This window comes from Zootoca vivipara, chromosome 10 (genome assembly GCF_963506605.1).
Source record: "Zootoca vivipara chromosome 10, rZooViv1.1, whole genome shotgun sequence".
Lineage (NCBI taxonomy): Eukaryota > Metazoa > Chordata > Lepidosauria > Squamata > Lacertidae > Zootoca > Zootoca vivipara.
In genome coordinates this window covers 63,713,919-63,831,351 of record NC_083285.1, presented here as the reverse complement: position 1 = coordinate 63,831,351, position 117,433 = coordinate 63,713,919, and the positions used below count along the sequence as shown (strand labels likewise).

At 46.3% G+C, this 117,433-nt stretch overlaps 1 protein-coding gene across 3 annotated transcripts; it reads left to right on the top strand.

Moving 5' to 3' along the window:
- Positions 1-9,659: 9,659 nt before the first annotated feature.
- Positions 9,660-80,998, top strand: GATA3 (GATA binding protein 3). 3 transcript variants are annotated; one of them, XM_060279208.1, is made up of 6 exons: positions 9,660-9,850; positions 28,868-29,557; positions 37,946-38,479; positions 61,620-61,765; positions 75,588-75,713; positions 80,338-80,998. In XM_060279208.1, exons 2-6 carry the CDS (start codon positions 29,317-29,319, stop codon positions 80,620-80,622), a joined length of 1,332 nt encoding a protein of 443 aa, XP_060135191.1. In that variant the 5' UTR covers positions 9,660-9,850; positions 28,868-29,316; the 3' UTR covers positions 80,623-80,998. The 3 variants fall into 3 exon arrangements, with proteins under 3 accessions (XP_060135191.1, XP_034983145.1, XP_034983143.1); XM_035127254.2 differs by lacking the exon at positions 9,660-9,850 and adding an exon at positions 27,666-28,640 and having other exon boundaries at positions 61,623-61,765; XM_035127252.2 differs by lacking the exon at positions 9,660-9,850 and adding an exon at positions 27,669-28,640.
- Positions 80,999-117,433: the final 36,435 nt, after the last annotated feature.

The window sequence follows — 117,433 nt, the reverse complement described above, 5'->3', positions numbered from 1 at the left end:
GACCAGAGGGAACATACCATTAACAATAAATAATAATAATAATAATAATAATAATAATAATAATAATAATTTTATTATACCCTGCCCTTCTGTCTGGGTTGCCCCAGCCACTCTGGAAGGCTTCCAGCACATATAAAAACATAATAAACTCTAGTTGCTAGGAAATGTGATTGTGGAGAGTGCTGTTGACCTCATGGAGTCACACAAAGATGTAGACTTCCCTACATACACATACACGCAAGGTATGGATATAAGGGCATCATACAGTCAGACGACACAATCCTGTGCATGTTGACTCAGCTATGCTGAGTGAGAATGTCCCAAGGCTTGTACGGTAGTCAATGTTAAGCCCCGCTGATTTCAGTGGGAGAGGTTAAGCCAACAGAGAGATAAACCAAATGTGCTCAATGACACTAGGGTGCCTGGATTTAAGCTGCCCCAGGCCCTGACCGGAAGCACATTTACTTGGTAATGAATTCCACGGAAATCAATTGGATTTACTGCCCAATATTTTGAAGCAGGGTGCTAGTCCACGTGATTTCAACCATTTGGAATTCACTAGGTTGTGGATCAGGCCAATATTCTGAACACACGTGTCAGTACTTGAAAAATACTTTTTGCAAATACTGTAATGGCTTCCCTTGGGATTGTGTGTGTGTGTGTGTGTGTGTGTGTAACACAATCTATGCATACGATCCAAAGTAACATCTAAGATTGTTGTTGTTGTTTAGTCGTGGCCAACTCTTCGTGACCCCATGGACCAGAGCACGCGTGACCCCATGGACCAGAGCACGCCAGGCACTCCTGTCTTCCACTGCCTCCCGCAGTTTGGTCAAACTCATGTTCGTAGCTTCGAGAACACTGTCCAACCATCTCGTCCTCTGTCGTCCCCTTCTCCTAGTGCCCTCCATCTTTCCCAACATCAGGGTCTTTTCCAAGGAGTCTTCTCTTCTCATGAGGTGGCCAAAGTATTGGAGCCTCAGCTTCAGGATTTGTCCTTCCAGTGAGCACTCGGGGCTGATTTCCTTCAGAATGGATAGGTTTGATCTTCTTGCAGTCCATGAGACTCTCAAGAGTCTCCTCCAGCACCATAATTCAGAAGCATCCATTCTTCGGCGATCAGCCTTCTTAATGGTCCAGCTCTCACTTCCATACATCACTACTGGGAAAACCATAGCTTTAACTATTCGGACCTTTGTCGGCAAGGTGATGTCTCTGCTTTTTAAGATGCTGTCTAGGTTTGTCATTATCTAAGATACCTTAGCTTGAATCCATGGTTTTGACTTGAAATTGCTTGGGGAGGAATGAAAAAAATCACAGAACATATTTCCTAGAAAACCTTCCTGAGCAACAATCAGGGACCAAACACTCCTCGCTCACTTACGTACTTGGGAGTAGCTTCCACTGAACTCGGCGGAACCTAAGCGCACCTAGGCAGATTGATCTGTAAACGCGGAGATCCTTTGTTTACAAGTAAACAAGTAAGCGAACAGAAGCGATCACCATCCCTCATGGGTGGGGGAAGAGAGGAGGATTAGCTCAATCTTCCGCTTTGAAAAAGGAGCGTGAGATTATTATCCTCCTTCCCTATGTGTCTCCCCCCAGCCAGCCCCTCACCCATCGAGGAAGCTCTTTTTTTTATTCTTTGATGCTCGCACGCGCGCCTGCTTGGAGAGACAAGGCGCGCGTGGGTTGGAGAGCGCTGGGAAGCCTCCAGCAATCAAGCCCATAATGAATCCGATTGGATGCTTTTTAGAAGGGAGCTGGCAAAGGGACGCCGTGCGTTAGGGAGCCTGACACCTTTCTTCTGCCGAGACTGGGGAAGCAAAACACACAGGGCCCAGCCGAAGCACCTCTTACGAGGCTGACATGAGCTTGGGCGCGTTTCAAATGCGCACCGGCCAATTTAGAACCAGCCTTGATCCGGAGGCGTCAAGGGCAACTCAGGAGGGGGAATTGGAAAGGGCAACGAGCCTGCCGCCCCTCCCTTCCAAAAAAGAAAAAGAAAAAAACCCCTACCCACCAATTTTGGAATCGAGCCGAGAAATTTCTCCTCGCCCACTCCCCGCCACCGAATTGCCGAATTGCAAACGACAAAGATGCTTTTTAAAACAGGGAATTCCTACTGCACGGTTAACCAACGACACAGAGGAAGTAAACAAGGCATCAGCTTATCTGAGGTGGGCTAAATATAGGGACGTCGTGATCGCGGGTGGGTGTTAGGAAAATAAAGATTCCTTTTCAGAGACGTTTGGCCTCGATCCCTCCTCGGGAGTAAGTCTCACCGAAACCAGTGAGGTCCCCAGCAGCAAATGGAACTGCAGTGCAGCCCCTAAACACGCCCACTAGAGAGTAAGCTTCCTCTGGACTTATTCCTGATTAAACAGGGGTAGGATCCGGCTTCACCAAAGCGGCTTTCCTCTTTTTTGGGGTGAGCTGGTGGCCCTTTGAACGTGTCGCTAACTGTCAACAGATTCCAGCGCTCTCCCCATCCCTTTTCCGATTTGCACGCATATAATTTCAGGGGAATACCTCTTTAAGCCTTGGCAAACGAAAAACAAACACGTCTCTCTCCGCGTTCATTTGCATACAAAGCAGCCAAAAGATTTGCTTCAACGAATTGGGGGGGGGGGGAGAGAAAGAGAGAGAGAGAGAAGAGGGGAGGGCAGGGGTCCTGATTTATAAACAACAATTAAATCGGTCGTCCAAATGGCGAATCGATTTTTTCCCCTGTTGGTTTTCTGCACGTGTCTTGTGTTTGGGGAGGGGGGTATATGAGGGTGGGAGGGGATGAATAAGGAAAGAAAAAAGTATATAGACAATCACATTTTTATATATAAAAAAGATGCAAATTCCATCTTATCTCAACTTGGTTCTGTGCTTTCATATATATATATATATATACACACACATATAGAGAGAGAGCCAATCGAATTTTTTTGCTTCATATATGTGCGCGGGAGGTGTGTAGTAAAAGGAGGAAAAAACCCTATACATTTATTTTTTATTCTTTAACAGATGCAAATTTCATCTTATCTTAACTTGGCTTTGTGATATGTGTGTGTATATGTGCGCCCCTTCAAACCCCCCTTCCGTAAAGTAAATAATGAAAAATTTAAACCCTTCTCCGTTCTGAGAACATAAGCGAGTCGATTTTGCTAATTTCGTGCTGAAATTGACACATTAATTAAAGAAGCAGTGAACATCTCGGTTTGGGGTATATCAGATCTATTTTATATTTTCCCCAATTAAATTTTGCTTTTAAAAAAAGGAAGCAGTTTTTGCTGTCCCCAAAAAAGGGGGGAGAGTGTGGGGGTGGGGGGAGAGAAAAAAAGGGCTCCTTCTTTTTCACAACGTTCCCCATCGCTTTCTGCCATCAGATCCATTGTGATGTATTAGATGCAATAAATTATCCCAAGTAACAAAACATTGGAAGCTGAAAGGTTGATAATCTGGAAACCAGAGATAAGAATTCATTATTCTGAATCATTATGAATCCAGCGTTGCCTCTGACTCCTTTCTTAATCAGCTCCTCTGATCCTGGATATGTGAGCGGCAAAGATAAGGACGAAATCATTTATAATTCTTCACCTCGCCTAATATTTTAAAATAAAGTCAGAGGCAAGGAAACGTCATAAAACACACGCGCCCGCACACGCGCGCCCGCTCTCTCTCTCTCTCTCTCTCTCTCTCTCTCTCTCTCTCTCTCACACACACACACACACACACACACACAGAGAGAGAGAGAGAGAGAGAGAGAGAGAGAGAGAGAGAGAGAGAAGCAGGGCAAGAGGCGAAGAGATGACAGGCTCAGAATGAAAAATCACTTCGACGTTATTTGAGCCCAACAGTAAGATTTAATTAACACTGCTGTCCCCACCCACTTATTCGCCACCCTCCCTCGATACAAACGTGCACTTATTTACACGTGTATTGGGAACCGAAATTTTAAATAAGACGAGACATATTTTTTTCAAGAGAGGGGATTTTCAAGTGTGCGTTTCTATTTGTAGGAAATCTATAGCTACCTTCATTTATTCCAAAGGCATTGATTTAAAGACACAAGCACACATTATTATTATTATTATTATTATTATTATTATTATTATTATTATTTTAGAATCCTCCATTTCTCCAATAGTAGACATGTTTAAATTCTAGGTCTAACGGAAATCATTTCTAAAGGCACAGACATAAAAGCAACGAATCGATGGTGGGAAGAGAAGTAGCGGGAGAATAGTGATAAGGGGGTAGGGATCGTGGCAGAATTTAAAACAGCCTGCGATCCAGTGGGGTCGATCTGCTGCGCGAGCCCCGTTGATATGAATGGGAATAATTCAGTTCCAATGGAATCGAGAGCTGGTCCTCGTTCCCCATCCATCACAGTGCTTGTGATAGCAGAGAGTGAAAGGATTTCATCTCGGTATGTGCTTCAGCATAACACGTGCGTGCGCCGGTTTGGGAGGAAAAGTTGCACTCAGTTGGCGGCGGCCCTTTTACAAAGTGAAGGGACCCCTGAAAACTCTTATGGAACGATTGCCATAACGGGTGGTCCGGCAACGTAGGAAAGGAAGACGGCCTCGTTCAGGCGATTGTGACTGAGCTTATTGGATGGCGAGAAGGCGAATGCACACAACCACATTTCACGAAGCTAGTGGAGACCTGGTTCTGGAACAACCGGGGACGCGGTGAAAAAATCAGTGGAGGGCCGTGTGTGTGTGTGTGTGTGTGTGTGTGTGTGTAGGCTTACCTTTAAGCAATACACTGGGGGATCAGGCCCCTAATCCCCTTCCCCACGAACATGCTACACGTGAGAGTTACACGGATTTCTGAGAGTCTCTCCAATCCAGGCCTAAGGCTCTCGCCCTCCCGTGCCGGCACACTTTCTCAGGAGCCCGTGGTACTGAACTCAGTGGGACTTACCGCCGAGTAAACATGCAGGGCCTCACACAGAGTCCCAATCTCGCTGCTCTAGTTAACGGTGGCGCCAGGATCGTGGCTTTTACACCGGAATCCCTCGCGCTCTCTCTCGCGCGAGCCCCCGCACATACACACGTGTGCGTTGCTGTGAAAAAAAGATCACCCTCACCCCCAGAAAACACGAATCCTATTCTATTACAGTATTTCTAAGCCAATGATCTACCACAATCAAACATCTACGCTCCAGCCATCCATCTAACTCGGGAGAGGGACTTAAATTGGTCCTCTTTCGTTTCAAGCCACGTCAGTAACCTTTGAATCGCTGCCAAAGCTTTCGGAGGGCTCTCTGTGTCTGTGTGAACCGAGGAGAGCCACGTGGCTGCTTTCTGCTAGTACTAAGGGAGAAGCCGACCTCGGTGGGCTCGGTTCGGAGGCTGAGGAAGAACCCCCATATATTTTTGGGTGGGTGGGAAGGGCGGGGGATGGATGGATGGAGACACCATCAGCCGAATGTGTGTCTCTCCCCAGGCCCTTTCCCAAGCATTATTACCCCAGCCCAAACTGGGCAAGTACTCGAGGATGTCACAATGAGCGAAATTACGCGTGTCAGTTTCCAGAGCGGGTGGGTTTGCCGAGATAGACAGCAGACAGCGCCACTGGGGAGGGACGGAGGGAGACTTTCGCCTTATCATCCAAGACATCAACCGATCGCTTTCCTCCTTTCTTCCTTGCTTATCTATTTCCCATATATACCATTAATTTCATTCTCCAGCCGCCACCCCCGCCATTTTCTTCACGTCACTGTGCTAACCCAATCTCAGGTTCTCTGTGTTTATGCCCCCCCCCCATTTCTCTGGCGCCCTCCCATTCCCCCAAATTCTCTTTCCTTCTTTCCCTGCAAATCCGCCTTTTGTGCTTACCTTTCCAATTTCATTCAGTTTCAAGACCACCCCCTCTGCCTTACCCAACAGCGAGCTACTGATTTGTTTCTGATATTGGCATTATTATTATTTTAAAGTTTATGATGATCCCTGAGTGGCATTTTTTTTTTGTTCCCTGCAGACACGCTCAGGCCGCCGCCGCCGCCTTCCCTCCCGCCCCCCAAAGATCTTTAATTTATTACCTTAATTGAATTTGTTTGCTAAAGATAGACGTGGACGTCAGATCGCGTTACCTTTCACCTTAGAAAGGGAGAGTCAATTAAGAAGTGGAGATAGGAAACTCCCCACGTCAACAGAAAAGAAGGGGGGCGGGGAAGAGGGGACGACGCGGAGAGAAGATGTTTGCTAGCTATAAATGTGCTCATTTTACACCCCCGATTTAAGATTTCAGCGGACGTCTGGCGGGGAAGCAGAGAATAAAAGCTCTTTCAACCCTGCAGAGAAACCCCACCGTTATGGCGAAATGTAGGGCGGTATTCAAACCCATTCTATAATAATAATAATAATAATAATAATAATAATAATAATAATAATAATAATGCTTCAGCCTTGTTTAATAATCCTATAAGCAAAAAGAATTGAATTCGCATCCGACTAGCATTGCCAGCTTGCACTGATGCGATATATAATCCATAGCCCAAGATGGGAAATAAACAATATTAAACAGAGTACTGATTCTATTGGCCAGGACAAAGCCATTGCGAAGAACTAGTTTACCTTTCCCACAAACAAACAAAAACAAATAAGCCTGGCTGCTTCTTTTGCTTAGTCAATTTCAACCTCTGGGTCTCACGGCCTTGTGGTTTGTGAGTCTTCCCTAAACCCGACCGACGTTTGCTGGTGTAAACTCAAGCAAATCTGAATACAGTTGGAAAATCAAACTCATGCCTTTTGGAAATCGTTATCATTTGACGGGGGGTGGGCGGTAGATGCTCTGGATTTAGTATGTGGGTCTTTTCCATATGTGTGTTTGTGTATCATTACATCTGCGGAGATTTGGGCAGGACTGCGCAAATGAAAGGAGATGATTGATCGGTGCTCGTGTTTGTGTGTGTGTGTGTGAGAGAGAGAGAGAGAGAGGGGGAGGGAGAGAGGGAGAGAGGGAGAGAGGGAGGGAGGAAGGGGTGGAAAGAAGGAAGGCGGCATACCTACAGTGTCCAATGCGCTTTACACATACGTGGCAAAGAAAGAGTTCATCTTTCCTCCGCGCGCGTGCGAATTCAGGGCACCTACGCGCATCTCAGCAGCCGCTTTTCCCACGCCAAATCTTTTGTTCTTCTTTCTCTCATCGGCGATGGTCATGGACAACCCCCCCCCTTTTGTGAGGCAGGAAAACATAGGCGCAAAAAGAACTTCCAGCCCTTAAACCAGGTGGAAATGAATGGAAGGGCGTTGACCAGGCGTTCTGCTGCCCGCTTCCGTGCCCGACTTGATTCAAAGGAATCCATGGAACAGATGGTGGAATCGACATTGATCTCCCTGTGCGAGAGAGCGCATGTCTCGCGCATCATATCTTTGGTGCAGATTATATGTGCGTGCGCGTGCGTGCGCGTGCACACGCGTACATACACTAGGTATCTTACCTATAAAATTAGATAGATAGATAGATAGATAGATAGATAGATGGATGGATGGATGGATGGATGGATGGATAGAAAGAAACTTGGAAAATCTTCAAAGATATTAACAGCCTCAGTTTACGGGGAAATAAAGATTGTCTTTTCCTAACGTGTCAGTTCTAGAGAAAAAGTGAAGCTACCTGATTCTTACTTACAAGTAAATGCATTTAACATTGTGTTGAAAGGACATGTTTGCAGCCACCGGAAGGTTTCAGGGACTGAGAAAGACAAGTCCTTCTCCCCCCTCCTTTTCCATTAGATTTAAATAGCTATACCGGTTTGTATATGTCTCTGCGTGTCTGTGTAATTTATGGATCCGACAAGGTAAAAATAATAGGGGAACCCAAGGCTCTTTTTTTTTTATGCTCATCGTCTTTTCAAACGACCGGCTAGGAGGAGAGAGGGAGGGAGGAGCAACGGGAGCTTGGCAAGGTCCTAACAACGGAATCAGGACATCTCTGTTGGTGGAGCAGGGGTTAAATGTGGCCCTGTAGCTTCTAAGGAGCTAGAGGGAGGATTGTTGTGGTGGTTGTTGCCGTTCTGAGTGTATAGTTTGGTCTCGGACAATGGCGAAGGAGTTGACGTGGGTTTAGGGGCTGCTGTTGGCGAAAAATACCCCAAAGTGCGGCCAGTGATTCCCCGTCGCCGCCTCCGGAGGCATTAAGAAGGTAAGAGGCTAAAGCCAAGTTAGAGATAAGACTCTCTCTCTCTCTCTCTCTCTCTCTCTCTCTCTCTCTCTCTCTCTCTCTCTCTCTCTGTGTGTGTGTGTGTGTGTGTGTGTGTGTGTGTGTGTAAAAGACAGGGGGGTTCTCCCCCATCAGTCTCCCCGCGGGGTGCTGCTGTTCCCTTCCAGGCCCTCGATCCACAATCCACTTAAGCCAAACTGGTCCCAATCCTGAAACTTCTTAATGCGCGTACGGGTGGGTGATAAAGCTGAACAATGGCATTTGCTCACAAGGGAATGTGTCACAAGGGTCGTGTGTACCCCCACCCCACCCCACGCCAAATCTAATCAATTTCAGTCCAGCTTCTCCAGGGCGCGATTGGTGGACGTGAGCATGTTTTGTCTCATTCCCTTTCGCTGTTATGTCTGGATTCAGGCGCGGGGGCGCGCGCACGCTGGGGGAAAGGGGTCCTTTCTTGCCTCTCTCCTTCTCTCTCCTCCCCCACCCCGCAATCCCCCGCATCTGGGCGTGCATTTGGGTGGGAAGAAAGCAAGAGACGTCATAAAACAAACAAACAAACAAACAAACAAACAAACAAACGAAACAATCGGGCACGTAGAGTGATTTCATGCGCCCACCCCGCATATCCCTCCGCCCAGAGGATCTTGCGAGCGGGAGTAGTTGCCTCCAGGGTGCTGGGAACAGAAGCTTTGCTAGGGGGTGAACTACAGTTCCCAGTATCCTTTGGGTGAGGGAACTGTGCTTTTAAAGCTACGGGGTGTCTCCAGAATGGATGTTTCCGTGTCAGCTCTCTGCTCCCTATGCCTCCAGGGTGCTGGGAACAGAAGCTTTGCTAGGGGGTGAACTACAGTTCCCAGTATCCTTTGGGTGAGGGAACTGTGCTTTTAAAGCTACGGGGTGTCTCCAGAATGGATGTTTCCGTGTCAGCTCTCTGCTCCCTAAATGAGCACTTGGTGATGAGGACCCTCTCTCCCTCCAGAAAGCGCACCGTGCGCCTTAGACCCAGGTCGACTTTGGTCAACGACAAAAGCTTCCGACGCCAAGTCCCTCTGACGGACCACACGCTTCCCCCTGCTCCTGACTCTTTTATTTATTATTCCCCAAAGCCCCCACGAGCTTTCCTGGCTACTCCTGCCTGTCTTTGTCAATCCTTCAGGCGACAGCGGCAGGCGGGCCCGGGCCGGGTTGATTCCATGACGTCACATGCAGCTCCACTCGATTCCCGAAGAAGCCTCCTCCCCTCCCCCTCCCCCTCCCCCTCCCCCTCTTCCCACCCCAAACCCCACCTGCGATTCGCGGGGTGGATGCGTAAAGACCCGCCCGTCCTCTTTTTCTCCCTCCCCTCCCCTCCCTCTCCGCTCCTGCATCTCTTTCACTCTTTCTCTGCCCTCTTTCCAACCCGGAAGCGCTCCGCTCTCTCTCGCGCGCGGTGGTGAGGAAGAGGAGGAAGGAGGGAGGAGGGAGGGAGGGAGGAGGAGCAGGGAGGTCAGAGAGATTTGGGCTAGGCGCTTGGAGGATGCGGATCACCCAGATCCCTCGATCTCGGCTTAGCAGCAGCTTCGGCAATGCGCGCGGCCCCGACGGCGGCACCAGCAAGAACCGCGGGTGGACTCTGCTGGCTTTCCTGAGCGCACCTCTCCAGCAGATCGAGAGAAGATAAATCGCTCTCGGCGCTCGTTCCCAGGTCAGTGCAAAAAAAGAAAAAAGAAAAAAGGAGAGAGCCATTCCTCAGCTCAGCTCCCTCTTGGCTTCTCCTCTTTGCGCGGTCTCTGGTTTTCCACGTGGGTCAAGGCGGGGGATCCCGTCGAGAATCTCCTTCACAAGCCTGCACGGAACAGAACGATCCGTAAATAGTGTTTCTCAGGATGTACATGGATGATATATCCCTCCCCCTCTCCATCCTTCCCTCCCTTTTCGGTGACCTTGGTAGGGGACTTGGGAAGGTGGGTGAACCGGACTTTCCCCCTGTGAGATCAGATGACCTCTTGCAGGTTTCTCGACAGCCCCGACTCGGCTTGTGGCTAAGCCTCCGGACTGGGGGGGGGGGTGCTGGTCATGGTGGAGCAGGGAGGGTGCTGGGGGAGCAAGTCCACGCAAAATATCTGAAATCGCCCCCGGCTCTAAGACAGAGAATGCAAACGGGAGACGGGCCCGCGTTTCGTAGAAAGCATGCGGAACGCTCAGGAACCCCACATTTCCTTGGGGGTGAAATGATGGCCGGCAGATATCTGCAAAGGCAGGCGCGATAACTGGGATGCATAATCTTGCGTGACATCCACCGCGCAGCCCAAGGGGATAATTTCATCCTTGCATCGAAATAAAATCAAATGGATGCCGGGTATTTCTATTCATTAATTTCTATTTATTTGATTTTTTTTTAAAAAATAGTGTTTATTTAATTGATGCGAGAATGCTGCTACCCTCCCTTGGCCCTTAGGAAGCGGCGAGCAATTTAAAAACGCCGATACATTAATTAAATCAAATAAGGATATACGCTTATTTAACGTCCATAAAACCTTCTCTAGCCTATGCCTTCTCATTAGGCTTGGAACATCGAGATAAAGCACCACCCTTCTAATCTACCGTATATGTATCCGTGAAGCCACTGCTTAAGAAATTCCATTGGAATCTAGCCTAGACCATCGGGGGAGAAAATGCTCCCTGTCTCTTGTCAATTTCACTTTCAAGGTCCGCCTTTGTCTGCCTCCATCTTTGCAGTCCCGCCAGTTACTTTCCATCTTTCTTTAATCCGCTGTAAAATTTGCAAGCCCCCTTGCCATCCCTTCCACAATTTATACCTGCGGTGCCCTGCAAATAACGTCTGCGGGTTCGCTCCGATTCAGCTTCCTTCGCTTTGGTTATTCAATAATTTGGCATCACTACGGTAGTTGTCCTTCCTAAAACTATCAGGCAGGCATTCTCAGGATACTGAACACACCTGCATGTATCAACAATTCCGACTGCACCTTCTTCCAGTAGTAAATATGCAATTGGTTTTTTTAAAAAAAAATGGGATCGGAGAAATTAAGCATTGCAACTGTATTAAAATGCTAGCTCGGGGATATAAATATGCGTAGGAATAGAAACATGGAAGCGAGCGAGGGGAACGGATCCACCAAGAAATTACGCCGGAGAAGGAAACTCTCAGTCCCAGCCGCTTTCAAAAGGCGCGTCCTCCTTTGCTTAAGTGCCGTGTGGATCCAGAAACAATCGCCCTTCGCAGGCGCTGCCCGTATCAAAGGCACCCTTTACTCCAGAGCCGTTTTAGCGCCTGAATTCTGTTGCGCGAGGTTAAAAAGGGCAGTGTTGCGTTAATAAAGGAGGGACGGAGCGAGGGACACGAGACCGAGCTACCTTGGGCGTAATGATAACCGCAATTCAATTCGTGGACCTGAAAGGGGAATCTGGAAAGGACCCCTGAAATGTGTCAAGCCGGATTTGCAGAGAGGAATCTTGTTTGGATACGACAGATCCGAGCTTGGGCGGCGGGAGTGTGGGGGTCGCTGAATTATACGAAATTAATTTTGAACAGAGCTCGGATCGTTGGAGAATCTTTGTATGTGTTTTTTTTTCCTTCCCGAGAAAGGATAAACAAAGAAACCTGCATTTTGTTAGCGTAAAAACGCGCGTGGTGAAGGCTTTTATCGTAAGCAAGCGGCAAGCGTATTCCTGCGCATTCTCACACCTGCAATTGACAGATCGCAGTTTGAAAATGGGGTGGGTGGGAGAGAGAGAGAGAAGATGCCCGCGATGGCTAAACCTTTGCCGGGTCCTGCGTGTAACGCATTTGCTAAAGAGCTCCCTTTGCAAAGCGGTAGGTGTGCGCGTGCGAGCGAGAGAGAACCGGAGTGGCCCTATATATATATTTTCTAATTGTTTCTAATTCGAATCCTTCTCGTTGGTTTCGCTGTGGAAATCCACGAGACTAATCTGAAACAAGGGGCTCGCGTTGCTGCAGTTCCTCCCCTTGGTTCACAGGCTTCCTTAGATCTGTGTGCGAATGGAACAGTTTCGCCTGGCTCTGTCCTGCCCCCTCTCCTTTTTGAAACACTTACAGCTTATTTATTTTTCTGCTAAGAGAGAAGTGACCCCCATTTCGGCGCACGCGTGTTTGTTCAGCCGCGTACCCACGAGAGTCTTGACCCTCGCGGGTTTTCGGATTGACCCGGATCGTGAGTGTTGCTGACTTCGAAGGAAGTCAATTTAAAAAATAATAATAATCAACGGAATTTCCTCCCACGCAAAAGGCAGAGCGGGGAGTGAAGAGGGGGAGGGAGCCATAAGTATTCTGATACTTTCCTTGGAAGTAAGCTGACTTCAGCAACCGGCCTTCCAGGTAGGTGGATTTATGATGCATTTGTGGACTTTTGCGGTTGCTAGATCGGAATTCACCGGCGTACGACGACAGTTCCAGAGAAAGAGGAGACGGTTCCACGTAGCTGCAGAAGTCCCCCATCTCTGTAGCTTGTTTTCTGGGGATGAACCCGCTTTCCAGGCATCCAGATCACATATTTTGCATTTTCTCTCTTTTTGGGTGTGTGTGTGTGCTTTTTGGCTTAATACTCAATAAGCTTCCACCTGGGGATTTGCTTAGTTTCTGAGCGCGCGTCTATCTATATTGCTTTGGGGCAGAACTTGGCGGTTATGTCTTCCTGCGCAAACCCCACAGAAATGAAGGGGAACTTCCCGGAGGGTCGTGCGTTTCTTCGTTGCGACGCACTTCATTGTGTTGTGGGGGATCTAGAGGTTCTTGCCAGCTGTGTGTGTGCGCGCGCGCGTGGCACAGAGATTTAAGTTCTCCAGTTTCTATGAAGTGCGTATTTCTCTCTGTTTCCAACTTAGCCGTTTTTGCTGGGTTTTGTGTGTGGGTGTCTCCTCGCAAGTGCTATCTTCGTCGATGTCGCTTTGAACCGAGTCAGTTTCTCCTCTGGGCAGCGAGAAGCAGTGCGCCTCCATCCCCCGCGCGTGTGTCACTTTCTCCGGGGTTTCTCCAACACTTCGTGACCCGGTGTGTGCGCGAAAGCACACCTTGCTTTAGGCACGCACTTTCGAGAAAAAGATGTGTCTCTGACCCCGCGTGCTAACCGTTCCGCCACACTTCACGACCCAGTTAAACAGGAGCTAGGGCTCAATGGGACTTCTAGTCCAGCCGCTGGAATATGTATCCAACGGGTTCTGGAGCAGCAGGGTTGCCTGACATTACCCTAGAGAGGCTGCAGATCCGGCGCACAAAGATTTCAATGCAAACGTGATTGTGGCCGCCAATTTACCTCCCGTTTGTCCCGTCCTGGGTCACTGGGCCAATTTTTCGCTCTTGGAGGAAAGCCACTCACTACCGTGTGATTTTTCTTTCCTTTTCACGTCGGCTTTCCAAAGCCGTTGATCCAAAGAACACCCCGGATGATCAGCTCCCTTTTTCTTCTAGAATCGATGGCGGTAGAAGCGAGCGGGTTCCCCACCCCGCAAAATTATTGGCTTCAGGTGCCAGAAAAAATGTGTGTGTGCGGGGGGGGGAGAATTTGCAGTGGCGCAGTGCCGTGGCTGACTACGGCTGAATTCAAACAAGGGGGCTATTCCAGGACAGTGATCACGGCGGTACCCATCACGCGCCCCCCCCCACGCCATGCAAGAGGAAAGGTCTTTCCTTCGCTCCTCCTCTCATCGCTCTGTTCAGTTTTCTAAGGAAGCCCCCGAATGAAGATAGCGAGAAAGGGAGACCCAGAGGAAAGCAAAGCAAAGGGGAAGCAATGACCTTTCCAAGCCAGTAGACCATCATCCTATACCGTAGATGTGAAATTCCTTAAGGTTTCCAAGGAATCATTCTTTAAATTTCAGGGCAACACGCAATTCGGGATTAGTCGATGCCAATCAGGTTCAGTACAAACTGGGCTGTTTTGGCAGCAAACAGCAAGTCTATTAAATCACGTTTTGTTTTTGTTTTTAAATGCTTTGTTAGTTGTAGGTATACTACTGACAAAGGTTTGTTCCAGGCTAATGAACCCAACCAAGAGACTTCATTTAGAGTTTTAAATGGATGCCTGTACAGACACCCCTACACCCCTCTATGTGCATATGTAGACACCCCAAGATATTTCCGAATTACATTTAGCATGTATATAGTGCTTTAGTAGTCAAAGTGTTTCATCTACATAAGGAATGAACAACCTCTGGCCCTACAGATGTTGTTGGAACGTTTCTAACCAGGCCCAGATAGCATGGAGCAATGGTCAGGGATGATGGTACTGTAGTTGTGGTCCAAGGAACATCTGGAGGGCCAAAGGTTCTGCAACCCTGAGCTACATCCCCAGAGCAATCTGCACAACAATCCTCTAGGTGGGCTGGTGCTATCCTGCCCACACCGAGGATAAAAGTGAAGACTTGGTTTACAGGTTTGTTCATTACCTGGGAGATTAATAGCAGGAGCAATATTGGAATCTAGGATTTATTGGTGCCCTCTCTCTCATCTATCTAGATCTATCATCTATATCTATCTATCTATCTATCTATCTATCTATCTATCTATCTATCTATCTATCTATCATCTATCTATCTATCTAATCTATCTAATCTATATCTATCTATCTATCTATCTATCTATCTATCTATCTATCTATCTATCTATCTCTATCTAAATAGCTTACATAAACACACCTACCAGATATTTAGATTAAATTTATTTCAGCTGGTTAACATGGAGACCAGGCATAAGACTAACTTCTCAAGAAGGCCTGAGCTTCAGCTGAAACAAGAACCTTGCATCTCATATTGGAGAGAGCTCAGCCTTTCTTCCACATCCATTTCTAGAGAAGAGGGCAATTCAGAAATCAGGAGTTCCTTCCTGTCAGGCCTGGGAAGACTGTGTGTTTACTCCACACAAGGTTCATGGATTCTTATTTACCCTGTACCACCATCAACCCCCACCTCCCCTCTGTTTTTGTCATGACAGGTCTGAACAGCAGAGAAACATCAACAAAAAACTTTGAGGGCTGGGGTTTCTATCGGGTGCCAAGCTTGGTCCCCCCCTTTCCCCCCCAAAAACCTCTTAGGCCTGGAAAGGTGCCTAAAAAATTAAGCCAAGATTAATTTATTTGTTCAGTTACAGAAACTTCTTAGAAAGCACAGGCTGTTCATGTACTGTTCTAGAAATTGTCTAGGTGTGTGGGGGGGGATAGGGGGAAAAAATTATTAAAAGGAATCATTTTGATTGACACCATGACACCATTCTAAGAGCATTATCTAAGAGCCGATGCATTCATAAACAAATCAATTTCAGGGTTGAGTTCCCAAGCAGGGTCAAAGGGCTGCTCTTAGAGGTACTCAAACCTTGCATTCAAGCAGCCACCTTGCATTTCCCTCCCACCCCCATGCATTCCTCTTGGCTCCTTCAAGCTCATAACAATCAGAAATACAAGTGCTCCGGATTCACACGTGGCAGCGAGCCCGCGAATACGGCTCCCCATCCCACGCTCCCGTAAAGCAGGTCTGAAAGAAAGCGTCAGAATAAAAAAGAATTCGGGGGTCTTGAGGAGAGGAAGGGTTGAGAGATCTATTGCCTTAAAATCGACGCGGGAAAGACAGGATCCTTATCTTGCACCGGTTATATTTCCCAGAACTGCACGTTTCTGAAGACATCTCCGGATTCTTAGACATGTTTACTAAGAAGCTGGGCGAATGGGCCTAGGATTGTATGCTTTAACAGAGAGAGCCTTTCTGACGAATTTCTTTTTAAACACCTACTGCTAAGGGGCGCGAGAGAGGGGTGTGTGTGAGAGATTTCACCACCTCCCCTCCCTCTATGCGCGCTTTGATCAAGTGCGCGTGCACACCACCGTGTGGACACAAATAAACAAGCAATCAAGCGCGCAGGGTATTTGTTCTTTTGGGAAGGGGGCTCTTATGGAGGGAGGGCAACTGTGGCGATGGTTGTCGATCGCTTAAACCCTCCACCCCCGACGCCGCGCACACTCCAGTCACCAGGAAATCTTGTGGGATCTTCCTGGCTCCCAGTGGAGAAAGTGAAACTTAACTTAGATCCAAAGTTGAAACTGACTGGATCCTTTGCAGCCTTGCAGTTTGCGAGGGGATGCTCGGGGGCGAAGGGAGATTCCAGTGCAGATTCTAGAAAATTAAAAACCCTTTAAAAAAGAGCCTTGCGTGGCTTGCGACGAGGCTGTTTCTTACTTTTCGACTCCCCCTAGTTCAACACCGTCTTCTTTCCCTCTCTTGGGAATGTAGAAGGGGGAAGGGTCGCTTCCTGGACTGGTGGAGCCGGTTTGAGTCTCCCCTACCTCATTTTTGCTTACTTTTTAAACTGTCCTGAAGGCAGCGGATCTTTTAATTTCAGAAAGGGGTTTTTTGGGGGGATGGTGGGGGAGGAAAGAAAAGAGAGAATGTATTTTTTGTTTGTTTGAGGTAAGCTTTCTTCAGGCCTCCTTCCTACTCACGAACCATCTGCCTCCTCCCCTTCTCAAATGGGCCTCTCCCCAAATTTTATTCTAGAAGTCAGACTTCTAGAGGTCTGAAGGAGGGTCTCCCCGGACCCCGCCCCCCACCCACGTCTCTCCCAAGCTCTCCGGATCTTCAAAGGGAAGCTGGCCACCCCGTCGGTGGCGGTGGGGGAAGATCATCAGAATCCACACGATCGGATGCTGAGGCCTTATTTCTCTTCCTCTTTTTCTCCCTGCAATACTTGGTGTTTCTCAGGCTTCCACAGTTGGCAGAGAATGAGGAAGGAAGGAAGGAAGGAAGGAAGGAAGGAAGGAAGGAAGGAAGGAAGGAAGGAAGGAAGGAAGGAAGGAAGGAAGGAAGGAAGGAAGGAAGGAAGGAAGGAAGGAAGGAAGGAGGGAGGGAAGGAAGGAGGGAAGGGAAGGGGAGGGAAGGGAAGGGGAGGAAGGCAATGAGAACGAAGGGCAAGCCAAATTGAGAGCGGTGCAGGGGTTATCCAGAGGGGTGGGGGGCAACCTTGCAGCCTGAATTAAGCACCTGCAAAGTCCAGTTGAGTTCAGTGGAAGCGCCGGAGCACGTGCTCGAACCGCTCTCCTTTGCCATCCCTGAGATAGACGAGGCTGATGCTCTTTTGAAACTTTGAAAAGCTGCTATTTCCTTGATCGCCGGCACCACCAAGCAGGGCTGGTCTAGGGGTGTCAGCGCCTCCACAGGGCGGGCAGGCAGCAATCCCAGCCAAGCTTACCTGAGAGTAGCCCCCCCCCCTCATTGAATTCAAGAGGACTTGATTCTTCTGCGTCAGGCTCGCTTGGTGTGACTCCTGCGTTAAGATCGCGTGGCTGAGCCCGAAGCCCTAAGTCTAGGCTGGCAGAGCTCACCAGGGTGCGCGGAAGGGCGACCCCCTCTTCCCCTTTCGGGTGTTTGGTTTTATTCGACGTTTCGGGCGCTGAACAACCGCTCCCTTTTGCCGCCCCCCCCCGGCAGGGATTCAGGGCTCGCCTATTTGGGTTGCTTTTGCAGAGATTGTTGTGTCTCACGTCTGTCTTCGCTGGGGCCAGGGAAGCGTGCGCCGTCCAGCTGCTTTTGGCAAGGAAGATGCGAAGCGCCCTTTTCTCCCTAACCCCACGCGCAACAAAAGTTGTCCCCGAATCCACCCACTCCCGGGGAACCCGAGTTGCTTTGCGATGGGGTGGGGGTGGGGGCTGGGAGAAGAGAAGCCTTCAGATCTCAGCCCTGGGCCGTGTCCCTTTCATAACCCTCCGATGCCTAGCTCGGGGCTGTTTACACAGCTTTACCTGCGCTGCGCTGCTTTCCCTGTCAAATCCCAGCCCAGTAAACGTAACATAATCCTATTCCACTCAATTGTATGCGGGCTAAAAGCAGTTCGGCGACGGGATGGTGTGTGTGTGTTGCGTGTGTGTGTGTGTGCTCTTCGAGCCCCCCTCCTTTCTCCCCCAGCAAGGAGACAGGAAAATTCAGACCAGGTGCCAGTGATCTAGAAGGTCACAGAGGAACTCGGAGAGGCCAGGCGGTTTTGCTCTCTGTTGTAAAGTATACGGAGAGCGTGTCAGCTAGCCCCGAGTTCTGTGGGACCCCTTTGCCTATACCTACCCATGCTTGAATGAAGGACACGTGCTGGGCACGCAGAAGGCCGCAGGTTCAATCACCGCCCTCTCCACCTCCAGGATCCCAAGGGCCAGGGAGGAGACTGCAATATAACACCCCCTCCCTTTTGAAAGCTACTGTCCGTCAGAATAAGATGCCTTACTGGTCTACCTTGGCACGAAGGGAAGCTCGTGATAAACGGTACCAACCACATTCTTTTGTTAACTACCGGATCACACTAGATCCGGCCCTTCTTCCCGGGGTGCGCGCGCGCATGTTTCTTCTTTAACATGCTGAGTGCTGCAGTCCTATACACACTTAACTCGGGAGCAAGTCCCATTGAGCCTGTTGGGGCTTTACTTGTGAAGGAGACGCGGATAGGATCGCAGTGCGCCTCTCGCTTTCTTACTGACCCATCTTCTTAGCTAATCAGAAGTCAAGCTTATTGAAATCAGTGGGGCTCACCCTCCCTGGTAAGTGGGGTAGGATTGCAGCGCTACTCACACTGGCTGGTACAGTATAAGGATAGATCCCCCATTTAATTCACGAATAAACCACACACACACACCTTAGAGATTGCCTGCAGGGAAGCGGGAAGTCCTCGCACATGGTTCTATCCCGGATTAGTGAATAAGGAATAACTGCTGGTTCCGTACTGATCAGGTATGCCCAAACTTCGGCCCTCCAGATGTTTTGGACTACAATTCCCATCTTCCCCGATCACTGATCCTGTTAGCTAGGGATCATGGGAGTTGTAGGCAAAAACATCTGGAGGGGCCGCAGTTTGGGGATACCTGGTACTGATGCATCACTAGTGAGCATGAATACATTGGTTCTGTGTATGAAAGGGAAGGGGCAGAAACTCCGACTTTCCTTAAATTCCTGTATTGCAGAGGGCTGGACTAGATGACCCTTGGGATCCCTTCCAACTCTACGATCCTATGACTTTTGGCATGGTGAAATGTAAATGAGAGTTAAGAAAATGTTCCGGGCTAACTGACCTGCATTAAATTAGCCACCCCTGCAGTAGTATTGATTCTGGATTAAGTAATACTCAGACTGGAATGTGTAAACCAACCCCCCTCCCTCAGACCTGGAATATCCTCCTCCCACTGAAGTCCGTGTACAACCTATTTATTTTAATGAATAAGCATCACACGCTTGGCTCTTGCAGTGCCGTGTACACGAACCAGTTGCTTGCTACACCGAGATACTTAAAAAACTGCACAACGTTACCGAGGTTTTCGTGACAAAACTCCCATAAATTTTAATTGTTGAAAACTGCAGAAACGTACTATGCAGAGCAAGACGGAAATAATTATATATATATATATATAAACTGACAAGCACGCAACCACCACCCACACAGAACCAAGTAGAAGAAGGCCTTTTATGTTGCTACACAGTATCTTTAAAATGCCCGGGTATAGTGAAATAAGGGTCTTTTCCCCCATTTTTTTAAAAGAGCTCTTCGGTTCGGTTACAGCAATAACTGGTCGTTTTGCAATCCCAAATAGTTGACGCAGCTGTTCAGCTAGAATTGTTCATCGATTTTGTTTGATTTTTGTGTGGGTTTTTTAAAAAAGATTTTAGGAAAAATATCTCAGAACTATCGAGCGAATCAGGATCCCCTGTGCTTTTGTTTGTTTGTGTGTGTGTTGGTAGGGAACAGGGAGCAATATCTCTGTGTCATGTTATGGTCATCTGTGGTTATTGGCTGGGAAAACCGGGTCTCCTCATGGTCTCCAGTGCGGATCTTTTGGGTTTGAAAGCTTTGGCGTGAGAGAACTTTAGGACCTGATCCGCGCAGGACGGAGCAGGAGAGTTCAGTGGAGGTCAGGTGTCTGGTAAACGAACCAGTGTCTGTGGCTTGTGGACCTCGTTTTGGTGCAACGATCCGGATGGTTGGTTGTGTTTGAAATTAGAAGCAAACTTCATTGAACTCAATGGGACTTGCTTCCAAGAAATTGTTTTCTTCAGGATCAGACTATGCGCAAAGAAATAGGCACTTTCTTTCGCCAGATTTTGTACCACTAAAATTTGTTTGCAGTCTCCGAAGCAGATGTGTTTTCTGGGAAGTGGGGAGGAAGTTCCTAGGATTAGAGGTTTAGGGAGCGATCCTACGCATCTCTACTCAGAAGAGAGTCCCATTGAGTTCAATTAAGCTTGCCTCCAAGTTATAAGATATCCAGGATTTCAGTTTTGATGAACCTATCTTGGCACTATCTGATGGGTACCAATCTACTTGACACGGAATATTTCAGACCAAAACAAACTCTTCCCACGGAATTAAGGGTGTCTGCTAAAATGTTTTTAATTTTTTTTGTTCACGTTCGTATGGCCCCCTCCATTCCTGAACTCTGACTGTGGGCATTACTCCGAAGTAATAAGGGCATAAGGTGTGTGGGTTAGGGAAGCAAAAGAGATATCAGAAGCTACCAGCCACCTTTCCTTGAACACAAGGATTGGGGAGCAAAGCCCACTTTATCTTCACAACAACCTTGTGAGGCAGAAGAGCGACTGGCCGAGTTTACCGCAGATCCTAGGGCGAATCTCAACTATGCTCGCCTGCTCCAACCACTACACGGCACTGCCCGCTCCACTAAGCAGAATTGCGCTTCGCTTCGGAATGAACAGGACTCTCCATCTGAGAGCCAGTAGGTGAACATGCACCACACACTTACAGCATTCCCCACCCAAAGAACCCTGGGAACCGTAGTTTACCCACCACGGAATTACAATTCCCAGCACACTGAACAAACTACAGTTCCCTGGATTCTTAGGATGGGGAAAAACCATGTGCTTTAAGTGTTTAGTGCGTCTGCAGCCCGAGAAAAACCGGGGGGAGCTTGCGCAACCCGCTTTCACAAACAGTGTCCCATTTATCCTCGGTTTCCCTTCGGCCGGGCTCAGCTTCGCCTGGCTTCCCCCGGCTCCTTCTTCCCTGCCAGCTGGAAATTCGGCCTCTCGCTTCTCCTCCCTGCTCCGCCAGCAGGGGCTTTAATTGACAGTTTTGCCCTAATAGGAGCGCATTGTTGGGAGCAATTAGCAAAGCAACCAGTTTGGAGAAGGAGAGGGAGAGGGGAAGGAGAGGAGGAGGAGAGGGGCGGGAGAGGGGCGTTTAATTCGATTTGAAGATGAGGGGCGTGTGCCTGAGATCACGGCCCGCGCTTGGTCGATCTTTTCCAGCTGAGAACGCGGGGAAAGCCAAGGCTAGAGGGCTGCTTCGGAAAAAAAAGAGGGGTAGGGGAGAGAGAGAGAGATGGCCCGTAGCCAAATGTTAATGAAGGATAGAGGAACAGCTTTGGCTGGCGACGCAACTAGGTGGAAGCAAGGGAAGGAGGGTGGGAGATTAATTCGCTCCAAAGCGCGCCGTTTAGAATTCGAATTTAGTGAAAGTGCCCAGGATGGACCACTCCGGATCTGCTTTAAGCCGATCTTGGGGCCCCATCAGAGACCCCAACTTGAATAAAATATTGTGGGGGCCCAGGTAAGCCCTGCCCCGCACAACCGCTCACATGACACAATGCACACACACCATTTGAATGGCAATGCCTATCAACTTGGGGGGAGGGCGGTCCTCTCAAATATTTTATTGTGGGACCCGAAGCCCCCACGGCCCCTAGGAGTTGGCTCCTATGGGCCCATCCCTTCCCATCTTTCTTTGCGCGTTTGCTCGCAAATAAGTCCACCGAGTTGGATAGGACACCGTCCCACCCCGCTCCGCAAGGCGGGTATCCAGATTTGTAGCCTTTCTTCAGAAGGGGGGGACGACGACAAGCTAAATCCCAATTCATTAGACACTCCTAGGCTTGCTTCGAAGTAAATCCCATTGGCAAGGAAATCTCCCCGAAAGCCGAGAGGAGACTGAGATGAGATCGTCGCATTTGCTTTTTAAATCGACCCGGTTCAGTTTGGGTGGCTCAGGGTACCCTATTCCGTCTGTGTAGGGACGGGCAGGGGAGAGGTTTTGGAGAAGTTGCGGGTGCGTCTTTGTGCAGGAAAAATGCCCCTGAAGAAAAAGGGAATTCCCCTCGGAACTCCGGAAGATTTGGCAAGCTTCGCCTTTCTCTAATGGAAAAAGGTGCGTTTGTGAGTGATGAGTAGTCACTCGGAGGCGGCAGTTCTAGACGAGGATTTTGGACAGAAAATCCCACTCCCACAGGCCTTGGTGGGACTTACTCCTGAGTAAAAATACAGAGGTCTTTCTGCAAACCGATTTTTGCTTGCGTTTGGAGAAGAGCGCGCGACTGTGTCTTCTCCGCGTTTAGGAAAGCGGGATAGGATTCCCAAACAAAACTAAACCTCCATGTGCGCTTATTCCGTAGTAGACTAAGTCAGAAACTTGGTCGGATTGAATCTAGTTTATATATGTTGAGAGGTTTCCCTGAATAACATTTATGTTGGGGAATTTGGGGCGCACTTCGCGTTAATTTGGCCTTCTCTTCACTGTGTACACCTAGGAAGGTTCTTCCTGAATTCAACGCCTCTCTCTTTTTCATCTGGAGTGAGTGCGCGGGAATTTTCAAACCGTCTTACTCTAGAGGAGTCCCATGGACGTCCGCCCGACTCAAGCCAGATAGAATAAATGCAATTATGTTAATAGCCTGGGAAACGCGTTAGGTTTGCCTGCCAAAAGATCTATTCTGCTCCTACCTTTAGCTACCTGGAGGAAAATAAATCACACTTTTTGCAGCGCACTGCCTTACTCAGAAGTACTGAACTCAACGGGATTTACTTCTACGTAGAAAATATCTCCTCAATCTGCATTCCTTCGAATGGTGCTCAGTACCCTTGTGCCTGGGCGCCAAAATAAACATCAAATAAATGTACTGTATGTATGACTGATGTCATGCAGGGCTACCGCTTGGATTTTAGAGGTGGGAAATGAATAGGCTACGATGGTCTTGCCAACTTTCCTTCCATTCTCTTGGGTCTCCCAATGGTCCCCTTCTGAGCACGTGCAGAGTGCCTTATTTATTTCATTTGTATCCCACTGTTTATCCAAGGAGCTCAAGGTGGCGCAGATACTCCCCCCCTTATCCCCACAACAACCCTGTGGGGGTAGGTTAGGCGGTGAGTGAGTGACTGGCCCAAGGCCACCCAGTGAACTTCGTGGCCGAGTGGGGAATTTGAACCCAGGTCTCCCGGGTCCTAGTCCAGCACCCTAATCATTGCACCACCCTGGTTGCCCAGACTGCCACCATTCCGCATGGCACCCCCCCCCCCACACCGCTGAAGCATAATTGGATTCCTGAAACACACGATGATCACTAGGCCTTCACCCAGGCTTGAACTCAATGGACCTTCTCTGTGTGTAAACACACAAGCACTGTAAAATAGAAAAAGATTATATATATATATATCTCCAGGCAGTCTTCAGCTACTCTCCAACCTACCCACTTTTCATTCTAATTGCATCATTTAAAGGACTTCTTTCCAAGGTTGTAGGATCCAAACAGCATTCTGACCCGGTGTGGCGATGGTAGCGTAACGTCTGTACGAGGAATCCCTCTTACACGTGTATCCAGTGCTGGGAGCCGGGACTGCATTGAATGGCTCCTTCTATTTCCGCCCTCCACACACACACACACACACCGGTCACGCTCCTTTGGCCCCTCCCGGGTGGGCACAATGGCCGTGACGTCAGCCCCCAGTGGCGTCGGCCAGGCTGGCCCAGGAAAGGGGCCTTCGGCAGAGCAGCCTCCCAATTACAACCGGTCAATCCAGTTACCAAGAGGGAGGGAGAAGAGGAGAGATCTGCTCGCAATAAACCCCCCACCTTTACAACAGCAGGCACGGTCGCTCCAGGTTTCCTCTGTTGCTGCGGTGGCTAAGAGGTTCTGGGTTCGAATCCACACACCCACTGAAGAGCTACTTCCCTTCCGGATGGAGGAGCGAGGGGAAGAGTAGCAATAATAATAACTATAACAATAATAATGGCGATGTCCCACCTAACAAGGCTGTTAGTTCATTGCTTTTCCCTGCTACGCTTTTTCTCCAGCGCGTGCAGAATGCCCCGCCCCTGATTCTCAAAACAATATTGCGAGGTAGGCTAGGCTGAAACTGCGTTCACACTATGCATTTAAAACACATAATCTCCCCCCCCCAAAGGATCCCGGGGGAACTGTAGTTTGCCCTCGCACAGAGCTATAATCCACAGCACTCTTAGCAAACTACAGTTCCCAGGATTCTTGGAGGAAATTCATATGCTTTAAATTATGCTATGTACGCCCCCTTGGTCCCAGGCATCCTAAATTTTATTTGGTAGGGAGAAGGCGGCAAATAGCACCACCCCAAAAAGCCCTCCCCTCCCCAGAAGCTGATATTATGCAGAGCTAGGAACCTTCTTCAAAGAAAACTATTTTTTACCCGTTTTATCTAATACAAACCGAGCCTTTGTATTAGATAAAATGGGGGTGAGCCATTTACATTTCGCCTGGAGTACTTTTAAAAGTGACCAAAGCTCAACATTTTTAATCGTCTTATCTTTTTTTTTAAAAAACCATTACAATTAATATTTTAAGTGTCCCAAGAGAGTGTGCGTTGAAAGATCATTTCATGTGCCCCTCCAAATACCACACGGGAATGAACACAAAGCAGGAAACCAAGCCCTTCGATTAATCGACTTTATATACTTTTCATGTAATCAATTAGTTGGGACAAGATTCCTCTGTGCCAGCCGCTAGGGACTTTTTACTCTTTTCTTTTCCCCATTACTCCTGTTTTTAAAAATAACAAAAAAAAACAAACCCGTAATCCTAACCATGTCTAAGCAGATATGTCCTATTGAATTCAACTGAATTTACTCCCAAGGGGTTAGAATCGCAGCCTAAATCGCGGGAGAGCACTGGATCAAATTTATAGTTTTGTTGTTGTTTAGTCGTGTCCGACTCTTCGTGACCCCATGGACCAGAGCACTCCAGGCACTCCTGTCTTCCACTGCTTCCCGCAGTTTGGTCGAACTCATGTTCGTAGCTTCGAGAACAATAGTTATAGTTATAGGTAAATATTCACATGAAATGATCTGGACAGATTTTTTTCTACACTGCAGTTCCGATTCTTGCAGGAATCTCGCAATTCTGAATGAGGCAAAAATGTTAACGCTCTTTTAACTGCCACGAGTAGTTGGCAAAGGAGACACATACAGTATGTACATTTGGGCCCTTACTTTCGGAATGGGTAAACAGCAACAGCAACAACAATTCAGGTCGTCTTTAGGCAGGCGACAAACATGTTTAATGCCACTAATCGCGGGTTCCTGCTTACTCTCAAGTTTTTTAAAATTATCTTTTAAAGTGGGCATTATTTGTACGTTTCCGGGCTGCGATCTACAAACCATGGGGGGGGGGGAATTCTTCTAAGCTTTACTCTGAGTAGACTCATTGAACTTAATTAACACGCCTAAATTCGGCCCATTAATCTCAAACGGGTCGGCTCTGAGTAAAAGTTAGTTGAACGCCACCCATTGCGATTCTTACTCCGAAGTAAGCCCCACTGTATTCAAGGGGACTCGCTGCTATCAAGGGTGCATAGGATCGTAGCCTCAATCCGGAGTCAATGATTGAGCGTCGGGAATATTTGGGTCTGTCCTGTGGCGCCTGAGGATTACTGGTATCTGTGCTCAAAGAAGGGATTCCCCACCCCCTCCCCTTTTGGTTAGGAAAGTGTTAAATTACGCCCCAAGCAACTCCTAGACATCTCTGATCATCAAAACAGACTGGAGATGCAAATCTGTCAGTGAAGGCGGAAAAAAAAACAGAGGAAAAAAAGGGGGAAATAAAAGCCTTGAACCCGATCCACAAACCAATTAAGCTGAAACATTAGGACCATCTCCCCGCACATTTAGCTTAAAACTGATGTAGTGATAACTTTGGTGGAACTTCCATAGACTTCCAGCGGTGTGGAGGCTACTATCCTCTGAGCATTTACGCGCCAGCAGAACACATTAAACTCAAGCGGGGCTTCCCTCTGTGAGTAAGCACGCTTACTCTCGGCCTACATTAACACTCGTGAAGCCAAATGCTTTCGCTTAACTGGGTGGTGGATCCTGCGAAGGGATTGCAGTACAGCATTAGGAGATCTCTCTCTCTCTCTCTCAATGTGTGTCTTATCCACACACACACATATTTTTACATTAAAAACAAACAACGTCCAGCACAGGGAAAATGACAATTAACAGAGCGCTCTCTTTCTCGCTCGCTAAATTAAAATGCAACTACTAGCATTTCAGAAAACCAATACTCGTGTCCCTTACGCATTTTTTAAACACTTGTCTAATTCTTCCCAACAACAGTTTGATCCCCCAGTTCAACCCACTTTATTGTATTCAAGGTCTGGGCAAGTGGGAGTAAGGGCGACAAGAGAAGCCGGGTGGAGCCGGAGCAGCGGAAAGGAAGACGATGCAACTTGTTGCACTTAAAAGATAACACCCCCCCCCTCAAAATAATAATAATAAATGCTCAGGACGAAAATAGTTCCTCCGGGTTCTTGATTTTGAATGAACCACTAGGGGATGCAATGGCTCAATGGAGAGAACGTTGAGAGAGTAGTTAAAAGTTCGAACGCGAGGCGAGCAGCCAATCGCTGACGGCTTTGGCCAGCAGACGGCTCTTGCTGCTTCCTGATTGGCTCCGAGGATAACCCTTCCTTTCTCCTCCAGCCCCTTTCATTTTCGCAAGCCAAGTGGCCCGTGGAGCAGCTCAGGGGCCGAAGCCTCGCAAACGGCTCAGCCTTCGCCTCTTCTTCGGACCAGATGCAGGGTTATTATGGGACAGTTAATGGTTTTGAGAATTGAAGTCCACAAGTCAAATCAACTCCTTGCCACCCCACTTTCAGACTTTCTCCCAGTGGCTCCCTTTCACCTGCAAGCAAGAATCCTAAACACAGCTCCCTCCGGGGATTAGAATAGTTGTGATCACATTGATATTTCCTCAGTTTTTTTTACTCCCGAGGCTCGGTCCCTTGCCGTTTCATTCTCGGCAGAACGCGAACGGGGGAAGAAAACACGTGCACTCTCTCCTTACTTGCTAAAGTCGAGCTTGCCATTATTTTAAATATTACCCCTCTCCGTTTGCCAAAGCACACTTGAGCTGATCAACTCTCAAACCCCCCCCCTTTGTTTTGCGTGTGAACAGCCCTCTAAGTACTAAATTCGCCCGTACTTATGCTCAGAGATAAGAGGCCAACTCGTATCACAATATAGATAGCCACCCAGTTTAGTGTCCTTACATTATATGGTGCCCAGTCCTTCCTCTGAAATGATGATCCAATAAAATAAAAATCATTAATAATAATAGAGGGCTGATTTCTCCCCCCCCCCCAAAAAATTAATTTATAGGAACTCAAACTTTACTTGAGATGGTTAAGTCTTTCTCCACCGCCCTCAAAATGAGTTTATTTCTTTCCGGCTCCGGTACGTGTGGGTGGAAGGGAGGTGTGTTTTCTTTTGGGGGGGAGGAGGAAGAGGAGGGGAAGGGATCAGCCCTAGTTAGCTTGCTTCCTTTCCTCACTCCCTGCCCGTCCCCCTGTCCCTCCTCGTTCAGGGACAGGCTCCACCCCCTCCCTGCCGATGACACTGGAACCTCCTTAAGTTCTGTCTCGCCGCAGCTGTCTGTGGATACTGAGCCGGCTGGCGCCATCCCGGTTCTTTCAGAAATAATGCCCTCCCTTTAAAAAGAAAAAAGAAAAGCAAGAGAGAGGGAGAGGGAAGGAAGGAAGGAAAGGGGGGGGAAGGAGGAGGAGGGCAGGCGAGAGGTGGAGTGAAATGAGGAGGACAATTTGAGCCGATCAAGTACTCCCTGGCTTTTCTCGTACAACTTTTCCGAGGGTGCTTATGTATTCATTTTTTCTTCCTTTCTTGTCTTCCTTCCTTCCTTTCTTTTTGGGCTCCTCGCACAACGTAGTTTCTCCTTCTCCCCCTTTCCTTTCTCGTTTCTTCAGCATGCTCTTAGAAATAGCATTTTAAAACGTCCGCAAAGTTGTTTTTTTTTTTTGGGGGGGGGCAACGTTTGCTGATTTTTGAAAAGGGGGGGAGGAGGAGGAGGAGAGATGCTCCCCGCCGCAAAAAACAGCACCCACCCACCAACGCACTCCAAAACAACCTAAAAAAAGAGGGGGAAAGAAAGGCGAGGAGAGGGGAAAGTAATCTCTCCAACAAACTAGAAAATCAATACAAAAAGAAAAGAAAAGCGAACTTCTCACCGCCGCTTCTGCAGGTGAAATTGGCCAAACAGGAGACTGTGCGGGAGGCGGTGTCTGTCTGTCTTTCTTTCTTTTTAAGCCTAAGAGAGGCAGAGAGGCGAGAGGGTAGGACAGCGCTGCGGCACAGGCTGAGCGCTCAGAGATCCCTGCGGCCAATTTCGCTGCGAGGCTGCGGAGATCGAAAGAGAAAGAGCGAGATGGTGCCTTCGCTTGGCGGATAGGTGAGTCGCGAAGACTTTAGCTTGTTTGAAAAGGCCAGGGGGGGGGGGGCGAGATAAGAGAGGCACAGGAGGTGGACTTTTGCAGGGGCTTGGGGAGGGGGGCGCATTTTCTGTGCGCGTAAATGAAAATATCCCATTGTTTTAAAAGTTTTTTAAACCAAGTTTTCTCTCTCTCCCCCCTCCTCCTTTCTCTCTCTCCTTTTCTCTCCCCCCCCCTTCCATTACAGGTGATCGACCCAAGGCAGGCAAGCTCTCTCCGAGGAGAGGAAAACTGCTCTTGCCTCTCGCTGCTTGCAGACCCCCCCCCCGTCTCTCTCCAGCCACCCCCACCCATTTTGGGGGAGACGGTTATTTAAGCAACACCTTTTCCTTGCACCTAGACAGACACTTTCCAAATCTCTCCTTCTCTCCAGTCCTTCGGGCGACTCACTTTGACGAACTTTTTTTTTGGGTGTGTGTGTGTGTGTGTGCGCGTGTTTAATTAATTCAGGTGTTGGCATTTGTAAAAGTTATTTCCCCAGCTCGGTGTCTCTTTTCCCCGCTCCATTAAAAAAAAATTATTATTATTTTGCACGGGTGTGTGTGTGTGTGAGAGAGAGAGAGGGGAAGAGAGGCCAGAAAACCTTTGTTGCAACCGACCGACCCAAACCCCACCGCCACTGATCGTGAGAACACGATGGAAGTAAGCACGGATCAGCCCCGGTGGGTAAGCCACCACCACCCGGCCGTCCTCAACGGGCAGCACCCGGACTCCCACCACCCCGGACTGGGCCATTCCTACATGGATCCCACGCAGTATCCTCTGGCGGAGGAAGTGGATGTACTTTTTAACATCGACGGGCAAGGCAACCACGTCTCTCCGTATTACGGCAACTCGGTTCGGGCGACGGTGCAGCGCTACCCCCCGGCCCATCACGGTGAGTGCCAGGATCCCAGCAGATCCCGGGGAGGAGGGCGACCCGCTTCTCTCCTCCTCCCGCTTTGCTTTCTCTCTCTGTCTTCCCTCCAATAACTGCTACACTTTGACAGCCAGCGACGAGCCCCGGAAACTAGACAGAGAAAAGCAGGCGCTCTCTCTCTCTCGCTCTCTGCTCTTTCTGCATGCTTGGTCTTCTAAACTGCTGATTTAATGCAAGCTCAAAAGCCATTAGCAACTGACAAGAGAGAGGGTCGTTTCTGGGAAATACCAGGTCTCTGTCTCTCGCTCAGGCTCGGCCTTTTCCTGGTGGAAGAGGATGAGCTCTGGGCCTCTTTGCAAACCAGCCACGCTCCCCGCGTGGAAAGTGCTCCCTGCTGCCCCGATCCTATAGCATGCTTTAAAAAAATATTACTCGGGTAGCAAAACTCTCCCTTTTTTTTCTTTTTTCTTTGGTTCAACGGGATTTTCTTCCCCAATACGTGTGCACTGGGTTAGAGGCTGAGGTCGCGCCAGCTTCCCTTGGGACTTTTTTTCCTCCCTTGCAAATGTGTCCTAAGATGTGCTGAATCCCAATTATTTGAGAAGAAACGTCCCAATGGCCTCTGCGGAACCGGCTTGCACACGCAAATCCGATTTAAACTGCAGTCCGGTTGCAGCCACTAGCTAGCAAGCCCCACTAAAACTCAGCGGCGCTTCCTTCCGAGTAGAAATGCCTCGCTTTGCATCGCCAGGTTGAATGCCGATGCTTGCTTGGGCGGTAGGGATTGAGGCCCACGGAACTGAGCGCGAGGCTTACTTGCGAGTAAATGTTGGACTAGGGACGGATTGTAACGTTTGTGGGTTTCAAGCAGCTTGGGAACTTCAGCTGGGTGGTGGATGGGGCCCGTTTGGGCAAAAAGCAGGGGCTATCTAGTAGCCATACTGAAGCACTTTGAAATCCTCATGGATTTCCGCAGGATTCCCACGCTTTTAAGAGGAGCCAGTCCCGTGCTCTTTTACCTAAGATGAAATCTACTGCACGCTTGTTTCCGAGTAAACGTGTCCCTTCTGCTGGGAGGTAGGTAGGTAGGTAGGTGGGTGGGGGTGCAGATCTTTGCTCTTTGAAAGTATTTGACTAGCTGGCTAGATCCTGCCGCTATTTTAATCCCTCGCCTTCATTGTTACATCCGGAGGCACGATCCGGAGCAGACAGGCTTCAGTGTAAACAAACAAACAAACAAACAGCCCATCAACTACGTTTACTCGGACGTAAAGTGAGCTGAAGCGGACCTCACTGAGGACTTAAGACCGCATGCAAATAGTTTCAGAAGTTTGTCCTTAACAGAAATTGTGGCTAGTTAGAAACCAACACGTCTCCCCCACTCAGCCACCCCCTGCTCACTTTGAAAGCCCGCGCGCGTGTTTTTTTTTAAATTATCCCTTGTCTGTCATTTCTAGTTTTTAATATTACTAGTAATGATGCCGCTGCAAAAGACAACAGGCTCCTTTTGACAGTGATTATGAAACCACTTGGGAAAGAGTGGGGGGGGACCTTCCCAGTTGGGCGATGAAAAGACAAACTTGAACCGTTCTAAACTAGAACTCTGGGAGGGAAAAAAGAGAGAGAGATGTAATGACTTAGCCTCCGGGCTGAGATGTTAGAATTAAAAGCTGTCAGGGAAAATAAGTGATATGATTGTCTCCCTGGGACTTCGTCCCATTAGTATGTATGATCCTGTACTGAATATTCACAGAAGCAATACAATAGCACCTTGCCAGGACAATTTGGCCTGCCAGTTTTCGGAGTGACACAGAACGCTTCCTCAAGCGGGATGGGAACAAAGCACAGGCAGTCAAAAGTTTCTTAAGGTTTTTTTAAAATATACACAGCGAAATATAAATATATTAAAGTAGTGAGAAACAGTGCAAGAGCCTATTCTGTCTACTTAGAAGTAAGGCCTACTGAGTTTGATGGAGCTTACTTCCAAGTAAACACTGCAGTCCGAGCCTCTACCCAGGAGCGGGTCCCTTTAACTTCTCAGGGACTGCAGCCTTTAACCGCGTGCTTAACAATCTGCTCCAAGCCAACTAAAAGTATTTAACTTTGGGCTGGGTCGTGCTCATTCCTGTTTGATTTTAGCATTCACCCTGAGGTGCTCTGTGTGGCTCCCAAGCTCACCCACTTAGTTTGATCTTTCTAAAAGGATTAATTTACTCTCTCTTGCTGTGAAATTTTATTCTAGAATGAATTTTTAAAACTCGCCTGGTAAAAGGGTGAAAAAATAAGAATGCAGTAGGCAGGAATGTATATGCAGTTAAGGAGAGCACGATAAATTGGTGGATGAGAAAATAATATTTGTGAATATATAACTCAGATATATTCACCCCCCCCCAAAAAAATAACAAACCGCAGACTTCTTCAACTGCAGAATTAGCTCTCGATTTTCAAGCCCTTCTCTGGTTCCCCTCGCCCAAAAATTGGGAAGTAAAGTTGGGGGTGGCGGAAGAGAACTAAATTTCCCCAAATATTTTAAAGACCAAAAAAGCCGCCTCCTCCTTCTCCAACGCCTCCGGGGAACTGAATGAGCAATATTAATCCCTGATTAGTAATTGCCTTGCCCCGCTGTTAGTCTTTACAAGACATTTCAAAATATCATTAACCCTTCCCCTCCGAGTTGCAAAACAATCGCTTTGATCTAACGTGAATTTGAGTGACTCTGACGCTGCCTGCCCAAGAGCGTTTTCACACGTGAGGACTAAACTGGGTTAGAAGGAAATCTCTCTCCATACCCTCAGAAGATTATTCATTGTTCCAAAATACCCATTCGATTTAAAAAGGGGTCCCTTTTCAAACCCACCCTCGCCCCTACCGTCAACAATATGCACACACGGCAGAATAGATTACTAGGTCTATTTCGTTTTTCTTGTGAAAGTTACCTAGTTTATCTCTTCTTGGGCAAACGCCTCGTCCCCCCCCCCCCCAGCACAGAGCCAAAGAATTTTGGGGTTTTGCTTGTTGCTGGTTCACCCTTGATTTAATTGGGACTGACTTCCAAAACGAACCTGGTAAGATCGTAGTTTGGCTGTGTAGCAGGCAAGGGGACGCCAGTGGGTTTAAAAAACAAAGATCCTAGCTTAACTTGGGCGGCTGGAGAGAGCTTGCTCCAGAACTTTGATTTCTTCATCTGGTTACAAAGTCTTCAAGTCTGGTTACAAAGCAAGAGTTTAGGTAGTTGTGCTTACAAAATCTGCACCTATCTATCAGATCGGAATCGCCTCTGTATATTTGAGCTCCCGGAATAATTCACAATATCACTAAAACAGCAACAGGAGAAAGCTGGCTTGATAAGTTGCAGATTCCCCCTCCGTTTACCCATTAGAGTAGACTGCTCAAATCCCCAGTCAATTGCAACTTGGTCAATTAAAATGAAAGGCAAGATGTTTCTAGATCCTCAACCTGAACTCATTTTTTTAAAGGCATGAATGCCTGTTTGATTTTGCCTCTCTGTGGAAAATGTCCTGGTTACAGTTACTTGGAAGGAAGCCCCATGGATTTAAGAAGCACCTTAACACGTGGTTAGGATTGGGGAGAGACCCTGTTAAAATCCTAACTTGGGAAACTGTAGAAGTCATTGATTTGAATGGGAACTTCTTGCTTCAGAATACATATAATGAGGATGTCCTCTTTCTCTGTGTGTGAATGCTTTAAGCTTGAGCATGTACATGTTTACTCAGATGTAAGTCCCCTTGAGTTGATCAGGGCTCATTTCCAAGGAAGTGTAAAAAGGAGAACTGCCTCAATTTGGATCGTTAGATAGATTTCTGGTTCAAAAACCAACACAGGTAGACTCGGGGAAACTTTTAACAGCTACCATGAGAAATTCTTGTGGAAGAAGTAAAATTTGGAGCTGTCTGACTGATGGAGGTTTATTTTTTAGTGGGGGTGGTGGTGGTGAAGAAGAAAGAAAAAGGAAAAAAAACTTGCTCAAATAATTATCCATAATAATAATAGAATTTTTTAAAAAAGACATTTTCAGTTAGCTTTTGGCATGTGTCGCTGAACGACATACTGGAAAACTGCCTTTCTTGCTTCGATCGTAAACCTATTAAATTGGAATTAATACTTCCAAGTACTTGGATTTAGCATGTTAATTTGTGTGTGTGGGGACTGCCACCCAGTCAGCCACAGGTTGACTTAAAGTGTTTCTCATTGGTTTCAACAAGATGCTAGTTGCAATCTGAAAGCTGTAACGTCATATGTGTCTACTCGGGAGTAATCCCCACTGAGCACAAGGAGGTGACTGTGGAAACGCAGGTATTTTGTATTTGCAATCATACACCAGGCCAGGTTTTCTGGTACCCATGCATGTTTATCTGGGAGGCGGTTGTATGTAATTTGGTGAGACTTCTGAGTAAATATGCAGCATTTTGGACTGCATAGGGCTTTCTTGGAAAGGAGGCTGCAAGGTCTGAAACAGGATATTTTAATAATAACCAGGAATTTTAAAAGCCCGTTTAAAAAGATGTGCAGTGTTTGCTTTCTGAAGATTACTCCACTTTTACTCCCAAGCATGGCATAGGTTTGAAACTTGATTTCTGTGAGGTGCAGGCATGATCCTAAACATGTTTCCTCAAAAGTAAACTCCCCTGAAGTCCATGGGGCTTATTTGCTAGCCTTAGCAGGAACTAAGACTGATTGAGCTGAGGTGTCTTACATCTGAGTAGACCTGCTTAAGATCAGGTTGTTGAAGTCTGAACTCCAACGTGTTGGGCTGATTTTTCTAGTGAACATTATTTAAGTGCCCTGGGCTCCCTTTGGGGAGAAGTGCAGGATATAAATTTAATGATTAACAATCATATGTATTACAAAGATATGGGCAGGCAAAATCAGCGCTTCAAGAGGTAGGGAGCTGAAAGAAGTCTGGCTTAAATCTATCCTTCTGGCCTAACTGGGTGATTATTCCTACTGCCCGATGCTGTTGCAAAGTTCCCCCTGCTTTCTTGCAAAAGGTGGGAGTCCTTGTTATGGGTTTTTGTCAATTTCACGTGACCTCCTGGTTCAAGATGCCTGCAGGATTGATTGGGGAAGGCCCATTAGCGGGGATTGATTTGTGCAAGGGGTGAGAAGGGGGAGCATTGAGAAAAGAGAGAAAGAAATCTGAATGGGATCATTCACGGAAAAAGGAATGATTGTCCTCAGTTACACTTTACCTTAGAGTCCGTGTGAGAGTGTAAACACCGAATTGGAGCCTGCGCGCGTGTTCACAGGCAACTTAGCTCCTGGTACATTTTATCCACTCGTGACATTCTTCTAGAGCAGGCACGTCCAACAGGTAGATTGTGATCTACCAGTAGATCACTGGATGTCTGTGGTAGATCACTGCTAGATCACTGGCACCCCTAAAAAAAGCTCACCCAAAATTTTCCTTCTCCCTAGAAAAAGCTGAACTATGACATGAAGCTCTAAACAAAAATGGGCCTCCCTCCCTCCTAAAAGAAGCTCAACAAGTTTGACCTAACCCCCCCCAAACAGGGCTTCCCTTCCTTAAAAAAACTCAACAGCTTTGACCTGAACCCCCCAAAAGGGGGTAGATCACTCCCAGTTTTAAACTCTGTGAGTAGATCAGAGTCTCTTGGGAGGTGGCCACCCCTGTTCTAGAGAAGCGTGCATAAGACCCTTGTCTTCTCACCTTCTTAAGAAGCACACACATAGGTAAATGGAAGGAAGGGCCCTTTCACATGATACCCACAGCAAACTCTATGTTACCTGCTCCGGAGTCCTGGGCTTTCTGACCCAGAAGGGTTGCCAACTGATCAGAAAGGAAATGAGCTGGCTTCCTCTTCTGCCTTGAGCGGAAGGCAGCCTGACACAGTAGGGCGATATGGCAGCATTCTCACCTGTTAATGCCTGTGGAACAGAAGCCTGCTGTTAAAAGCACAGTTACAGTGTCGAGTCAAAAAGTTGCCCGCATTACCAAAGAGGGCATCTTTAAGGTCCTTTTCTTACACTGCTGCATTTTAGGTACACACTTAAAAAATGTCAGGTGTGAGCAAATCATAAAGCACCATTGAAACTTCCACTGAACTAAACCCCAGAATTTTAAGGGGTTGGACTAGATGATCCTAGGGGACCCTTCCAACTCTACAATTCTATTATTCTTTTATCAACTTGTATTTAAGATACAGAGGTAAATGTATTGCATGCTCATGCCTAGCCTAAGCATTTTTTACTTGGAAGTATTTTAAGCTCCACGGTAATCAGTGTAATGTGCTTGGCAGTCAATGTTTAGGCTGTTTAGGCTTGGGATTTATGGGTCAGAAACCTACACACACCCCAAACCTGAAGTTGGAGTTAGTCCCCATTTATTCCAAAAAGTTGTACTTCCAACTCTTGAGTTTGAGATCTGAGTGTTGGAGAGTTTTGTCTTTGGGCCTGACCTAATCCAACACACATTTCCTTGAAAAACAATTACCACTTTGTTGAATTAGATTTCAATTTACACTCCATCATAAAAATCAGTAATGGATGATAAATCCACCAGTTTGAAATGAGCCTGTCTTCTATGTAGATGTCTGTTTCCCTTCCAAATAACCACCTCATCTTGAAACATATTTCCTCTAACACACCTGCCTCTATTCTGTTTATTTACTACAACTGAAAATCGCTTCCAAGTAAGTAGATTAATTTTTAAAACATGGAGAGGGGGAGGAAAACCTCAGACTGCTTTTTCTTTTTTATTTAAAAACATCAAGTACCGGTATTAGGTTTATGTAAATTTCCCACTGTATTTTTAATAATACCAACAAAATATTCTTAAGGCAAAAGATCTGATATATTGACCTATTAGATTGTTGTTGGAATATGCTTTGCAACTTGAATGCATCAATTTTATGTAGCAATTCAAACTTTTGCCTCTTGTTTTCTCCATTCTCTGCTGCTGTCTTCTGCTTCAATACTGGGGTAACACCCCATTTGGGATTATGTCGTGTGTGAACCAATTATTTATGAGAACTGAGGAAGTTCAGGCCTGGGGAGGGAGGGCAAATGCAGCTCTCTAGACCTCTGTTGAGCTGTCCCCAGTCCGTATCTCTCACTGGTCCATACCATCATCACTTTTGACTCTCCATGAATGCTTTTGACTGCATGAGATGTGGCTTTCAACTCTTGAGAATGCCCTTTTGTGCCTGGATGGAGAGATGTCTATGTCTATGTGGGTGTGTCTCAAAACCTCTGGCTTTTGCATGGCCTATTGGACAAAGGCTCTATCCTCTGTAGCCTCGTCCACCACGGTCATGTGGCCCTCAGAAGCTTGTATTATGAGGGAATGTGGCCCTTCAGTGAAAAAAATCTCCCCCTCTACCACTAAACACCGAGAGAGATTATTTAGCATTTGGAGTAATGATCCCCACAGTGATGTGGGAAAAGGTTGAGGAGCTTTTATGGAAATCCACTAGTCCCACCGCCTAATTTTAGCAACATTCTAGCCTTCTAAAAATAACAGCTGAAGGGGTTGAGTGCGAACACAGCACAAGACCCAAGTGGGATCTACTCAGAGAAGACCCACTCAAATTAATAGACCTAAATTAGTCATGCCCATTGATGCTGATGGGCCTATTCTGAGCATGAGTCATGTTGGAAACAAGACACAATCCCCCGTCACATTTGCTCCAAAGTAGTCCTATCGGAGACCGCCCTGGAGAGAGGCGGCAATTTGATGCACACTGAATTTGTTAAACTTGTTGGAACTTACTTCTGAGTAGCCCTGTACTGAATTGCAGTGTCAGTTGGGTCGGGACCATCACCATTCCTCTCCACTTCTGACCTCAGACTTCTATCCTGAGCAGGGCTAGCCCACCTATAGAGGCAAAGGAGACATTTGCCTAAGGTAGGGCAGCCGAATTTCCATGGCTCCTGCTAAGTAAATGCCACCTCCTCTCATTTGGCAGGATGCAGAGGCTTTAAAGCGCTTGGGTGTGATTAGTCTTGAGCTCAAAGCGTTGGCATTTGAGTTTGAGAAGGTGGGCGGCAACGCTTCTGTTTTGCACATGGGAGCCAACGCTTCCTCCCTGCGAACCTCAAATCGATCGAGGGATTTCCGTTTTGGGTTGCCAACAGATCTGTACTCAAGGCATTCCTCGACTGGAGCCCTGGGAGAGCACCCCTTTTGCATGCAGAAGGTCCCAGGTGTAGTTCCTAGCATTGGCAGCCAGTTCTGGGAATATCCCTGGTCTGAAACCCTGAAGAGCCACCGCCTATGAAAAATACCGAGCTAGGTGGACCATTGGCCCGACTCTGTTCCAGCTGAGCCCATCTGACTTACGGGTCCCTAAGCTGTCCCACCACCCTTTCCTCCTTTGGGGAGACGTTGGCTAACAGGGAACTGCTTTTGTCTTTCTGTCCTAGCAGGTGGTCAGGTGTGCCGCCCGCCATTGCTGCATGGTTCTCTCCCTTGGCTGGATGGGAGCAAGGCTTTGGGAAGCCACCACAGCACCGCCCCTTGGAACCTCAGCCCCTTCTCCAAGACCCCCATCCACCACAGCTCGCCGGGACCTCTCTCCGTCTACCCTCCAGCGTCCTCCTCCACTTTGTCTGCGGGCCACTCCAGCCCACATCTCTTCACCTTCCCGCCGACCCCTCCCAAAGATGTCTCCCCGGATCCCTCCATCTCCACCCCAGGCTCCACTGGGTCCAGCCGGCAAGAGGAGAAAGAGTGTATTAAGTACCAGGTGTCCCTGGCCGAAACCATGAAGCTGGAGTCTTCTCATTCCCGAAGCAGCATGGCCTCATTAGGAGGGGCCTCCTCAGCTCATCACCCCATCTCCACTTACCCTTCCTACGTCCCTGAATACGGCTCTGGACTTTTCCCTCCCAGCAGCCTGCTGGGGGGATCGCCGACCGGCTTCGGGTGCAAATCCAGACCGAAAGCACGTTCCAGCACAGGTAGGGTCCTTAATGGATTCTTAAAATTCTTCTGTTTCAGGTTCAGGAAAGACTTAAAAAAATGAGCAAAGGTTAAGGACTGGGAGGAATAATAATATGGGGCAAAAGGGGATTGTATGGGTTTTCAGCTGCAAATTCAGATCAAAGAGCTTCCGGAGCAGGCAAGGTGCTAAATGGATGACCAGCAACCAGTTAGAAGCCAACTCTTGCTTTATTTTTTAAAAAGAAGCCAAGGATCATTATAAGCAGAAAGCAAACTCTGGCAATGCAAAGGGATCAAGCAGATACCACAGAAGCTTTCTTCCTAGAATACTGTTGCATTCCACAACAGTTGCTATATTTTACTCTTCCTTTAGAAAGATCAGAACAAGCTAAGGTGGGTTTCCTTCTGGTCTCCCAGCCAGGGCTTGACCAGAGGTGGGGTGGGTTAGCTTTAACAATGCAACAACATCTCCAGATTCTCCCAGGCTATTCACTGTTCACTCTGTCCATTTGCACATGAGAAACTCAATTGATTTTTAATGGGGATCATTTACCAGAAGAGGGAATCTTGCACGTGTTTCCAGAAAACTCAGCAGGCCTACTAATTTTTGATATTTGCAGGGTTTATGCACTTTCTCTGTTTTATACACAGAGATATTTGGTTTTATATTGGTCCCTCTGGCATTTAGAGACACAAATCTCTTTGGCTAGGGATCCCAATTTCACCATTATGTCTGACTAAACGTGTTGGATAGATGATTCGGTTTTCTCATTATCACATGTACTAAACCTCACTCACTCATACCACCCCACTCCTAGGTTCAGAAAGATTTGTACAAGGTGGTAGTGATTAAAAATGTTTTCCATACTCTATAGGTCAGTCCTTCCCCTTCCTATTTGATTTTTGCCTCGTGGGAGAGAGGAGCAGAGAGTTGAATCAGATTTAAGCTGAAACATCACTTCCAGCCCCACACATTCAACAAGTGGGGTGGTCCTGATGTTCACGTTAGGGGGCTAAAACCCAAATTCTCTAGAGCCAAATATAGCATAGGACAGGGGTCAGCAAACTTTTTCAGCAGGGGGCTGGTCCACTGTCCCTCAGACCTTGTGGGGGGCCAGACTATATTTTGGGAAAAAAATATGTATGAATTCCTATGCCCCACACATAACCCAGAGATGCTTTTAAAATAAAAGCACACATTCTACTCATGTAAAAACACCAGACAAGCACCACAAATAACCCAGAGGTGCATTTTAAATAAAAGGACACATCCTACTCATGTAGAAACACGCTGATTCCCGGATCGCCCGCGGGCCGGATTTAGAAGGCGATTGGGCCGGATCCAGCCCCGGGGCCTTAGTTTGCCTACCCATGGTATAGGACATCACCCCACTTTGATGGGTGATTAAGGACCAATGCACCCATTTTATGCAGAGATTTCACTCCTATCTAATGGATTCCATTTCACGCCTCCACAAATGGCTGTTTATCCACATATGCACACTTTTTGACTGGGAGTTCCTGCGCTGAGAACATTCAGTGAAACAGATATGACAGTGAAACTTGAGAGAGAGAATGTGGAATAGATACCGGGGATGGGGAACTTTGAGATGTGGTTAGACTACAACTCCCGTTGTCCCGGACCCTTGGCTATGGTAGCTGGGGCTGATGGGAGCTGGAGTTCAGCAACATCTGGCAAGCCACAAGTTCCCCATCCTTGTTACATTCAATATGCTTGCCAACATTTTAGCTTGGCTCAGTAGCTGACCCCTTTTAGCTGCAGCAGACATTAGGAAGGGCTCATGTTTATCCACTATTGTGAATGGTTTCACTGGTTGGCAAAGGCACAAGAGCAGGCCAAGCCAGTGTATTTTTCCAGTCAGTTGGCAATCTGTAAGACTCTGATTGTGCATTTGTCCAACAGCCCTAATCCACTGACGGATTAAAACAGCATTTGCTTTGGGTGTTTTAGCTGAAATTGACACATCAGGTGGAATTTTGACTCATGATTCTAAGCCATGGTTTGTTTAAGCCATGGATGAACAAACCATAGGTTAACTTATTTTATTTATTTATTATTTATTAGATTTATAAACCAGCCTTCACCAAAAGATCTCACAAGATAAAAACATGAGATAAAAGCACAAATAAACCATGAGTTCTCCCCACAAAAAACCATGGGTTGCTTCTTCAAAGTTTGTTTTGTTTTCCAGCTGCTCCTGCCTCATGCTTTTGCAATGTGGTGAGAGCCTTGAGTGGGGGAGAGAAAACAAACCAAAGTTAAGGAAGGGTAGTGGTATTACACGTAATCCACCATGGTTCAAAAGCCAACAACAAACCATGGCCTCAGATTGTGGTTTCTTACCAGTAAACAAACCATGGTTAAGCTGCTGAGCAGGGTTCACGTGTAACACCAAGACAGGCATTACCAAACTGCGGCCCTCCAGATGTTTTGGCCTACAACTCCCATGATCCCTAGCTAACAGGACCAGTGGTCGGGGAAGATGGGAATTGTAGTCCAAAACATCTGGAGGGATGAAGTTTGGGGATGCCTGCACTAAGACATGGTTTAATAAACTGTTAATTAACAAACTCCCATTTAGCATATGTGTAAACCAGGTGATTCGTTTTTCCTCTGCTGTTTTTTTTCTTGGATCAAGGTCTCTCTTTATTTGTAAGCAGACACGCAAAACCAGAATGCACAATTCATTCATTCCTCTTGCTCTTGTGTAAGCCTCATTCCCAACCTGCTTTGCTAAACTTAGAAACTTATTTTAATTCGCTTGAAGCTACCTGCTTCTAATGTGAACATTTCTGGAAAGCTGGTTTTTACATGCACACAGAGAGAATGTGTGTGTGTGTGTGTGTGTGTGTGTGTGTGTGTGTGTGTGTGTGTGGTGTTGTTGGGGGACCACAAAAACCTAATGTGTTCCGGAAATGTTATTTATTGGTTCAGTGACTTCCTTATGCAGAGAAAAAGACTGGATAGCACTGTGTTCACTTTCCCCACTCAAAAGTCTCTCTCTGCACTTCCCCCAATTCTTTTCCCAGATCCCAGGAGTGAGTTTATTTTAAGTTGGTTTCTTTTTCTTTTTTTCTGTTGGGGGTGGGAGGGGAGAAGGGGAACTACCTAAGAAAAGAGGGAAGTTTTGTTTAGACTGCCTGATCTGGGTCTGTCTCCGAAATATTTCATAATCCGTAGGCTATATAGTGAAAGAAAGCAAATTAGCCCACAGCGGCAGCAGTACTGCTCAGCATAATTTCTAGAAAGTATATTTTAGCATGCCTTTGGGACTTGCTTTTGAGTAAATGGCCATGATCCACAGCAGAATTATATGCAGTTTTTTTTTTTGCAGTCCTGAGCCTCCTTGTTCTGGAGTCAGTTACTCCTTAATAAGTGTGAGTGGGACCCCGGCTTCAAGTTTGTTGATTTTTTGTGGGCAAAACACCCTTACGTTGCACTGTGTTCAGAATCAAGGCCTGCCAACTTTTCAAGCACCCACTGCCTTCAACAAGAAGCTTGATCGGCAGATGCTAGCTGATCACCATGTTTATCTCCCTGCTGTGAAAAGCTACACCTGTAGATCAAGCTGCTGTTAAGTGCAGAAGAGCAGGGCACTTGGCAACCCTAGGTTCTTTTTTTGTGATTCCTCCCCTGCCCTCCATCTTTGTACACTAAAATCTTGGAATATACACCGAAATCAGTGGGGCTGGTCTTGGAATGAACGCCTTTAGGTTTCAGGCAGTTTGCATATTAAACAAAGATCAAAATAAGTCGTTCCCTCACCTTTCCCCTATCCACCCCCTTTCTTCCTTTCCTCATTGAGACTCTCCTGCAAGTAGATGTTGTCCAGTGTGAGTCAGATCAGTTTTCAGGGTTTTTCCAGGGTGACATTTACTCTGACTGTCTGAGCAGGGACTGTCTCTATTTAGCTGATATGTTTTAGCTAATCCAATTATTTTCAGACGGCTGCACGCGACAGTTACATTGTTTATCCAGCGCCAGGAACTTTAATAGAGTCCGGATGCGGTTAACAGTGACAAAAAGAAAGAAAGAAGTAAATGCAGAACTGCCTCTTTCTGTATATGCAAGCAGACTGGGTGTGTGTGTGAGAGAGAAAGAGAGAAAGAGAGAAAGAGAGAAAGAGAGAAAGAGAGAAAGAGAGAAAGAGAGAAAGAAAGAAAGAAAGAAAGAAAGAAAGAAAGAAAGAAAGAAAGAAAGAAAGGGAGGAAAGGAAGCAGAAGAGAATGAAAACTCAGATCTGCAAAGTTGTTTTAAGGGCTGCCTTTCCTACTTCTAGCAGCAGACCTCTGCACCTTTAATAACTTCCATGTCAGGCAGAAAAGGGAGAGAAGAGGCTTTCTCCACTGCTATTACAATCACGGCCAGCATGGGTAGACTCATAGAACTGTAGAGTTGGAAGGGACCACCAGGGCCATCTAGTCCAACCCCCTGCAGCGCAGGAGTCTTTTGCCCGACGTGGGGCTCGAACCCACGATGCCGAGATTAAGAGTCGCATGCTCTACCATGTCATCGTGATCCAGCGGAGGGACATAGAGCACCTGCTTTGCTTGCAGAAGGCCCCAAGTTCAATCCCTGGCATATCCAGGTAGGGCTGGGAGCACCCCGCCTCCGTGAAACCCTGGAGAGCTGATCAGTGTAGAAGCCATTGAGGTGGATGAGCTGACGGTCTGATCCAGTATAAGACAGCTGCCTTTCTAGGGGTATTATGGGTAAGGGCCATAGTTCAGGCGTAGAGCATGCCAAAGGTAAGGCTTGAGAGCCACTGCCATTCAGTGTAGATAATGCTGAGGCAGCTTCTTATGCTCCTGTGTCCCATGGATGATGTTTCCAGGGCCTACTGAGCTGAGATCCTAGGCGTAATTTCTAACCCACCCTCTTCTAGTCCTTAGGAGACCAGTGAGAAGGTGGGCGAAGGAGCACATGAGTAAGAATGGTCTGGTCTCCCTGTTGTGTTGTACTGAGTGTGCAGGGAATGTGCAGGCTGCATGTGATGGGTTCGGATGGCATATATATATATATATATATATATATATATATATATATATATATATATATATATGCCCAGGGACTCTCACAGACACGGAGTGGCCTTGGCTGTGAGTCTCCAGTGCTGAACAGACTTGGGAAGTAGTGCCATGGCAGGCATCCCCAAACCTTGGCCCTCCAGATGTTTTGGACTACAATCCCCATCATCCCTGACCACTGGTCCTGTTAGCTAGGGATCATGGGAGTTGTAGGCCAAAACATCTGGAGGGCTGCAGTTTGGGGATGCCTGCGCTATGGGAACCAGTGGGATTTTTGGCCAAGTGGAAGGGTTTAAGATCAGGGTGCTTTGGATGCTACAAATGAGGGGTGTGTGTGTTGGCTTCCCATTGGTGTGCATTTGACTATTGTTGTAGACTACCCAGGTCTTCTTTTGCTTGCTCCACTGGGTCTTCTTAGGTCCTCGGTAATGGACAAGAAAGATCCTCCTCCTCCTCCTCCTTCTCTCTGCCTAGGGAAGGCCTGTAGCTCTGTGGTAGAGCATCCAGGTTGCACGTGGAGGGTCCCAGGTTCAAATTCTTAGCAGCATCTCCAGTTAGGGCTAGGAATGTCCCCTATCCAAGACCCCACCAAGCCACTGCCACTCAGTATGGACCATACTGTGCTAGATGGACTCAAGGCAACTTCCTCTGTTTCTGTGCAGATACTGTGTTAAGTTACATCCTTCTGCACGGAATAACTGCCTTATTATTCCGTATTATATCACTGGTCCATCTAGCCACCAAATTGCCCACTGAGCAGGCTGAAGGTAGGTTTAGATCTCCAAGTTTGAATGGGGGCTCATCTTATGTCGGTGGGCTTGCTTTAGTTTGGTGGTGGTGGTGGCGGCGGCGGCAGCAGCAGCAGCAAATAGCTCTGCCTGGAAGCCACTGCTGAAGTTTCCCACAATGCCTCTGATGTGGCAATAGCTTCTTCTTTTTTGATGATGTTAGGAAAGGGTCTTAGCTCAGTAGCAGAGCGGTTACCCTGCACGAAGGAGGTTTAGTCCTAGGCATCTCCAGGTAGCACTGGCGTAGCAAGGGGTGCGATGGGGGCGGGGCGCCCCGAGTGCCACCCTGGAGGGGGGTGACACTTGGCACACACACCCCGCGACTCCCAAGCCGAGTGGCACTGCTCCAGCGCCGTATGGATGGTGCCGGGATCCTCTGCTCACTGCCGCAGCCACAAACGGAGGATCCCAGCACCATTCCCGTACGGCGCTAGAGCGCCGCCGCTACATAGCACACATGTGCGACGGCGCTACGTATGTACATGCGTGCTACGTAGCCACACCCCTGGGTGCCGCTCCAGGTGCCCGGGCGGCTCCCTCCGCCACTGCCAGGTCGGGCTTGGAGGGACAATGGTCTGAAATCCTGGAGAGATAGTCAGTGCTAGTCAGTGTGGAAAATATAATAATAGAATTGTAGAGTTGAAGGGTCCTTGAGGACCATCTAGTCCAACCCCCTGCAACGCAGGAATTTTTTGCCCAGTGTGAGGCTCAAACCCACAACCCTGACATTAAAAGTTTTATTCTTTACCGACTGAGCTATCCCAGGAGGAGGGCAAATACTGAGCTAGATGAAGCAATGATTTGATTCGGTGCAGGGCACCTTCCTGTGTCCTTATGTTCATTCCCCCTGTGTCTGAAAAAGCAGGTAGAAATGGCAAGGAGGAACAAAAGTAGGGCAAGGGGGTCAGTAGCAGCCCCCCCCCACCTGTGCAAAGAGCCTTGTCAGATACCTGCATGAAAGGACTGTGGGCTCAGTCTGGGGATTGCAAACAGATTCCCAAGCTCAGAATGAGCTCTGAGGCACCCAATTCCTTAAATTTAAGTGTGTGTCTTTGACCTGCCTCTGATTCATGGACCTTGGCACTCTAGCGTAAAAAACAAAGTAGGTCTCTCAGGTCTTCCTACTCTCAAAATCTCTTGAGATATTTTCACCTTAGAGGACAGGGCTGAATCTTGTTGAGGGCGCCAAGTTTCTCCTTAGTTGGGATTCCTGTGTTTTGAACGCGCAGGCCCTTGGCAGCTGAAACTTTTCTGGGCAATGAGCTAGGGAAGAAGCATCTTCTGTTTAAAAAAAATTATCTGCCATGTCACCTGATTGCTAAAAGCGCAGGAGCTCTGTCAGAAAAGAAGGTGGCAACCCTAGGCATGCAGAGCCTGGGCTGCGCCTTCTGCAAGACTTTGGAAAAAGCTTGTAGTATGGAATCATGCTTATTTTTTTTAAAGGCCTAGCTCTTTTCCGCCTTCGTTGCAAACGTTCCCAAACAACCCAAACGCCAGACATAACATTGTTGTGTTGCAGAGAGCTGGGTTGAGTTTGGATCTCTGGCTGAGTGGAGGTGAAGGTGCAGAGATGGGAAAGGAAGGAGGCCCAGGTGAGAATGGTGATGGAGAGGATCTCGGTTTCTGCTGCTATTCTAGCTTTGTTGTGACTTGCTGGTGCTGTGCCTAACACGGACCAGGAAAAGGAACCAAAGAGGAAACTGCAAGCAAGCAGGTGACAGACACCTTTCTGGTTGCGGATCAGACAGACTCAGATAGGGCAGCTGGCTTCAAATGATTGCCTTATCATTGTTGAGTCTCTTTAACCGCCATTCCTCCCATCCTCTAACATCAAAGAGCCCAGGGCTGCTTCTCTTCTGGGGCAATCTGAGAACAAATGCTGACCACATTTTGCATTGCGATGGCGCTTCTCTCGAGTGCTTCAGTTATCGTGTGCTTTGACTGAGTAATGCTTACAACAACCTTGCAAGGTGGGGCCATTGGTTATTTATTTGTAGAAAACATTTCTGTGTGTCGCGGTCTCCTGAAATATGAAACATAAAGCACTGTTAACAATAAAAACAGGCAAACCCTGCAAATTGTGTTAAAAAAAATGGGATGAGTGTAGGCATTAGGCATCAAGTTTTAACTTTTATTCAGGAAAAAAACCCCCAAAGGAATGGCTGCCTGTCTCTTGCCTTAGGGAAGTACAGGATTAGGGTGAGATTTGAATGGGGGACTTGCTCACAGACCCAGGTCGGCGGCTGTTCCTGAGATAATATACCTAAGACAGCTTGGTTGCACATTAAGAACCAAATCAACGCTAAGGCTTTTCATGGTAGCCGGCTGCAATAAGGGGGGAGTGGAGGGGATTCTCATCAACTACATTTGGATCCCACTTTTTTCCGCGAAGCTCAAGTTCTCAAACCTCCCCCTCCCCAATTATATTCTCACAGCTGCCCTGTGAGGTAGGTTGGGCTGAGCGATAAGGAGTGCTTCGGGGTCAGCCAGAGAGCTTCATGAGGATTTAAACCCGGTTACCCCCCCAGTCCTAATCTGACTCACACTCTAAATCAGGAATTCTGTTGAGGGTCACACTCCCTGAATCAGAATCTGCCAGGGGCTGCATGGCTGGGATGAGCTGGGCTCCTCTTTTCTCTCCTGCCATCTCTCTCTCCCTCCCCCTTGCCACCCCCTTCTCTTTTTCTCTCCCGCCCCTTCTGCCCTCTCCTTTCTGCTTAATTCGCTCACCCTTAAAACTAGGCTGTGTTTTCTCAGGCTACAGACTGCCCATCCCACGCTAACTACTACACCACACTGTCTCTCAGAGGAAGTGTGAGATGAGCTTCCCATATCCAGCAGCTTCCCATATCCGGGCCTTTTGAAAGAGACAGGATTGTTTCCCAGAATGCATACGGGGAGCCCTACGGCATAATTCCCATCCTACTTGTACTCTCCCAAATTATTCCCATTTTACAGAGGAAGAACTGAGGCAGAGCAAGCAAGGGAACCACGGGTGTGGCGGTGGTGAAGCCATTGTGATTGGAATGTTTGCATTTTTGGCTTCATGGCAGTCTGTGTGGACACGGCGTCTGCTGGCGGTTAGGCGACCTCCTGGCATTTCATTGGGATGTGGAATCTGCCAGAGGTGATGAGTTGTGGTTCGGGCTTCTGCTTTTCCCTCTGTCCTGAGTTTCCTGCCTGCTTGTTTAGCAGCAGTCTGAAATGCAGAGGCACAAAGCAGATGAAGCATTTGCTGGCCTGGCGAGTGGCGGTGAAAATCACAAGCTCCATGGGCTAAAACGTTTGTGTGTCAGCTTGCACAATGGAGTCTCCTTTATTAGAGCAGACCAGACACTGCTCTGTCTGCTTTCACTTTTTTGCCTCCTTCGCCGCAGCCAGTTTGGGGGAGGATGACATTGACCATCAGATTCCTCCTCCTTTGTCTCCATGTTGCCTTTGCAAAACTCAGTGAACAGGAGGATGGGGACAAAAGTACAGTGGTTGCGAACGGGATCCGTTCCGGAGGCCTGTTCGCAATGTGAAAAGCCCACAACCTGAAGCGCCGTATCTGCACAGGTGCGTGATGCAATTTGGCGCTACTGCGCATGCGCAAAGCGCGATTTAGCACTACCGCGCATGCGCGAGTGGTGAAACCCAGAAGTAACCCTTTCTGGTACTCCCGGGTTGCCATGGGACGCAACCTGAAAAAAACGTAACATGAAGCAAACGTAACACAAGGTACGACTGTAGAATCTGTTGGTTCTGCCTGTCATTGGCTCTGGTTTTAACTAGCACAGGGCCTCCTTGTCTTCTGCTTCACAAATCCCGATGGGATTTGGCCTCCACTGGAGCCAAAGAAAGAAGATGCCTAGGTTGTCTGGGTAGCCATGCACCCTACTTTACAGAGAACAATCCTCCATTAGAAGACAGAGCTCGCTTGGAGTGAGTCCTTGGTTTTGAAAGGGCTGTCCAATGGGTTTAAAGAAGGGGAAGCAGGAACTCCCCATCAGCAGTTAGTACTAGGATTGGGTGATAACTGGTTTCCCACATCGTGACATATCTAAACATTGCGATATACTGATGTATCACGATGGCAGCAATAAAGATGGAGCTATGTGGTGGCATTGGCTGGCTGCATGGTTTCTCCCCACATTGTGATTTTTGCATAGTGTGCAGACACACACATCATGATTCGAGATATGTAGCCAGCTCAAAAATTATGAAACTGATATCGCAGCATCCTGGATAGCTCAGTTGCTTAGAGCATGGTGCCGATAATGGAACAGCTGCCTATTCCTGCATTTTGGGCTAAATGATCTTCAGGGTCCCACCCCCCCCAACAACTCTGTTATTCTGTGATATGGACGTCAAACTGGTTTTGCACAATATATCAATATATCACCCAGCCCTAGTTAGTACCTGGACAAGAGACAGATTACCCAGTCTGTGGTTCCATTCTTACCCAACTATGTTGAGACGCATTGTGGTTCGATGTTGAGTACACTTGTTGTTTGTTAATGAGCGTCTGCACATATGCAAATCTGTGTCTTGATTTGTCCCCCGTTTTCAGTGATGAGTTTCCTCTCTTTTCCCGGTGAGTGACATCATCTTAGCAGGCTTTTGTTGTGTGGAATGCTGTGGAATGGCGGTATCCTAAAATGAGGAGCACATATATTCAGGGGTTGGGATGGGTTTAATTGTCTGCGGTTGGCAAGCCTTGAAAACGAGAGGTGCCTCTAAAAATATTCTGGATGTTCTAGGTACAGAAAGCTCAGTAGGCTGGTTCTGTTGTTGGTCAGGTGTGAGGGATTATAGAGCTTTGGGTGGAGATGCCCCAGCATTTCCACGTAGGGCTTGGAAGAGTTTGTGCTCTAGAACCCTGGAGAGCCACTGCCGACCAGTGTAGACAATACTGTGCTAGATGAGACCAATGGTCTTGGTTCCTTGGCAATCCCCCTCTGTTGGAGTTCAGAGCTATGTGTGACACTCCACCACCCCCGTAGGCTGCTGGTGCACTGCCGGCTACGATCCTAAGACTCTACAGTACTGCCTCTCCACTCCGCTTATGTATATTGGGAGATGGTGGGCAAAATGGTTCTCAGCCTCAGGTGGCAAAATGTGTTGGGTTGAACCCAGTTTGTTCTTTGGAACTGCACGGCCTGATTTTTACTCTCAAGGAAACAGGCATCCGTGCATTTGTTTTGACACCTCTGTGTGCGCTAGGAAACCTTAACGCAAGGACAACCCTCCTCTCTTTATGCACCCGGTACTTTTCCATTTCTGGAAAGTAGCTCTGCAGCACTCCGCAGACAGCAATGGGGAGTTCTGCTGGAGATAGCCTGGGAATCTACACTTCTGTCCCTTAAGTGCAGAACTGTACCCGTGGTTCCCTTGCTTGCTCTGCCTCAGTTCTTCCTCTGTAAAATGGGAATAATTTGGTAGAGTACAAGTAGGACGGGAATTATGCCATAGGGCTCCCCGTGTGCATTCTGGGAAACAATCCTGTCTCTTTCAAAAGGCCTGGATACAGGGAGCTACTGCTTGGCTCACCTCCCCACTCTTCTGAGAGACAGTGTGGTGTAGTAGCTCGCATGGTGTGGACAGTCTGTAAGCCCGAGGAAACTCATCCTATTTTCACACATGTGAGGGAAAGAAGAATGATAATCCATGTGACAGCCCTTAAGATATTTGAGGATGGCTCCTCTCAGTCTCCCCTATACCAGGCTAACCATACACAGCTTCTTTAAGCGTTCCTTGTAAGGCCGAGTTTCCAGACCCTTGATCATCTTGGCTGCCCTCCTCTGCACACATTCCAGCTTGTCAACATCCTTCTGTAATTGTGATGCCCAGAATTGGACACAGTATTCCAAGTGTGGTCTGACCAAGGCAGAATAGAGTGACAATATTACTTCTCTTGATCTGGACACTATACTGTACTTCTGTTGCTGCAACCTAGAACAGTGTTACCTTTTTTTGCTGCTGCATCACACTGTTGACTCATGTTAAGCTGGTGGTCCACCAAGACCCCTAGATCCTTTTCACATGTACTGCTAGTAAGCCAGGTGTCCCCCATCCTATATTTGTGCATCTGGTCCTTCTTGCCTAAGTGCAGAACTATACATTTGTCCCTATTGAAATTCATTTTGTTAGCTTGTGCCCAGTTCTAAGGGCCTAACCTTGGATTAGAGGGGTGGTTTTCTGATTAGAGGATGGTGTCTCCAGCAAATTTGAACTGGGTTCAGTGACCACCTGGCTAAGTAACTGCAGCAGTGATCCTTCAGAACCCAGCTTCCCAAAATGCAACCTGGGCATAGCTGCTGTTTGTGGCAAGACATACCTTCGTTGAACAGGTAGATTAGTCTGTCTGGGAACGATGGTTTACCCAATTGAAAGCACCCACAAATTGACTCATTTGGCCGAATGAGTCCTTTGCAGACAGGGGCAAGCTTGTCATAAGAGGAAATTGAATCACCTGCTAATATTCATAAGCGCTGTTATAACTGGGTGGAGGGCAGGATTGCATTAAAGGAGGAGGCAGATCTAGGCTGGATCTAAGGAGGTTGCTTTGCTCCTGTTTATCTAGGTCAAATAAGAGATCAATGTAATAATTAAAACAGGATCGTCGAACATGCAGCTTGGTTTCACTTGGAAGCAAGCCTGCCTTACCAGCTTCCTTGCCCAGAATTTATGTCTGAGCCTTTAATTTCTCCAGGATGGTGAGATGGGAAGCATTCACCTACCTCCTTGCCCGTGTTTTCCCAGGCTGAGAGAGCACAGTCTTCCTCATCCTTGAAGGGTTTCCCAAACTTGGGCGTCTCCAGCTGTTTTTGGACTACAGTTCCCATCATCCCTGACCACTGGTCCTGCTAGCTAGGGATGGTGGGAGTTGTAGTCCAAAAACAGCTGGAGACTCAAGTTTGGGAAACCCTGGTTAAGCACATAAGATGAGCCTGCTGGATCAGGTCAACGGTCCCTCTAGTTCAGCATCCTGTTCTCACAGTGGTCAAACAGATGCCTGTGGGAAACCAGTTGTACACAATAGCAGCTGTAACCTGGAGTTGGTGGTTTTTAGGTAGGGTGCTGTTAAGTTAAAAACAAAAACCACCCCTAATCCTGGGCCTTCAAGAGCAACTTCAACTTATTCCTGCATTGCAGGGGGTTGGACTAGATGACCCGTGGGGTACCTTCCAACTCTACGATTTTATCGCTCTGTGAACTTGCTCCGACTGCATTCTCAGCATGCTGTAAAAAGCTGGTTTCACTGGAGATAAAGCTTTAATTAAAATGGGGATGTTCTTAGGGGAAGGAGGAAGCAAGGTGGATACCTTTCAAAGTCTATTCAGTTTTATTCATTGGGGGATTTTAATTAGGAATTGCATTTATCCCCCCCTTCCCATTTTTACCCTTACGACAACCCTGCGGGGTAGGTTGGATCAAGAAAAAGCAACTGGCCCCAAGCCGCACAGTGAGCTTCATGGCTGAGTGGGATTTTGACCCGGGTTTTTCCAGGCTGAGCCTGACACTCTGATCACGCCGGGGTTATTTGCATGTTACATTCAACGCGTGCACAATCTGCGTTCCCACTGTCAAGGTGTATACTCGCGCATCTGTTCACATGTAACATCCAATGACTGTACAGTATGCGTGCCTGTTTACACAATATACAAATCAAGGGGTGTACAGCCCTTCTTACAAACACTTGTACCTGTGTAAAGATACCTTGTACCTGTATTCAATACGGATTCTCTTATTTGCAAGAGTAGATGCAAAGGAAAAACAGCAGCCGCATGCTTGGGAAGAGGAGGAATGTGTTTTACCTTGTGCTCTGATAAATCATCGGTGGGAAGAGAGCTAAGGGGTCTTTCAGGAGAAGGATTAGCAGTGACTGTGGACGCATGCAACAATGGCGTTCTTGATTTGGATTGCAGTTGGCTTGGAAAAAAGAAAGAAGCTACTTCATAGTTAAACTATGGTACTCTCTCCCAAAGGAGGCAATGATGGCCACCAACTTGGATGGCTTGAAAGGAGGATTAGACAAGTTCATGGAGGAGAAGGCTGCTGATGGCTACTAGCCAGGATGACTATGTCTCCGTGGATGGAGGCTGCATTGATTGCAAATTCCAGTTGCTGGAAACCACAGGAGGAGAGAGGGCTCTTGTGCTCTGATCCTGCTTGCAGGCTCCCCACAGGCATCTGGTTGGCCACTGGGAGAACAGGATGCTGGATTAGATGGGCCATTGGCCTGATCCAGCTGGTGGTTCCTCTTGTATTCTTAAAATGCCGGATAGGCACAGAGTAGACCTGGATTGTGGCCAACGTCATGGATTCACCACTTCCCAACCCAGTTGTGAGAGTGCATTGGATGCAGAGTTAAGTAGCCAATGCAAGTCAAGAGCCACACCTGAATCTTACCGTGCTGGTCTTATGTACTTGGGCTTGATGCTGGCTTGGATTTTAAAGATTTATTGCGGGTTTCTACTGTATGATCATTGCTTTTGCTTCCTTTGTATGCCACTCGGAGGACTTGTTTAAGAAGCAGAAATAAGTCCACATTTTGCGGACTGTCCACATTGCTGCAGGGCAGAGAGACATGGTCAGGAATGAAGGAAGGCACCTCTAATCATGACCTCCTTTCCCACTGATTAATGAAATTTAATTTTTGCAATCTGACTTCTCCAAGAGCAGTTCAGAGCGCTTTGATATATCAGCCCCATAAATGTTTCAGTCTGACAATGTAACATTTTATCCGACCATCCTCCATAACACGATCGCAAAGGGGGCAGTGGTGTGCTGTGGCAAGTGCATCTGAATGGGATCGAGGTGTCCCGGGTTCAGATCTATGCACTCAGCCCTAAAGCTCCCTGGGAGACTTTGGGCTTGCCGCTGTCTTGCAACATTACCTGCTTCACAGGGTTCTTGTGCGAGGGTGGTGAATGCTGCCTTGAAGGAAAGGCAAGTTAGAAATGAAATAACTCATAGGACCCGGAATAAGTGCACACAGGAGATGTAATAACTTTTGGTGTGGCTCCCAAACACATCTGAGCCATACAAGGAGTGCAATAAACAGCTACATTGCCACATCACTGGTCAGTTCACAGCTGGTGACTTCCAGACGTTTTGGACCATTAATTTAATTAAGTTTAATTTAATTTTTGGGAAGATTTATATCCTACCCTTTGCACAAGCCACAGGATGGTTTAAAACAAAATCAAATGTGATATAGAGAATCCATAAAACAATGCAGTCCTTAAAAAGAACACCACCACAGCTCATAAGAAATCGTTAAATAGTGATTACCAATAGAAGCAGCTGAGCAATTCATTTGTCTAATCATCTCTCTCCTTCCCCAAACACCTGCTGGAAAAGGTGCAGCTGCTGAAAACCATAGAGAGTGCCTCAATATAGAGTCCTACATGTTAGGAGCCACCACTGAAAAGGCCCTTCTCATATCAGCCCCAGCTAGTATGGCCGAACGGCCAGGAATGATGGGAATTGTAGTTTAAATCACCTGGAAAGTACCAGGCTGAGGAAGGCTGGGTTTGTCCTTCCACAAGCAGGGCAAAATTGGGGTCTTTGATGACGGGCAGCTGGCTTTGCTTGTGAAAGTATTATTTGCTATATTATGCCCTAGCAAGAGTGCTGCAGGCCTGGGCTTCTTTAAAGTGGTCCTGGAAGAGAAGGAGAAAAAAAGAAAGAAAAATGAGTTTGGATGAAGGATAGAAAGAGAGTTGGCTGTAGCCACAATGTTTTTGTTCCGCGGTGTAAGGGACATGCGCTGAACAGCGAACGAGCCTTCTTATTTCAAGGACAAATTGCAAGTCGAATTTGAGCATGCTGGTATGGATCTGCCCTGCAAATCCTATATATAGGTGGACAACTTCACAAACTACGTAATTAGCTTTCTGAATTTGCTGGCGCAGGATGTGTTGATGGCTAGAAGCTTAAATGGCTTTGAAAAATGAGAGAGAGAGATATTCACGGAGGGCAGTGAACCTCCTTGGATATTGGCAGTAATCTCTGAGGGGGGATCCTCCATAGATTGTGGCAGAATATTTACAAATTGATGCCGGAGATAAATACCAGTGCCTTCGTTTCTTGCTGATATGCTTCTGTTTGTTTGGAAAGGGTCCAGCTAGATGGAGCACATTCTAGCGTTCCATTTCAAGGTATCATTTTCCACACGTATCTCTCTCCGCTGCAACTTGCTTCACAGCATCGTGTGGAATAAGGATTAAGATATAATTGTGATAGAGGGCTTGGTATTATATACACACATACAGTTGTACCTTGGTTCTTGAACGCCTTGCGACTCAAACATTTAGGCTCCCAAACCCGGAAGTAAGTGTTCCAGTTTGCGAACGTTTTTGGGAAACCGAACGTCCGACACGGCTTCCGATTGAGTGCAGGAAGCTCCTGCAGCCAATTGGAAGCTGCGCCCTGGTTTGCGAACGTTTTCGGAAGTCGAACGGACTTCTGGAACGGATTCCGTTCGAGAACCAAGCTGTGACTGTAGTTTCTTTCCATCCTTTTTCTTTTTTTCTTTTTCTCTTGGTTTGTTTCTTTTCTCTCTCCTTTAGATTACTTTGGTTTTTACTGTATTTTATGTTGGAAAAAAATCTCACCAAACCCTCAGCCCCAACCAAACCCCCAGTGTCCAGGGGGAGGTGGGAGGGGGAGAAGCAGTACATGCCTTGGAGTCCATGGGTGTGTCGTCACAGCGTCCTCGTCCAAGGCAGATGTGAGGTGCCGCTGGCTCCACCAAGGTCCTACTTCAGGTATTCACAAGTAGAGCAGCAGGGGGTTAACAAGGGACCCCACGGGAATCCCAGTCTGATGGCTATAACACCCCCATCATCCCCAGCCAACGTGGCCAATGCTCAGAGATGATGTGAGATGTAGACTTGACAGTTTTGGGGGACCCATCTTTGGGGAGTTTGCTTTAATTTCTCACGGATGAGAGTGGAGTAGCTGGACTTCTTTTTCCATTGGGTTTGACACGAGCTCTGCTTTCGAACTCAGGACGTTATAGGCAATGTTGCTGCTTCTTCTTCTTTGGCGATCACTCGTAGCAGACTAAGATTGTCCTCCATAAACACGGTTTTCACAGTGAGTCCGTAAGTGACTCTGGATCCACATTTTCTTCCACAGTGGGGACATAGGTTTCCGGGTGGGAGCTGAGCATGGTGAGGGTTTGCCAAACATGCTTTCTGTTATAACACCTTCCTCTTAGCACGTTTCTCCCTTTCGTCTTGAGTTCGAGCGTCTTCAAAGCCCATGACACCTTTTGGTAAAGGCTGTTCTCCAATTGGAGCGCTTGCAGGCCAGTGTTTCCCAGTTGTTGGAGTTTATACTACATTTTTTAAAGATCTGCCTTGAGAGCCTTTAAGCCTCTTTTGTTGAACACGAGCATTACGCTTTCCTTGCGGGATGGTTTTTTCACATTAGAAGCAAAATATCTGTTGTCTTGGGGGCAACAGTAGGAGAGGGCTATTGTCCCCATGACCTACTTGTGGGCCTCCTGAAAGCATGTGATTGGCTACTGCAGGGAAGAGGATGCCGGGCAAGGCAAGCCTTTGGTCTGATCCAGCTCTTCTCATGTTCTGCAGTTCATCAGATGTATGATTGTCAACTGCTGCAGATTCAAAACTGATAGATGGTTTTGACCAGTGTTTATTTAATTTCTTTTTAAAAAAAAAGCTCCAGGGGCTTAGATCTTTTAATCTCTTTCTTTGTTTGCTATGGACAGTTTATTTCAGGAGTTTGCTTGCAGTTACTGAATATTGCACACACTCAAATAATATTCCACATATTCTGAAATATTCACATTTTGATTTTTCATATTGCAAGACTGAGCAGTGCCATTTAAAATTGCTCTAGTGCAAGTCAGAAACTGTTATAGGTTCTGTCTACTGGCCTAGGAACTTCCATCCCTAGTTGCAATCCTAAGCACTGTTAAATAGTGTGGGATTTACTTCTGAGTAAACATGCATAACATTGTGTTGCTAGCAGGGCCGGATTCAGGTTTGATGAGGCCCTAAGCTACTGAAGGTAATGGGGCCCTTTATATGTCCAGCTGTCCTTTGCCAACAACAAATTGTCGCTGTTTTTTGTGTGTTGAATATATGCTATATATTCAACTTCAATTTATGGACATAATACCGTAGGTATCTAAAGCCATTTTATTTGTTTTTCAGCTTATATTTTGGAAATATGCATCCAGGTTTTTTCCCTTTAATTTTTTGGGGGACCCCCCAAGAGAGTGGGGCCCTAAGCTATAGCTTGTTTAGCTTATATGTAAATCTGGCACTGGCTGCTAGTCATAGAATTGTAGAGTTGAAAGGGATCCCAAGGATCATCTAGTCCATCCCCTAATCTCAGTTAAAGCATCCATGGCAGAAGGCCATCCAACCTCCAAGGAAGAAGAGTCCACCAATTTCTGAGGGAGGCTGTTCCACAGTTTAGCAGCTCTTACTGCCAGAAAGTTCTTCTAGAGGTTTAGCCAGAATCTCCTTTCTTGTAACTTGAATCCGTAGGTTTGACAATCCTTCAAATACCATATTTGAGGAAGGTTATTATGTCTCCTCTTTGCCAGGCCAAACATACCCAATTCCCTCAACTGTTCCTCATAAGGCTTGGTTTCCAGACCCTTGAACATCTTGGTTGCCCTCCTCTGCACACCTTCCAGCTTGTCAACATCCTTCTTAAATTGTGGCACCCAGAATTGGACACAGTTTTCCAGGTGTGGTCAGCCCAAGGCAGAATAAAGTGGGACTATTACTTCCTTTGAACTGGACGCTATATTTCTGTTGGTGCAGCCTAGAATAGCATTAGCATAAGTCCAGGTACTTGAGTCTAGGATAATTTGGTTTAAAAGTCCCTTACTCCTTGGCCCATTCGAAAAGTGACTGCTATTTACATGCCATTTATTATAACATTTACACTAACTTCTTCCTAAATGTATGTTAAAACTTCTTTAACAACAGGAAGATGTTTAATGCTGGCATATGTTAACCTGCGTTGACCTGGGTATTTTCACACGCTCCTATCAGTCTATAATGCAAATGTAAAACTATATTATTAGGATGTATACAATCTTCTGTGTTCTGCTATGCATTAACACCAATAATGCATGCAAAGTTTTTAAAGCTTGCATATGAAAACTGCATAAGCCTTATTTGACCCCAGCTTTGATATGGGACACGGGTGGCGCTGTGGTCTAAACCACAGAGCCTAGGGCTTACCGATCAGAAGGTTGGTGGTTCGAATCCCCATGCCGGGGTGAGCTCCTGTTGTTCGGTCCCAGCTCCTGCCCACCTGGTTTGAAAGCACGTCAAAGTGCAAGTAGATAAATAGGTACCACTCCGGCAGGAAGGTAAATGGCGTTTCCGTGCGCTGCTTTGGTTCGCCAGAAGCGGCTTAGTCATGCTGGCCACATGACCCGGAAGCTGTACGCCGGCTCCCTCGGTCAGTAAAGCGAGATGAGCGCCGCAACCCCAGAGTTGTCCGCGACTGGACCTAATGGTCAGGGGTCCCCTTTACCTTTACCTTGATATTGGCAGCTTGGTATTGGTGTGTTTTTTTGGCACATTTTACTTTATTTACATGCAGGGAAGCAAAGCTGTTGCATGATTTGATCTAGCAACTTAGGGTTTTGTGGGGCGAGGAGGTTAAGCTGCCTGCTGCCTGGCGTTTTTTCAACAAACCAGTGAAATGATGAGATCTTGGCGGAGGCGATGGGGGACAGATCTGCCTTACTTGACAATATGGAAAGTGAAACAGATCAGAGAAAACAAAAGCTACCAGGAAGCCAATAAGACCCAATTCTTACCATCAGTTGAGAAAATGGTGCCAGCTGGCCGCACCATCATTATGCAACGTTCTTCTTTGGCAAAACCACAGCCTGAACATAAACGCTCCAAGCGCCCCTTTTTTTCCAGGGACAGTCCCAGATTTACAGAAGCCGGTTTCTGATTTGATCCCAGAATGTCCCTCTTTTCCTTAGGATGCCCCTATTTTCATCTGAGAAATATTGGAGGGTACGGACTAGGAGGTCCTTATTTTCATCAGAGAGGTGTTGGAGGAGACATCTCTACAGTGGTACCTTGGTTTTAGAACAGCTTAGTTTATGAACAACTTGGAAATAGAACGCTGCAAACCTGGAAGTAGGTGTTCTGTGCCGCTTCCTGTCGAGTGTGTTCTGTTTGTAAATTGAGTCCCCCGCTGCTAATAAGAGGCCTCCTGTTGAGTCTGTCGGCTGTTGAGTCCTGAGCACCCACGCAACATAGAGGTGATATTTGGAGCTTTTGTTTTTGCTATTTTTTTGCTTTTTTGTTTGTGTGGCTTTTTCGTTGGTTTTTTTTTACTGTGACTTGTTCTTCATTTTATGGGACTGACTTGTGACTGTGGCTTGTGACTTCGTTTTTGTGACTGTGTAGAACCCAGTTCAGCTACTGATTGATTGATTGATTGATAGATTGTGTGACTGTGGAAATGGATTTAAAAAACCCCATCCAAACAATGATTATCATCAGTGCACATAAGATTTTTTTTAATAAATTTTTTTACCATCTACAATACTGTCTTATTTATTTTATAGTACAGTACATTGATTATTGCCTTCATTTTATGGATCAATGGTCTTCTCGTTAGATAGTAAAATTCATGTTAAATTGCTGTTTTAGGGGTTGTTTTTAAATGTCTGGAACGGATTAATCCGTTTTGCATTACTTTCTATGGGAAAGCGTTCTTTGGTTTTGGAACGCTTTTGTTTTGGAACGGACTTCCGAAACGGATTAAGTTTGAGAACCAAGGTACCACTGTATTTTCATTGGAGAAATGTTGGAGGGTACGTGAACTAGTTTAAGAAAAGTGACCTACCCATCATCCTTGACCAGTGACCATGCTGGCTGCTGATAGGACAACCTCTGGAGAGCCATAGGTTCTCTTTCCCATACCTCCAGATTTTGGATAGAATTGCGATTAAAATACAGAGCGCACTTAGATTTGGAAAAGGAAGTGCAGTTATGCTCAAATGGACTTTGTTTACAGGGGTAGTCTGTTTCTTGGCACCTGCCCTTAGGAAATAATTGCTCTTATTTTGTCACTTCTGCACTGGGTGGGGGGGGGGACACCTTTGCCGGTGTGAGTTGTTACAGTCTGTCAGTCTTCAAGGCCGAACCTTTCCCCCTAGTTACTAGCACTCCAGTCTCTGAGCATGCGGTGATGGTGTGCGGTCGGAACATAGGAAGGCTGCCTTCTTCTGAGTCAGACCATTGATCCATGTAGCTCAGTGTCGTTGACACTGACTGGCAGCAATTGTCACATACCCTCCAACATTTCTGCAATGAAAATGGGGATGTGCTATTCAACAGCAGCAGCAGCAGCAGCAGCATCAACAACAACACTCTGCGCATCTGACTGGGTTTCCCAAACCACTCTGGGCAGCTTCCGACATAACAAAAACTAAACTTTAAAAAACTTCCCTGTACAGGGCTGCCTTCATACATCTTCTAAAGGTTGCATAGTTACTTATTTCCTTGGCTTGGGGGTTGCGTGACTCCATACCCTCCAACGTTTATCTGATGAAAATAGGGACATCCTAAGGAAAAGTGGGGCATTCTGGGATCAAATCAGAAACTGGCTTCTGTAAATCCGGGACTGTCCCTGGAAACTAGGGACACTTGGGGGGGGGGGTCCTGGAATTTCAGGTGCTGTTTTATCCCAGCCTTACATGGAGACGCCAGGGATTGAACCCAACACCTTCTGCATGCAAGACTTCTGAGCTACGGCCCCTAAGGCTGTAATAAGCATTTTGTTGCTGTAGTTGACTGCACATCTAAATCCATGCACCCAAAAACTAAAGGAGCATGCACTGCACAGGCTTTCATTTGCTCCCTGCAGCTACTAAAATTTGTATATTTTGAACTACTGGAAGACAATTACCCCATGCATATTAATGGCAACGGCATCTCTGAGCACTGATCGTTATGTAATCAAATCACCACCACCTGTGTGCAAGAGGGACGTATCAGCAGGCTCAAGGGAACCCCAAGGTTTTCAGAAGCACATCAAAAAAACCCTTAAGGAGAAACCATCCCCAAACAACTCATTAAAAGCCAAGCATGCTCAGAGGTCGCAGATTTGCTGAGTGTCTGTGGGGTGAAGTGGGGAAATGCAACAAGATATCCAGGAAAAAGGGGCTGGCAGGCACATTGAGCAAGAATGCTTCACGACACAATGTATTGGTCACATCCAAATCATATATGGCTTCCCCCAAAGAACCCAGGCAACTGGATTCACAAAGCTACAACCCCCGGAACCCTAATTAAACTACATTTCCCAGGATTCTTTGGGGGAAAGCCATGTGTTTTAAATCTGCTTTAAATTTACGGTGTGGATGTGAGCTTCGTTGCAGGTCCAGCTTACATTGTTTTCTATTATATTTTAAACCTAAAAGAAAGCCCATCCCCTTAGCTCTTAAATTATAGTGGAGTGAGTGAATACAGCGTTCAGAAGACTAAGAGGAAGGTTTGATAGTAGCATTGGGTATATTTTTCAGTTATTTCTTCGCATATAAAGTGTTGATAACGTGCACAATCTACTACTGAACCAAAATGGCTCCACCCATAATGTAAATCAGGGTTTTTGAACTTGGGTCTCTAGCTGCTTTTGGACCTCAACTCCCATAATCCCTGACTGGTCCTGCTACATTTTTTTTAATGGGGCAGCAAACTTAATGGTTTAATTGTACCTGGCTTTTTCCGAAGTGTCTGCCTTTTGACCAGGGAGGGTTGGAAGTTGGGACAGGAAAGAAATTTGGTCCAGTCCAGAATTTAATGTGAATCTACCCGATTCACACTTTCCGAAACAATATGTGAACCGGAAACTCGGCTTCCCTTCGAAATTTGCGCTTCCTTGAATGTTGCGATGTGGTTCTCCACCCAAATGACTTGTACGAAAACCTGAATAGTAGGGGGAAGTAGGCTGAATGTGCATGCATAAGGTAGAATAACAATAGGAAGCACATTCTGTTAGGGAGAATCTCTTGCAAAACTGTGTCCGCTTGGCAAAATTTCAGAATATGAAATGTTACGGGAGAAATTTGCACTGAAATGCTGATGAATTTTCATGGGAACTTTTTTTTAAAAAATAAGAATTTAAGGTTGGCGAAATGAGAGAGTGAAGTTTAGACATTCACCTAGTCCTAGTTGGAAGGGGAAGCTGAACCAGGTGGAGCAATTGCTAAGACCTCTTTCGATTCTCTCTCTCTCCCCCCCACCTGTTAATTTTATTTTGCCCTTGCTGGCCATCAATGAACTGTGTCCCCTCTTGTTTCCAGAAGGCAGGGAGTGTGTAAACTGTGGCGCTACCTCGACCCCACTATGGAGGAGAGATGGCACTGGGCATTATCTGTGTAACGCCTGTGGACTGTATCATAAAATGAATGGGCAGAACCGCCCCCTGATAAAGCCGAAGAGAAGGCTGGTAAGTGACTTGACTCTCAAAAACTGCACTAACTTCTTATTTTTCTTTTTCTTCTCCCTCCCTGTCATGTTGTGTTTTTGAATTTCCTCAGCCCAAGATGGAGAACTTTCTGGAGGGAGTAGATCTGGGCACCCCCGCCCAAAGCCTTATCTGTCTGTACAGAAGAGGGTTTTTGAGAGAGCCCACCCCCCCTTTTTCACTATGCCTGCCAAGTTATGTACCATTTCTATGTCTCTATATATATCTCTTTTATTTCTTCTTATTTTTTTTTAAAGAATCAAGTAAGGGGTGGTGATTTTTCTTTGGCGGTTTCAAGAGGGGGGTGGCTGAAGAAAGTGGGAGCTTGGGGGGTGGGCTGGGAAGCATGCGGTAGGCATGAAAAAAAGAATCCATTTCATTGTTAAAAAAAAGGGGGGGATGTTTTGAAACTAGTTTTTCTCCAAAGTTGAAAGTGTCCCGGATTTAAAAGCGGTGAATCGGTTTCCCATTCATGACACAGTTTCTGGAACTCCAAAAGGACTAGTGACTTTGGAACTACATTTCTTGTTTTAAGTGCCACAGGATGGTCTACAGCAGGCATCCCCAAACTGCGGCCCTCCAGATGTTTTGGCCTACAACTCCCATGATCCCTAGCTAACAGGACCAGTGGTCGGGGAAGATGGGAATTGTAGTCCGAAACATCTGGAGGGCCGAAGTTTGGGGATGCCTGGTCTACAGTGTTCGCCATAGTCAAAGCAGACCTATTGAGATTAATACCGTCTATCATTTTGCCCAGGCTAACCATGACCCATAAAATTGGACCCTATTGTTTCCGAATTCATGTTTTGACCTTCTCCATTTCAATTGGTCACCTAGTTCATGGTCTTGAGCACATGATGCGCACAATTGTGGGACCGCATCTCGGCCACTTGGAATGGCTTCACACTCTAGACCTGCTGTAAGTGGGTTGTGTGCATCTGTGACCGATTGTGCTTTTTTAGCAGGATGTTACTCAAGTCCCTTTGGAGTGGTGTTCAGTTACGGTGCTTATGCGCAACCCTAGACACTGCTGTGCCGAAAGCCAATTTGACGTGAGAGAAGAGCCAGTGCCCAGAGGGTTTCCCAGTTGCCCTATGTTATTTGCCCTTTGGAAACAACTGGGAAATTTCCTGACATTTTGGAGCTGCGACTGCTGCAGAACAGGCATGGCTAAGCTGTGGCTCTCCAAATGTTGTCAGACTTCAACTCCCATCAGCCTTAGCTAGCATGGCCAATGACCGAGGATGATGGGAGCTGGAGTTCCACATCATCTGGACGGACACAGGTTTGCCACCCATGTATAAAAGTACAAATCGCAAATCCTCTGTGTGGGAATAGGCTCTGGGGATTGCACCAAGTCCACTTGATAAGGCAGTGTGTTTGCATCCAGATGGGAAGCCTGTTACTAAGTCATGAAGGCTACTAAGTCACTTTGACTCCAGCATCTAGTTTTCAGAGGTATACTATCTCTTGAACATGGAGGTTCCATTTAGTTACAGTTCCTCACAACCACTGGGAAACTTGTCCTTCTGATAGGTATTGATAACTGCCCTCCTTGACTATTAGAGCCTCAAAATTCCTTATATTCTTATTTTCAATATAAGAATCTAACAATCAGTGTGAGAATCTTGTAAGACCACAAAGGTGTGGTTCATGGAGAAAGATGCACGTCCGAGGTGACCTCTAGTGTGGATGACTCACTCAGTGGTGAAAGTTGTGAATCCTTACTTCCTTGGTTAAATTAGAAGCACATGATTGGAGGCATGAGTTGAGCTGGCAGGTTTTTAATCTCCATTGTTTTTGGTAATGGGTAGATTGGTATGTATTTGGAAGAGGCCTGAACTGCGGGAGATACAGAAGTTGGCTTAGTCTTGAATGCACATTAGGGGTGGGGAGCCTGTGTCCCCTCCCCTGAGATATTGCTGGACCTCCAACTCCCATCACCAGTTGATCCACATTCTGAGATCTGCTGAGGGTGTTCTTGTCCACGGTCCCGCTAGCAAGTGTGCGCAGGGATGTGAGACGGGGCCTTCTTGGTGGTGGTGCCCTGACTCTGGAATTCTCTCCTGCTAGGGGTGTGCTGCTGAGATGGCTTTGTGTTGTTTAGCTTGGAGGAATTGGTTAATCTGTCTTGGAGATATAGAGTGTCGTGATATGCTGTTTTTATTTGTATTTTAAGGATTGCATGTTTTAATATAGCTGGAAACTGCTTTGGGCCCTTTCAGCAAAAAGGAGTCTACAGGTTTTAGAAATGAAGCAGGCATACTTCCCGAGGCCCAGAGGTTTTCTGCATCTCGGATAGATGCTAACGACAGTTCTTGTTTTTTTGCTTGCTTGCTTGACATTTGCTGAATTGGAAAGGAATGTGTTTGTGAACAGATTGACCCCTTTGACAAGTTGTGTGCATGCGTTGGTAGTGATAATTCTGTCCAGTACTTTTTTTTTCTGGGGGGACGCATACCCCTAAACATTTTGTTAATCTAAGTTTTGGCAGTATTTCAATATGAGTAGGAAAATGAGAGTACCCGTGAACATTTTTTTTAAAGAAAAAAAAAGCACTGGTTCTGTCTGTGGTGTTTGACCTGTGACGACCCATTCACACATGCCTAAATCTTTAATTTATGCTGCTGGTGATCCAGGGTCCAAGGAGCGACAGCCATTTGGACTCTGCAATAGTCATCTGAGGCCCTTATTCGTGTGCCTCCTCCGTGAGCGGCCCAGAGGGTGGCAACACGAGAACAGTGCCTTCTTTGCAGTGGCTCCCCATCTGTGGAATGCTCTCCCCAGGGAGGCTCATGTGGCACCATCATTACATATCTTTAGGCGCCAGGCCAAAAACATTCCTCTTCTCCCAGGCCTTTGGCTAATTAATCTACAGCCTTCTAAGTTGTGTGTGTGTGAGTTATTGTCTTTTGTTTGTTAGTGGTTTATATAATTTTGTCTTTTTATATTGTAATCCACCCTGTGATCCTTGGATGAAGGACGGTATAGAAATAATAATGATAATGATAATAATGATAATAATAGCTATTGATGCCAAAGGGGAATTGCTTAGTTCAGGATTGTGTCAGGATCGCAAATGAGGAGAGGTGCTGGTGCACTCAGCTCCTGCTTAAAAGGTAAAGGGACCCCTGACTGTTAGGTCCAGTCGCGGATGACTGCGGCGCTCATCTTGCTTTACTGGCTGAGGGAGCTGCCGTTTGTCCGCAGACAGCTTCCGGGTCATGTGGCCAGCATGACTAAGCCGCTTCTGGCGAACCAGAGCAGCGCCCGGAAACACCATTCACCTTCCCGCCGGAGCGGTACCTATTGATCTACTTGCACTTTGACGTGCTTTCGAACTGCTAGGTTGGCAGGAGCTGGGACCGAACAACGGGAGCTCATCCCATCGCGGGGATTCGAACCGCCGACCTTCTGATCGGCTAGCCCTAGGCTCTGTGGTTTAACCCACAGCGCCACCCATGTCCCTACCAGCCCATGTTTAGGGTTGCCATATTTTGAGGAGCAAAAAAGAGGACACATTTGCCAACTTCTGCTTTTAACCATGGATGGCTATGATGACTCTCATTTTACATACCCGTAAAAAAGAGGATGTGTCCTGGAAAAAGAGGACATATGGCAACCCCATGGGCTTCCCACAGGCATCTGGGTAGCCACCGTGAGAATGGGATGCTGGACTAGATAGGCTCTTCTTGTGATTTTACGAGGGGGCAGAGCAAAAGAGGGGGCTCAGGTAAGGAGAAGTGGGCTCTTCCTATCTCTTATACTTGCCTTCTTCCGGCTTCTTCTCCCACCTATGTTTCTGCTTGGAAGGAAAAAGCTACTGGGGAGACCTGCCGTATCTCCCACCTGGAGGAGCAGGGATAGGAGGAGCAGCTTAGGGGAGGAATGTGAATTCAAAACTAGCCCACGGGGAAAGGGTTAAGCAGCCCCTCCCCTGCCAGTGTTGCAGTCACAAATGGAACCACCCCCCCTTGGCTGCTTTCGATTAGAAAAGGGGGGGGGGGGAAATACGAGGAAATTTACACATGACTGCGTGCACCGTGTCGGTTGGCCCTAAGGAAATAGGACATTTGTTTGTTTCTACATCTGTTTCTCTAAATGTTTTGGGTGACTTACAATGCTGTTCCAATAGAAAAAGGGTTTTCGTGCGCGCGCTGTAAAATATTACGGGGTTGGGGGGGGCAGAGAGGGAAAACTGAGTTACTCCGGAGTGGAGTGAAATGTATCTCAGTGCGGTCTGCATGCAATGTCACTGTCCTTCCATTTCCCCCAGTGTAAGGTCCTTTTCAGTTGTGGCTGGGCTATCTGGGTGGGGTTCCAGCACCCCCTGCGATGGCATCCCATATTGTAACCCGTTTGCCACCCAGAATGAGAAAGGGTTCACTGGCTTGAGACTCCTATAGCTACGGGTAGCGAACGGCCGTAGCTCAGTGGTAGAGCACCTGCATTGCATGCAGAAGGCCACAGTCTCGATCCCAGGCAGGGCTGGGAATGTCTCCTGCCTGAAAGCTGCCCGGAGACCCACTGCCAACCAGTGTTGACAATACAGAGCTAAAGGGTGCACCATGGCTCAGTGGTGGAGCTTTATGCTTTGTGTGCCGAAGGTCCCAGGTTCAAATCCTGCCATCCCTGGGTTAGAATGATGGGGTGGTGGTGGGAAGATTAGGTAAACAGTTGATGCCAAAGACCTCTGCCTGCAGTCCTGGAGAGGCACTGCTGGTCAAAGAAGACCAGGATCGGGGAATAGGTTTTTATTGTGAGGGCCACATTCTCTGCTTGGTAACCTCTTGGGGGCCACATGCCCATAGTGGGGTAAATGTTGCACGTATAACTCAGCTTTCTTTCTCCATGTACTCACATCACCCACTTCCCAAAGTATCCTGGGAGTTGTAGTTCATTCTGGGTAGCTCCATGGGGGGTAAAAAGCAATTCCCAGGATTCTATCTTTTGGGGAACTGTGCTTTAAATGCATGGTGTTTGTGGAGCCTGAGAGCAGAATAATCTGCAGCCTGCATTTTTGACCTGTTCCAAGACCTAGACCAGGGGCCTTCTTCCCTCGGGTGCCCACACAAATTCCAGATGAACTTTCTGTCTGCGAAAGCCAGACACCTGGGGAAGACCAACTCACCACTGCTGGTGAGAATAAAAGTGGGTTTTCGCTCCCCTCCCTTCAGAGAAAGAGGTATAAATTTCCTGGCCCTCCCCCGTTTCCTTTTTACATGAATCACGAACAAAACTCGAGGTGCCACCTTCGATCTTTTTCTGGCTGTTTCCTTTAATAGTGTCATAGAATTGTCAAATTGGAAGGGGTCCGGAGGGTCATCTAGTCCAACCCCCTGCAATGTGGGAAATCAAAGAATCCTTTAAAAGGGAAGCCATTGCCCTCCTTAACCAAGGAAGGCAATCTTTTTCTTTCCTTTACTGGGAAAAGCAAAACACCTACAAAGAACTGTTTCCGAGAGAGGGCTTCCGTTTGGTGCATCCCGTCCCCCGCAAATATCTCCCTTCCTTTTAACTTTCTAAACATAAATTCCGTGTACAAAAGCTAAACTGTTAAGAAATATCTGTGGATTGGAGATTATACATGATAAATAGTTGTCCTTCTTTCTCCCCCCCCCCCAAGTCTAACTGCTACAACAAGGATGGGGCTGGCCCACATCTCCCGTCAGTCTCAGCCAGCATAGCCAATGGCATTGCATGATGGGATTTGTAGTCCAGGAACATTGGGAGAGCCACATCTTCCCCACCCTTACACTCGAGAAAAAAAGTGGACATATCAGAAATGGCTGGGATTTATTTCTTTTTGAAAGGAAATACACCTGCCTAGCTATGAGGATCTGCATAGGATGGGAACATAGGAAACTGCCTTATGCTGCCTAATGTTTGTTTTCTCCTGCTCCAGAGGGTACAGTGCCAGATTTACGTATAATAGGCACCCCCAAACTTCGGCCCTCCAGATGTTTTGGACTACAATTCCCATCATCCCTGACTACTGGCCCGGTTAGCTAGGGATCATGGGAGTTGTAGGCCAAAACATCTGGAGGGCCGCAGTTTGGGGATGCCTGATGTATAAGCTAAAAAGCTATAGCTTAGGGGCCCACTCTCTTGGGCCCCCCCAAAAAAAATTAAAGGAAAAAAACACCTGGATGTACAATTTCAAAATTTTAAGTTAGAGCTTAATAATTATTTCACTATCAATATACTTCTTCTTAATTGTATTTCAGTTCAGCAATTACTTTGATAAAATACATCTTTTGTTATCTGCAAACTGCTTTCGATACCTATTAGGTCCATAAATTTCCATATGGCATATATTCGACACAAAAAACAGCGACAATTTGTTGTTGACAAAGGACAGCTGGACATATAAAGGGCCCCAATGCCTTCAGTAGCTTAAATCTAAATCTGGCCCTGGGAAGGTAGGATTCGAACCAATGGCTTCAAGTTCCTAGGAAAGGGATTCCCACTAAACATCAGGGGAAACTTTCTGACAGTAAGAGCCATTTGACAGTGGAACAGTCTTCTTCTTCTTCTTCTTCTTCTTCTTCTTCTTCTTCTTCTTCTTCTTCTTCTTCTTCTTCTTCTTCTTCTTCTTCGTGTGTGGACGGACATACTCTTTTCCCTTGGAGCTCAACCATGCTCAAGAACTCCCCTAAGGAAGGGGGAAAAGGCTCTTGTGCTTGGGTCCTGCTTATAGGTTTTGCAGAGGCATTGGGTCGGCTGCTGTGAGAGCAGGACTTAGCTGGACTTAAACGTGCCACTGCCTTGGTCCAGCAGGTTCATCTGATGTTCCCATACCATCGGTCTGCTTAGCTCAGTATTGCTTTTGCAAGCTCAGATTGTTTGCAAGCTCGTGATGGCTCCCACGGAATGGCAGCAGCAGGCCAGGATTCCAGGCAGGGAATTTCTACCAGCCCTGCTCACGAACCTGGGACCTTCTGCATGCAAAGCAGAACTATGGGTCCTTCCCTAAGAGGCTTGCGGCTTTTATTGGACTCGGGAGCTCTAGGGGAGAGAAGCTTAAATCTCAAGGAAGTGGGACAGCACCAAGGGAACAGGTTTATTTTCCTGCTTGGCATGGGAACGCTAGCTATTAGCCCTTGCCTCGAGCCCCCAGGCACATTTCACTGGGCGCTGCCCTCAGACGAACGAGGCACTACCCTTAGCTCCTCCTGAATCTCAGAGGCCTTCCAACCTTGGTAGCACTCAAGACAGATTTGGTTGTATGATATCCTCAGATGCACGCACAATATAAGCACCCCTAATAGAGAACCATGAGAACTGCAGTTTACCTCTCGCAGAGCTGCAGTTAAAAACTATAGCTCCCAGGAGTCTTTAGAAGGAGGGAACTGTGTTTAAAATGTCTGTTGTGTATGCAACCAAAGTCTGGGTGAGGAGTACCGCTAGTGGCATCCATGCCATCAATTTCTTTTTTTATTGCCATCCCTTTTTTATTGTTCATGTCTCAGGGTGCAGCTTGGGTTGTAATGACCAATTCCAAGGCTGAGCCCTGTTGTCACCCTCAATTAAATCCTGCTCTTTGTCATGTGATCACCTGCCCCTTTCAGTCCTCCCTATACAGTATTAAGGTTTCTTCAATAGAGCCAGTGTGGTGTAGTGGTTAAGAGCGGTAGACTCCTAATCTGGGGAACCGGGTTCGCGTCTCCGCTCCTCCACATGCAGCTGCTGGGTGAGCTTGGGCTAGTTACAACTTCTCTGAAGTCTCTCAGCCCCACCCACCTCACAGGATGTCTGTTGTGGGGGAGGAGGGGAAAATAGATGGTTAGCCGCTTTGAGACTCCTTCGGGTAGTGATAAAGCGGGATATCAAATCCCAACTCCTCTTCTTTTTCAAGATGACTTGATTTAGGATTAGGGAGCTGAGTGTGCCAAACCGCCTTGTGAATCGCCTAGCGTTCTGTACAGGCTGAGCTGATTGACAGCCAACACCCTTTAAAAATGTGTTGGGGGCGGGGATTATTGGGTTGTTTTGTTTTTATTGTGTATTTTTTATATTGTGATTTTATGTTGTAACTGCCCTGGAACCTGCGGGTAGAGGGCGGTGTACAAATTTAATAAATAATCATAATAATTTTGCAAAACGCATTGCACCACAATGTGACAGGTGTCTAAACCAATGTTGCCACATCCCCAAGGTGTGGCAGAGATAACTTATCTTAAATAGGCTTTGCTACAGAACTCTGGTGTGCATCAGTCCTTAAAGCCAATGTCTACAGATGCCAAGGACTCGGTGCAGTTCAAGTTAAATATATTTTGTTCCCACTGATTTCAGTATCGATCTTAAGCATGGCCTTAAAGCTCAAATTTGACTTGGATGGCCATGGGCCAAACTGGAAGTGTGAAATGTTTTCAAGGTACCCATGGCTGTGAATTTGGGGGTTGTTGTTGTTGTTGTTGTTGTTGTTGTTGTTGTTGTTGTTGTTGTTGTTTGTTTTGTCATTTTCTGATATCCTCAGTGGAGCTAAGCATACTCCAAGATTGATAGTGCTCTAGGAGTGTGAATTTTTGGTAAATGGAATAGAGTTCAGTATCCCCAAACTCTCATATTGAAAAATAAGCAGATTCCTAGTCCCTCGGGCTACAAGTCTAGGCTTTATAAGTGTGTGGGCCACAATGATTTGGTGAAAATTCAGCAGGCAGAGGTTGGTACGCAGAATTGCTATCGATTGTATATTTGTGTGTGGATGTAGGAGGATGTCGGCAGAGAACTCTCTCTCTACACATTTTCTTGGGAGTTGCAGGTGGGCAGAGTGTTTTATCTCTTGCTTAGGGGCTGCCTACAGGGATTTGGTTGGCCACTGCGAGAACAAGATGCTGAGCTAGGTGGGCCATTGGCCTGATCCAGCAGGCGTTTCCTGTGTTCCTAGTCTGTAACCTCCCAGCACAAGCAGAATAAATAACTGCAGATGGGCAAAGTTACAGCATGCATTCTGCTTGTAGAATTCAGTTTTCCTTTGTGCATAAATTGCACTACTGTTGCACAGAATTCTGGTGGGGTTTCTTTTTGCGAGCACAGAACACATCCATTGACTGTCCTTGGCAGACTGTCCTTTGCTCTGCTTGCCTGGTGAGATTTATGCAGATTTATGCAGTCATTGGACTTAAGTCCATTGATTTCACTGGAGGCTCATCCGCTTACTTACCTTTTTGCCCCAAACTTTTTAGGGACAGGTCTACGCTTTAAAATGCTTTGTCAGAGCAGGTTTCTTCCCCTCTTTTTCTTTTACCCCTGGTGCTTTCGATGCAAAAACCTGCTCTTTAATGCGGTATCGGAACAAACACCAATTCAGGATTCCTGCCTATTTCCATTTGCTCTGAATCAGCGATAAAAAGTGATTTTTAAAAAAAGTACTCTGACATTGCACTTTAAAGCACAGACCTGGGTCTCCAGCTGTTGTTGGACCACAGCTCCCATGAACCCTAGCTAGCAGGACCAGTGGTCAGGGATTATGGGAACTGTAGTCCAAAAAAGTTTGGGAAACCCTGTGTCAGCTGGACACCAGCCGCAGAAACAAACTACCCAGCCATTAAACTGTAATTGAGCACAAAAGACGGGGTCCTATTCTAGGGCATACTTAGCATGAGAATGAATGTGACCGTAAAGGATTACCCAGATAACTCTCTTTTACGGGAGTAAAAGAGGTCCATTACCATTAGGTTCAGTCGTAGACAACTCTGGGGTTGCGGCGCTCATCTCACTTTACTGGCCGAGGGAGCCGGCGTACAGCTTCTGGGTCATGTGGCCAGCATGACTAAGCCGCTTCTGGCAAACCAGAGCAGCACACGGAAACACTGTTTACCTTCCCGCCGGAACGGCACCTATTTATCTACCGTACTTGCACTGTGACGTGCTTTCGAACTGCTAGGTTGGCAGGAGCTGGGACCGAGCAACGGGAGCTCACCCCGTGGCAGGGATTCGAGCCGCCAACCTTCTGATCAGCAAGCCCTAGGCTCTGTGGTTTAACCCACAGCGCAGTACGAAAAGCACAGCACACATGATATTTTGCAGATAGATGGGACCAGGTTCAATCCCCTGGCATTGCTAGTTAAGAGCAAGAATAAATGTTGCAGGGGAGGGGAGTTGCGAAAGCTTCTGTGAAATAGGTTTCTGGATGGACTGTTGGCCTGATATGGTATAAAGTCTCTCCATAAGGACTGACGGAGTTTGTTAGTCATGGTATAATTGCGGCTGGAGCCAAGGGAACCTTATTTGGGAGACTGCTTTTCTATCATGTAGAACAACAACAACAACATCAGTCCATGTTTGTGGGTGTTTTTGAGCTTTTGTTTACAGCAAACCTGTATGGGTTTTTCCCTAGGAAAAAAAGTGTTTGGAAGAGGGGATGGAATTCAGTGGCAGTGGGGGGCAATGGGGGACAGTCTCTGTTCCTGGTATCTTCAGTTAAAAGGATCAGGGTTTGAGAAGAGTCTTTTCTGGAGACCTGCTGCCATGCCAGTTAGGGTACCAGAATCGTGGGTTAGTCTGACCTGGTGAAAGGCTGTCTGTTAGGGGACCATTATCCATGCATGATTGTCTATCCAGGTGCTTCAAATCTCCCCCCCTCCCCAATTTGCCCCATAGATAGCAAAGCAGAAGAGTTATTGAGCCCCGGTGGGCTCCTGTTAGGGTCGGGTAAGAAATGTGTTCATGTATTTTGTATGCAAATGTACAAAATGCCTGAACTGAAAACGCAGCTGATCCTCTAAATACGCACTTGTCTGAGTTTTGTGGTGCAGCTTTCCAGCCCCAAAATGTGCAGGTTAAGGAACCAACAAAGACGAAAAGAAATTACATGCAAAATGGATAGGACAGACACCCCAAAATATACATATTAGGAAAAAAATATGTGCAAAATGAATGTGAATTTCTGTGCAGACTTGAACAGATTCTGCTTGCGGTCTTCCTGTAGACTTATGGTTGGTCCTTGTGGTTGGTCCCAGTAGGTTCTTCTATTCTTATTTCTCCATCTCTAGTCTCCTTACATTGCTGATGGTGTTAATTTTGCCTTAGTGGGCCATGCAGATAGTTCAGTTCACCTGATCTATAATGAACATCAGTTGCACCAACATCACCAATGCAATGTTATAGAATTCTATGACATCCCACCGAAAGCAGCTACTGTACTTTGCTGTAGCCTTAAACTCACAACACAGGAGGTTTTTTAAAAATTCGGTGTGACTTACGGGTTTATGACTGTGGCGTTAAGACGACGCATCCTTTGCACTGCAAGCCTTTTGATATCCTCTTATTGGAACAACCAACCTTCACCCAGCCAATCACGTACACAAAGGACTTTAAGAATTACTTTTGGCAAAGATGCCTCTATGATTCATTCTTTGGCAAAACTGCCTATTCTTTTCCATTTGTGATGCAGGAATCTCTTGGAGTATGAATATATGCTTTATATTTCCAATCCCCGCATGCGAAAACAACAAGGCTCTTCCACGTTGCGAAAGATTGCTAAGCCGTTACAATAATTTCAGCATGACAGCTTAATGATTTGGTATTCCACACTGTGGAATACGCTGGCTTTTCCTCTTTTTTGCTATTTGATGCGACACAGCGGGGACATGATTTTTGCCTTGCTCCTCTCCTAAGGGACACAGGCTCTCCGTATAACTTTCTTTAAAAATGAGGCAGTGCCTCTTAAAATCAACAATGGGGATTCTGTTCCCCCAGGATGGGAAGGTGGATTCCTTCACAACAGTGGCACAGGCGAACGCTAACTCCATACCCTCCAACATTTCTCTGATGAAAATAGGGATAATGCATAATAATAATAATATTTATACCCCACCCATCTGACTGGGTTGCCCCAGCCACTCTGAGCAGCTTCCAATGTATATAAAAACATAAAAACTTCCCTATCCAGGGCTGCCCGATGGCTCAGGAGTTGCAGAACTCCATACCCTCCAAACATTTCTCCGATGAAAATAGGAACATCCTAAGGAGAAGCGGGACATTCCAAATCAGCAACTGGGATGGCTTATGTTAATCCAGGACTGCCCCTGGAAAAGAGGGACACTTGGAGGGTCTGTCTGGTCTGGGGGCAAAGCAGTTGCTTTGGGATTAATGCCTCCCTCCATCTCCAGGTTCTGGGGACGGGGAGATGATTCCATATCCTTGCACACCGTCCTATAACTAGGGTGGCCTTTCACAGAGACATCGAATCATGGAGTTGGAAGGGACAGGGACCCCAAAGGTTCATCTAGTCCAACCCTCGTCAACCTCAGGCAGCGTGGCTATTGCTCAGGGATGAAAGGCACTTAACAGACTTCTTTCTTCACAATGTAGACATGGTGTGTGTGTGTTAAAGGATGTGGCGTGTGGCGTGCCTCTGAAAAACAACAAAAAACAGGTTTCTAGAAAACTAGGTGCCAGGAAGAAGGGTTTAACAGCTCTCAGCTCTCTCTCTCTCTCTCTCTCTCTCTCTCTCTCTCTCTCTCTCTCTCTCTCTCTCTCTCTCTCTCTCTCTCTCTCTCTCTCTCTCTGAAATGATTCACTCCAGCCCTGAAGTCTGAACTGGGACAGTCCAAACAGGGAAGAAACTAAGCTTTGTGCAAAGCCTGGGCTGGAATTACTCCAGACTCCTGTGGAATGGAACACCTAAAACACAGGCCCGATTTCCCTAACATTACAGTTTCCTGGTTGCATGTTATGGCTGCTTTATTTCAGATAGGATTCTGGCCTCTTCGCATTTTCTAAACACCTGCCCAAAAGACCCGTATACAACCCGGTGCATGTGCTAGTCCGCTAAACCAAAGATCATAATCCAACAAAATTTGGGGATGCAAGACTGATACTTTAAAGTAGCTTTTAGAACCAAGTCAAGAAGTTGGATTGCGGTCAGTGGGCTCTTGTCACTTACATGTCATTTCCTTTCTGGGATGTGATGCAATATTTTTTTTTGAGAGAGAGAGTTGATGCAAGGTAAATGGCAGGCTAATGAGAGCCCAAATTCTCTCTTTTAAATCCCTTGTCAGCCAGGAATGTTCTAGCTGGCTTTACACAAGTCCTTTAATTCAGTTGCCTACCTGTAAAATGGGCACAAACAACACTGGCCCTTTGTACGGTGATATTATTGCCACCTTGTACATATTTTTTAAATCCTTGGCTTTCAAAATCAGTTTCTGGGGAATCAACTTGACTTAAATTAAAACTCCAGGCTTAAATTAAGCTTCTGATTTAAGGCAGGGAGATTGGACTAGCTAGATGGTGCTATGGTTTTGTTTTCTTCTGAAGTGTATTAACTAGCAAGTCTGTTCCAAAATCCCCATTACTGATGCACAAAGGGTTTTTCACACATTCAAAATTTTTCTAGATGACTCCTATTTAGGGAACCATTTTCTCTAAAAAATAAATAAGTATCCGGAGAATTATTGAGTATTTTTAGTTGGTGTTGTAGGAGGGAACAGCCCCAGTGGGAAAAAAGGAAATTTTGCATGGCTTGTGAAAAACAGAGGATGTGTGTTGTTACTTTGATGCAATTAATAAATGAGACATCTATGGATACAATACACTGTAGATAGAACACAACCCAAGTCATCGTCAACCTTTTAATACTTTGTTTCAGTGCTGCAAGATGCATAAATACATACTGTATACAGAACGTGAGCAAATGCCCACAACTCTACTCTAGCTGCAACAATCCCTGTAATGCCCTACTTATTGTGGCAAATGTCTGCAATTGACTATTCACTGATTTGGATATACATCAATGCTCCATGGTCCACCTTTTGACGTCTTTGTAACACGCCTGTCTTTTCTTTTTCTACCCCAGTCAGCGGCAAGAAGGGCAGGAACATCGTGCGCAAATTGCCAGACCACCACCACCACCCTGTGGAGGAGGAACGCCAACGGAGACCCCGTGTGCAACGCCTGTGGGCTGTATTACAAGCTCCACAATGTAAGTGAGGCAGTAACTCTCTGAAGAATACCTTTTTGGGGTTGAAACTAGGATAGAATATATTTTCCTGGCCTGCACGTGGACAGGCAAACCACAGAGCTTTATCTCGCCAGCTCCTGCTTGGGGGCCCCTTTAGTTGAACACAGTGCACTTCAATGCACACTGATGCTGTTCAGCGAACTCTAATGCACTCTGAATGAAGCTGTGCTAGTCAGGTGTAAATGGTGGCTTCATGGTATTGAACATATAAGGGAAGCAAGAGTAGTCAAGCTGAGAGTCCTTTTAATGGGGCTGAACATTGTACGAAATGCTGGTTGGAAGGCTTCTTCATAATAATAATAATAATAAATAATAAATAACATTTTAATTCTGCCCTCTAATTTGATCAGGGATAGTGAAAATGATTTGCTTCCCAACCATTTATCCTCATAACAGCCCTGCTTGAGGAAAGGGGATTGGAAAAAGGTCACCCAGGGAGCTTCATGCGTGAATGGGATTTGAACCCAGGTCTTCTTAGGTCCTAGTCCAGTAGTCCAACATGGAGGTATTGGCTAGATAATACATTATTCTAATCAAAATGAATATTGGCTGATTAGAAAGGCAGCGGGTACACAGGGACCCTTTACAGGTTGTGTCTCGATTCTTGCTAGGGTTGCAATCCTTCCCCCCCCCCCGCTGAGCTCCTGAGGCACAAAGAACTGCCAGACCAGCTGAAAATGAGCAGGCGCAGTGTATTCTCATAACCCCACTGTCTCCCCAAGATGGGAAAAGGGCCCTTGTTAAATTTCTCTCTGTCGGATGGTAGCCAAAGTATTAGAAGCCCTATGGGGGGAAAGGTGGCAACCCTAATATTCTCACAAAGCTCTGGAACATTTTTTCGTGCCCCTGCTTCAAGGGGAAGGGGGAAAGAGAGTGACACAAGCAATTCTCCAAAAGAAGTGAATCTGATTTTGTCTGGTGGGTGAAAAAGTCTGCTTTGGCTGTGCTTTGACCATAGTACATCTGATATTCTTTTAAATCAACGTGTTTGTGGGAGCCAGAGAGGTGATTGCTTCATTTCATTTTTGCCCTTGTTTTTATTATGTATTTTGTGTTTTTATGCTGTGAACCGCCCCTGTGAAGGGTTTTTAAAATACAAATACAAATCAAATCAAATAAATAATAATGCTCATAAAAAGAGTTGGGGAAATTTATATGAAAAGGTGCATCCTGCAACAAAATGTCCCAGGGTGGAATGTTGGCCAATGAGCCATGCCCTGTACTAGCACATTCCATCCCACCCTGCATCATCTCTCATCTCCCTGCAGCAGCCAGCCAGTACTCCATACCCTTTGAGCATGCTATTTAGGGAAGCTACTTAAAAACCCCTCCTTGGATGCAGTTTTAGTTATTCAAGGACTGGTGCTGAGAGGTGACATGATAGACATTGGTAAAATGGTGAGGAAGTGAGCAGAGAAAAGGTTTTCCTCCTCCTCTCATAAAACTAGAACTCAGGGACACCCAGTGTTGGAAAATCCACGACGGATAAAAGGAAGTGTTTCATGCAGTGCACAGTTCAGCTGTGGAACTCACTGCCACAGGAAGCAGTAAGGGCCCACCAGCTTGGATGGCTTTAAAAAAAAGGATGGATGCAGCAATGCTTCTGAATCCCAGTTGGTGGGACCCACAGGAGGGAATCCTGCTTACGGGTTTCCCACAGGCATCTGAGAACAGGATGGTGGACTAGATGGGCCATTGACGTGGTCCGGCAGTCTTTTCCTACATTCACATGCTAGAATACCTTTGCTATTTATATATCTGATAGGGTGCCCTACCTGACAGCCTCGCATTTGAAGGGCTCTCGGAGGGCATTCCTCTGTTTGAGGGAGTCTTTTATCCGAAGGACTGCCTGAAAGCAAGTCTGGTTTAAAGACCAAGAAGCATTAGAAAAGGAGATTTTTGCCCGTCAGCCACTTGGCAGCTGGGCACGTCTGCACGATTTGTGCTTCTGTTTAAGATACAGACTTTATAATTTGCTGCCCTGGGCTGCTTTGGAAGGAAGGGTGGGATATAAATTTAACGAACAAATAACGAACTTGCAAATTTGACCCTTTTGCTTTGGGGGTGCATGCTCCCTCCCTCTCTCTCTCTCTCCCCTTTTGACAATGTATAAGTGGCACCCCCCAAATATGCTGCCTGGTAGACTTTGCTCCCATATCTAGGTGTAAAGGCAGCTACAAAAACACACCACCCTTAAGGAAATGACTGTATAGAATTGTCTTATAGCGACAGCAGTAATAGCAGAGCTTTAGCACTAGAGCAGGCATCCCCAAACTGTGGCCCTCCAGATGTTTTGGCCTACAACTCCCATGATCCCTAGCTAACAGGACCAGTGGCCGGGGAAGATGGGAATTGTAGTCCAAAACATCTGGAGGGCCGAAGTTTGGGGATGCCTGCACTAGAGTAATGTGGATGGGGGCAGCGGGGTGAGATTTTTCAATTGCTTTGTATGATGTCCCTTGCACTTTTTTTTCATTTTAAAAAAAGCAATTTCTCACTTTTATGTGAGGCTTTAAAAGAAGTTTTTTGCCCTCAGCAACTTTCACGTAACCCCCCCTTCAAAACCATTGGGGTTGGTTGCGGGGTGGTCCTTTTAATGCGTGTATTCATTTCGGAATTTAAACGTTTCCCCCTCTACTTCCACCTCTCTGGGGTGAGTAAATGTTTTTGCACAAAAGAAAAATAGAGACCCCCCCCCGCCGGCGCAATTATTGGAATCATACAGTGACTTTATTGATATTAAAATGCTGCCTTTTTTGGATCTGGAATTGAGTGACACTGGTATATTTCTGCTGTGAGCTGCCCCTGAGATCTATGGGTATACAAATTTAATAATAGCAATAATAGTAATAATAATCTCCCACCATGCCAACCAAGCTCATTTCCTGGCTCTGTTGCCGCAACTTCATCTCTCCTGCAAACTTTGTCTGACCTGCCGTGGGCTGTGTTTCTGCTCCCATATGAATTGGGTAGTTCTGCCTTTAAATGCAAACTGCATTGAATTCTCCCCCATACCGAAGCACAACCCACCAGTTAAGGACTAAAGTTAAGGAAAAAGCCTCAATGCCAGATCAGACTATTGGTCTATATCTAGCTTAGTATTGTCTGCACTGACTGGCAGAGGCTCTCAAAGTGGCTTGAACTTGGGACCTTCTGCATTCAAAGCAGATGTCCTCTTGCTGAGCCGCTCCCTTTTAGCGATTAATGAGACGTTTGCTACCAGCAGATCACATCCAGTTAAGACTGCCTTGGTCCACGTTGAGAAAGGAAGATGTTAGTAAACCACAGGCCTACTTTTTTTTACAAAAAAGAAAAAAAACAAGCCCCAAACCACCTGCAGATCACAAGGTCTTTGGGTTAGAGGTTCACGTTGATTTGTTGAGGAAACTGTCTTCTCTTCCCCTGCCTTGGTACCGTAGAAAAGGGGGGAAGATCACCACAACAAGTTTGGGGAAATATATTTTCAGGGGTTTGTCAGGGAAAGAGGGTCAGCCCAGTTGATGGGAGAAAAAAGGATGAGAGTATACTAAACAGTATATTTGGGGATTCGGTAAGTGGAAAGCTTAAGAGAGAGGTGTTTTCTTTATCTTTTCTTTGGTATTTTAAAGCAGTGTTTCTCAACCAGTGTGCCTCCAGATGTTTTGGGACTACAACTCCCATCATCCCTAGCTAGCAAGACCAGTGGTCAGGAATGATGGGAGTTGTAGTCCCAAAACATCTGGAGGCACACTGGTTGAGAAACACTGTTTTAAAGAATGTACACTGATAATAAAAAGAGCATTTTGCATAAAACAGGGGTTGGGGGTTGGAATGGTAAGAAGAAAAGACAAATACAATTCTCATTGATTCAGCAATACAGTCAAATCTCGGTTGTTGGACGTAATCTGTTCCGGAAGCCCATTCGGCTTCGGAAACATTCGACAACCGAGGCACGGCTTCTGATTGGTTGCAGCAGCTTCCTGCACTCAAGCGGAAGCCATGTCAGATGTTTGGCTTTCGAAAAATGCTCGAAAACCGGAGCATTTACTTCTGGGTTTTCGGCCTTCGCGAGCCAAAATGTTCCAAAACGGAGGCATTCAGGAGCTGAGGTTTGACTGGACAAAAGAAAATTAACGATGATTGATAGATTTCCAGAACGACTTCACCCCCTTTGCAATTAAATACATTCAATCAAACATATGGCATAAGGGGTATATGTATTTAAACTGTTTACATTTGAGTGACTCTTGAGTCAGATTTGCAGCTTTTGGCTCCTTTTGCTTGTGTCACTGTTCGGTTTTAGATTCCAGAAGTGCAACAGGACTTACTTCCTTACTCTTTAGATGGCAATATGTATTCCTTCACATACTTCAAAACATTGGCCTCCAGCCTTGCTCTGTTTGGGGGTCTTTCTGCTGATTGTGCCCAATTAGACCCGGAACTTATACCCCCCAAATCCCATCCTGACAGATCGGAATTAGTTTCATTTTAAACATTTCATCCTATGTACCTACCGGCTCATAGCTTTTGGAGGAGGAGGAGTTGGGAGAGCAGAGGGGTGGGAGACGAAACGGCCCCACAAAAAGATTAATTGATTTTTGTTTAGATTAACAGACCCCTGACTATGAAGAAGGAAGGCATCCAGACCCGAAACCGAAAAATGTCTAGCAAGTCGAAAAAGTGCAAAAAGGTTCACGACACCTTGGACGATTTCCCTAAGGGCGGCTCTTTCAACCCTGCCGCCCTCTCGAGACATATGTCCTCCATCAGTCACATTTCGCCCTTCAGCCACTCGGGTCACATGCTCACCACACCGACCCCGATGCACCCGCCTTCCAGCTTGTCCTTCGGACCTCATCACCCGTCCAGTATGGTCACCGCCATGGGCTAAGGTTCGCGCCCGAGAGAGAGAGAGACTGAAATCTCCGCGGCGATGCTTTCTTTCTTTCATTTGTAAGTTCTCAGAACGAGAGGTACGTTGATAATCCTCGCCTTGTTTAGAGGCGAGAGCGCTCCCCCCTCCGCACACGAATGGACAAGGGCACAGAAAGAAAAATGAAATCTTTAAAAGTTGGACGGAGGCGTAGAAACCAACCCGCCCCCCCCCCCCCAAGCAAATGTCGTGGGGAGGTGCTTTTCTCAAGTGTCTTTTGCGTCAACCAGCCACCAAATTTGGGGTCCCATTTGTGAATAAACCATTCTGACGCAAGTCCACTCTTGAACTGGGTTTCTAGGGTTGTGAAGAAGAGGTGGCAGGCTGCCCTCCCCCCAAATCCCCAACCTTTCCTCCCCCAATCGCTCCCCCAAAGACAAGCAGATTGATGCTGAACACTGTATAACTTATATTGTAAGAAATACTGTACATTTTTGAAGAACACTCTTGACATCTGCTTAGCTGTTTAAAAAAAAAGAAAAGAAAGGAAAGGAAAGGAAAATGGCTTGTTGGTCAAGGCACCGCAAATGAAATACTGAGTTGAATGTTTTCCTGGTATGGACTGAGAAGAACAAGGTTGGACCGGCAAATGGACAAACTGCCACTTGCGTTTTTTGCTCTTTCTCTCTCCCTCTTTCTCTTTCTCTCTCTCTTTCTTCACTCACTGGCTCAAGTTGTTTTGACGCATTAAAAAATAAATTAATCCAAGTTGTAGGCAAATCATGCATTCCAGGCTACGGGGCCTCTGAACAATAGGGGAGGTTTTTTTTATGAAGGGTTTCAGGGCAGTTGGTGTGACATTCAGCTTGTAGCTGCGGCGAGTTTGTCCAGGCCTTATACGCATTGTGAACAAGTTCCTGTAATTGTTGTTTGTATGTATAATTCAAAGCACCAAAATAAAAATAAAAACGAGATGTAGATTTATTTCATCCTATGATACAGACTGAATGGTTGTACAAATTTTACTTACTGCTAGTGTTAAGAACTGCGCTTTTGATTTTGTTTTCATATTTTCCCCCTCTTTTTTTTTTGGAGAATAAACTAGATTAAATTCTGTTGATTTCTTGTCTGCTTATGCTTTTGGAGTGATGTTCAAAGGTTTTCTCTGTGTGCATGTGTGTCCGTGTGCCTCTGCTTCCGTGGAAAGGCAGTAAAGGATTCGGTTCTGGGCCCTAGGATTCTCAGGATCCAGGATTTTAAGACCAGCAACATTGAAACAAGTTCAAAGGATTGTAGGAATATAGGAAGCTATTGTAGACCAAGTTAGGCCACCATTCTAGATCAGAATGGTCTACACTGCTGGTCTTCTACCGGTGGGGTGGGAACCCACTAGTGCAGTGTTTCCCAACCTTGTGCCTCCAGCTGTTTTTGGACTACAACTCCCACCATCCCTAGCTAGCAAGACCAGTGGTCAGGAATGATGGGAATTGTAGTCCAAAAACAGCTGGAGGCACAAGGTTGAGAAACACTGCACTAGTGGGTCATGGCCTGATCCAAGGTGGGTCGCAACAGAAGCGCCACCACCATTCAAATATACGGGGAAAGAGTAAGAAACGGGCCTCCAAATTCAAGGCAGGTTAGAATGTTAGAGTTAAAAGCTGGTGGATCAGGGGAATGCTGTGGATGTAGTATATCTTACAATCATAAAATTGTAGAGTCGGAAGGGGCCACAAGGATCGTCTAGTCCAGGGGTCAGCAACCTTTTTCAGCCGTGGGCCAGTCCACCATCTCTCAGACCTTGTAGGAGGCCAGACTATATTTTGGAGGAAAAAAATGAACAAATTCCTATGCTCCACAAATAACCCAGAGATGCATTTTTAATAAAAGCACACATTCTACTCAGGTAAAAACACCATGCAGGCCCCACAAATAACCCAGAGGTGCATTTTAAATAAAAGGACACATTCTACCCATCAGGGCCGTCTTAAGCATATCCGCCCCCCCCCTTTCCCAGAGTTTTTGACCTTTTCTTAGGGCTGGAGGAGGTGGGGCAGCGGCTGGAGGGTGGCTCCTCAGGCGGGGAAGAGGCGGAGGCTAGATGTGGCGCCTCCTGGCTCAGCTGGCCGCTTTGTGCCACGGTGGCCATGGCAGGTAGCACACTGAGCGAGCGGGCGCCGATTGAGCGAGGGCGCGTGCGCTGTTCCCACCAAGCGTTGGCTCGGTTTTTTCTCTTTTAGCCTTCTGGTGCCCCGCAGAATTCAGCGCCTGCAGGCTAAAAGGGAAAAAACCGAGACGACGCTTGGCGGGAGCGGCACACGCACCCTCACTCACTTCGCGCGCTTGCTCGGTGTTCCCCGGACTCTCGCCTGGTGCCCTCCAGAACTTGGCGCTGTGGCACCCCACGCCACTAGCCTCTATGGGTACGATGGGCCTGCTACTCATGGAAAAACATGCTGATTCCCAGACCGTCCGCGGGCCAGATTGAGAAGGCTATTGGGCCGAATCCAGCCCACGGGCCTTAGGTTGCCTACCCCTGGTCTAGTACAACCCCCTGCAATGCAGGAATCTTTTGCCCCACGCAGCGATCAAACTCACGACCCTGAAGTTAGGAGTTTCATGCTCTACCGAATGAGTTTTATTTCAGTAAGCCTTGCGGCAAAGTTCCCCAATATTTTCTTTGGGAGAAGCATGGAAAATGTGGACTGGATGAGATGTTAGGCTGATTTGTAGCTGGTTGGCTGAACCCAAAGAGTGCTCACTAATGTTTTCTCACCGTCCTGGAAAAAAGTGACAAGTGGGGTGCTGCAGGGTCCTGTCCTGGGCCCGTTGTTGTTCAACATCTTTACAAACAACTTGGAAGAAGGAATTGAGGGGATGCTCATCAAATATGCAGATGGCGCAAAACTGGGAGGGGTGGCTAATGCTGCAGAAGAGAGAATCGAGATTCAAGATGGCTTTAACAGATTGGAGAACTGGGCCCAAACTAACAAAATGTATTTTAATAGGGAGAAAGGTAAGGTTCTGCACTTAGGCAGGAAGAACCAGCTGCACAAGTAAAAGATGGGGGATACCTGACTTGCCAGTAGTACATGTGGAAAGGATCTAGGGGTCTTAGCGAACCACAAGCTTAACAAGAGTCGACAGTGTGATGCAGCAGCAAAAAAAGCTAGTGCTATTCTAGGCTGCATCAACAGAGGTCTAGTGTCCAGATCAAGGGAAGTAATTTGTTGTTGTTTAGTCGTTTAGTCGTGTCTGACTCTTCGTGACCCCATGGACCAGAGCACGCCAGGCACTCCTGTCTTCCACTGCCTCCCGCAGTTTGGTCAAACTCATGTTCGTAGCTTCGAAAACACTGTCCAACCATCTCGTCCTCTGTCGTCCCCTTCTCCTTGTGCCCTCCATCTTTCCCAACATCAGGGTCTTTTCCAGGGAGTCTTCTCTTCTCATGAGGTGGCCAAAGTCTTGGAGCCTCAGCTTCACGATCTGTCCTTCCAATGAGCACTCAGGGCTGATTTCCTTCAGAATGGATAGGTTTGATCACAAACCACAAACCTATACCTTGCCATCATGTTCGCTTCTATAGCTTGCTAGCATGAGTTTGGCTGAACAACACAACACGGTATGGCTTCCTTTAATTGTTGTTTGTTTAAAGAACCGGACCTAGAAAACACAAAGATTAGAAATAAAAAATTATTTTTATCATCCAGCAACATACTTCAATTGTGACTTCAACCATTTGCACCAAGTATCACAGAGAGAGTTTGACCTCATTAGTTCAACTGTCTGTATTTACCAGGAACAATTCCTATTTTCTGGTTGCTGTCCCTTCTTGATCCCTTCCGTGTCCCAAGAGGAGGCACTGCTGGTCTTATCCCACCCTTGTTCCCAATGTAGATCTTCACTCTCCCCTCCTTCCCTGGCTGGGGGATGGGTGCCATTCTGTGGTTGGCTTCAGGCGCCAAAATGTCTTGGGCTGGTCCTGCACTGCACAAAAGGAGAGCCACTACCGAGAAGGCCCTGTCATGAGTCAACACCAGGAATTCATATTCTGAAGAATGGCAGCTTTTATTACCCCCCCCCCCTCCGGCCAAAAACTAATCAGGCTTCTGGTCCTTATGGCTTCTAGTATATGCATGAGAGAGTATGTGGGAAAAGCTGGCTGAAATATTGAAAGTCAGAAAGACAGCCAAATAAAGTTCCCATTGGTTGGGGGTGAGACTTTCGTTACTAGTAAAACCAGAATCAGTGATGCAAAACTGACACCGCAAAAGTGGCGGTGGGAAAAATCTACAATAAACAATGCAAAATAAGGCAAATTATGCTGACTTTCCTAGTTAGCACAATAGTTTATTTGTTTTTTCAACAGTTTGTACAGTACTCGGTTGCCATTATCTCTCTGTATAATTTTATTAAATTTCTGTTTTACAATTTAAAATACTCATTTTACATCCTTAAGATACCAGTGATTTCCCTCCTCTTTCCATGGTTCATTTTACTTATCATAAATCCCTGCATATTTTACAAAAGAACTATAACATTCAGTATTCCATTAGTGCATCCAGTTGCTGTTGTCTCTAAGTAGTGTACAAGCAAAACACAGCAGAATACAGATTAAAGATCGGATTATTGTTAGATTTTCATCAGAATATTTCATATACCTGAACACACAATTAAACTTTTTTCCTGAGTAATTTGGCTTTGCTTGGGCATGGTGTTTTTTGTTTTAAAGCCCAGATTACGTATAGAATTATAGAATGGAAGAGTGGGAAGAAGAAGAAGAAGAAGAGTTTGGATTTGATATCCCGCATTATCACTACCTGAAGGAGTCTCAAAGCGGCCAACATTCTCCTTTCCCCTCCTCCCCCACAACAGACACCCTGTGAGGTGGGTGGGGCTGAGAGACTTCAGAGAAGTGTGACTAGCCCAAGGTCACCCAGCAGCTGCATGTGGAGGAGCGGAGACACGAACCCGGTTCTCCAGATTACGAGTCTACCGCTCTTAACCACTACACCACACTGGCTCTCAGCGCCGTCTTAAGCGCCCCTGTCGATATGGTGCACCGGATCTCTCCGGCGCCCTTCCGCCCCATTTCCCAGTGCGGTGGGCGGGGCGCTGCTGTGCGGCGGGCGGGCGGGCAGGCACAGCGCGATCTCTCCGGTGCCCTCCCGCCCCATTTCCCAGCACGGTGGGCAGGTGGGCGCCGCGCGCAGCTGCGCAGCGGACCGGCCGGCCAGCGGGCGGGCGCAGCTCACGGCGCCCTCCTGGCGGGCCGGCGCCATGGTGCCCTGCGCCACCGGGGGTCTATGTAGAGCCGGGCCTGCTGGCTCTGGAAGGTACACAAGATCGTCTTGTCCAACTTCCTCCAATGCAGGAATCACAGCTAATGTCCCCCTAATAGGTACACGTAAGACCAGGGTACCAGCCCTCTGCCCCACCTGCAAATGTTGTATTTGCTGGATCAGGGCATACAGTTTCCCAACCACTTGGGTTTAACCATTTGAGTGCTGGCAAATAGTGACTCCCCCCCACAATTGCTGGCTTGGCGACATCACCTGGGTTTGATGGTTTGGCAAGTGCGCAACATTCCATGCACAGCTCACGAGGAAGGATTAACCATGTCACTCTTGCCAGGATCAATGCTGTGCCACCCTCTCTTGTCAGCAGCGAAAAGCATGATGGAAGGGGAATGCTCACAAGCCCTTCCACTGAATTGTCCAAAACGTGCTGTCTTTCCTCCTAGTGGGTTGACCGACAAAGAACCTGTCAACCCATTCTGGGTGATCAATAAAAGCTGCTCTGTGCCTCCTTCGCTCCGAAGACAGACCCTCACAGAAGGAGACCAGATCGTCGAATGCAATCTTCTCTTTCTCTTGAACAAGGCTTTGGGATTTCAAGAGCATCCTTGCTGGATCCGATGTGCTCCAGATGTTCTGGAGGTGGGGCTGATGGAGCTCAGAACATCTGGAGGGTACCGAATTTAAGAAGATGCTTAAAGTAGTTATTCCCAAGAGGCCTGCAGCATTTCTTCTGGGAATTATAAGGGCAGAGGTTCCAAAAGCGATGGTTACGTTGTTTATATATGCCAGTACTGCAGCTAGAATCCTGTATATACACAGAAGTGGAAAGAATAAGAAGTCCCAATTTTAAAGTTAAAGGACTATGCAGAGATGGCAAAGTTGACAGCAAAGTAAGAGATCTAAAGCAGGCATCCCCAAACTGCGGCCCTCCAGATGTCTTGGCCTACAACTCCCATGATCCCTAGCTAACAGGACCAGTGCTCAGGGAAGATGGGAATTGTAGTCCAAAACATCTGGAGGGCCGAAGTTTGGGGGTGCCTGCTCTAGATGATGAGAACTTTGTTGACGAGGGGAGGTTCTTTTTGGACTATTGAAGAAAAACCTATAGTCAAATGAAATCGTGAGCAGGAGAATCGCCAGCAAGGGAAGGAGAATAAATAAATGATTGTCATATAGGTGAGAATAAAATAGAAAATGCATGGCAGTTATGGCAGCAGAAAAAGGAATACAACAGGAGCACCACAGATGTAAGGATGGGAAGTCAAAATGTAAGAAATTATTATACAGTGGTGCCTCGCTTAATGAATGTCCTGCTTAACGAAATTTCCGCTTAACGAAAGGATTTTTCGAGTGGAGGTTGCCTCGCTAGACGAATTCATTTTATGAAAAATTCGTCTAGCGAATCGCGGTTTCCCATAGGAATGCATTGAAATTCAATTAATGCGTTCCTATGGGCAAAAAAAAATTCAAAAAAATTTCAATGCATTCCTATGGGATTCGCTAAATGAATTTTTCGTTATAAGAAAAGACCTGTGGAACGAATTAAATTCGTCTAGCGAGGCACCACTCTATTATTATATTGAAATTATTATATTATTATATTGAAAGTGAGTTGAATAATGTCAAATTTTGTGTAAAAAAGTGTGTACACACACACACACACACACACATTGCAGAAAGAATGCTACACAACAGTGACTGGCCAGATTGCCCCGAACGCACTCAGACATGAGGCTTCCTCCTATTGCAGCAGTGGGGGATCTGCACCCCCTCAGATGTTGTTAGACTACAGCAGGCACCCCCAAACTGTGGCCCTCCTGATGTTTTGGCCTACAACTCCCATGATCCCTAGCTAACAGGACCAGTGGCCGTGGAAGATGGGAATTGTAGTCCAAAACATTTGGAGGGCTGAAGTTTGGGGATGCCTGGGACTACAGCTCTCATTAGCCCCAGCCAGGCTGGTCAATGGTTAAGGATGGTGGTGGCTTTGTAATCCAACAACATCTGGGGGGACTACAGGCTCCCCACTACTGCCCTATGGTTCACTCACAGGCTCAGGCAATTAAAGGGTTGCATGAGGTGTTAGGGGAGGGGGAGGGCTTGTGGTGGAGGAACACACTGTGTTCCTTCTGGGGTAGTCGGTCCACCTTTGGTCCCTGCCCTGCACTCAGCTGTCACTTGTGGTTCCTAGAAGCTGTCCGCATGTTACCCTGGGAATGGTTTCGATTGGCCGGCTAAACCAGGGAAGGGTAGCTGATGGGTCTCAAACCCTCAGTGAGTTAGGGACTTCCCCTGCATGCAGTGGGTCCAACGATCAAGAAGGCTGTTTCTGCCCGTGTTGTAGAGGGAAGTGAGGGGCAAATGGAGCTCATCAACCTGGGAAGGTAGCTAGCTCATCTAGGAGAAGGAAGACTGATCCTAAACTTCCATTGCCTTGTGGGATATCTTTGGGCAAACCAGTCGACACTCTAGCCAATGCATATACTGCCTAGACTATTTTTCCATCTACAAACAGGAAGGAGTCTCGTGATACTTCAAAGCTATGAAATGTAATTTTCTTGCAATAAATTGTGGGCTAAAATTCACTAAGAGGAGCTGGGTTTGAGGGATGGAATTTAGGTTTTCCTTTGTCTCACCTAAGGCCAGGTGTATCTGGATGGCTGGTATTAAAGTTGAACTTTCTTTGGACTCTGCAATGAACTGTCATATGCTGGTCTTGCATCCCTGTGTAGTATCAGACAGTAATCTGGCTAAATTCCTATTAGATGTAAAAGCTGCTCAATTTTCATCACTTTTGCATTTGGTTGGAAAGAGAATTACCCAACCCAAGATACCCCCTTTTTCGGTTTCATGTGTCTTTGTAAAAAACCCAAAACACCATTATTGAAAGGGAAAACGATCTTGCAAAGCTTTCAAATTCTTCTTTCTTTCTCTAATGCTCGTGGTCCTAAAATTTTAAGACAGTTTTAAGGGGTTCAAGGTTTCTTTTCCTTAAAATTAAATCCATTTAATGGAAAATAGATTAATCAACTACAGCTTTAGTCAATTAATCAGGAGGCGATTTTTGGGCGGGTTAAAAGAACACTTGTTTGAGGCTACTTTGGTTCTGGTGTGCTGTCGCAACCGGGAATAACAAAGAAACCCTCACCACAATACATTTTGTCTGATCAGAAATATTTTGCCTATTAGATTTCAATCTATTCTACTCTTCCGTCAGCATATTAGAAAAGCACATTTTGAGGTGACGTGCAAGCGTGTTTAATCAGTCCATCGGTTCTAAAAGCCAGCAATTATCCAGCTAAAATTTCTCCTTGTTATTTCTATGTCATGCAGGGGCACAATTTTTCAGGGGGCACAAACCAGCCCCCCCCACAGGTGACCTTTACTGTGGTTTCCAGTGACTAGTATTCAGAAACATGCTGCCTGTCCTCATGGCTAGTATTCAGGGGCGCTTCTTGGGCGCATGCGTGGTGTCGCTACGTAGGGAGAATGTGCTGCATCGCTACGTAAGTCACATGTGTTGTACATAGCGGTTTGCTGCTGGCGCTGCCCGAGTGCCATACGGATGGTGGCGGAATCCTCTCCTCACGGTTGCAGCAGCAACGGAGGGATCCTACCACCGTCTGTACGGTACTTGGACGGCGCCGGTGGCAAACTGCTATGTACATGCATGTGACTGCTACGTACAGCACATGCGTGCGACACCGTGCATGCATTGCATGTAGTGCTTTGCCGCCGGTGCCGGACGGTGGTGGGATCCTCTGTTCGCAGCTGCAGCCATGAATGGAGGATCCTCCACATACGGCTGCGGCACCGCAATGGCTACTTGCGCCGCCGCGCCCGGGGCAGCGGGGTGAGCACCACACGGGGTGCCTTCTTGTCACCCCTCCAGACATGCCACCCAGGGCGCACCGCTCCCCCCACCCCCTTGCAACGCCACTGCTAGTAGTCATCCATAGTGTTGTCCTTCATGAATTTGTCTCACCATCTTTTAAAGCCATCCAAGTTGGAAGCCATTACTGCCTCCTGTAGGATTGGGTTCCACCATTTATGTGCTCTGTGAGGGGAGGAATATTGGGCTGACATTTTTTTTAAAATAAAATTTCTGTTTTACAATTTAAAATACAGTGGTACCTCAGGTTAAGGACTTAATTCGTCCTGGAGGTCCATTCTTAACCTGAAACTGTTCTCCCACCAGAGGTCAAAGAGAACAACAATTACCAGACCTTTAGAAGGCATCTCAAGGCAGCCCCGTTTAGGGAAGCTTTTAATGTTGGTGTCAGGAGTATGGGCAGGAGTCAGGCTCTGGGGCCTGTAGTGCTTTGCAGGACTGGGGCATGCCTCAACTTGTGCTGGAGAAGCAAGGCGTGGCCACACAGGTGAAGTCCTCAGCTTGTGCTGGAGAGGCAAGGAGTAATCACCCAGGTGAGGCCACTTGAGATCTCACTGCACCTGGTGGCAGGAGCTGGGAGGGATAAAAGCCCAGCATTTCCCTTCAGCTCTTTGCCACAGCAACGCTATCCCTGCCTGGTTGCATCTGGCCTCCTGTTCCTTGGACCCTTGCCTTGTTGCTGCCGTGCTTCTTGGACCCCTGCCTTGCCTTCGCCTTGCTCCTGCCCCGTGGACCGTCGCCTTGCTTCTTGTTCCTGGATCCTTCGCCTTGCTCCTTGGACCCTTGCTTTGCTTTCGCCTTGCTCTTGCCCCATGGACCTTCGCCTTGCTTCTTGTTCCTGGACCCTCGCTTTGCCTTCGCCTTGCTTCGTGCCCCGTGGACCTTCGCCTCTGCCTTCGAACCTGCTTCTTCACCACCATCTTGCCTCTGGTCCTGACGCCCGCCGACCGGACCGTGACAGTTGGATGAATTTCTGTATTTTAATGTTTTGTTGGAAGCTGCCCAGAGTGGCTGGGGGAACCCAGCCAGATGGGCGGGGTATAAATAATAAATTATTATTATTATTATTATTATTATTATTATTATTATTAACCTGAGGTACCACTTTAGCTAATGGGGCCTCCCGCTGCTGCCGCCGTCCCACCATCGTGTGATTTCTGTTCTCACCCTGAAGTAAAGTTCTTAACCTGAGGTACTATTTTTGGGTTAGTGGAGTCTGTAACCTGAAGCGTCTATAACCTGAAGCATCTGTAACCCAAGGTACCACTGTATTCATTTAAACCACCTTAAAATACTTCCCTTCTCTTTCCATGGTTCATTTTGCATAACATAAATCCCTGCATATTTTATATAAACTAAACCATTCAGTATTCCAGTATTACATTCATCAAAGCTTATTTACATTCTTGAATTCATCTTAACGTTGCCAATGTTTTCAAATGCACACAATTAACACCCCCCCACACACATATTCAATAAACGTTTTCCAATCTTCTCTAAACTTATGTTCTTCTTGTTCTCTTATTCTATAAGTTTGGCCTGCAAGCTGTGCATATTCCATCAGTATAATTTGCCATTCTTCTTTTGTTGAGACTTTGCTCGTTTTCCATTTTTGGGCTAACAAAACACGGGCCACAGAAGGGGCATGCATAAATAACCTTTTTTTTTCTTCCCACTTGGGAATTTCCATCTGAATTATCCCCAACAGAAAGGACTCTGTGTTGGTTGGTTTCTTTTTCTTTTTCTTTTTGTGGAAAAGTGCTTTTAAACATTTTTTTTTCAATTCATTATAAATGATTTCCCAATACTCTTTTACCCTTTTCCAGGTCCACCACATAAGTCGGGGTGACGTTTTGAATTGTGGGTGAGGAGCGGAAGAAACCTTCAAGGTTTGAACTTGCGGTCCAGCTTTTCCTGAAGTAAATAGTCAGGCAGATAAAACAATGCTCCCCCAAACCCATTTTGGTCTCTCTTTTTGGCCTTCTCAGTTCCACACACCCCTCTTCCTTGCCTCCACTTCCCTCCCTTTCCATCTCTTAGCTAAATTACAAAAGGCTGAAGATCTGGACATTTCCCCACTTCTCTGAGGGCGGCATCATACCTCCGGGTGACCTAGCTCTCAACCGTCCTCTCCCAGAAGCGGAGCAGCTATTTGGTTGACAGCTACAGCTGTTGAAAGACAGGGGTGATAAATAATATTGAAACCATGCTTCTCCTCTGCTCCAGGCAGGATCTGAGAATCACAGGCAAGGAAAACTGGGGGGGGGGGGGGGGGGAGACACCAAGAACTTGTCAATATCAGAATATAGCAAAGGCTGCTTTGGGGGGTTTGTTTGTTTTTTGAATAAAATAATAAAACAAAATGTGACAACTTCGGCAAAGTCAGCTTCAAAACAAGGCACATTTCAAATGTCCTCTGCGCCTTCAAGAAGACGACAAGTGGAATTTTTTTCTGACTGTATTTTGCACCAGAGTGCGGCCACAAAGTGTATGAGAGAACGAAAATGGGGAAGTTCCTGACCTCAGCTTCTGAAGTCTTATTTCCAGTTCAGCCAGGCTCAAAATGCATTCCCAGGGCAGACAACAGCAATTCCTAGAGTTCTGTGTGAAATAATACTATTATTATTATTATTATTATTATTATTATTATTATTATTAGCTGCCAAGTTTTCCCTTTTCTCGCGAGGAAACCTATTCAGCATAAGGGAATTTCCCTTAAAAAAAGGGAGAACTTGGAAGCTATGTTATTATTTTATATGCCACCCATCTGACTGGGTTGCCCCAGCCACTCTGGGCGGCTCCCCCCCCCCAAAAAAAAATAGTAAAAACACAACATCAAACACTACAATCTTCCCTGAAATTATTTATTAATAATTCTTCTCTTCTTCCCTAACAGTCTGGGAATTGTTCTGGGAGGGATATAGAACTCTCCTATCAACTCTCAGCAGCCTTAACAAGTTACAGCTCCCAGAATTCATTGGGTGGAAGACATATTTGTTTAACATAGTATCACAATGCTTTAAATGTATGGAGTAGATGTCCCCTCGAGAATCCTGGGCGCTGTCATCTCCCCACCCACAGAACTACAATTCCCATCACCCTTAACAATCTACAGTTTCCAGGATTCTCCGGGGTAAGCCATGTGATTTCAGTGCAAGCTGTATATGCAGATGGAGTCCAGCCAGAGTGGTAGCTATTTTCAATTCGTTAATGTACAGTGGGGCCAGCTCTACCATTGGCAGAGTTAGGCGGCTGCCTCAGGTGGCGCATAATGAGAGGCAGGCAATGGCAGTGAGATGTGGGAATCATAGGCCTTGTCCCGTACCTCCTAATACTGTACAGTTTTCTGCCCTCCTTTAACCAGTAAGGTTCGGTTGCTGCTCCAATAAGCTTCTTTATATGTTGAAAGGGTCAGAACCACCATGTCCTCTGCCTCGGGCAGCTGGGTTAGGTCTTCTGTATCTCCAGTTATCTGTGGTGGTGTTGTGGTTAGAGTGTCAGCCTAGGAGCTGGGAGACTAGGGTTCAAATCCTCACATGGCTGTGAAGCTCACTGTGACCACTTATAAACGCCATCTCCAACTCCTCGAAAGATTCCTTCAGCGGTGTCTCCGAAAATTTTTACACATCACTTGGGAAGATAGACGAACTAATATCAGTGTAGTGGAAGAAGCAAAGATCACCGGTGTTGAAGCAATGATTCTTCAACATCAACTTCGCTGGACTGGTCATGTTGTGTGGATGCCTGATGATCGTCTTCCAAAGCAACTTAAAAAATGGAAAGCGTAATGCTGGTGGCCAACAAAAGAGGTTCAAAGACTGTCTCGAGGCATATCTAAAAAAATGTAGTATAAACACCGACAACTGGGAAACACTGGCCTGTGAGTGCTCTAGCTGGAGAACAGCCTTTACCAAAGGTGTCATGGGCTTTGAAGACACTCGAACTCAGGACGCAAGGGAGAAACGTGCTAAGAGGAAGGCACGCTTGGCAAATCCACACCGTGATCAACTCCCGCCCAGAAACCAATGTCCCCACTGTGGAAGGATGTGTGGATCCAGAATTGGCCTCCACAGTCACTTACAGACTCATTGCTAAAACCGTGTTTATGGAAGACAATCTTACTCGGCTATGAGTGATCGCAGAAGAAGAAGAGGAAGAGGAAGAGGAAGAGGAAGAAGAGGAAGAGGAAGAGGAAGAAGAAGAAGAAGAAGAGGAAGAAGAAGTGTGACCTTGGGCTAGTCACTGCCTTTTAGATGGGTTATTGCTGTGGGAATTAAAAGAGGAGGGGAAAAACTGTGTACTCCACGTTCAACTCCTCGGAGAAAAATGAGTTATTTCTTTAAAACCATTATTTTATTGCTTCCCTAGAAGAGCCAGGGTGTTTGTCAAAGCCCAACACAAAACAGCAACAAAAGCACAACATGCTTGTGCATTATCAGGATTGTTAGGGATGGGAACGTGGAGAGGTGTTTAAATTTTCTCCACCTTTTCTCTGGCACCGACCTTTGCATAAAGCTGCCTTTGTTGAAGATGAAAATGAGGTCACCCTATGGGACAGGATTTGCAAAACAGGCGCTTGTGCCAGGACTTAATGTGCCACAGAGGCAGGGTAGGCTTGCCCAGAATGAAAGACGGCTGCCCTCTGAGAGCCCTACAAGTTTAAACAAATTACCAGAAGGTTAAACTGGGGAGGGTGTCCTTTGATCCAGACAAATAACTGTGAGCTACCTGTGCTCACACTGTTTTATTGGGGTATTATAAAGTCCTTTCGTAGGAGAACATTTGCCAAATATATATAAGTATCCAATTCCAAATTAAAATGTGCCGACAGAACGATTTCTTGTGCCTTCCACACAGGCGAATTCCCTCTTGAGTCACCTTGTCACAGAAAAAGACCTTTGGGCAAGTGACCTCAGAGAACTAGAGCTTCAGCGAATATTCTGCCTTTTTGATTTTCTGGGAGAGGTTAACTGTTTCAGTGAGCTGCTCCTTCAAAATATTCAGATCGGAGTGGGCAACGTAAGACTTGGAAGCCACATGCAGCCCTTCGCATGCTTCTTTCTGCCCCTTGAGTCTCTCTCCAGGCCACACCCCCTCTCCTTAGGCCACACCCCTCTCTGAGTGTTTGTGGCCTGGCTTGAATGCGTCACTGAACTCTGATAATGTTTTAGCTTGCCTGGATGCAGAATAGAAAGGCTTGTGTTTGTAGAAGCTAGCCTATTGTAGAAAAGCAAAGTTTTAATTCATTGCCCCATTGCCTATGACCTCTACCTACAGCCCCGTCTACAGATCAATATATGCCGTGGTTGTTTTCAGTCCACAAACCATACTTAATTGATGACTTTTCCCTCATTCTGGCAGTGAAATGAATCGTATAGAAAGAATTACACTCTATTAAGAACATAAGACCATAAGAGCCCACTGGATTAGGCCAGTGACTCATTTAGTCCCATATCCTGTTCTCACAATGGCCAACCAGATGCCGTGGGAAACCAGCAAGCAGGATTCGTGCACAAGAGCCATCTCCCCCTCCTGTGGTTTTCAGCAAGTGGTCTTTAGAAGCATTGCTTTCTCCAACTGTGGAGGCAGAGCACAGCCATCATGATTGGTAGCCATCGATCGATAGCCGTTTCCTCCATGAATTTGTAACTTAGGTAGATTGCGTTAAAGAGCAGACATCAAGATGAATAACATAGCATTTGGCAGAAACCAAGCTGCAGTGAAATGGAAACGGCGGTGTTTGTGACAAAGAAAGGTCAGAATGGAAATGGCTGCCTGCTTATGTCCCTAGCTCAGAGACATGTGGCAAGGGATGAACCCTTTTTCATGGCATCAGATGTGGAGCACTCACAGGACACAGAAGCAGGATGTTTGAACTGGACCTCGGCTACTGAATATGGTGCAGAATGATATACAGTTGCATGCCATCCACCCAACACAATTAAATACCAACAGTAAATGCCTCTGCATGTTAAGTACAGATATCAAATTTTCATCCAGGCAGAAAACTGTTCCAAGCCAGCACTGGAAGGATGGAACTAGGGATGAACTGAAGAGTCAATTTCCATCCCATGTCAATTTTGCATGTGTACTTAAGTGTGCTCTCTCTCACACACATATTTAAATATACATTGTATCAGTACAGTAGTACCTTGGTTTACGAACTTAATCCATTCCGGAAGTCCGTTCTTAAACCAAAGCGTTCTTAAACCAAGGTGTGCTTTCCCATAGCAGCGGGGGACTCAGTTTACAAATGGAACACACTCAACAGGAAGCGAAACATGTTCTGTTTCCAAGGCAAAGTTCACAAACCAAAACACCTACTTCCGGGTTTGCAGCGTTCTTAATCCAAGTTGTTCATAAACTAAGCTGTTCTTAACCAAGATATCACTGAAGAAGAAGAAGCATTTGGATTTGATATCCTGCTTTATCACTACCCGAAGGAGTCTCAAAGCGGCTCACAATCTCCTTTCCCTTCCTCCCCCACAACAAACACTCTGTGAGGTGAGTGAGGCTGAGAGACTTCAGAGAAGTGTGACTATCCCAAGGTCACCCAGCAGCTGCATGTGGAGGAGTGGAGACGCGAACCCGGTTCCCCAGATTACAAGTCTACCGCTCTTAACCACTACACCACACTGGCTCTCTGTACTTTTTCTTCCTTTCAGTGGGTACTCAAGGGTACACAGTACCAGCACCTCTTTTTGTTGTCGTTAAAAAGTGTGTCACCTACTGTAACAACTTTATGGCGAGTACCAGCACCTATTATTCTAGGGTGGGAAAGCACTGCATTGTATCACAAATTGAAATAGGTATTTTATCAGAACATAATCAATTTCTAAATGAATGGCATTCTATAAGATGCATTTTAAAGGCATTTTGGTACATTTCGTAAGCCAAGAACCATATAGCAAAGCTCAGAGAAGTGCAAAATACAAAGGATTGTTATGTTCTGATCTAGGGGTGCCAACTTGGATATTTTTTTTGGGGGGGGGAGAGGTAAGCCCTTTGAGCCTTCCATAAACCGATCACACAATGTGGCATGCACACACCATTTGAATGGCCCATGAACTTTGGGGGCCTGGCCCCCTCAAATATTTTATTGGGTGTGTGTGAAGAAAGCCTCTTGGCCCCTAGGAGTTGGCTCCTGTGCTCTGATCCATGCATTAGGCTAAATCAAGTTGGCTAGTTTAAAAATGCAGGCCAAACTAAATTTAAAACAAAATTATTAAAATGCAAAGCAGATCTTCCATTCCTAGCGTTGGAGCCAGGCCTTCTCTAGCCTGCGCGCTATCCCACGCTGGCTATGCCACATGTCTTTAGGGACTTGGCGCTTCTCAAAGATGCCTCGATTGAAGTATCTGTGCTGAGATTAACTTGGAGGCAATTCTAGGTGAAGTTTGACTTGGAAACGGGTCATCTGGGATCACGGGCGTGAGAATTTCTCCGTGTCCCCTCCAACATATTTGAACATAATCACCCAGCCTGATACCCTCAAACCAATCCAGAGCTCTACCCTCTCCAAAAGTTCAACTACTTCAGGGGACTAGGGCAAGACTCGACAATGCAAGTCCCTTGAGTGGAACCCTTGAGAGCCAAAACTCATATGCATGCTAAGGAGAGGATTCCAAGGTCGCTGAGACCTGCAAGTTGTCTCCTAGATCTAATTTAGAGTATAGATTAAAATTGGAAGACTCTGCATGTCCTAAACGACGGAGCCAATAATAAGAGGGAGTGGCTCATTTATCTGTGGCATAGCACGCCACTTGCCTTAAGACAAGAATACAAGTTGCTTTATTAGTAGGGTTTTTTTGTTTTTTGTTTTTTTTAAAGAAAAGGCAAGATTTCTCCAGCAAGATACTGTCTCTTTCCCCCCTTCCACGGCGCAGCTGCAGAAACTGCTGGGAACACACACGGAGCTTCAGCCCTGCCGTTGACTTCACAGACGACCGGGGTGGCGCGGCTGGGCTGGCGCCACAAAATCACAGTCTTGGAAGAGCTTAAAGAAAGAGCGAAGGCCACAAATGGGAAATTTCAGGCCCTAGGCTCTCTGGTCTCCCAGGGCAGTGACTTCTTTAGATGGGAACTTCAGAAGATAAGAAGAGCCTGGTGGACTAGGTAGGATGATGGCCTGTTTAGTTCAGCATCCCTGTTCTCACAGAGGCCAACCAGATGTCTGAGGGAAGCCTAAAAGCAGGAGCTGAGCACAGAAACCTCCTGTGGTTTCAAGCAATGGACATCCAAGATGGCAGCCATCGCTGTCTCCCAAGGGAGCAAGTCCCATACTATAACTATGAGTGGTATGAAGATGTGCTTTCTTTTATCTGTCCTGAATCTCCCAACATTTGGCTTCATTGAATCATAGAATAGAATCATAGAGTTGGAAGAGACCACAAGGGCCATCCAGTCCAACCCCCTGCCAAGCAGGAAACACCATCAAAGCATTCTTGACATATGGCTGTCAAGCCTCCACTTAAAGACCTCCAAAGAAGGAGACTCCACCACACTTCTTAGCAGCAAATTCCACTGCCTAACAGCTCTTACTGTCAGGAGGTTCTTCCTAATGTTTAGGTGGAATCTTCTTTCTTGTAGCTTGAATCCATTGCTCCGTGTCCGCTTCTCTGGAGCAGCAGAAAACAACCTTTCTCCCTCCTCTATATGACATCCTTTCATATATTTGAACATGGCTATCATATCACCCCTTAACCTTCTCTTCTCCAGGCTAAACATACCCAGCTCCCTAAGCCATTCATCATAAGGCATTGTTTCCAAGCCTTTGACCATTTTGGTTGTCCTCTTCTGGACACGTTCCAGCTTATCAGTATCCTTCTTGAACTGTGGTGCCCAGAACTGGACACAGTACTCCAGGTGAGGTCTGACCAGAGCAGAATACAGTGGTACTATTACTTCCCTATACTCCTATTGATGCAGCCCAGAATTGCATTGGCTTTTTTAGCTGCTGTATCACACTGTTGACTCATGTCAAGTTTGTGGTCTACCAGGACTCCTAGATCCTTTTCACATGTACTGCTCTCAAGCCAGGTGTCTCCCATCCTGTATTTGTGCCTTTCATTTTTTCTGCCCAAATGTAGTACCTTACATTTCTCCTTGTTAAAATTCATCTTGTTTGCTTTGGCCCAGCTGTCTAATCTGTTAAGGTCATTTTGAAGTGTGATCCTGTCCTCTGGGGTATTAGCCACCCCTCCCAATTTGGTGTCATCTGCAAACTTGCTCAGGATGCCCTCAAGCCCATCATCCAAGTCATTGATGAAGATGTTGAATAAGACTGGGCCCAAGACAGAACCCTGTGGCACCCCACTAGTCACTACTCTCCAGGATGAAGAGGAGCCATTGATGAGCACCCTTTGGGTTCGGTCAGTCAGCCAGGTACATTGGATGTCTGCTACTTTGTTGAGCGCAACCTCTGCTCTCCCCTCTTTTTGCAGAGCACGAATCCTGCAGGAGTGAGTTCCATAGTTTAACTACAGTATGTGTCGTGTGAGGGAATAATAAAAATTTAATAATAATTTTTTATTTTTACCCCGCCCATCTGGCCGAGTTTCCCCAGACACTCTGGGGAATATCTTGAACGGTGAAGTAAAAACAGTATTGAAAGTGGGGTCATGTATAACCACCCCAATATCAGCACGAGCACAAATGATTTTGAATGCATAATAAAAAGACTTCCTAGAGGTGTAAAGTATTAAAAAGCTAAACAGTTTTGAACTGTGCTTTTTGTGTGTGTGGAGGGGATGTTGGGTGCAAAATATTTCTTTTAAGAGTAGGTGCCAATGGATACATACCTTGTAGAATGACACGTTTTGTCCTGGAGTATTTCAAGCAAAAATATTAAGCATCAATTTGTTAAATTCAATACAGTGTATGTTTGTCTTTTATTCATTTCATAGCATCTCAAATACAACTGTAGCTGTAACTGAGATTGTTACAGTTTTTTTAAAAGTTGAATCAGAATGCATTTTGTTTTCGTGTGTGCAAAGTAACGTAAGTCAATGGGTCTACTCTGAATATCTGGATATCATCTACTCTCTTTGGCAACTTCTGTTCGTGCGAACAAAGCTCCACACTGTTGGGACAAATATTTTGATTTTGCTAACAGTTCCTATGGCTGTTGGGTTGACAACCAGCGTTCTAATTCCTGTTTGCAAATCTGCAGGAGCAGGACTCAATTCGTTATTCAATATTTCTACGTTGCCCCTTCTAAGCTGGGCTGGCAGGTGAAATTCCAGTTGGCTCGTGACCTCTCCCATCTATCACTGGAGAGGAAATTCCCCGCAGACAAAAGGGAGAAATATATGGCCTTGGGTGGGTGTGAGTTAATTCGCCTCAGCCATTTGAAAGGTGGGAGGTCTAATTCCAGAAAACAGAGGCCTGATTTGTAGGCAAAAGACTATCCCACTGGCAAAGCCTCTCACCTTTCTCCCCTACCCACCCTCTCTCCCTCCCTCTCCTCTTTGCTTCTTCTTTTTTCTAGCGTGAAACTCGGGAGTATGGTTCCCCCCCCCCCTAAATTATAATGAAAAACGATAGGCACTTGTGTAGGCTTGCAGGAGGATTTGTGTGTGTAACAAAACAATTAGGGGCTGGAGGGAAGAGCAGGTTGCCCAGAGAAGGTGTAATTAGCACCAGGTAAATGTCTAGAGGTTATACCTAGGCTTGATTTGGCTAAGTACATGAAATTGCGGCTCTGATGAGTTGCCTCGCAGCCGAAAGGGCCCATCTGTATCACACCTAGCAAAACTCCGGATGCCACCCACTTGAAAGATATCTATTATGCATGCTCTCCGTGTGCGATCAGGTGCCTTGTCATCATTGGTACTCCAGCACCTTTGTGTTTTTAAAATATATATATACAGGAGCCACCATTAAGAACGGAGGAAGCTGCTTTGCAGCAGGTCAGAATTTTTGCTCATACAGCCCTGTGTTCTCTACATGGAGTTCCCCGGGAAAAGGGGTTGTTTAAACCACTCTGAACCGTAGCCCTCTAAGGGGAATAGGGGTCTCGTAATGAGCCTCAGCACTCTCTTAACAAACTACAGTTCCCAGGATTCCCAGGAATCCTTGAGGGAATAATAATAATAATAATAATAATAATAATAATAATAATAATGCTATAATGATTTATTATTTATACCCCACCCATCTGGCTGGGTTTCTCCAGCCTCTCTGGGCGGCTTCCAACAGAAAAATGAAATATAATAATCTATTAAACATTAAAAGCCTCCCTAAACAAGGCTGCCTTCAGATGTCTTCTAAAAATCTGGTAGCTGTTTTTCTCTTTGACATCTGATGGGAGGGCGGGCGCCACCACCGAGAAGGCCCTCTGCCTGATTTCCCCACAACTTGGCTTCTCGCAACGAGGGAACCGCCAGAAGGCCCTCGGTCCAGGACCTCAGTGTCCGGGCAGAACGATGGGGGTGGAGACGCTCCTTCAGGTATACTGGACCGAGGCCATTTAGGGGTGGTTTTAATGCATAGTGCAGATGAGGCCTAGATTCTTTGAGCTCTTTGAATCTGAACTGTGGTTTGTTTGTTTTTTTACTCTCAGAGTTTACTTTCTCCTCTCCCTTTTATTCCTCTCCCTTGTTGTCTCCCTCTCCCTCTCCTTTTCTATGTTTGCTGTCAATTTTGGTTTCTCTCAGTTTTTCTCCCCTCCCCCCCAAAATAAAATTAGTTTTTAAATTTGTGATTAAAAAAAGAAATTCCCATGGTTAAGAGCAGTGGACTCGTAATCTGGTGAAACGGGTTCGATTCCCTGCTCCTCCACATGCAGCTGCTGGGTGACCTTGGGCTAGTCACACTTCTTCAAAGTCTCAGCCCCACTCACCTCACAGAGTGTTTGTTGTGGAGGAGGAAGAAAAAGGAGAATGTTAGCCGCTTTGAGACTCCTTCAGGTAGTGATAAAGCGGGATACAAAAAATTGAAAAAGGGGGAAACCACCCGAGAGGAATTCAAACAAATAGCCAGCATGTGTAGAGACAAAGTCAGAAAAGCTAAAGCGCAGAATGAACTCAGGCTTGCTAGAGAGGTTAAAAGCAACAAAAAGGGCTTTTATGGGTATGTCCGTAGTCACTTAGGGGAGAAGATGGTGAAATGCAAACAGGGGACAGAGAAAGGGCAGAACTCCTCAATGCCTTCTTTGCCTCAGTCTTCTCCAAAAAAGAAAACAATGTCCGACCTGAAGAATATGGAGCAGATGATTCAGCAGGGGATACACAGCCCAGAATAAGTAAGGAGGTAGTACAAGAATACTTGGCTAGTTTAGATGTATTCAGGTCTCCAGGGCCAGATGAACTACATCCAAGAGTATTAAAAGAAATGGCAGAGGGGATTTCAGAACCACTGGCAGTAATCTTTGAGAATTCCTGGAGAACAGGTGAAGTCCCAGCAGACTGAAGGAGGGCAAATGTTGTTCCTATTTTCAAAAAGGGAAAAAGAGAGGACCCAAACAATTACCGCCCAGGCAGCCTGACATCAATACCAGGAAAGATTCTAGAGCAGATCATTAAGCAAACGGTCTGTGAGCACCTAGAAAGGAGCGCTGTGATCACTAAAAGTCAGCATGGGTTTCTGAAAAATAAGTCATGTCAGACTAATCTGATCTCATTTTTTGACAGAATTACAAGCCTGGTAGATGAAGGGAATGCTGTGGATGTAGCCTATCTTGATTTCAGCAGGGCCTTTGACAAGGTGCCCCATGATATTCTTGTAAAGAAGCTGGTAAAATGCGGGCTAGACAATGCTACCATTCAGTGGATTTGTAGCTGGCTTACTGACCGAACCCAAAGGGTGCTCATCAATGGCTCCTTTTCATCCTTGAGAGTAGTGACTAGTGGGGTGCCACAGGGCTCTGTCTTGGGCCCAGTCTTATTCAACATCTTTATCAATGACTTGGATGATGGGCTTGAGGGCATCCTGAGCAAGTTTGCAGATGACACCAAATTGGGAGGGGTGGCTAATACCCCAGAGGACAGGATCACACTTCAAAATGACCTTAACAGATTAGACAACTGGGCCAAAGCAAACAAGATGAATTTTAACAGGGAGAAATGTAAAGTACTACACTTGGGCAATAATAATAATAATAATAATAATAATAATAATAGTAATAAAAGGCACAAATACGGGATGGATGACACCTGGTTTTGGAGAGTGTGGATCTGATTTGTTGTTGTTTAGTCGTTTAGTCGTGTCCGACTCTTCGTGACCCCATGGACCATAGCACGCCAGGCACTCCTGTCTTGCACTGCCTGTGGATCTGATAAATTTGGCTTTAAATGCAAACTGAATTCTCCCCTCATCCCTGGCTGGCCACTGTGGGAACTAAAGACAGGACTAGCTGGGCTTTTTGTTTTTTGTTTTTGGTGAATTTATATTTTTGGGTTTTTCAAATTAAAATTTTACAATAACATACCAATGTACAATATAAAAACAAGATTCCACAGAATCTCCTGGACTTCCTCCCTCCCCTTTGTGGGTCCTATTGTTAGTCCTTTCCTCCTGCATCTTTTATAATAATCCGAATATTTTGCATCAACACAAAATTCACCATTAAACTACAAGTGTTATTCCAATCCCACTAACGATTTTAGCTGTTTACAATGGTTTTTAAGAGGACTAGCTGGGCTTTTGAGCCAACCCAAGCAAGGCTCTTCCTTTACCCTAACCAGGAAATGTAGAGGATTGATTACGTACCTTCTGGTAGAAATGAAACTCAAGATGTATTTTAATAAATACACATGCTGATCTGCCAGCCACACTACAGAGCAGTGTCTCCACCTTTCTGAACTGCGATGGCAGATTGGGCCCCAAGTTTAATGACAAATGCCTTCTTCACATTAGAGGCAAACAAGGAAGGGTGGGAGAGAGAGAGAGGACAAGATCGTAAAAGGAACATGTGCTAATGATGCTCTTCTCCTGGAATAACTGTGTGAAAAAAGGCCGGTTATACCTGCCCAGCTAGACAGAATCCAAGCTCACCCACAGCTTACATAAGAACATAAGAAGCAAGAGCCTGTTGGATCAGGCCAATGGCCCATCTAGTTCAGCATCCTGTTCTTGCAGTGGCCAACCAGGTGCCTGTGGGGAAACCTGTGGGCAGGATTAGAGCTTCTTTTTGCATCTCAGTTTTGTTCACAGCCATCCTGGAAAGGGCGGGGGGCACATATTGTACACAAGGCATCCAGTTCAATTTGAACACAGAGACAAAATCCACCCCCCCCATTTCTTCTTAGGCTTCTTTTGGCTGCTTTTCTCATCGTTGCTAGGCAACAGCCAAGGTGTGTTTTGCTTTTATCAGATTGTGTCACGATATACTGTAAATCTTTTTGTACATACCTAGAGCAACTTGCCGCATGAGCCTGCTGAATATCTATCCGTCTCTATCTTTCTGTCGATCTATTTTTCTAGATCAGTGTTTCTTCCCTTACAATAATCATTTACCCCCTTTTGAGAGGAGTTTAGTCTTACCAGCGTACCTCTTCTTGGGTGAAGATAATTAGGGGGTAGTATTAATAATACTAAAGGGACGCAGGTGGCGCTGTGGGTTAAACCACAGAGCCTAGGGCTTGCTGATCAGAAGGTCGGTGGTTCGAATCCCCGCGACGGGGTGAGCTCCCGTTGCTCGGTCCCAGCTCCTGCCAACCTAGCATTTCGAAAGCACAGCAAAGTGCAAGTAGATAAATAGGTACCGCTCCAAGCGGGAAGGTAAACGGTGTTTCCATGTGCTGCTCTGGTTCGCCAGAAGCGGCTTTATCATGCTGGCCACATGACCTTGAAGCTGTATGCCGGCTCCCTCGGCCAATAAGGCGAGATGAGTGCCGCAACCCCAGAGACGGTCACGACTGGACCTAATGGTCAGGGGTCCCTTTACCTTTACCTATCAATAATACTATTTTATCTTTGATTTGTTTAGCCCGGACACTGAAGTCCAGCTCCGAGGACCTTATGGCAGTTCCCTCATTGCGAGAAGTGAGGCTACAGGGAACCAGGCAGAGGGCCTTCTCGGTAGTGGCGCCCACCTTGTGGAATGCCCTCCTATCAAATGTCAAGGAGATAAACCACTCTCTGACTTTTAGAAGACATCTGAAAGCAGCCCTGTTTAGGGAAGATTTTAATGTTTGAAATCTTACTGTGCTCGATGTTTTAATTTGCTGGAAGCCACCCAGAGTGGCTGGGACAACGCAGTCAGAGGAGCAGGATATAAATAACAAAATTATTATCATTATTGTGGAATGTTGTTGTTGTTGTTTAGTCGTGTCCGACTCTTCGTGACCCCATGGACCATAGCACACCAGGCACTCCTGTCTTCCACTGCCTCCCACAGTTTGGTCAAACTCATGTTCGTACCTTCGAGAACACCGCCCAACCATCTTGTCCTCTGTCGTCCCCTTCTCCTTGTGCCCTCCATCTTTCCCAACATCAGGGTCTTTTCCAGGGAGTCTTCTCTTCTCATGAGGTGGCCAAAGTATTGGAGCCTCAGCTTCACGATGTGTCCTTCCAGTGAGCACTCAGGGCTGATTTCCTTCAGAATGGATAGGTTTGATCTTCTTGCAGTCCATGGGACTCTCAAGAGTCTCCTCCAGCACCCTATTATCATGGGAGAAATGTTGGAGGGTATGTCCTGTTTGTGCTTGCTGGTGTTTTGAGGTGGTCACAGTGCTTCCTTTTCAATCAGTGCATATCCTGAAACTTCCTGCTGAAAACTCATAACTTTTAATGTTCTAATTTACGTTTGTTCCACTTTTGTTGTGCTATAACCTTCTGGACAGCAATAACTTGGCAGTTAGCATTGGTGAAGCATCATAGCACAGACCAAACCAGGGAAAACACCAAATGCACCATTATTGAACCAAGAACTTATTTCGGAATACACTCACAAATATGCAAAATTATATATATATATTGGACCAGGGTCTTCAATATTATCTCCAAAATTGTTAAACAACCTCTCTCGGAAAACATAGCCTTAGCCCTGCTTTCACTAGACCCAGATTCTGACCCTACCACAAGCCGAAAGATTTTATTTTTTTAATATTGGTAGCCGCATGTCTAGCGATTGCATATCACTGTAAATCCCAGACACAGCTACCTCATGAGATGCGGTTCAATAATATTTGGGATATAGCTAGTTCAGAATGACAACCTGGGCTTAGAAGAGTTGCAAATGGGGTTATAAAGGAAAATACCTTTGAGGAAACCTGGTCTTCCTTCTTTTTATTTGTAAGGGAAGATGAAAGTAAAGCTCTGCCACCAGCCTCACAAATGTTTGTGGAGAACCTCTATGGATTGCCAATGTTTTGACCATGTAAAATGACATTTGCCTGGCACCTGATTCATATAATATAGGCAGGTGGTTAAAAAAACACCTATTTAATTTCTCAACACATTGTGACTGGTTTTTTGAGCTGCTATGGAACTGCTATTGTTATGATATGATTTGCATTGTGATGTATTCTCTGTTTTGTTGAATTTGTATGTAGCCATTTTACTGCATTTTCAATAATAGTCAATAATAATAATAATAATAATAATAATAATAATAATAATAATAAATTATTTATACCCCGCCCATCTGGCTGGGTTTCCCCAGCCACTCTGGGCGGCTTCCAACAGAAAAATGAAATAAAATAATCTATTAAGCATTAAAAGCCTCCCTAAACAGGGCTGCCTTCAGATGTCTTCTAAGAGTCTGGTAGCTGTTTTCCTTTTTGACATCTGATGGGAGGGCGTTCAAAAGGGCGGGCGCCACCACTGACAAGGCCCTCTGCCTGGTTCCCTGTAACTTGGCTTCTTGCAATGAGGGAACCGCCAGAAGGCCCTCGGCACTGGACCTCAGTGTCCGGGCTGAATGATGGGGGGTGGAGACGCTCCTTCAGGTATACTGGACCGAGGCCGTTCAGGGCTTTAAAGGTCAGCACCAACACTTTGAACTGTGCTCGGAAACGTACTGGGAGCCAATGTAGGTCTTTCAGGACTGGTGTTATGTGGTCTCGGCGGCCGCTCCCAGTCACCAGTCTAGCTGCCGCATTCTGGATTAGTTGTAGTTTCCGGGTCACCTTCAAAGGTACACTCACAATCAAACACCTGGCTGGATGAACTAATGGCCCAATTCTGCCTCTTGGGCTCTATATCTGAGGAAAGTTACAGGATCTCTCTCAGGCCTAACATGTGAGATGGAATAAGCCAGCCAAGAAGATTCAAATGAACACGAGTGCTTCCTGGAGTAAACAGGTCTCTCTCTCTCTCTCTCTCTCTCTCTCTCTCTCTCTCTCTCTCTCTCTCTCTCTCTCCAGGGGATATGCAATCCTTCCATCTTTCTGAAGAGAGAACACTCTTCTGAGGCCTCCTCCTTGCTCCACACTGGAATGTTCTCCAAGTTCACATACTTGATGTCTGCACAGCACTATTATTCATTATTAACCCAGCTCTGCAGGGCGTGTCGGGGCTGTTGTGGGCAAATTAAGTGTCAGGGCCCCTGCCCCAAGGAGCCTCAATTAGATGAATCCAGCAAGGGGTGGCCAGGAAATAATAGCAGCAGGAGGTTTGAGCTAAGGAAAGAGCATGGGAAAAAAATCTAGGGGGAATCAAGGTTCTTGGGAAGGAAGAGGGGGAGGAATGCTGGGAATTCTTGCCCAAAGACCGGCTTTTCGGCTGTTACTCATATTGGAAGCCTGCCCGCTAATTTGGCTTGCTCCCCATTGCATGGCAAATATTTTTTATTTATTTAGATTTTTTTAACACCTCCAGATCCCAAACCCTCTGGCTGCATAGTGAGTGGCATAAACATGCACAGAGGTAGAGAGGAAATTAAATACTCCAGAGACAAAGGTGCAGTTAGGTTGAGTTACACTCTGCACTTAATGGGTTTATCCACCCCCTCCCCATACAGTGGTGCCCCGCAAGACAAATTTAATTCGTTCTGTGAGTCAATTTGTTTTGTGAAAAATTCGTCTTGCGAATCGCGGTTTCCCATAGGAATGCATTGAAATTTCTTTTTTTGCCCATAGGAACACATTAATTAAATTTCAATGCATTCCTATGGGAAACCGCGATTCGCAAGACAAATTTTTCACAAAACGAATTCGTCTTTTGAGTCACCATCAGATCGCAAAAAATCGTCTTGCAGGGCATTCGTCTTGCGAGGTACCACTGTAATTTACTTCAATGATAAGCAAGCCCACATGCATTTGGGGGCCTTTCATCTTGTTCTGCTGAAGGGTACATCTGACCCACATTAGGAACACAGGACGCCCAATGAACTTCATGGCTGAATGGGGATGGAAACCCAGGTCTCTCCAGCCAAAATCCAAAGAAGCTAACCACTACATCACACTTTCCCCACCATGCACTTTTCCAGTGGTGCCCGATGGAATTGGTAGGACAGAGAACAGGGAGGCCAACAGTCGGTGGCGCTAGAGATAATGACAGATGGGCAGATACCAGTGTATAGCAAATTTCATTTTTGTCCCTATCCTCCTCCCTCTTGAGTTCTACAAGGGCAATGCTGAGACTAAGGAGGAAGAAGTACACAGCCCAGGCCCCCCTCTGAACTGGTTGTAAATAAGAAGGCATGGGGGCTTGGAGGACTCAAGAGTGATGTTTTGGGGCCAGTTGCTCTAATGAGCCACTGCATTTTTCAATGCTCTTTGGGGCTGGGGATGTAGCCTGTGTGTGTGTGTAGGCTGTCTTGCTGAGCCCCGGCACTTTGAAACATACCACAGCATCATTGGGCAGCTTCAAATACAACACATTAATACCTTAGCCTCCAACATCTTGAGTCCCAAAACCAGGATATGTGTCTTCCCACCTATGCTCCCACATGAGATCACAAAGCCCCAAAGACGTGCTTTTCTCAGGGACAAGATCTCGGCATGAAATTCCACGAGACAATCGTACCCAAAATGTCTGCCATGCTCTCGTGCAAGAAAACGGGATGTCCCCTTTTTTCCGGGAGACTTGAGGGGTATGTAATACAAGTGATCATTTTCCTATAGACCCACAAAAGAATAATCCATAAAGCAGCAGGATAAGGTGCTATAATAAAATACGGAACAGATGTAAAAGAGAAAGCAGAGAATGCTTCTGTTAATTAAAAGCCTGGGTAAATGAAAGGAAATAAATAATTCTTGACATGGTGCCTCTACTTCAGGAAGAATGGCTTCAGATCTGCAGTTTCCGAGTCACAGCGCCCTCAGTAAAAAGGTCCTATCTGCATTGCAACCTGCCCGATTTCTGATGGTGGACACATTTGGTGCTGGTCCTGTGCTTATGATGTCAGAGAATGGGCAGGTTTATAGAGGGACAGATAGTTCTTGACTCACTTCTAGACTTCTAAACTTTGAACTGTGCCCATAAACAAAGAGCTAGAAGCCAGTGAAACTGCTCGAAAGCAGTCAAGACGTGTTCCAGCACTTAGGTTCAGGTCCCAATATTGCTGCTATATTTCCAACGCCATACCTTCCAACATGTCGAGTCCCAAAATTGGGAGTCTTGCTGACCGTGCGCCCCCACGGGTCACGTGACCCAGGCGAGATCACAGAGCCGAAAGACGTGCTTTTTTTCAGGGCCGTGTTCTTGCACGACATAAAAAACAACACATGTTTTGGGGCCGCACGTGAGATCACAGGCCCCCCCAAAAGTGCTTTTGGGGAGTGAGATCACAGCGCCTAAAATGGCCGCTGTGCTCTCACGGAGAAAAAACAACAGGATTTCCCAGTTTTTCCAGGACACTTGCGGGGTATGCAAATACCATTCCCCCCCCCCCCTAAGGACATGAAAGCTTTGGAGTTAACTGGATGACATGTAGCGATGGCAGTTATCCGGAGGTTGTCTGGACCTTCAGGGGAATTGAGGGAAATCTAAGTAGTGGCTTCAAGGCTTTGCTGCCAGGAGCTAGTCTGGATCAGTTTAAAGGTACCTGCAAACCCCTTTTAGGCCCAGCCAGATCTTTACTGGCTTCACATCTGAGACAGAGCAAGTGGGAATGGCTTGACCACCTGAACGGGCCAAATGAGAAGGCCTGATGGCCCCAAATAGGCTCACGGGCCATAGGCTCCCTACCCCCAGCAGAGCCCAACCTATAAGGCTGCTAGTGTATGTGTGTGTGTGTGTGTGTGTGTGTGTGTGTGTGTGTGTTGGTAAGAATCAGGATGAGAGAATTAGTAGGCCTATAGTCCTCATTAAAAGCTTCCCTTTGAGGCAAATGGGAATTTGGCTTCAATAAAGACCGACAGACAGACAGATGAACACATTGTGAGTCAACAGTTTAAGGATTAACACCTTGTGAGTCCCCAGACACATGCACAGATTGCAAAAAATAAAATAGTATGCTCATAATAACTATGTTCTTAAGAGCCTACTTGATGCTCATTTGAGATAGCAGTTAATGTAAAATGCAAAGAAGAAGAAGAGGAAGAAGGTGCAGCTCACATTTTCTTGGAAGAATCCACTTCCAAAGCAGATGTTTGGGGATGCTGCACTGTATTAGTACGTTCTAGAAACTAGTCCGAGCTCTGAGGGTTTCCTGCGAGTTTGGTTTCCTCTGGACAGAAAAACACTGCAAAGAGACTGAGGTGGTATTTTTGTAACGTGGACGAAAACACATGAGAATTTGACTTTCAAATTCGGAGTGAATGCCTACCACTTCACAAACCTGGTGGTTCTCTGGCATAACCTTTGGTTAGAAAGGAAATCCTTCTTGGAGCAATGGACAAAGAAGTGGTCAAAGGGAAACAAGAACTGCAAAGAATATACAAAATTTGGGGGGGGGAGATTATAAAAAGGGGAGATAAAGAAGAAAATAGAATTCTAAAAGGGGAAACCAGTGAAATTTATAAAACATTAGTAGAAATGGGGGATCAAGAAGATCAATTAAAAGAGGCATGGGAAAAGGAGACAACAGGGCAGATAGATAGTCAAAGCTGGGGGGAAATATGGGAGAAATGTATGTTGTCTATAAGAATAAAAGAAAATTATTATAAATTGGTTTGGAGGTGGTATTTAACACCAGTCAGATTAAATCAAATAAACAAGGAATATTTGGTGATACGTTGGAGGGGATGTCAGGAAACAGGGAATTATGTTCACATGTGGTGGTGGTGTAAATATGTACAATTTTTTTTGGCCAAAGGGTATTTAAGGGGATAACAGAAAGCACTGGGTTAAAGCTGACCAAAAGTCCAGAGGTAGCATTATTATCAATTTACGATGGGGTGGAAGGTTCGCAGGCTATGAAGGACTTGCTCACAAATTTATTGACAGCTGAGCGAATTATGATAGCTGGGAAGTGGAAGGGGCAAGCAGAATATAACATGGAAGAATTGTATAAAGAGGTGTGGGATATAGCTATTAATGATAAATTAAGGTAAGATGGGGAATATGCAGGAGAAATGATTTTGAGGAGATGTGGAGGGTGTTTGTGGTATTTGTACTGTTAAAATGGAAAGGGGTCATATCATCACAAGAGGTGTTGAAATTTTGGGTGGTTGGATAGTTACACTGGAATGGTCTTGGTGGTGGGGTGCACATTTTTTCTTATTTATGGTTATTACTTTGTCAAAATAAAATAAAATAAAAGGAAATCCTTAAGTTCTGCTTAAGAGCAGCAGGGAGATACTGGAGGGCAGCAATGTGTGTGCCACAAACCTATTTGAAACCTCCTAGCTAGCTTGTTGCCTGCAGGTGCAGTGGAGGAAGTAATCCCATCAGCAGTGTCCATAGAATCAAAGAACTGTAGAGATGGAAGGTGTCCTGAGGGTCATCTAGTCCAACCCCCTGAAATACAGGAACACCATAGCGGTTATTGATCCCCCCTGAAGTTGGAAATGTAAAAGAAGCAATGAATTGTGCAACCGTGGGGCCCTGAGCTGCTGCATCACAGCTTCTTGGACTGGACCAGCTGGACTTGAATGTTCAGAGGTAATGTGGGACTTGTGAGCATCTAAGGGCTGTGATGCCAGGAAGCACTACTAATTTCTGAAGAAAGGAGGAACAGAAAGCTGTTGTCTTCTCTCTGTGACTTCTGGCTACGTTGCTCACTAAATGCATCTTTAAAAAAGAGGTAGCGCCTGACCTGAAAAAGAGGTCACAGGTTCACATGAGTTTGGCATACGCTAATGTATACACATGGATGCAAATTTAGAAATTGTTAATGTAATTTAAATAGAAATACAATTTGTGGTGTTGATGATTCAGCGACTAGTCCACCTGGCTGTTATACGTGGAATGGGAGCAGAGGGGTGCCATCTTGTTCTTTGCCTCAAGCAACAAAATGTCTTGGTCTGGTTCTGCACTGTCAGCAGATGTTTGCGCCCTCCATATGTTGCTGTTCTCCAAATCTCAGTCTCCTTTCCAACTCTACTCTGCCCCTGTGAGTGGCTCACTCTGTCCCCGGCTGCGGGGCGCACGTGGCACTCCGGGCACCCAAGCGGCTATCCCACGTCTGGGAGGGCACACTTCTCTTGGGAATGCACCCACCTTGGGCAGCCCAGGCATATGCTCCGCCGCTGTGTAGATGATCCCTTATTGAGTCCTTTAAGATTCCAGGTAAATTCAGTCTTGAAGAGAGAGGAACTCCAATATTGAATTTGCCACATTTGCCAGACTCCGGGGAATAAGACGAGCGCCGCTGGAACATACAAAAGGCGTATCTGGTGCAGCATCGTGTTCTCACAGTGGGTTGCCAGTTGCCCCTGAGAAGCCAGCAAGAAGGGCATTAGCATAATAGGACACTTCCCCACTTGTGATTCCCAAGCAACTGGTTTGAATGCCTCAAACAGTGGGGAGAATGTAACCACCATGGCTAGTAGCTATTGATAGGCTTATCCTGCATGAATTTGTCTAATCCTCTTATAAAGCCATCCAAGTTGGTGGCTATCACTACATCTTGTGGTTTTTACAAGCAGATAATGCCAACATAATGGTAATAATGGAAAAATCCCTGTGCAGACAAACTGGGTAGAAATTTACCTTCATGAGTGCGTGATCTGGATTGCTTATATTTGTCTCCTTCCTAATCTCTACGAGTTCGTTATATATTGCAAACAAAATTGAGGCATGTACAAAATACAGAAATTCTTCTTCTTCTTCTCTCTAAGGTCCCAGGACAGCATTAAAACACAATATTAAAAACAATTAAAAATGACTTACAACAACCATAAAATAAGGTGGGTACTACAAACCCAAATGAGGAGTCAGATAAGAAATGATTCCCTTTTGTTTCAACCCTAGTCCACTAAATGTGCTTTCACGTGGCTTCATCCTCCATCCTATAGCCAAAGAACTCTGGGCATGTTGGTCAACTCTGGTTCCTCATGCTCAGAAAGAGTTGCTGGAATTTCGCAGACATAGCCGGTATTCAACCCTCGCAAACAGCGTCTGGGTGAAAATTGCTGAAATGTAGTTTTTAGCGACAACAGCTTTTGTGTCTGGATTTTCACTTTTTGAAATACGGCAACTCTAGCTCAGAGCCTGTTTGGTAGTTACTTAAACAGGTGGAGTGGTCAGGGGAAATTGACTGGCCGTTGTTACGAGCTGAGATTTATACAAATACAACAAAGAGATTGGGCATGGCGGAGCATCTTGTTGAATTGAGTTATTGTTCCGTGCAAAACACCAGCAGCAGTTTGTCGACGGAGGAGAAGGAAGGACCAGGTATTATAAAGAAAGCCATTACATTTTAGGGGAGACAGGACCGGCAGGATGTCCTGTTCTGGAACTGTTTACTCCCTGCCTTATCCTCCGGACTCTTATTTCCTTCATGTAATTCATTGGAAAAGAATGCAATGGGCAAGCCTTTTTCTCAGCCAGCAGGGCACAAAGCTGGCCTTCCCATTGGGCAGAAGGAACAACTGTCCTGGGCACCGAGAATCTGCGCAATGAAACCCATTCGATGCTTTTGGTGCTGGAAATTTCAAATGCAAATCTGCAACGCGAGATTCTTTACTTTCCCACCAGATGAAACACCTGAGGATTTTGTCTGAGAGTGTTGCCTGCGAAATTCATCACAAGTCAGTTTGATGGCCCCTCGCTGGTGTTAAGAGGAACCTCTTCCTTCCTGTTTATGATTTTTTCTCTTTCTTGTCATGACTCCCTTTGGGTAGAAATGATCATTTATTAATTTTACCCCCCTTGAGGGGTAAGCAGAAAACCACCGACATAAAGGTGTGTGGAATTGATTGCGGAAGGTGTGCATCTTGTTGAAACTGCAAGCCAAAATATATTCCAGAAAAGGAGAAATCATTAGCATTTTCATTAAAAGCCAGAGTACAACTTAGCCCTACCTCGGGCATCTTTGGCTTCTAACTTTATTGAGAACTTTTCAACAGGACTTAATTGATTTAGATTTATTAAGTCTTTCTCTCTCTCTCCCTTTACTACTGGTACACTTCTTTGGGTGGGAGAGAACTGCAAATCGAGCTCGGAATACATGCTAAAACCCCACTACCTGAAAATATAACTTATGATCTTGTACCAAACCTTCATTAAAATCATTAAAATATTCCCCCAAAAGGTACAAAATCAAATAAAAGGAGACGGGTAATTTACTGCTAAGCACAATGCCATCTTGGCCTGGATATGGCGTTCCACTCCTTCCTTTGCACAGTTGCCCCGCAGCTACCAAATGAAATGTCGGTGCCTTGATTTCAGTGGTTAGCATTTGGGACAGGGTTTAGGCAGAAACCCCATCCCTCTGCTGGAATGCCAGAGGCAGGTGGCTCTCAGAGCCAGCCCCAGAGTTTCATAACCAGCTTCAATGGCAAGTGCAATAAAAGGAAGGGCCCCACATTGCCTTTCTCGCTTTAATTAAATTCAAAAAGATTTGCTAAATGGGTAATACGTCTCCAAGCCCGCTGTGGATTTGGTCGAGGTTGGAGGCATGTGGGGCTGTTTACATAAGAGTCGCAGGAGGATTGGAGTGCTACGGGTGCTGGGATCTTCTGCTCCAAGGGAGGGAAAATATTCCCATGCGTTGACAGGCGCCGGGGTTGTTTGCTGACGCACCATCTCCCCAGTGGGGTTGGGATGGGCCACAGAGAGACTTTTGTCGATACCCTTCTTTGTAGCATGCTGGAGCCACATCCTGTTTCCTAAATATCACAAAATATCTCAAGGCCTATCGTGTGGAAGATGGAGCCAGCTTGTTTTCTCCTGCTCTGGAGGGTAGGATTCGAACCAATGGCTTCAAGCGACAAGAAAGGAGATTCCGACTAAACATCAGGAATAACTTTCTGTCAGTTAGAGCTGTTTGATAGTGGGATGGTCTCCCTCGGGAGGTTGTGGACTCTCCTTCCTTGGAGGTTTTTTAAGCAGAGGATGGATGGCCATCTGTCCTGGATGCTTTAGCTGAGATTCTTGCATTGCAGCGGGTTGGACCAAATGACCCTCAGAGTTCTTTCCAACTCTGCAATTCTATGATTCTATGAAAGGCTGCTTCTGTTAGGTCCTTACCACTTTTGTCCTTTTGTCCTTTTGTCCTAACAGAAGCAGAAGACATCAAGAAGAGGTGGCAAGAATACACAGAGGAATTATACCAGAAAGATATGGAGGTCTCGTACACCCCAGGTAGTGTGGTTGCTGACCTTGAGCCAGACATCTTGGAGAGTGAAGTCAAATGGGCCTTAGAAAGCACTGCTAATAACAAGGCTAGTGGAAGTAATGATATCCCAGCTGAACTATTTAAAATTTTAAAAGATGATGCTGTTAAGGTGGTTACAGGTAGGTAGCCGTGTTGGTCTGGGTCGAAGTAAAATAAAAAAATTCCTTCAGTAGCACCTTAAAGACCAACTAAGTTTTTATTTCGGTATGAGCTTTCGTGTGCATGCACACTTCTTCAGATAAGGTGTTAAGGTGCTACACCCAATATGCCAGCAAGTTTGGAAAACTCAGCAATGGCCAGAGGATTGGAGAAGATCAGTCTACATCCCAATTCCAAAGAAGGGCAGTGCCAAAGAATGCTCCAACTACCGCACAATTGCGCTCATTTCACACACTAGCAAGGTTATGCTTAAAATTCTACAAGGCAGGCTTAGGCAGTATGTGGACCGAGAACTCCCAGAAGTGCAAGCTGGATTTCGAAAGGGCAGAGGAACCAGAGACCAAATAGCAAACATGTGCTGGATTATGGAGAAAGCTAGAGAGTTCCAGAAAAACGTCTACCTCTGCTTCATTGACTATGCAAAAGCCTTTGACTGTGTCGACCACAGCAAACTATGGCAAGTTCTTAAAGAAATGGGAGTGCCTGATCACCTCATCTGTCTCCTGAGAAATCTCTATGTGGGACAAGAAGCTACAGTTAGAACTGGATATGGAACAACTGATTGGTTCAAAATTGGGAAAGGAGTATGACAAGGTTGTATATTGTCTCCCTGCTTATTTAACTTATATGCAGAATTCATCATGCGAAAGGCTGGACTAGATGAATCCCAAGCCGGAATTAAGATTGCCAGAAGAAATATCAACAACCTCAGATATGCAGATGACACAACCTTGATGGCAGAAAGCGAGGAGGAATTAAAGAACCTTTTAATGAGGGTGAAAGAGGAGAGCGCAAAATATGGTCTGAAGCTCAACATCAAAAAAACCAAGATCATGGCCACTGGTCCCATCACCTCCTGGCAAATAGAAGGGGAAGAAATGGAGGCAGTGAGAGATTTTACTTTCTTGGGCTCCTTGATCACTGCAGATGGTGAAAGCAGTCACGAAATTAAAAGACACCTGCTTCTTGGGAGAAAAGCAATGACAAACCTAGACAGCATCTTAAAAAGCAGAGACATCACCTTGCCGACAAAGGTTCGTATAGTTAAAGCTATGGTTTTCCCAGTAGTGATGTATGGAAGTGAGAGCTGGACCATAAAGAAGGCTGATCGCCGAAGAATTGATGCTTTTGAATTATGGTGCTGGAGGAGACTCTTGAGAGTCCCATGGACTGCAAGAAGATCAAACCTATCAATTCTTAAGGAAATCAGCCCTGAGTGCTCCCTGGAAGGACAGATCGTGAAGCTGAGGCTCCAATACTTTGGCCACCTCATGAAAAGAGAAGAATCCTTGGAAAAAACCCTGATGTTGGGAAAGATTGAGGGCACTAGGAGAAGGGGACGACAGAGGACAAGATGGTTGGACAGTGTTCTCGAAGCTACGAACATGAGTTTGACCAAACTGCGGGAGGCAGTGCAAGACAGGAGTGCCTGGAGTGCTCTGGTCCTTGGGGTCACGAAGAGTCGGACACGACTAAACGACTAAACAACAACAACATGAAAGGCTGCATCAGATAAGGCATTTTATGCCACAACAATTTGAAAACGGGCACCAGAGTGCATGGCGGGGAGCCACATCCTCACCACTTAAAAGCTTAGTGTGTGTGGTTGCCGCAGGATGGAATCGCCATTTTGGCACATGGGAAGCATCTTCCAGATGGAACCAACTATTCAGGCCCCTGATTCGCTCACACAAAGCTTACGTGGTAGTTAGACTATGGGCACCTCCAGACTCAATACAGTGGAACCTCGGTTTATGAACACCTCGGTTTATGAATTTTCAGTTTACGAACGCTGCGGACCCGTCTGGAACGGATTAATTCACTTTCCATTACTTTCAATGGGAAAGTTTGCTTCAGTTTATGAACGCT

Coding starts and splice junctions, on each gene's coding strand:
- GATA3 (XM_060279208.1), top strand. CDS start 29,317: ATGGAAGTAAGCACGGATCAGCCCCGGTGGGTAAGCCACCACCACCCG. Junction 29,558..37,945: donor CTACCCCCCGGCCCATCACG/GTGAGTGCCAGG, acceptor CTGTCCTAGCAG/GTGGTCAGGTGTGCCGCCCG. Junction 61,766..75,587: donor TAAAGCCGAAGAGAAGGCTG/GTAAGTGACTTG, acceptor TTTCTACCCCAG/TCAGCGGCAAGAAGGGCAGG.